Raw genomic sequence first — 106,219 nt, forward strand, 5'->3', positions numbered from 1 at the left:
GGAGAGAGCTGGATGCTGGGCGATCGGGTACCGGTTCGCTGCACATCTGCATGTAGTCAGGCTCAGAGGGAGATTGGACTGGCTGGGGTTGGTATCTCTCAGTCCCCCGCAGCCTCCTTCACTCCTACGCCACCTCCCTTTACATCCTCTGGGGATTCTGGAAGCTCCCAGAGGGGACTCACTCGGCTGCAGGGACCCTGGGGCAGGTTCTCTGGCCTGCAATACAGTCCCCAGGTTCTTTTCTGTCCCAACTAAAACTCTGAGTCTTCCTGCCTGGGGGCCAACAGCAGAGCCTGCTGAGCTCACTCTCCTTAGAATCATAGAATATTAGGGTTGGAAGAGACCTCAGGAGGTCATCTAGTCCAATCCCCTGCTCAAAGCAGGACCAATTCCCAACTAAATCATCCCAGCCAGGGCTTTGTCAAGCCGGGCCTTAAAAACCTCTAAGGATGGAGATTCCACCACCTCCCTAGGTAACGCATTCCAGTGCTTCACCACACTCCTAGTGAAATAGTGTTTCCTAATATCCAACCTAGACCTCCCCCACTGCAACTTCAGCCCATTGCTTCTTGCTCTGTCTTGTCCTTCTGCTCTGCTTACAGGTCCCTCTGTCTCCTCCCACACAGGGTCATGTGCCCACCAGATTTTTGCCAGGGTTTGCTGGCTAGGCTCCCTCCCTGTGCAGCAGCTCCTGAAGCTGGTGAGCTGCAAGCTGCAGCCATGGGGAGAGGCAGCAGCAAACAGCTGGGAGCTACAGGGAAGGGCTGCTGACTGTGAGGGGGGGCATGACTCAAGCTGTTCAGGGGGGAGCAAACTTTTAAATTGTGCCCCTCCCCCACTATCAGCAGGTACCAGTTGTTTCTGCATGATGCCATGCAGGATGCTTCTCAGAGGAACATGGACTGGCCAGATTGGATTAGAACTGAGGCCCATCCAGACCAGTATCCTAGCTCTGATAGTGAGTGGCCAGTGCCAGCCGCGGCAGAGGAACGTGTCAGAGCCCCGCAGTGTCAGATGGGGGATTATCTGCCCGCACAGCTGCAGGGTGCATTTGATTTAAACCATGATTTAAATCACTAGTCAGGAAGACTCGATTTAATCATGGATTTCTACATAAAAGTGCATTCTTGTTGGTTGTTATAACCTTAATACACATTCTTCACAACTCAGAGACAGATGTAGGTTTCATTTTTAGAAGGTACACACTATACATTTTTAAAGTGATTTATTTTGAAAACTTTTCAGATTAGTTTTACAGCTATATCAGAAAATGAATGATTGTTTGGTTATTTCATTTACCAAAGGTACGTGAAGCAGATATTTATGAAGTCATTGGGAGGTGAACTATCTCCAATTCAACAGGTTAATCATTAATATTTGGAGGATTTTTTGACATGCTGTATTAGGAGGAGAACATCATGAGACAGACATTTAAATTGTTTTATTTAACTAAAACAACAACGTTATGTATTCTGGATTTTTTTTCTTCAACAGCAAACATATAATATTTTAACAAAACAAGCAGATGAATTTTTGAATTTAGTTAAACATTCAAGTTTTTTTAAAATCAGGTTTGTTTTTGTTAAAATGTTTTTAACTAAAATAGTTAAATGAAATATTAAAAAAAAATTAAATCGACTATGTCAGCCAGGTCAACATGAAAAACTTAAAATATTGGCTTCTGCAGCTAACTCAGTCGTCTTCACCTTCATTTTCCTGTTTGTTCATAATCTGGAAAAGAAAAACAAGCTTTCCTGCTTTTTCAGGTCCAAACGATTTCTCAATTTTGAAAGAATTAGTCTAAAGGAAGAAAATATTCTTTCTACATGGGCAGAAGAAGCTACTGCTGTTAAAAGTGAGATTATGACTTCTACAGTCTCTGAATCCAAGTGCTTAAGTGACTTCCACCAGTTCACTGGTGTGACTTTTTTTAAAGCAGCCATATATTTCTTGAATGGTTCACCCTTAGCTCTGAAGTTTATTATAGTTGGCATTATGAAGGGATGGTTGCTGGATGTCCATGTCATAGCCAACTCCTCTTCTTCAGCAGTTAAGGTTTGACTCTGGTACTGACTATTGAGAATATTTGCAAGAAAATGAACCGGAGATAGTGCTTGTCCCATTCGTTTTTTTAATGCTTGTAATTTAACTCTGTCATTGCATATTTTTCTTTTTAATATCTCACTCTGTTCCTTCCAAATTTTAGCAGCATCAGCAATAAAACAGCTATTTCCCTGCATTTTGTTCAAGGCTACAGAAATAGGCTTCAGGGTACTCAGAATGTGTTCAACATTTCTCTTAAGCCCAATGTTGAGAACTTTGGCTGTGACAGTGCCATCTATTTTTTCATGATTTTGTTCACAAACTGTCATCAGATTAGGCCAGTTCTTGATATAGTGCTCAAAACAGTCCACTACTGAGTTCCATCACACGTCTCGTGGGAGAGTTAGCTTGGTTCTTCCCACTTTTTTCAGAGCAGCTGCTGCAAAGTGGTTGTTATGGAAGTATTTTGCAATTTCAACATTAGCCTTTATTTCTGGAACACTGAAGTCTTTGGCTAGGAGATGCATCAAATGAGCACTGCAACTGTATGTTATTAGCTTGGGACTCTCTTCACTATCTTCTAAATAATTTATTTTAATCTTGTATACATTTGCAGCATTGTCTGTGACCAAGCTGCATAGTAGACATTTGAATTTTTTTTCACAGTTTGTTATAGCTTTTACTGCTACTTCTTGTAAGTATTCTGCTGTGTGTGCATTTCCTGATGTATCAATTGTTTCTGTAAGGAAGTGTGATCCGCGTCGGCCCACCTACCCGCTAGGGGGCGGTGGGGAGCTACGAGGTCACTGGCCGGCCTGGGTCACGCCTCCGTCAGCGGGGAATTAGCGGCGGGGCGGCCGCCAGCCAGAGTCTGTAGCGCCCCTCAGGCAGGGGAGCGCCGGCTAAGGTCAGTAGCGCGCCCCTCAGGCAGGGGAGCGCCGGCTAAGGTCAGTAGCGCGCCCCTCAGGCAGGGGAGCGCCGGCTAAGGTCAGTAGCGCGCCCCTCAGGCAGGGGAGCGCCGGCTAAGGTCAGTAGCGCGCCCCTCAGGCAGGGGAGCGCCGGCTAAGGTCAGTAGCGCGCCCCTCAGGCAGGGGAGCGCCGGCTAAGGTCCCGGCGTGGCTCTGCCGGGTAGGGGAGCGCAGGCCCACCCTACACCACTGCGCTCCAGCCCAGGGCCCTGACAGTGGCAGAACGAGGGTCCCACCACTGGGTCAGCGGGGTCGTCCCGCTACATAGACTCACCACTGTGCAGCTCTGTCCCTGGGCTACTTCCTACCCGATTGCTCGCCCAAATCCCTCTGGTCCCGTGAGTGCGTCGGGGTAGTCCGCTGCTGGCAGCTCCGGCTCCCCCTCAGGCTCAGGCTCGTCCAGCTCCTCTGGGTACTCGGCTGCTGGCAGCTCCCGCTCCCCCTCCGACTCCTCCAGTTCCTCTGGGTACTCGGCAGCAGGCAGTCCTGGCAGCCCCAGTCCGTCCTCCAGGTGAGGTTTCCACGGGTCCAGGGCCTCCCCTGGTGTGGCAGCAGGCTCTGAAGGGAGCAGCCCACGGTCTGTGTCTGCCTCCCTCCCTGGTGCTGCCCTAACTGAGCTAAGGGCCCCGCCCTTTATACTTCCTGTTCCACCCCTCCCCTTCCGGGGGGTGGAGCGAGCTTGGGCTGGCCCCGCCCACTCAGGCTGAGGGAAAGGCACTTTACCCTCAGGTTCGGAGGGAAGCCACCCTGGCTCCCTACAGGAAGACATTCCGTTCTTCTGTTGTCACACAAGCACATACAATAGGATCATTGTGGACATTGTTCCATCCATCAAGACTCAGGTTAACAATTTTACCCTCTAGACCTTTTGCACACTGCTCAATTTCTCTTTCATACACTTTATCCAGCAATTTGCCTGCAATTTCTGCTCTGTTGGGTGGACTGTATCCTGCTCTTAATGACTGAACCATGTTAATGAAGTGTGGCTTCTCAATCATACGGAAAGGAGAGTTTGTTGCATAAACAAACCGGGCAATTTTTTCATCAATTACCTCTTTCTGCTGATTCTTATCACAAACTTATCTATGGTTGTTTCTGGATGATGGAGATATTTTTTTTCTTTTTGCTACAGGTGATATACTGTGGCTTTGTGACATACATGATGTGACTGAAACACTGTCATTGGCAGATAACTCTGAAACTATAGAAAATGATGGTGATCTTGAAGGTGAATAGTCTTCAGAATCCTGTATTTTGAGGATGGATTCTCCTAAACAAAATAAGTCAATGCAGTTATTTAATTATTATTACCACACTGCTCATTTAGTATTACTCACTGCATTCACTGACACTCAGTACTACTTTAAAGGTGAAATTGTAAAAGGAAGATCTGCCTATTTCAGCTATTTATTTTTTATCACAACTGCATCTAAAATTATAGTACCATAGAGTAACAACTGTATTTTTTGCTCAAACATGAGGATTCAAGAATAGTCCAAAAGGAAGACAGGCAGTTCTTAAGAAAGAAGTGTGAAATAAAAAAGTTTACCAACCTGAAGATCCTGCATATTCAGACATGTTCCTTTCAACATCTTCAACGCAGCTTCCTCCTGAGAAGGAACACTTCTCATGATGTTGTTTCATTCGGGCAAGCAGGCCTTGCATTTCTTTGTTGCATTGTTTGCATTTTGCACGCATGCCTGTCTTACCCACAGGTTGAGGGACTTCATTAAAATATTCCCAAACTGGGTCTCTTTTACAGCCTGCTGCCATTATAGGTTTTCCCTTCTAGTCAGGGCCGGCTCCAGGGTTTTGGCCACCCCAAGCAGCCCAAAAAAAAAAACCACCAAAAAAACAAAACCGCTATCACAATCGCGATCTGCGGTGACAATTCGGCGGAAGGTCCTTCGCTCCGATCGAGAGTGAGGGACCGTCCGCCAAATTGCCGCCGAATAGCTGGACCTGCCACCCCTCTCCAGAGTGGCCGCCCCAAGCACCTGCTTGCCAAGCTGGTGCCTGGAGCCGGCCCTGCTTCTAGTGAGAGAATGGTATGGTAGATCTCAAATCAATGAAGGCTACACTCAGAAAGACCTCAAGACTTCTGGAATATGCTGCTCAAACAGTTCCACTCTTGTTTCTATTGCCTGTCCCTCCCTTCTCACATTTATCTCCAGACTTCTTCTCCTTACCCAGGTCTATTCCGCCCCCAACAATCTTCTACTCATTGAACTTTTTGAAACTTTGCACTTTTAGAGATAGGTAAGGGATTAACTCTGTGTACACAATTTTGCAGAGGGACAATAGGGTTGAGGTCTGTTATTTCTCACCTCTATATATTATTTATTTATTTAAAAACATTTTTGCTGTTAACAAGCATGTTATCTCTGGAGACACAAATCCACAGTTTGAGAACTGCAAAACTAAGCATCTCTTTTGGTAAATTCTAGACTGAGCATTGAGTCCCATTGGGTAGATAGAAAGATTAACCTAAATAATCTATACAGAAGCCCCTGGAACCGCATAAGATTGGGTCCCTAATCCATGAACTAGTGGAAGTCATTTACAAAACTTTTCTTAAACATTACATGAATATATTGTCTCATACTATAGAATTAGAATTCATAATCTCTATTCCATGATGAGATATCTTTGAGCTATAATGTATCTTAATTAAAACTACCTTTAGATAGTTTTTTTCCTCAAAAAGCATTTTATCAAAAAAATCTGATTTAAATAAAAAAAATCCGATTTTTTAAAAAAAATCATTGATTTTTATCCACCCTGCACAGCTGTCTCATCCTGTCTAACAGCTAGAGATTGGCTCAGGCCCTGAGGTAGGGACTTCAGTGTCCCAGTCAGGATGTGTTGCCATCGGTTATGTGAAGCTGTGATGTCTGGTCAGAGAAATTTGCATTTATACAGTGTCTTTCATCCCAGTGGATCCCTCAAACCCACCTCTGGATTTCCCCATGGCCAGTCTGCTTCAGACACTGTTTGGGGCAGGCACCACTGAGGCTAAACAACCAACAACAATCCAGGCTCTCCATGCACCCCACAAACTTAAGAGCTGCCAGACTAGGATCTCTTAGAACTGCCCTTTCTGCAGGAAAACGGTGGGTTAGAAACAGGTCTATAATTCCCCAGCACATGGCCAGCCCTGGGGTCACCCTCAGTGCCCTGATTCAGCTCCCCGATGATCAGCGCTGACAAGACGGGGAGAAAGGACTTGAACTGGGGTGCTGAACTCAGGGCTCCCCAAAACATCTGTAACTGGGCTGAAATGGGGGGTGAGAGGCTCCAACGGACATGATGCCCTAGGGCCCCAAATTTCTCTTGACAGGGCTGACACCAGTGATACAGTTTATAGCAATATAGTTCTGTGCAAAGCAGACTCCACCTTCCTGTGTCTGATGCTGGGATCTCCACAGCCACATCTGCACCCAGGGCCTCTTGGGCCTACTTTAAAATGCCCTCACCCTGCACTTGAGGAGACCAAGCTTATAAAAACAGGGTGGCCAATTCTCACGGGTTTACCACGAGCCTCGAGATAGTTGGGGATGTTCATAAAGCCCCAGCTCCTGGAGTCTCATGAATCTCAGCTTCCACTTTTCTCAAAAGTGTGTTTCTAACTTTCCTGGGGGTTGAGGAAAGCCGTCACAGGTGAGCAGAGTGCAATCAAAGGCTCAACCAGATGGTGAAGGAAAAGAGCACAGCATCTATTATGTTGTAAAACCCACCTGATTTTAAAGCCAACCCCCTCATTTTGAGAGCCTGGCTCCTGATTTCTGAATGCAAGGGGTGGGTCAGACTGCCGAAAGCACAGCTCCTTCTGCACCACTCTCCATTGGGTTTCTGCACCCAGCATGCGATGCTGGGAAAGGGAATTCCCTCCCAGCCTCAGTTAAAGGCACAGAGACCTTTCCCAGCCTCTGTCTCTCACTCAACAGGGTCCTGTAGTTCTAACAGATTACAAATAAAATGCTCACTAGACAGACAAATGAGCTGGCAAGGTGGGTGTCTTCCCCCTGTGAACTCTGGCCTCTCTCTCACTGGCTTCCATGGCACTTGGTGGTCAGTCCCTCACAGCTGGCTCTCAGGGCCCAAAATGCACTGGGAGCTGTCAGGGCTGAGCGCCTCTCAGGATCAGTCCCTAGAGGCCCAGTCCAGTGAGGTGCCCAGCACCCTCGGCTTTGATTGGCTTCAGTGGCGGTGCAGGGCTCTCAGCACCAGGCAGGCCGGGACGGTGGCTGGTGAGTGCCTCAGGACAGGAGCATGGAGGCTGCATCCATTGGTAATGCTTCCTATGAGCCTAAACAATCACCAGGAGAGAGGCTGTGATCACTTAGGGACACATGGAAGGTTCCCTCCAGAGGGCCCCCCCACACACCTCTCTCAAAACCTGTGGTATTAGAGACTGTGCCTTTAAGGGCTGAGCTTCCCAGACTCATCACAGAACACCACAGCCCAGCCTGTACTATTTCAACTGTCAGCACCTTGTTGGGCAGGTTCTGAGCCACAGGCCACCAGACACCTGGCCCGCCTGGCCACCAGCCAGCAGTGACTCCGAGCTCAGCTCAGCCCCTCCAGAGTCAGAAGTTATGCTGTCCATCTGCACAGCACCCATCCAGCTGTCCCATGTGTCCAAAACTCATGCCCTCAAGAAACCAGACAAGCAGATCACCTCCCTCTCCTGGCTCTGTTTGCAGTGACTACTGTCAGCCCAGATGAGCTGGGGCTGTTAACAACCCGGAGGATGCACTGAGGGCTCTGTCAGCCCTGCCAAATGAGTCAATTCCTTGGGGGGTAGCACTCCCACCCTATGGAAACGCCACCCCCTGGGGGAAACTGTGCCCGCCCCGAGATGCGCCCAGCTCTACTCACTACTATCCCAGGCTGTGTGCCTCTCAGGGAATAAAGCTTTGCCTGCTGCAGGGAGAGCCAGCATGCTAGCCACTGTGCCCTGGTACACCTGCAAGAGCCCTGTACTTGCTACTGGACAGGGGTCAGGCTAGCCAGCAGGACCTGCACATACATACACAGTGCTGGGCACCCCAGGGAACTCACTCACCGCTGTGCCAGAATCAGCTTATGCCAGAGCACTGACATGTGAGCCTCTCCTTTAGCAGCAAATGTGTCTCAGCAGATCACATGCAGGGGGTCCCATTGTAGTTGAACTTGGGCCTTGGAACATGATGGTCTGTGGTGATGTATTGCCAAGTGCACCCCTTGCTCTGGCAGCAGCCCCCATGATCCACTAAGGACTCGCAGAAAGGTCGCAGAATGAGCACAGAAGGGGCTTTTGCAGCTCCAGTACTGTTTGGTAGCCCAAGTATTTCAATCCCCTTGTGATTCCTGCCATATTGGCAACCTTGATCCCATGCCCCCACGACACTACACATCACACCTGGAAACAGCAACCGATGTGGACTTCCCAGCCCCAGACAGAGTCCAACAGACCGGGCGCATCTCAGGTAGCCACGCTGTTTCCATGAGGAGCAGCGCTCTTTTCTCCCAGTCTAGTATTGCGGCCTCATGGCTTCTGCCCCAGGGGAAATGGAACGTCTCCTTCCTTACTCTGCTCTGCTCCAAACAGCAGGTACTTCAGAGTGGCCCATGGCCTGTGTTACATGGGAGGTCAGATAAGGCGATCACAGGGATCCCCTCTGACCTTAGACTCTATCAACCTATAAAATGCAGTCATTGCTACTTGGGCTAGGCCTCAAGACCCACTCACAGCTCAGCCAGCCCCTTGCCTCAGCCCCCTCCTCAAAGCATGAGATTTAAAAATAACCCTCACTGTTGGAGTTTGGGACTGAGCCAGGGCAATATGGTGCATGCCAACAGGTACGTCCGGAAGGAAACAATACCACAGCTTGGCAAGCTGGCAGCTGCATTCACCATCTTAACCAAGATTTGGTCCTCACAAAGCTGCAGCTTAAAGGTCAAACGACAACTCTGCAACTCCCATGTTATTTCCCCCATAACATCTGACTGTGAAGGCTGGGACTCCACCAGAGGTGCCGCTGTCCCAATGCCTTTGCAAGCAAGTGTCTCGGGAGCATGCTAGCTCTTAAATGGAACGACCTGAAAACAAATGCTAAGATTCGTTAGAGTTCAACAATCCCTAAGGTTCTCCAGAAACGAAGGTGGAAACGTCTGGGCCGTGTGATAAGAACGAAGCCAGAGTATCTGCCATGGCATGCGAGAGGAAAGTGCCAAGGGCCAGCCAGGAGAACCCCCTCCATCAAACAGTACTCAGAGAGGGACAACTTATGGGAGTTAACACCACAGGAGATGTGCAGGGTGGCCCAGTACAGACGGGGCTGGCAGAGCCTCATTCGTGCCCTAAGCCATATCTGACGGCGTGGGAAGGATTCAGATTTAGTCTTTCTCTGTGAGTGAAATTCACCCTGCGCAAAGGGCCATTAAAAGGTCTATGAGGCATTGAAATCTTTCTTACCTGTGTAACCCTTCTGCCCATCTAAGTTGGCAGCAACAAGGGCCGGGTTCTGTATCTAGGGGTTCCGTTTCAATAACGCAATGCAAAACCGGCTCGAGCCCCCACCCAGTGACCTGGGACAATTACATACCACCCCCTGGGCACCTCTAAGAGGCAATACTTCCCCTCTCGCAAGCACGGAGTCTGAGTGTAACAGAAAAGGTTTAATAACATGAGGTAAACAACATCAGCATTAAATGGAAAAAAACACCACAACTAGAGTTTTTAGACCAAACCATGAGCGAAGACCCACCCCAGCAAATTGGGCTGTGTCCTCTCCCGTTGGTTCTTGAAACCAGCGACCCAAGAATCACCAAAGTCCCAAAAGTCCACCAATCCCAAAGTCTCTTGGGTCCATGATCAGTGCAGCCCCAGAGTTCAAAGGGGGGGGTGAGCAGGGTGTTAAGGGGCACCTTACGTGATCCGAGGCCAACCGGCTGCTTCTCCGTGGGGTTCCACTGCAGCCTTCACCACGAACTGCTCCACTCCACCCGCAGTCCCACGAACTGCTCTGGCAGCTGCTCCGCTCCGCTCACCGACCTGTGAGCCGCGCTGCTCCGCTCCGCTCCGCTCCAGCCGTCCCTTAGGCCGCTCCCACAAGGCTCCACTCTGCTAGCTGCTTCGCCAGCCGCTTAGCAATATAGTTTCAGGCTCCCCCACTAGTTAACACAGCCTCAGTGATCTCAGCTCTTTTGTGATTTCAGCTCATAGTAGGGGAGCCCCAATGCTAGTGCACCATTGGCCAAAAGTGAATTCAGCTCAGCAGTCTGTAATTAGACTTCTAATGGAATCAAAGTTAGCTCTGACATTCAACAGTGGAGAGAGGAGGTAGTGCAATTGGTGTTTCAACCCCTCGGGGAGGGGGCCATACCATCAGGTACAAATACCTGTCCCCATCCTCTCTCTATTCACTGGGTTTTGTAACCCATGCCCCTTGTCAAGCAAGTGCTACGTAGGTAATGGTGATGGACTCACTCAGTCCTTCTGTCATACAACAGGTTCACTGCCCTTGATTCACAGAATCAGGGTAACAAAACTTTATTCTTCCTGCCCCAATAACAAAGAAACTGGGGATCCCACACCAGCCAAAGTAACCACTTTGAGTTGCTGTTGTTTCATGCCAGGCGAGTGGGTGTGCCTATGCAAACAAGATCAGCCCCTGGAGTTCTTTTCCACACTCGCCATAATTCACCACCAGATGTCAGGGTAGAGCTCATCCTGACTCTGCTTACATCCTCCCCCCAGCCAAAAATTTGTCGTCCCGACAAATCACACTCCCTATTATAACAACTCACAGGTTCCCTCCAAAGGGCTTTAGATAGCCCACTTTAGCTTCCACAAGCCTGTGTGCTAAACATATTGGTTCCTCACTAGTCACCCCAGGTGCATCATAAGTCAACCGTTTTACTGGCCTTATTACCCTGTCTCGTCTATTGAGAATCTCTGTTGTCGTGGTAGAGGGGACAGCCTCTTGAACGACAGATGGGGAGGTTTCCTTTGAGGGCCCCTCGGCTACTGGCATAGGCCCCTGCAGTTCTAGTTCTAACAATGGAGGGTCCAACGTGCCCAGGACATCCTCCACCTGTATGTCTTCACTGTCCAATAACCTGTGTGTGTCATCACATGGGGGTCCCACCAGTGGCCCAGGGGTGTCAGGAATGGGCCTAAATACTTCTGCCATGGGGTTTAGGGCGGAAGAAGAGGAGCTCTCTTTTGATGCTGATCGAGACTGAAATCTTGTCTCCATCCCAGGATACACCATGGCTGTGTCTTCCTCCTCAGACTCACTCTCGCATGTGCTGTATAGGGGTAGGTTAGCTGCAGGGGGCTGGCTGTCCACGTTGGAGGGCAGCTTTGGTCCAGCACCTTCGTTCCGCCCGGTTGCCCTGTTGTGGCCCATCTCATACGGGGTGTCTACCAGTTCTCCCACAGGGAGCAAAAGGTTTCTATGCACTGTCTTTGTCTGCCCTGGAGCCTCTTCAGGTTTGATCTTGTAGACCGGCAGGTCTCCTAGCTTTTCCATCACCAAATAAGGTATTGCCTTCCACCTGTCAGCTATCTTGTGTTTGCCAGCAATACCCAAATTTCGCAGCAGGACTCTGTCCCCCGGCTGGAGCTCTTGTAAACGTACCCTAGCATCATATCGCTGTTTGTTGCGGTCTGCGTTCTTCCGAGCAGCAGATGTAGCTAAGTGATAAGCATCCCGCAGCTTTTCTCTTAGTCGGGATACATATTGCTGATGAGTTTCATAGCTATCTCCATCCTCTGATACACCAAAGCACAGGTCTATGGGTAATCTTGGTTCTCGTCCAAACATTAAGAAATATGGGGTGACTCCTGTAGCATCATTCCTTGTGGCATTGTAGGCGTGCACCAGAAATGCGACATGTTGGCTCCAGGTTGCCTTCTGCTCTGGCCGCAAAGTCCCCAACATATCTAATAGGGTTCGGTTGAACCTCTCTGGCTGAGGATCACCTTGTGGGTGATAAGGCGTTGTCCTAGACTTTTTAATTCCCGCTATCCTCAGCACCTCCTTCAGAAGATGACTCTCAAAGTCCCGCCCCTGATCCGAGTGTATCCGGGCTGGAAATCCATAAACTGAGAAATATTTCTCCCACAGTACTCGAGCAACAGTGGTGGCCCTCTGATCACGTGTGGGATATGCCTGCGCATATCGCGTATAATGGTCAGTCACTACTAGAATATTCCCAATATTCCTCTTGTCTACTTCTAAAGACAAGAAATCAATGCATACCAGCTCCAGAGGTTTGTTGCTGGTGATGTTCTTCAGATATGCAGCCCTCGTGGGCAGAGTTTTCCTTTGAACACATCGAGCGCAGGTCTCACATTTCCTGCGAACATCTTCAGCCATCCGAGGCCAATAGAACCTACTACGAATAAGTTCCAGGGTCCTCTCCATCCCTAAATGTCCAAAGTCATCATGCAGGGCCCTCATGGCCAGGGCTCTGTACTCTTTTGGCAGCACTAGCTGTGCTCGTTGCTTTTGTAAAGGGTCTGTGGTCACTCGGTGTAGCACTCCCTGAATCAGTTTTAGTTTGGTCCATTCTCTCAATAGTAGTTTACCCTCCGGGTTAGGTGGGACAACCACAGCTGGGCTTCGCCCCTCCCTTTTTGCAAGTAGTGTATCACGAATGTCAATATCTTGCAGCTGGGCTTCCTGCCAGTCAGCCGCATTGAGCATGGGCAAAGGAGATTGGTCCAACGCAATATAGTTCACTGAAGCAGAAGGCACGCATTCAGGGGGCAGGCCCAAAGCTTCTGCAGCACATCCATGAAGACTCTCCTGGGACTCTGGTTCCCGGCGACTCACACTGCAAATAGCCCTCACTCCATCTGTGGGTATCACAGCAACTCCTGGTGCCTGTGGACGCCTGGACAATGCATCTGCATCTACATTGCTTCTCCCTGATCGGTATTGAATGCTGAAGTCATAGCTAGCCAAAGCGGCCACCCATCTTTGCCCTGTAGCATCCAGCTTAGCACTTGTTAACACATAGGTCAGTGGGTTGTTGTCCGTCCACACCTGGAACTGAGCACCATACAAGTAGTCTCGAAATTTCTCAGTGATGGCCCATTTCAAGGACAAGAACTCCAGCTTGTGGGTGGGATAGCGAGTTTCACTATCAGACAGTCCTCGGCTGGCAAAGGCTACAGGTTTACGTCTTCCTTCCACTTCCTGGTACAGTACTGCTCCCAGACCCTCCAAACTGGCATCAGTATGCAGGATAAATGGCTTGCTTGGGTCAGCAAAGACTAGGACCGGAGCATGAGTTAGGCATGTAATGATTTCTCGAAAAGCCCTTTCACATCTCTCATCCCACCGTGGCCCAAATGGTTCGAAGGGGCCATAGTGTCTCTGCACAGGAGGCTTTGGGGACCTCCCCTTATTCTTGGTCTTAGATTTGTTCCTGCTGGACTGGTACCCCTGGTAAGATCATTCAGAGGTTTTACAATCGTAGCATAGTTCTTCACAAATCTGCGGTAGTAGCCACTAAACCCAAGAAAGGTCTTGAGTTCTCTGTAGTTACTTGGACATGGCCATGTAGTGAGGGCTTCTATTTTATCAGGATCAGTACTCACACCCTCTTGGGACACGATGTGACCCACATACTTCACTGAGGTCCTGCAGAACTGGCATTTGTCAATTGAAAGCTTCAAACCATAATCCTCTAACCTATCAAGCACTTTAAGAAGTCTTTCTTCATGCTCCTCCAAGGTTCTTCCAAACACAATCAGGTCATCCAAATAAACTAGCACTTGCAGTAAATTCATGTCTCCTACAACTTTCTCCATAAGACGTTGAAATGTGGCAGGTGCTCCAGAAATCCCTTGGGGCATGCGTTCAAACTGATAAAACCCTAATGGGCAGATGAAGGCTGTCTTCTCCTTATCTTCTTCACCCAGAGGGATCTGGTAGTATCCACTCCGAAGATCCAACACAGAGAACCACTGGCTTCCCAGCAAACAGTCTAAGGCATCTTGGACGCGGGGCATTGTGTACTGGTCAACCACAGTACGGCGGTTTAGGGTGCGGTAGTCAATACACATCCGGATTTTCCCATTCTTTTTACGGACCACCACAATGGGTGAGGCGTATGGACTGCGGGACTCTGTAATGATGCCATTCGCAGCCAGCTCCTGAAGATGTTGTCGCACATCTTCCATCTCGGAGAGGGCAATCCTCCTAGATCTCTCCCTGAAAGGTCGAGAGTCATGTAGTCTGATGTTGTGCTCTACTCCTTTTGCACATCCCACATCCCACTCATGCAATGAGAACACCTTGGATCTTTCACAAAGTTTCCTCCTCAGGCGATCTTTCCACTCCTCGGACAATGGTGAATCTCCAAAGTCAAACTTTGCAGGGTCTATTGTCGGAACTTGAGTCTCACACTGGGGTTTTACAATTGATTCAGGCTCGAAGAGATCTGCTATCTTTTGTCCTTGCTTCACAACAACATCTCGACTTGTTTCATTAGCAATCAGTATAGTCACCTTTTCTTGGGCTTCAGCAGGTAGGGTTATGACTCCACTGGGGACCAGCACTCCTTCCGGGAGCTCTCCTTCAGCTGGCTGCTCTACCATTGCTAATGCCCCTTTACTGCCTTTCAGCCGAGTACTCATGACAAGCACTTCTTGCTCCGTCCTTGCAGGCACTACTAAGGGGGTTGTGCCCATGTACTTCAGTGCCCCAATCGGTAGCTCAGATGTCTCCTTTTTAGCACCCTCAATCTTCCTATAGGCTTCAGCACAAAGCGTATGGATCATCAGGGTATTCAGGTACTGGTCCCCAGCCCGTCGTCTGCAGTAATCCGCGAGCACCTTGAAGAGACTGGAGTTGGTCCCTATCAGCACAGACACATCAGAGGTCCCTTTAGGGTCAGGGCATATTAATGCAGCTGTGTCCACCTCTTCTCTTACCCCAGCAACCTCCTCTGGGAATTCCAGGTGCACTATGACATACCCTTGGTAGGGGTATTCATCCATGCTGAGGCCACACAGACCAACGCCAGTCAGTGGCTGTATAGGCAGGTGCCTAAGCATCTGTTGGTAGAATGACTGAAATATAATAGTCACTTGAGATCCAGTGTCAAGCACGGCTTTACACTCCTCCCCTTCAATCTTCACCATGACCTCTGCTCGAGGCCCTATCAGTCCTGCGGGGATCCCAGTTGGACGGTCTTTTCTGGGGAAATCTTCAAATCCTGCAGGCCTGGGTGGTACCCGTCCCCGGACTCTCTGGCAGCTACCGGATCTCTCCCAACTGATCCTCAGCTTTCCATACACTAAGGAGGGGTTTTCTTCATTATGGCACTTGGCAGCACTGTGTCCATCCTGACCACATCGGTAGCAGAAGAATTGTCCTTTCCCTCTTCGCCCAGATGGGATGGTGGCTCTAAATGCTGACTTCTCCATCGCCAGGGTCAGAGGCTCCTTATTCCCGGAAGTCTTAGCTCGGTCAATGGTGCTTTGCAGTTCAGCTATCCGTTCTGTCAGGACCTGCACTTGTTGGGCAAGTTCCTCTGTGGTGCTCACCATCAGTACACTGGCCGTTTGCAGTGGTGTTGTGCCGGCTGGCTCCAATGTTTGGGCTTCCCAAAACTCACTGGTAGCCTGCCTTTCTTCCTCTTCTCTGATCTCCTTTATCAGCTGGGAATAACTTGGGGGATGTTCCCGTCGTTCTCTTAGCCGGAGATGGAGTAGAATCGGGTTCTGATACTGAGCTCCTCTTACAATTTGAGCCAGTCTGGTCCGATCCATCTGTTCAGCAGTCACTGCACCCCTCATGACAGCTCTCTGAAGCAGTCTCTCCAGCCTCTGTATATAGGCTGAAATCTTCTCGCCAATTTGCTGTCGGGAATTAAGGAACTTACAGTAACTGTCTTCAGGGCCCTCTACACTCCCAAAGGTATGATCAAGGGCCTCCAGGCAGTCCTTCACACTGACCCCAGGGTCAACGAGCTTCAGGGTGCGAATCACATCTAATGCTGGGCCACTAAGGCTCTCTATTAGACATCTTCGCTTTTCTGTATCAGGTACAGCCCACTCCTGCAGCATATCAGTGGTATGCTCCAACCAGGGTTCGAACTCCTCTGCCCCAGCAAATAACCTTAACTCACGACAAGAGTTTGACCTAGCATGGGACAACACAACCTTTTCCAATATTTGCCCCAGTGCTTTTGCCCAATCATTAGCTGAGGCTGCGGCCCCTGAGCTAGAGGCTGCAGGGCCGGGGCCCAACAAACCTGACATATTAGCCATTATACAAAGAGTAATTTCCTCAAAATATAAACACAATTGTTTCCCAATGCAGGGGAACACTCAACAGGTGCTTGCGAGGGGTACTGACCCAGGGGATCCCGGACGAGCCCCCAAAAATGTAACCCTTCTGCCCATCTAAGTTGGCAGCAACAAGGGCCGGGTTCTGTATCTAGGGGTTCCGTTTCAATAACGCAATGCAAAACCGGCTCGAGCCCCCACCCAGTGACCTGGGACAATTACATACCACCCCCTGGGCACCTCTAAGAGGCAATACTTCCCCTCTCGCAAGCACGGAGTCTGAGTGTAACAGAAAAGGTTTAATAACATGAGGTAAACAACATCAGCATTAAATGGAAAAAAACACCACAACTAGAGTTTTTAGACCAAACCATGAGCGAAGACCCACCCCAGCAAATTGGGCTGTGTCCTCTCCCGTTGGTTCTTGAAACCAGCGACCCAAGAATCACCAAAGTCCCAAAAGTCCACCAATCCCAAAGTCTCTTGGGTCCATGATCAGTGCAGCCCCAGAGTTCAAAGGGGGGGGTGAGCAGGGTGTTAAGGGGCACCTTACGTGATCCGAGGCCAACCGGCTGCTTCTCCGTGGGGTTCCACTGCAGCCTTCACCACGAACTGCTCCACTCCACCCGCAGTCCCACGAACTGCTCTGGCAGCTGCTCCGCTCCGCTCCGCTCACCGACCTGTGAGCCGCGCTGCTCCGCTCCGCTCCGCTCCGCTCCGCTCACCGACCTGTGAGCCGCGCCGCTCCGCTCCGCTCCAGCCGTCCCTTAGGCCGCTCCCACAAGGCTCCACTCTGCTAGCTGCTTCGCCAGCCGCTTAGCAATATAGTTTCAGGCTCCCCCACTAGTTAACACAGCCTCAGTGATCTCAGCTCTTTTGTGATTTCAGCTCATAGTAGGGGAGCCCCAGTGCTAGTGCACCATTGGCCCAAAGTGAATTCAGCTCAGCAGTCTGTAATTAGACTTCTAATGGAATCAAAGTTAGCTCTGACATTCAACAGTGGAGAGAGGAGGTAGTGCAATTGGTGTTTCAACCCCTCAGGGAGGGGGCCATACCATCAGGTACAAATACCTGTCCCCATCCTCTCTCTATTCACTGGGTTTTGTAACCCATGCCCCTTGTCAAGCAAGTGCTACGTAGGTAATGGTGATGGACTCACTCAGTCCTTCTGTCATACAACAGGTTCACTGCCCTTGATTCACAGAATCAGGGTAACAAAACTTTATTCTTCCTGCCCCAATAACAAAGAAACTGGGGATCCCACACCAGCCAAAGTAACCACTTTGAGTTGCTGTTGTTTCATGCCAGGCGAGTGGGTGTGCCTATGCAAACAAGATCAGCCCCTGGAGTTCTTTTCCACACTCGCCATAATTCACCACCAGATGTCAGGGTAGAGCTCATCCTGACTCTGCTTACACCTGCAAAGTGGGGCTTCCGTGGGCCATCTGACAGAGGTGAATTCCAGGCTTAGTGCATAAGGATGCATTTTAAACCCAGGGAAGTCAAAGCACTCAGGTCATCTTTTCCAGCTTTTCTCTGCAGCCAGCAGGGTTGGGAACTACTGTCCCTTTTAAATTGAAGCTGAGGGTATGTCTAAACTATGGGATTACGTCGAATTTACAGAATTCGATTTTGGGCAACAGATTGTATAAAGTCGAATGCATGTGGACACACTAAGCACATTAATTTGGCGGTGTGCGTCCATGTATCGACTTCTGGAGAGTTGCACTGTGGGTAGCTATCCCGTAGTTCCTGCTGTCTCTGCCGCCCATTGGAATTCTGGGTTGAGATCCCAATGCCTGATGGGGCAAAATACATTGTCACTGGTGGTTCTGGGTACAGCCTCACCCCTCCCTCCGTGAAAGAAACGGCAGACAACCGTTTTGCGCCTTTTTTCCTGGGTGAACTGTGCAGACGCCATACCATAGCATGGAGCCCGCTCAGCTCAAGACAGCAGTCATGAACATTGTAAACACCTCGCGCATTATCGTGCAGTTTATGCTGAACCAGGACCTGAAAAACCAGGCGAGGAGGAGACTGCGACTGCAGCGCGGCAACAAGAGTGATGAGGACATGGACACGGACACAGAACTATCTCAAACCGCGGGCCCCGGTGCTTTGGAGATCATGCTGTTAATGGGGCAGGTTCTAACCATTGAACGCCAATTTTGGGCCCGGGAAACAAGCACAGACTGGTGGGACCGCATAGTGTTGCAGGTGTGGGATGATTCCCAGTGGCTGCAAAACTTTTGCATGCGTAAGGGCACTTTCATGGAACTTTGTGACTTGCTTTCCCCTGCCCTGAAGTGCAAGAATACCAAGATGAGAGCAGCCCTCACAGTTGAGAAGCGAGTGGCGATAGCCCTGTGGAAGCTTGCAACGCCAGACAGCTACCGGTCAGTCGGGAATCAATTTGGAGTGGGCAAATCTACTGTGGGGGCTGCTGTGATGCAAGTAGTCAAATCAATCACTGAGCTGCTGCTACCAAAGGTAGTGACTCTGGGAAATGTGCAGGTCATAGTGGATGGCTTTGCTGCACTGGGATTCCCTAATTGTGGTGGGGCGATAGATAGAACCCATATCCCTATCTTGGCACTGGAGCACCAGGGCAGCCAGTACATAAACTGCAAGGGGTACTTTTCAGTGGTGCTGGAAGCACTGGTGGATCACAAGGGATGTTTCACCAACATCAACATGGGATGGCCGGGAAGGGTTCGTGACGCTCGCACCTTCAGGAACACTACTCTGTTTAAACGGCTGCAGCAAGGGATTTACTTCCCAGACCAGAAAATAACCATTGGGAATGTTGAAATGCCAATAGTTATCCTTGGGTACCCAGCCTATCCTTTAATGCCATGGCTCATGAACCCATGGCTCATGAAGCCATACACAGGCAGGCTGGACAGTAGTCAGGAGCTGTTCAACTACAGGCTGAGCAAGTGCAGAATGGTGGTAGAATGTGCATTTGGACGTTTAAAGGGTCGCTGGCGCACATTACTGACTCGCTCAGACTTCAGCCAAACCAATATTCCAATTGTTATTGCTGCTTGCTGTGTGCTCCGCAATCTCTGTGAGAGTAACAGGGAGACCTTTATGGTGGGATGGGAGGCTGAGCCAAATTGCCTAGCAGCTGATTACGCGCAGCCAGACACCAGGGCAATTAGAAGAGCACACCAGGAAGTGCTGCGCATCAGAGAAGCTTTGAAAACCAGTTTCATGACTGTCCAGGCTACGGTGTGAAAGTTCTGTTGGTTTCTCCTTGATGAAAACCCGCCCCCTTGATTGACTTGTTCTCTGTAAGCAACCCACCCGCCCCCTTCGATCACAGCTTGCTTGCAAAGGAAATAAAGTCACTATCATTTAAAAATCATGTATTCTTTATTAATTGATTATAAAAAGAGGGAGAGAACTGACAAGGTAGCCCGGGTGGGGTTTGGGAGGAGGGAAGGAAAAGGCCACTAAAAAAGTTCAATATAATGACAGCCTTTTGGTTGGTCTGTCCACTGGGGTGGAGTGGGAGGGTGCACGGAGCACTGTGTTCTTACACGTCTGTGTGAGGAGACTATAGAACATGGGGAGGGGGGAGGGCAGTTATACAAGGGCTGCAGCAACACTCTGTGATCCTGCTGCCATTCCTGAAGCTTCACCAGACGCTGGAGCATGTCCGTTTGCTCACGCAGCAGCAGCAGCGTTGCATCCCGCCACCTCTCATCTCGAGCGTCTCTCCTCTCCTCGCATTGGTCCCTCATGTCCTCACATTCACTGGCATCTTTCCTGTACTTTGATACCGCGTCCTTCCACTCATTCTGATGAGCTCTTTCATTGCGGGTCGATTCCATGATTTCAGAGAACATTTAATCTCACGTCCTTTTTTTCCGCCGCTTTATCTGAGATAGCCTTCGGGATGGAGGAGGGAGGCTTGAAAAATTTGCAGCTGCAGGAGGGAGGGAAAAAAGGGAGAGAAGTATTTAAAAAGATACATTTTACAGAGCAATGCTTATACTCTTTCACGGTGAACAACACTATTCACATTACATAGCACATGTGATTTCAGTACAAGGTCGCATTTTGCATCTTAATATTGAGTGCCTGCAGCTTTGGTGTTAGAGATCACAGACGCAGGTCCAGGCAACAGAATTTGGCTTGCACGCAGCCATGGTAAGCCATTGTCTTTCGGCTTCTGCAGCCTTCAGAAAAGCAGCGCCCTCCTTTCCCACATACCAAGCAAAGCCCGTTGAGTGCTGCGGTTTTCCTGTTAACATTCAGCAGCAGAAAACAAACTAACCCCCCCCATCCAATTCTCTGGGATGATAGCTTTATCCCTCCCACACTGCGTGGCTGGTATCAGGGAAGATCCCTGCTAGCCAAACGCAAAAAGCTCAGCGCCAATCCCCCCCACCCCCCGCTTGGCTAACTGCAGGGAAGGATTTCTTTTCAGCCACAGGCAAACAGCCCAGTAGGAACGGCCACCTCTGTCCCCTTAATTAAATTCCCGTATTTCAACCAGGTTACCATGAACGATATCACTCTCCTGAGGATAACACAGCGAGATAAAGAACAGATGTTGCTTGAATGCCAGCAAACACTGGGACCATACGCTGCCAGGCTTTGTCATGCAATGATACCAGATTACTTGCTACTAGCATGGCGTGGTCAAGTGTCCTACCATGGAGGACTGCATTGCCCAGAAACCTTCTGGAAAGGCTTTTGGAGTACCTCCAGGAGAGCTTCATGGAGATGTCCCTGGAGGATTTCCGCTCCATCCCCAGACACGTTAACAGACTTTTCCAGTAGCTGTACTGGCCGCAAATGCATCCCAAGCCCTCAGGGCAAATTAATCATTAAAAAAAGCTTGCTTTTAAACCATGTTTTACATTTACAAAGGTAACTCACCAGAGGTCCCTTCTATGGCTTCATGGTCTGAGATAATGCCCTGGGAGGGTTGGGAGGGTACTTCAGTCAGGCTGAGAAAAAGATCCTGGCTGTTGGGGAGAATGGAGTGCTGTGTGCTCTCTGCAAGCTCGTCGTCATCCTCCTCCTCATCTTCCCTGTCCGCAGAATCCTCAGGCATGGCTGAGATTATCCCCTCCTCGGAATCCATGGTCAGGGGTGGGGTAGTGGTGGCGGCCCCCCCTAGAATTGCATGCAGCTCAGCGTAGAAGCGGCATGTCTGCGGCTCTGCCCCAGACCTTCCGTTTGCTTCTTTGGTTTTCTGGTAGGCTTGTCTGAGCTCCTTAACTTTCACGTGGCACTGTAGTGAGTCCCTATTGTGGCCTCTCTCCATCATGCCCTTGGAGATTTTTTTCAAATGTTTTGGCATTTCATCTTTTGGAACGTAGTTCTGCTAGCACAGAATCCTCTCCCCATACAGCGATCAGATCCAGTACCTCCTGTACAGTCCATGCTGGTGCTCGTTTTCGATTCTCGGACTGTATGGTTACCTGTGCTGATGAGCTCTGCGTGGTCACCTGTGCTCTCCACGCCGGGCAAACAGGAAATGAAATTCAAAAGTCTGTGGGGCTTTTCCTGCCTACCTGGCCAGTGCATCCGAGTTCAGATTGCTGTCCAGAGCGGTCACAATGGTGTACTGTGGGATAGCTCCCAGAGGCCAATACCGTTGAATTGCGGCCATACTAACCCTAATTCGAAATGGCAATATCGATTTTGGCGCTACTCCCCTCGTCGGGGAGGAGTACAGAAATCGATTTTAAGAGCCCTTTATGTTGAAGTAAATGGCTTCGTTGTGTGGACGGGTGCAGGGTTAATTCGATTTAACGCTGCTAAATTCGAACTAAACTCATAGTGTAGACTAGGCCTGAGATTCTAGAGTTTTCACATGACTCTATGAGCTGGGGCTCTATGTAAATAAGCAAAGATCATGGCCAATAAGGTGGATAGAAAGCTGGCTAGATTGTTGGGCTCAACCGGTAGTGATCAACAGCTCGATGTCTAGTTGGCAGCCGGTATCAAGCAGAGTGCCCCAGGGGTCAGTCTTGGGGCAGGTTTTGTTCATCTTTATTAATGATCTGGATGATGGGATGAACTGCACCCTCAGCAAGTTCGCAGATGACACTAAGCTGGGGGGAGAGGTAGATATGTTGGAGGGTAGGGATATGGTCCAGAGTGACCTAGACAAATTGGAGGATTGGGCCAAAAGAAATCTGATGAGGTTCAACAAGGACAAGTGAACTTAGGACGGAAGAATCCCATGCACCACTACAGGCTGGGGACTGACTGGCTAAACAGCAGTTCTGCAGAAAAGGATCTGGGGATTACAGTGGACGAGAAGCTGGATATGAGTCAGCAGTGTGCCCTTGTTGCCAAGAAGGCCAACTGTATATTGGGCTATATTGGTAGGAGCATTGCCAGCAGATCAAGGGAAATGATTATTCCCCTCTATTCGGCACTAGTGAGGCCACACCTGAAGTATTGTGTCCAGCTTTGGTCCCCCCTCTACAGAAGGGATGTGGACAAATTGGAGAGAGTCCAGCAGAGGGCAACAAAAATGATTAGCGGGCTGGGGCATCTGACTTACGAGGAGAGGCCGAGGGAACTGGGGTTATTTAGTCTGCAGAAGAGAAGAGTGAGGGGGGATTTGATAGCAGCCTTCAACTACCTGAAGGGGGGGTTCCAAAGAGGAGGGAGCTAGGCTGTTCTCAGTGGTGGCAGATGTCAGAACAAGAAGCAATGGTCTCAAGTTGCAGTGTGGGAGGTCTAGGTTGGATATTAGGAAACACTATTTCACTAGGAGGGTGGTGAAGCACTGGAATGGGTTACCTGGGGAGGCGGTGGAGTCTCCATACTTGGAGGTTTTTAAGGCCCAGCTTGACAAAGCCCTGGCTGGGATGATTTAGTTGGTGTTGGTCCTGCTTTGAGCAGGGGATTGGACTAGATGACCTCCTGAGGTCTCTTCCAACCCTAATATTCTATGTTTCTATGAGACTGGGGATAAAATCATAAGGAGTTGGCAACACGTCCCCTCCAGCTGATGGGCCATGCAGTACTCTGTGTTACTGTCTCTCACAATTTCATCTCGAGTCTCAGAATATTTGGTGATTTCCTTAAAGCCTCAGCTCCTGGAGTGATGTGAATACAAGTCACATCACCCCTCCTTGTGCCTCAGTTTCCCCATCTGTCAAAGGGGGCTAATGATACTGACCTCCTGTGTAAAGCACTTTGAGCTCTAGGGAGGAAAAGCACTATGTCCTATTACATTACACAATGAAGTGAATTACCTTTGAGAAATGATTTTCTGTTGTCAAATGAAAGACACCATACAATTGTAAACTATTACAATGAAGGGGCCAGTGCATCTGTATGCCACTGCTGTCCTCTGCTGGGTGGAATCCAAACTCCTCAGTTGTGACATAGGCCCAATGCTGCTAGCAGCTAGTTGAGATTCTCCTATAGCTCCAATGGCTTCTGGTGCAGGAGGATTGGAGTGCTCTCCCCACTGCCACCGTGATGTTCCAAGTGGCTGCGCGTGCAGTGGTGTGACAGCTGTGATCTCTGGAGATCATTTCTCCCAAGACATCCCACACCCACCCCGGACAGGTCGGGGAGTTTTCCTGGAAAATATGAAATCCAGCAGTTTGCCAAACTGAATCCCATGGACTTCAACCTGGATACAGGAAGGTAAAGTGCTGTGGGCGGTAGCATGGGATGGCACAGGGCCGTTCATTTCTATAATATTTCTACCATTTTTATGGGAGCGTTTCCTTTGCTCCATGCCAATGCCTGGCATTATGGGGGAGCTGGCAGTGCAACGGGGGAGGCAGCGTGATCCAGTAGTCAGGAAACTAGGCTGGGAGAGACCAGCCGCACTAGCGGCTAATGCTGAGTGAATTTGGGCCTTGGCCTCCCTCCCTGCCACTTCTCCTCCTTGGCAAGGGGTGTTGAGCCCTACGGCTGGAAAGCGCCCCTGAGCCTCCTTGGTATTGCTCAGGCCAGTGCAGGTTGCTTAGCGATTGCAGCTCTTTTCCTCGTTGCCTCTAGCTGGGTCTGCAGAAGACGTTTTGCATCCTGACGCTGTCCCAAGCCTCCAGCAAACTCAGGAGCTGCCGGGACGGATTATTTTAATGCGTCAGAAGGTTGCCTCTGTGACGTTGCACTTTATATAATTTTATAAAAGTATGCTGATGAGTATAAACATAATGTAACTAAAATATGCTTTATGCAAAAGATTTTTTGTAAGGTATTATTACAAAGCTTATAATTTACTAAGCGCGGTTATTCTAAATGTATTACTTTTGTATTTAAAACTAGAAATATAAAATATAACTTTAAGGGCCTATTGTAATTATGCAAAGTGTGGACCATTAATGGTCATTTAAAATTTTGATGGCTTTCATTAACCAGAACAATTAACTGTAGATGGCTCTGTTTTACTTGTAAGTCTTCCTGTATACGTTTGTGCTGGCAACTTACAGTGACACGTAATCATGTCACCTAAACTGAAATTCATCTTTAACCTGGTGCTTTTCCATTGAGGAGGAGGAGGGGTGGGAACCCAGAGAGGGACAAAGAATTTCCGCCTTATGCAAAAAATATATAAGTGGGTGGAACAAAACAAAAGAGGTGGCCATCATAAAAAATCCCCTAGCTATCACATAAGCTGAAACAAGGGCTGTACCAGGGGAAAGGATTGTGCCCAAACTAAAAAGGCGTCCAGACTGTAAAAAAACTTATTAAAACATCTCTAAGGGTAAAATTTTATCTTTATTCAGTTTTATTATTGTACTAGGCATAAACTTGCGTGGTTATTTTATTTTGCTTGGTAATTTACTTTGTTCTGTTTGTCACAACTTAAAACCACTTAAATCCTACTTTCTGTATTTAATAAAATCACTTTCTACTTATTAATTAACCCAAAGTATGTATTAATACCTGGGGGTGCAAACAGCTGAGCATATCTCTCTATCAGTGTTATAAAGGGTGAACAATTTATAAGCTTACACTGTATAAGCTTTATACAGGGTAAAACAAATTTATTTGGGGTTTAAACCCCATTAAAAGTTAAGCATCTAAGGGTATGTCTACACTATGAAATTAGGTCGATTTTATAGAAGTTGATTTTTAGAAATCGATTTTATACAGTCGATTGCGTATGGCCACACTAAGCGCATTAAGTCGGCGGAGTGTGTCCGCACTACCATGGCTAGCATCGACTTACGGAGCAGTGCACTGTGGGTAGCTAGCACAGTTCCCGCAGTCTCCGCCACCCATTGGAATTCTGGGTTAAACTCCCAATGCCTGATGGGGAAAAAACATTGTTGCAGGTGGTTTTGGGTACATGCCGTCAGTCGCCCCTCCTTCCATGAAAGCAACGGCAGACAATCATTTTGCGCCTTTTTTCCTGGGTTACCCGAGCAGACACCATACCACAGCAAGCATGGAGCCTGCCCAGCTCACCATCACCGCTGCTGTTGTGGGCAAGTCTACTGTGGGGGCTGCTGTGATCCAAGTAGCCAATGCAGTCATTGACATTCTGTTATCAAGGGTAGTGACTCTGGGAAATGTGCGGGCCTTTTTAGATTTTAGGTGCATCATATTCCTGTCCTTTGTCTCTGGTGAAGAAGTCTTACAGCCATACATTCCAGTCTGGTCGGCGCTGTAACACCCCATAGCATTTCTGTGGTTGACACATGTAACAGCTCCAGGGCTCTTGCTCTTTTGCCTTGGCCGAGATACCTTGCCCTACCCAGACTTCCAAGCATTCGACACAGAAACACCTGCAGCAGCTGGCATTGCTACACAGCAGCCGTTCCTTGCCTTCGCAGCAGACGGTGCAGTAGGACTGCTAACTGTCCTCATCAGACATGTAGCTTGGCCGGGGGTTCTGGGAATGTCTTCCCTGCCCGGCTCCTAGCAACCTCCAGGGCATGGTGTACGGCTCCACCACTTCTGCTGCAACTCTGCTCTCCTGCTCCTCTGTTCTCCTGTTCCCCAACGACAAGCCCAGGGGATCCGTTCTGGTCCTCCTGGGTGCTGGTGGCAGCAGACGGTGCAGTAGGACTGCTAACCATCCTCGTCCACTGCTTCTGCAGCAACTCTGCTCTCCTGCTCAGGGGATCCATTCATGAAGCCTGGACAGTAGTAAGGAGCAGTTCAACTATAGGCTGAGCAAGTGCAGAATGGTGGTAGAATGTGCCTTTGGACATTTAAAAGCTCACTGGGGCTGTTGGTCAGACCTCAGAGCAACCAACATTCCCATTGTTATTGCTGTTCGCTGTTTACTCCATAATATCTGTGAGAGTAAGGGGGAGACGTTTATGGCGGGGTGGGAGGTTGAGGCAAATCGCCTGGCGTCAGATTTTGAGCAGCCAGACACTAGGGCGATTAGAAGAACACAGCAAGGTGCACTGCGCATCAGAGAGGCTTTGAAAACCAGTTTCATGATTGGTCAGGCTTTGGTGTGACAGGTGTGTGTTTCTCCTTGATGCAAACCCACCCCCTTTGTTGATTTTAATTCTCTGTAAGCCAACCACCCTCCCCCCTTTGAAATAAAGTAACTATTGTTTTGAAACCATGCATTCTTTCTTAATTAATTTTTAAAAAATGAGATAACGGACAAGGTAGCCTGGGTGGGGTGGGGGAGGAGGGAAGGACAAGGCCACATTGCTTATTGTAGCCACACTAAAAATCAAACTGTTTGAATGACAGCCTTCTGTTGCTTGGGCCATTCTCTGGAGTGCAGCGGCTAGGTGCCTGGATCCTCCCCCGGCCCGCGTTCTTGGGCGTCTGGGTGAGGAGGCTATGGAACATGGGGAGGAGGGTAGGCGGTTATACAGTGGATGCAGCGAGGGTCTGTGCTCTTGTTGGCTTTCCTGCAGCTCCAACAGATGCTTCATCATGTCCGTTTGCTCCCCCATTAGCCTCAGCATCGCGTCCTGCCTCCGCTCTTCGTACTCACTTAATTCTTTCCTGGCCTCTACCACTGAATGCCTCCATGCATTAAGCTGTGCCCTATCAGTGCGGGAGGACTGCATGAGCTCGGAAAACATGTCATTGCGAGTGCGTTTTTTTCGCCTTCTAATCTGCGATAACCTCAGGGACAGATATCATAGGGGGAGCGTAGAAACATTCTACGCTCTACGATTCTGGGGGGGACTGCATGGTCACCTGTGCTGCTGAGTTCGCCATACTGAGCAAACAGGAAATGAAATTCAAAAAGTTCCCGGGGCTTTTCCTGTGTACCTGGCTAGTGCATCGGAGTTCAAAGTGCTGTACAGAGCGGTCACAATGGAGCACTCTGGGATAGCTCCCGGAGGCCAATACCATCGATTTGTGTCTGCACTACCCCCGACCCAGCAAAGTTGATTTTAGTGCTACTCCCCTCGACGGGGAGGAGTACAGAAGATGATTTTAAGAGCCCTTTAGGTCGACAGAACGGGGTTGGTTGTGTGGACGCATTCATTTTTAAATTGACCTAATGCGGATAACTTTGACCTAACCCCGTAGCGTAGACCAGGCCTAAGTGTTAAAAACAAAAACATTTCCTAAGTTGCTTTCAGTTAAGTCTGCAGCTCTGGGGCACGTGGTTCAAACCCTGGGTCGGTGTTGGAGCAGACTGGCGTGTCTGGCTCAACAAAACAGGGTGCTAAAGTCCCAAGCTGGCAAAAAAGGCAGGGGCAAAAGTAGTCTTCGCACATCAGTTGGCAGCCCCAACGGGGTTTCTGTAATCCAACCCGTCACAGCCTCCTCTGCTCCAGACCAGGCACAGGGGATTTCTGCAGCTATCAACCGGCAGCATTTGGCCCAGAATGCCAGCAAGTGGCATGCAGCAATTTGAGCAGCTTTCAGCAAACTGCTGAATTTCATTATGGGAAACGTGTTCGGCACAGGCCAGCCTGCACGGGGCTGGGGGAAGAGAGTGCTGCTGATGCCAGGGGCAGAGCGGTCCACAGGAACCCAATGGGGTTGGTAGCCAAGTTGGCCCTAGACATGATGCTAGTGCCATGTCTCCAGCAGGGGTAGCTGGGGAAATATACCCCAGCCTGGCACATGGGAGATGTCTGTGTAGAACACAGCCAAGTCCAGATGCCAGGCACGAGGTCCCTATGGTGCGGCTACCCACCGCCCATAACTGCAGAAGTCTGCCCCCCTCCTGCCCAAAGCCAAAGCAGCTGGGGGGGCAGGAGGAGTCACTAGCCCCACCCCTGCCCTTCCTTCCCTTCACCCCCCTGCCCATAAACATGGATGGAGAGCTCCCCAGGGCAGAAGGAACACAGACCCATCCATGGCCCACCGAACCCTCCAACAGGGAACCACATGGACCCCACTCCTGCTTTCCAGTCCCTACATGCCTACTAAGGGGCCAGGACAAAACTGATCAGCATCCAGCTGTGTCTGAGCGGGAGGCTACTGCCCAGACTCAGGAGCAGGGCCGATGAGAGGGGGGGGAAGCCAGTACAAATTACCGGGGCGCAGCGGTCCGGAAGGGGGCCCGGCTTCCCCCCCCCTCGTCGGTCCGCCCTTGCTGGGGGGGCCTGAAAAAAATTTTTCACCGGGGCCCGAACCCGCTCTCGGCGGCATTGCCCAGGAGTACCAAAGTTAGTAGGTGTGGTGTGTTTCCAGGCAGTTAAGCGAGGCCACTAGGCCTGTGGCAAACAGTCAATGTCCCCCGCATCCCGCTGGGGCCTCAGCCTTGATCTAACAGGCCTGCTCTGCCCAACGCAGTGGTCAGAGCAGCCTCAGGGTTCAGTCCCTGCTGCATTTTGCCCACCTGGATCAGAGTCTGTAGCTCTGTGTCTCCATCACAAGGGCTGATGCTGATCCCTAAAGCATAGCATGGATCTGGGTTCCTAACCCTGCCTAGGGAGCACAAGACACTGCTTGCCCAGAGCCCTGGAGCCCACTATCAATGCTGTTGTGAAAAAGGCAGAGGTGCTCAAACAATATGTTTCTTCTGTGTTTCTGACCATGTCAGACGATGCATCAGGATCGCCGAATGAGGGTGAAATAGTTCCTGCTCCAGCATCAATTAAGGAAGATGTGAAATGGCATCCACTAGAGGGAAATATCTTTAAATCTGCAGAGCCTGAGAATTTTCACCCAAGAGTTGTAAAGGAGTTGGCCAAGCAGCAAATTGACATGTCATGTTCATTTTTAATAAATCTTGGAAAACTAGAGAAGCTCCAAAGGACAAAGAAATCCAATCCAGTATCAATTCATAAAAAGGATAAATGGGATGACCTGGGTAACTATAAACTGGTTAATCTGGCATCACTCCTGGGCAAAATTATGGCATGGCTGGTGTTGGACTCAGTCAATAAAGGATGGTAATTTAATTAGTACCCGTCAACATAATTTCATGGAACCCTTCTCACCAAATGAACCTGACCTTGCTCTCTGATGACATTTCAGGGTCAGTTAATAAAGGTGACTGCATTGGCACCATATCCTTGGACTTCTGTAAGGTAGCCCCACATGATGTTCTCCTTAAAAAATTAGCCCTGTCCAGACTGAAAGGGCTTAAAAACTGCTAGACCTCAAAACATGGATGGGGATTCATCCACTGGAGGGAGAGATTCTAGTGGGGTCCTCCAGCTTCTGTTCTCCTCCCAGTGCCATTCAATATCTTGCTCAATGCTCTGGAAGAATATATAAAACCCTTGCTGGTAAAGTGTGCCAGTGACACATGGTCAGGCAGGGGATGTAGAGGGCTGACAGCTCGCCAATACAGAGTGATCGGGATTGCTTGGTGAGCCTCAAACATCATACAGCCCAATGCAAGGTCAGACATCTAGAATGTAGGTCACACACAGGCTGGGGTGGTAGCCAAGAAAGCGCTGCCCCTGGAAAGGGCTCAGGGGTTCTGGTGGCCACCGACTGAACACAAGCACTCAGTGCGGCGCTGTGGCTGAGGGCAGACGTGGTCCTTGGAGGTGGGAATGAGGGATATTGAGAAGCAGGGTGTCACAGACGAGTCTCTGAAAATGGGTGGCGTCAGAGGAGGTCTCTGCCCAGGCTGGAGTTTGCAGGGCTGCCTCTAGCAAGTGAGCACTGTGGGGATCATCAGATATGGCAGGAGACACCTGGAGGAAGGCATCCTTGTCAGATAGCATCCGGCTTGCTTGTTTGAGCAGGGGCGAGGCCCAGTCCAATGCATATCCCATCAGAAGGCTAATAATGAGTCCTACTTTTGCTTGGCCGGTGGTGTGGGACTGGGGATGGAGGAGTGTAACGGGGTTGGGACTCACCACCTGGCGCCTCCTACTGGTTGTTTCTGGGAATTAGCTCTGTCCAGCAGAGCACCCCCTCCTGGTGGTTTCCCGTCCGTTGTCTCTCCCTCAGTAGCAGGGTAGCGCGGCCCAATGGCCAGAGTCCATATAACGCCCCTCAGTAGTAGGGTAGCGCGGCCCAATGGCCAGAGTCCATATAACTCCCCTCAGCTGCGGGGTAGTGTGGCCCAACGGCCAGAGGCGTAGGGGGACCCGGGCCCTCCCTCTCCACTGGGTCCCGACCCAGGGCTCTCCTAATGGCGGGATTCCCCTTGCCGTTGGCTCGGCGGGGATTTGGCTGCAGCACAACGAACATCAGCGTTGCTCTAACGCGGCTCATCCCTAAAGTTCCCCTGGGTCACTTCCTACCCTCAATGTCGCAGTCTCCTCCAGAGACATGGGTTCTGGTCTGTTCCCCTCTGGCTGTTCCTCCATCTGAGATGCAGGGTTCAGGCCGGCTAGGCTGGCTCCTGGAGCCTGGAACGTGGGCTATTTCTCCTCGGGAGCTGGCTGTGTGCGTCCTTCTCCTCCAGTGGTCAATCCCAACTGAGCAGCTTTGCAGGCTTTTATACCTAGCCTCCAGTTGGAGCATGCCCAGCAGGGCTTCCGGGGCGGAGCTCCCTCTGCCAGGAAGGAAGAATTAACCCCTGCTGTGCCAGTGCGGAGCTACTCTGCCCCGTCACAAGGAGGAACACATACAGCATTGGTTAATAACCCCCTGTATTTTTGGCAGTCCCCATCAAAACGTTCTGGGAGGGGGCCTGGGTCTGGGTACTTGGCCACAGTGCATGCCTGTAGTGCAGTGTTCTCGTCCTTCAACTTGGCTGCCTGCTCTCCTAGCAGCTGGTTCTCTGCGGCATGCTGGACCTGCAGTGCCATATTTTCCTCATGGAGCTGGGTGGGGCCTGCATGGAGCTTGGCTCTCTGCTGTGAGCTGCGTGACTTGGGCTCAAATGGGGGAAGCTCCTCCTGAGAGAAGTCAGCCCGTTTAGGCATCTCCAGTGCCCTCTGGGGCAAGCTGGGCAGGGAGTGACCCCCTGCCTCCATGTTCCCCCAGGCAGGCATTCACCGCAGGCCAAGGGGATCCAGGCAGACTGTCAGAATCCTGACAAGGGCAGTTGGGACCAAGAGTCAGAGCAGGGTCAAACCAGAGGCAAGGAGAAGTATGTAGACAGGTTCCAGGCCAGGGTGAGGACCAAGGATCAGAGTCCAGGTGAGAAGGTGAGGCCCAAATCAAGCCAAGGCCAAAGCCAGGAGTGCAAGAGCAGGGAGCAGGAATTATCGTGGTGGCTACCAGAGATCTGCTCTGTTGCCCGGACATTTCCTGGATCACCCCTTAGGTTTGTATAGGATGGGAGCCACTCAGGAGCTGTGAGGACCCTTTGAGGTGGAGCTTCCCTTGGGGCTGTGCACAAAATGGTTATAGTGGCAGCATGGTGGCATTTGCTGCCTAGCAGCTCTTCACCCCTGAGACCCTCTGGCCCTGACACAGTTAATGCTCAACCTAGTCATCTGAGCTGAAGGGGGGGTTAAAAAGGACTTTGATTGTCCTTGTGCCCTGCTGCCCTCCGTTCCCGCAGACACCTCTGTGTTCTCCCTAGGCACACCTTTCTGCTCCTCTCCCCATATGCTCCTGCCGTGCATGCTACCCTCAGTGCATGCCCCAGACAGCCTGGTACATGCCTGCCCCCGCCCTCCATGGGCACTGCAGCCACTTCCCAGCTCCGGCAGAGTGTGATTTTCACAGCAGGGAGTTGTCACCCAGTTATTTACAGAGTGCAAGACTCCACAGCCAGCTCGGCCTTCCCACCTGGCAGCAGTTGCGAGCTGCAGCTAGCACAGCTATTTATACCTCTGCAGAGCTAGGGGAGAGGGCCAGCACAGACAGGATAAGGGGGAGAGCATCCAAATGGCTGCCTACCCCGACGTGGGCGGGAGGTTTGAGGGAGGGGAGGTCTTCTCATCCCCTTCCAGGGCCCAGATGCTTCATGTCAGGGCTTTCAAGTTCATCTCCCTCCTCCAATAACTTTAATTCTTTATACAAAGTGAAACCCCTTCAACAGCAGAGACTCAGAAAGACCCACACCAGGCTATCCCATCATCCAGTGGCTAAGGCATGGTCCTCCCACATGGACGATCCACTGAGGGAGGATTGAAACAGGGCTTCCCTCACCCCAGACAGATGTTGTAATCTCTGGGCTAAAGGTTTTAAGGAGGCCCCACCCACCGTCTCTAGCCCTTCCATGGTTCCAGCCCAGAAAAATAAAAAATTCTGATTTTTTAGTCTGGTGAAAACAATTCAATGAACTTGACACAAATACCAAATAGCTTCAGGTCAACCGAAACTGTATTTTTCAGGGAATAAACTATTCGGTGATAAATTTTTGCCCAGGTCTGTTTGAAACATCGATCTAGTTATGCTGGGGAGAATGTCTCTTACACTCAGTGCAGAAGTGATCAAAAACTTCTTTTTTCCCCCCAAAAAATTGGGTTTGGGACCAAAATGAAAAATTCTATCGAAAATATGCATTTTGATCAAAATTTCCTGGATTTTTGACCAAAGACAGCTATATCATGGAAACAAAATCCAAAGTGTTTTCTGATGAAAAATGTTTTAGTTTTTGATGAAAATCAGAATTTTTACCAAAAACTATTGCTTAAAACCAAACATTTTTAGGTTTTGGTTCCATTTTTTGGTGGAAAAAAACAAAAGCGACACACCAGAAATTGATAAAACCAAATGTTTTCAAAATTTCCCATCAAATATAATTGGCATTTCTCACACAGTTCTGTTCTGCTACCTTTTGTTTAGTGTGTTCTGCCCCTTTCAGTCACTAGGAATTCTATGGGCTGCCAAGATTGGCAGTAATTTCATGTTCGGGTCAGTGCAAATTGCTACAAAGGCAATCAGAACAATCAAGGGCCTGGAAAAACTGTGATGAAGCGAGATTGACATAATTGTGACAGTTCACTGTAGAAAGGAGCTGAGCAGATAAAACGATATACACTAAGGACTGATCTAGGGAGAGTCCCGAAGCAAAGGAATGGCCAGACTGGATCAGACCCGAGGTCCAGCCAGCCCACACACTTCAGAGGAAGGCATAAGAACCCTGCAGCAGCAGATGTGAGATGATCTGTTCCCATGAAGGTCTCATCCTGATCCTTCACAGTTAGAGATGGGCTTAAACTGTGAAGGTTTTAACTCCCTTCTGACAGTGGCAGATGCTTCACAGGGATGAACAGTACAGGGCATTTAGCAAATGATTCATTGCCTGTCGTCCACTCCCAGCTTCTGGCAGTCAGAGGTTTAGGGACACCCAGAGCATGGGGTTGCATCCCTGACCATCTTGGCTAAGAGCTATTGCTGGACCTATCCTCCATGAACTTATCTATTTCTTTTTTTAACCCAGTTATACTTTTGGCCTTCAAAACATCGGCTGTTGTTGTGACTGTGCATTGTGTGAAGAAATACTTCCTTATATTTGTTTTAAACCTGCTGCCTATTAATTTCATTGGGTGACCCCTGGTTCTAATATTATGTGAAGGAGTAAATGACACTTCCTTATTCACTTTCTCCACACCAGTCATGATTTTATAGACCTCTATCATATCCCACCGTAGTCGTCTCTTTTCCAAGCTGAACAGTCCCAGGCTTTTTAATCTCTCCTCATATGGAAGCTGTCCCCTATCCCTACTTATTTTGTTGCTTTCTCTGTCCTTTTTCCAATTCTATTATAGCTTTTTTGAGATGGCTTGACCACAACTGCACACAAAAGTGTGAGCAAACCATGAATTTATATCAGGGGTAGGCAAACTACGGCCCATGGGCTGCATCTGGCCCACGAGCTGTTTTAAGCCAGCCGGCGAGTTCCCGCTGGGGAGCCAGGTTGGGGGCCCCACCGTGCAGGTCGGCCCCACTCCGGCGCTGGCGCCAGATCGGGGGCTGCACCACACGGCTCAGCCCCACTTTGGCACTCTAGCCGGGGCGCCAGGTCGGGGGCCACACCAAGCGGCTCCCAGAAGCTGCTGCATGGCCCTGCTCTGAGGGTCAGGAGCTGCCCCACACCCAGGAGCCAAACAAGGGACTTGCCACTGTTTCCGGAAGCTGCTTGAGGTAAGTGCCGCTCAGAGCCTGCATCCCTGAGCCTCTCCCCACACCCCAACCTCCTGCCCCAGCCCTGATCCCCCTCCTGCTCTCCAAACCCCTTGATCCCAGCATGAAGCACACTCCTGCACCCCAAACCTCTCATCCCCAGCCCCACCCCAAAGCCCGCACCCTCAGCTGGAACCTGCAACCCTTCCCACACCCCTGCCCCAGTCCTGATCCCCCTCCAAACCCCTTGGTCCCAGTCCAGAGCACCCTCCCCAGAGCCTGCACCCCCAACCAGAGCCCTCACCCCCTCCTGCACCCCAATCCCAATTTTGTGAGCATTCATGGCCCGCCATACAATTTCTATTCCCCGATGTGGCCCTCAGGCCAAAAAGTTTGCTCACTCCTGATTTATATAGTGGTACAGTAACTTCTCACTTAAAGTCGTCCTGGTTAACATTGTTTTGTTGTTACATTGCTGATCAATTAGAGAACATGCTCATTAAAAGTTGTGCAATGCTCCCTTATAACAGTGTTTGGCAGCTGCCTGCTTTGTCCACTGCTTGCAGAAAGAACAGCCCGTTGGAGCGAGCTGGTGGGGGCTAGGAACCAGGGTGGACCAGCAGCCCACTATCAGCTCCCCGCTCCCCTAAGTTCCCTGTGTGGCTGCCGCCCAACAGGCTATCAATTACCGGCAGTTCAGGTGTCCTTCCCCCCACGGCCATGTGCTGCTCCTACCCTCTGCTTTGGAGCTGCTGCCGGGAGCCTCCTGCTTGCTGTGCCCAGGGGGGCTGTCAGGGTGTCCCCCTCCCCCCTGCTCCTGCCCCCCACTTACCCCATCTCCCTAGAGCGGGTGGGGAGGGGAGGACACAACAGGGCTCAGGACAGAGGGAGATGCTGGCAGCAGCTGCTGTCTCAACTTGCTGATTTACTTAAAAAGTCAATGTACTTAGAATGGGGTCAGTGTACTTAAAGGGACAATGCACATTTCTCTCACACCGGGTATGTGTCTGTCTGCCATGCTGTCTCCCTGCCCTCCATTTGTGCTGCCTTGTAGAGTGTGAGGTTACATTAACAACAATGTGTTAAACCTTTAGGGCTCAGGCGAGTATTAGTTCAGCATTTAGCAGTAAGAAATTCCCTAGGAAATATCCCACCCTCTGACTTCACCACCTCAAGCAAGCTTCACAATCATCATTGCTATGTACAGTATTAAATTGTTTGTTTAAAACTTATACTGTGCATATATCTATCTATATTTATATTCTTTTGTCTGGTGAAAAAAAATTCCCTGGAACCTAACCCCCCCTATTTACATTAATTCTTATGGGGAAATTGGATTCGCTTAATATCATTTTGCTTAAAGTTGCATTTTTCAAGAACATAAGTGCTGCTACCCCATGGGGATGTCACATCTAGGTTTCTACATGCAAGAGCAGGTTCAACTTTGAATGCAAGTCAAGAGTTTCAGATGGTTCAATTCAATGCACATAGTATCCAACACTGCACTGTGAACTCCCTTTTTGGTAGGCGTAGGCATAGATGGCTTCCATTTGGGGTTGCCTCAGCACCTGAGAGCCACTATCACATCACATCCCAGATAGCTGGGGAGCTGGTTGGGGGGAGTGGGGGGAGAAAAGGAACTGCTGTCCAGCTGCTGATTTAGGATGAAAATGCCCAACCCCCCAAGGAGGGGCTCTGAGATGTTGTAAAAGGTGACACAGGACAGAGCCTTAAATTAACAGGAGCAAATGCCAGATCAGGTGGAACAGGATTGGTCATATGGGTTACACACTCAGTGACAAAGAAGCTTGGCTGGAGTAGGGAGAGAGAATGGTACAGATGGAAAGATCCCAGCCCATGGAGGCCACATACAGTTTCATGGGCATGTTAACATAGTGAAGCAAATTCACCCCTCATGCTCACAGTGAGATGTTCCTCCCAGACTGCTGCCTGGGGACAGATCGGGCCAGAGCAGCAGTGGGGTGGACGACAGGGGGACAGCTTTGGGAATTAAAAAAGGATTAGTGACATGGTGCTGAAATATTTAGAGATTAACAAAGAGCCTAAATCTCAGTCCATACAGGTTCCTTGGGGCCATGCTGCCTTCTGCAAGGTGATCCACCAATGGCACCTGCTTCCCAAGCACTGACTGGAACATGGCAGTGCTGGGCTCAGATCAGAGAGGACTGCAGCTGATTCCTTCTGGCAGTGAGCAGTCCCATGAATACATTTGTGGGTAGGAATCAGTTGATCCCAAATTGCTGGGAGCCAGAATACAGACACCGCTGGGTGATGTACAGTCTAAATGTCAGAAGGCAATCCTGAAATTGTAAAGAGACTTGGCACAAAGATACAAGACTCAGTCAGGGGTGTCTTATAGCAGACATGCATCAAGGAGTGCCCATCAAAGGCATGAGCAGGAGCTGCAGGAAGCCGGGTTTGAAGTAAATATAGTACAGCCCATTCCTGAAATAAAATTTGACAAGATCAATTAAGAAACAGGAAATGACTCAATCTTACAGGTGCTTGAGTAAGTCATTCTACATGCATGGGCAACTGAAAAGGCCCTGCCCCCTCCGAGCATATTGAAGGGATGGAGATGAAATTGCTAGATTCTGCACAAAGGACACCATAGAATATCAGAGTTGGAAGGGACCTCAAGAGGTCATCTAGTCCAACCCCCTGCTCAAAGCAGGACCAATTCCCAGCTAAATCATCCCAGCCAGGGCTTTGTCAAGCCGGGCCTTAAAAACCTCCAAGGAAGGAGACTCCACCACCTCCCTAGGTAACGCATTCCAGTGTTTCACCACCCTCCTAGTGAAATAGTTTTTCCTGATATCCAACCTGGACCTCCCCCACTGCAACTTGAGACCATTGCTCCTTGTCCATGTCTCAGCAGCAGCCAGCACGAGGTTTGCTAAGCAGCATCCACGCTGAGCACTGAGAAGTGTCAGAGCAGAGCTTGAGGTGTCTGGCACTGACCAGGTACAAATGCAGCTATCGAAGATAAGGGGCCACATCCTCAGCTGGTGTGAACCGGCACGGCTCCATTAAAGTCCATGGACTGACACCAATGGACCCAGCTGAGGATCTGGACAACGCACCCAAGTGTGAAGTCTGCAATCAGTCCAGGAAACAGGATGCAAAAGAGCCCCAGAACCTGAGTGAGATTCCTGCTCGCCCTTGGTCCATGGCTGGTGGAGGTCAGTGTGAGTTAGAAAGGGAGCATCATCTCTCCATAGGGGAGAATGCTGCACATCTCACGTGTCAAACCCCTACCCCACTGCCAGTGGGAGAGCATGTTCAAGTGCAGAGAAACTGCCTTAGTTCCCTCCCCCCCCCCCGAGGAAGAGTCCTGTGTGACGAACAGAGACGTCAAACTGAAACCAAGGAGCACACTGGCCCTCTGTTGCCTGGGGACACCCAGAATCTGCTGACAGACGTCACCAATCCCAGCCCAGCCCCTGAGAATGGAAATGACTGGGATCAGCAAACAGGCCCAGCCACACTAAGGAGCAAGGTGGCTACAGACTCAATTACCCGTCCCCAATCAGCTGAGATTATGAGTGTCATCAACTGAGTAGCTCTGCTCCAAAGAGGTGAAAGTCCCCAATGGCACAGTCAGCTGAAACAGGGGTTCAAGATGGTGACTGGAGCACTGACTGTGAGTGGAACATTCCTCATGTTTTACTGAATAATGTCAATTGTCGTCATTCCGCAGCTTTAACTACAACAAAGTCCATCAGCTCCCTCTGAAGAAGGGATCACAACTGACAGAAAGGGCTCAGATTTCAAAGTTTTAAAATATTTCTCTAAAAAACCTAAGGGAATTCCCTGAGGAACAAACTGTGTTACAATTCAGTTAAGGTTGTAACTTGATCTCAGTTAAATTAAAATAATGAACCATCTCTTCAGTTGGTGTAAATCAGCATAACACTAGTCAATGGAGCTACACCAGTTTACCCCAGCTGAGGATTTGGGTCAGGAAGGGGGATGGATCACTTGATGACTGCCTGTTCTGTTCATTCCCTCTGGGGCACCTGGCTGGTATCACTGTTGGAAGACAGGATACTGGGCTAGATGGACCTTTGGTATGACCCAGTATGGCCACTCTTATGTTCTTAAGGCTGTGATTTCATGTATATATACATACATACCTAAAAATCATCCCAAATGTCTGAAATCCTGGGAATTCAAAGTGAAGGTTAAAATGACAAAATAACTGTTTGAACACCAAGAAATTCATCATTACATTACTTCTCCTTAACTCCTTCCTCAGTCTACATACATATCTATCACTCACACTCCTGATGGGCCATTGACCTGGGAACAGATTCTCCTCCCCCATTTACTTCAAGAATCTTGTTTCTGTGTACAGTCCAGTGGTACCTCTGTAGCCCCTCCCCTGAAGTGTGACTTTAAGTCCCCCATCTCTCTCCCTAGTGCTTTTCTGGCACCTGGTGCCTCCATTTAAGGTGACTCCTCAGTGTGCGCACAGGAGTGGGGCAGGGTCCTCTCCAGGCTCCCACCAGGCTTGCTGGTCTGGGATTCCCTGTGGGGGTCTCAGGAGCCAGCACCCACCTGGATCCAGTCACTGCAGGGCTGCAACTGCCTGATATAGGGACTAGATCTCACAGCTGTGAAAGAATGCCCTCCAGGGGAGTGGAAGTGTAGCAGGGACGCCTGGAACTGGGCTGTCTTTCCCCCAGCTTCCAAACCAAAACTGAAACTAAACTGCTTCTCCGTGTCAGGTTCTCCCCTCGCTGGGGCTGAGCAGCTCTGGCTCCATGGCCTGGGTAATACAGGGGGTCATGCTACATGATCGCAATGATCCCTTCCTGCCTTGGAATCTATGAATCTGCCTACCAGCTTCAGAAGGGGTTTCTAGTTCCTTCTGTCTCCAACCCTGACTCCACGCATGCTGAGAGATGGTATCAGAGGCCTCTGGCAGCCATCTTAGTTGTAGTCCTTTCAGTAGGCCCCTCTAAAGGTTGATGTCTGGAGCTCCAAGAGCTGGCAAATTCCAAGCACAGGTTACACTGTATCACAGTCAAACCAACACCTCTGCCTTAGCCACCTTTCAAAACACACACTGATTGGATTTATCACTTTCTTGCAAACTCCTGATGCTATTAAAATAGCAGATAATTGAACAGGGGGGTGGGGTCAGAGTTAAGGTCATTTGTAGAAAAATCAACAAACATTTCCTGACTTCCAGAAATTCTTTCTACACAATTAGTTTCCATAACAGTCCATTGCAGGTTTTCCTGTCCTTTCCTCCCAAGCAGCCTGTTGGTTCCTATATTCCTCATCCCTAGATCTCAAAGTATTTTACAAAGGAATGTGAGTATCATCATCTACTTTTTACAGCTGGGGAAACAGAGACTCAGAAAGGTGAAATGACTTGCCTGAAGTCCCACAGCAGATCACTGATCAGAACATAGGTCTCCTGAATCCTAGACCCATGCTCTATTCACTGGACCACACTGCCCCAGAGTGAGAGTTGCCATGGTCAGACAGAACACAGGGCTAGAAGATCCATGGCTCTGCTCCTGTATGTTTTTAAATGTAAACATTAACTTTGGGGTGTTCAGGGTTACAGAAGTTTGCTTGACAGCACTCTAATAATGTTGGGATAATTTAACTGGTACCTATTTACAGGTTGTATCTTGACACTTTATTTTATTTTTGCCAGGGAATAAATACCCCTGGCTCTATGTAAAGCTGAGCGCACCATCATAACCAATGATCTCTTTGACAAATGTCAGATTGCTCACCTTGCAATTCTTGCTGCGTTGGTAGGTTGCATAAACCACGTGGTAAAGTTTCCATTCCCTGACTGGACAATTTTTGTGGTGACAATGTGAACAGTAAATTTTCCAATCCTCTGTTGAAGTTGAAATTGGTTCGGGTGATTCTGGCTCTAATCCAGCAAAGCATTATACACATGTTTAACTTTGCACACTGAAAGCTGTTCCATTTAAGCCAATATTCACAGTACAGAAAGATAAGTATGTGAGTAAAAGTCTTTGCAGCATCAGGGCCTTTTGGAGCACATGGGGCCGAAAGCTGATGAAAGTCAGAGAGAGAAGAAAACTAGGAAAAAAGTAACAAGCCATGACAGCTATTATTTAACTAACAGGTTTTACCGAACAGACAGCACTGACTATTAGTCACAGCTTCGCCCCTGCCAAATTATTGGGAAAGATACATACCAACGTTGGGTTTTAAGTATTATTAGGTGGCCATCTTGGTCTGGGATAAGAACAAGGGGACCTCCATGTTGAGACAGGTTCTTGTTCCCCTACGCTGAGCAAAAGGCGGGAAAATAGAAAGAGCGGGAATATGTTGTTGCTAAGCAACAGGTTCCTATAAAGACAGATAAGGGGAGGGGCCAAGAGCTCTTGAGCCTTTGGGGGTTCAGGTGTCCAATGCTCTCTCTCTCTCTCTCTGCACGGTGTGGCACACCCTGTCAAACTGGTTACTGGCCTGCAGTAACCACTCACTAAATGTTTTGGGATTTGTGTGTTATTTTCTTTTGGGAAGCAGACCTGCATGCGCAGACTTGGTCCGGTTAGTTAGCTCAGACTTACAACCTTAGACGATGCAGCGAGGGATAGGGAGGGGTCTGAGATAGGGTTACATACTTGTCTTCTACGCCTGTGATCCACCATTGGCGTTCATCGTTGATCTCGTTGATCCAGATTCTGCAGCCTCTCTGTCATCAGCTCCTGGAAAACGTAGAAGAACACCTTTGCTTTATCGAGTGTATGTGCATGCGTGTGTGTTCTATAACGAATCTCCAGAGTCCATCATCCATTCCGCCCCCCTTTTCCCCCCTTTCCTTCCTTCTCCTTTAGTAAATAAAGTGTTGTTGTGAGTTTATATTCGAGTGGTGGGTCCTTTTGTTCCAGCTCTGATAGATGGACTTAAGGGGGAACCCAGTGGGATGGGATATACTGTAAGGCTCCCCAAAGTCTTCTGGTCAGGAAAAAAAAATCCTTACAACTATAACAAGGTTATATGGTAGGTAACGTTTTCCAAAACATTAATAGTGATGATACAAACCCAAGGGACTCAGAGCTATGCTCTGATTTGGGGGCTGAAAGCGTTTTCTTAGCAAGCCCAGTTCATATTTGTATGTACTGTAGAGCACCATTTAAAGGGAGAGGACCAGAGATTTGCCCCCTTTGCCTGACCATCGTCTTCCTCTCTCAGGCACCCCCTCCACCACTAGCATCCTGACCCCCATAGTCGATGAGACCCAACTTGCATCCCCACATCAGTGGTCTGCCAAGAGGCCTCGTCACAGCAGTATGTGTCCTTGTCTCTAGTTCAAACGTTCCCATGGCATGAACGATGCAGGTAATAGTGGGCAGAGGGGTCCCAGCTTTACCCAAACAGCAGAGTGGTGGCGAAGGGGGGAGAATGGAGGAACGGACAGAGCGGAACAGACCAGGGATCTATGTGACCCAGGAATCTGTGTCTGAGCGGAGAGGACCCTCTGCTAGGATAGTGCGTTATGTCTGTCTCTGGTAGATATAAATAGTTGGTTAGTAGATAAGGTGCCAGCAGATAGCACTCAGTGTAGATCATGGGTTTTGCAGGAGCATTAACTCTTGTCATTGTGCACTGTAAATGGGTTCTTGTGTGCAGCTCTTTATATCAGCTCTCACACCAGTCGCTGCCAGACGAAGGTGCAAGACCCCCCACAGTATCCCATGGTGGATAAACTTTCTTTCCAGTCTTTCTTTCAGCGGTACTGCTATGGGTACGCACATGGCCGCACAGTATGCCAACATTTTTATGGCTTCCTCAGCTCTCGTCCCCTAACTTGCTCTACATTGATGACATCTTCATCATCTGGACCCATGGAAAAGAAGTTCTTGAGGAATTCCTCCATGATTTCAACAATTTCCATCCCACCATCAACTTCAGCCTGGACCAGTCCACACAAGAGATCCACTTCCTGGATACTACAGTGCTAATAAGTGATGGCCACATAAACACCACCCTATACCGGAAACCTACTGACCGCTGTACTTACCTACATGCCTCCAGCTTTCATCCAGACCACACCATACCACATGATCCATTGTCTACTGCCAAGCTCTAAGATACAACCGCATTTGCTCCAACCCCTCAGACAGAGACAAACACCTACAAGATCTCTATCAAGCATTCTTTCAACTACAATACCTATCTGCTGAAGTGAAGAAACAGATCGACAACTCTGTCCACGTATCTATTCATGGGACACTATCATAGGACCTAATCACATCAGCCACACTATCAGAGTCTCATTCACCTGCACATCTACCAATGTGATATATGCCATCATGTGCCAGAAATGCCCCTCTGCCATGTACATTGGCCAAACTGGACAGTCTCTACGCAAAAGAATAAATGGACACAAATCAGACGTCAAGAATTATAACATTCAAAAACCAGTTGGAGAACACTTCAACCTCCCTGGTCACTCAATTACAGACCTCAAAGTTGCAATACTCCAACAAAAAAACTTCAAAACCAGACTCCAATGAGAAACTGCAGAATTGGAATTTGCAAACTGGACACCATTAAATTAGACTTGAATAAAGACTGGGAGTGGATCCTCTTCTGGAACACTGTCCTCCGACAGTGTCTCTTTGTCCATTCACACCCCCTTCCGGTGGGGGGTAATCAACAGCCCCACACCTTCAAGCCCGATCCCTATAGTCCAGGATCTGGCGTGGTTCCAGCCGGCCGCTCCCTGCGGCCTATGGCTGGGTGTATGGCCCAATAGAACAAAAAGGGGGGGGGACTCAGGCCCACCCACTACTCTGAGTCCCGGTCCAGAGGCCCTCTGGAGACAGTCTCGCTGTCCTCCTTCTCCTTCCTCCTCTGGCCCGCTTCCCCAACGGCCCTTCTCTGTGCTAGGCCTCCTCCTTCTAGACCTGCCGGCTGGCAGGCTATGGAGTAGGGCCTTCTCCCACTCTCTAAATCTGGCCTGCACTGCACTGTCCATGGTGCTGGCTCCCAGCTCTGGAGACAGACCTTCCCCTCTGAAGGCCTGGGACAGACTGACTGCTCTCACTCTGAGCAGCCTTTCATATGGCTGAGCCGGGCCCTGATTGGCTGGCCCCAATCTGTCCTCTGATTGGCTCCCAGTAAGCCCTTCTCTGATTGGCCGCGCGTCTACGCAGGCGCCTAGGCCTGCCGCAGGCCACCCTCTCCGGGCGTGGGGCAGCCGCCCCACCACAATCTTCCTACTGTATTTTTCACTACATGCATCCAATGAAGTGGGTTTTAGCCCACGAAAGCTTATGCTCAAATAAATTTGTAAGTCTCTAAGGTGCCACAAGTACTCCTCATTCTTTTTGCTGATACAGACTAACACGGCTACCACTCTGAAACCTGTTTCCAGCCTTTGTGAGTCCAAGGTTGGTTTGCCCCATGAAGCAGCCAAACTTTAGGGATTGAGATGGGGGGAGATTGGATTTTTTAATCCTTGCTATTATAACTCTAGATGTTCTCATTATCCATTGAAATGGCCAGGCCTTTTTAAGCATCCTGCTAAGCTCTTGGCCTCAGAGACATCTTGTGGCAGTGAGTTGCACAGGTTAATTGTGTGTTGTGTGGAAAAACTGTCCTTTTCCCCTTTTTAAATGTGCTGACTTTCCTTGGAACACAACAGCAGTCAGTTAGGAGGCAGGCAGAAGAGGAGTGCCTGTTCAGTTCCACTTGTCAGTGTGTAGCTCTTTGTCGTGTCTGCTCTCACTCCTCTCTTCTAAACAGAGCCATCCCAGTCTTTCCTGTCTCTCTTAACATGGGCATGGTTCCAGCCTTGGAGCATTTTCACTGCCCATCTCGGTACCCCCTGTATTCCTGTTACATCAAGACTCCACCCCTTGTGAATTATGACCCCCTCCCTTAGTGAATGCAGTGAGGCTACAACTGGGATTTCACTTTTCACCATTACATATGTACTGTAGGGTGGGTGTGTATGTGTATTTATAGGCTTGGAAGGATAAGATTTTTATCTGTAAATGTCGGTAAAGGTCAATTTTACACTGCACTCATAAACTGATGAAAAATATTTCCATCTATAATAACTGAAATTTACAGATAGGCAAAGTAAGAAACAGGCTGCTCCAGAACTTGTTACAGTTTGATTTAAGGAGATTTATTTTGTTTATTTTAGCCTGTGATGTCGACAGTTTGTGTTTTACGGGTTGTAAAAGCTTTAACTTTTGGGATCTCAATATCTACTGTCATTAGATAATTATTGTCTGACCTCGTTTCCTTGGCTGACCACTGCCACATAATTTCCCGCAACTGTAAAAATGCTTTAAACCCATAATTGTGCACAACTGTTAAAATGTAAATCAATTAAAACCTAAAAAAGCTTAAAAATAAACATTGATATTATCTGGTGAAATTATATTAAAAAAAAACACAAATTCTGCCAAGTCTATGTGTGTGTATATATATATATATATATATGAGGCAAACCCCGTGTCTGAGATTTTCAAAGCTAGCTATCGAAACTGGATGTTTAAATTCACAGCACACAATGCGCACATGCACACACAAACAAATTGCTGGCCCTGATTTTTTCTCTCACTGCAGTTTCACACCAATGTCTCTCCACTGACTTTACAGGATTTACTCCTGGTTTAAGCGAGAGGAGAATCCATCCCTCTGTGTTTCCAATGATAAGGCTGTAGAAGAAAATGTAGGCTACTGTGTTATTTAAGGAATAGCATGTGCTCTCCTATCCTATAAGATCAGAACATATAGTTTCACACATATATTGCATATATTGCATTGCCACTTGGGGAGTAATGCAGCCACCCCAAATCCCTTACACCTCCCCATCCCCCATCCATCAGCCCTTATAAGCATATTCACAATCGCTGTCCAAAACAAATCAAGCCTGGCTCTGAAGGCAGGAATGAGTTAATGTTATCTGATAGTCCCATGCACTTTCTGCTCAGTGGATAAGCACTGCTTGAGGCGGGGGCTGCCACACAGAAAGAGGAAGTGGCATCCTCAAGGTCCCATTGCAAGACATGATAAGAGCCAAGAATAGAAGCCGGTTCCCTGACTCACAGCCTGGTGCCCTATCCCCTGGCTGTCTTTGCCTCCATACTGGCACTGCTTGTTTGCTTACCCTCTTCTTTCTTTACCCCTGTTGAAATCTCTGCTCCCAAGGCAGGATCAGACTTTGCATAAGGTGCTAGCTCTGAGGCATAGCAAGGCAGTCTGCATGGGGGGAAGTTAGTGTGACATGACTGAGGCCAAAGAGGCCTCCTGTCTGTTCTTTCATCTCTCCCTGTTAGAAGTACATACTTGGGGACAGGGAGCATAGAACAAGTGGGACAGGCCCTTCAGGCACTCGTGGTGATGGCATCCAATATCCCAAACAAAGGAAGGCTACATCTGTGTGGACAACGGGAAGCTAGAACACAGGAACTCACTGTACATAGACTGCCCAGATGAGGAAACACTCAAATCCCCACTTCTTAAGGTATGTCTACATTACAAGCACTACAGTAGCACAGCTACAGTATTACAGGTACACCAGGGTAGCATATGCACCTGCTAGAGCAAGAGAAGGGGGTTTTCTAGCACTATAATAAACTTACCCCTAGGGAAAGATATTGATAGAAGAATTCTCCCATCAGCCTAGCAGCATCTATACCAGGACCCAGATCAGCTTGACTGCACCTCTCTAGAGTGTAGCTAAATTAACCTAAAATGTGGACAATACCTTAAACTCTAAGCCCCACAACTAAACCATACCTGCCTCTGGAGATTTATACCTGCCTCTGGAGATTTCCATTACTTGCATCTGAAGAAGTGAGGTTCTTACCCACGAAAGCTTATGCTCCCAATACTTCTGTTAGTCTTAAAGGTGCCACAGGACCCTCTGTTGCTTTTAACTAAACCATAGTAACTGCTGAGCTTGCATTTCATCACCGAACTAAAGTTCACTACTCGTTACATCAGCATGACCTACTCACACCAGGGCATGCCCAGCACAACCCCTAGACCTTGCATGACTATAGTAATGATAATCATCTGTTCTGATGTACAGGCGAGTCGCATCATAAGCGCATTCAACTATACGTGCTCGGCAAAAATAAGAAAAACAACAAGATACCTGTAAATAGTGCGGGCGATTCCACACAATGAGTGTATGCCCCGGAGTGAGCGTGAGATGGGAGACGTGAATCTGCTGTTCCCTCGGTCGGTCTCAGTTCCTGCGTGCCTCTCATAGTGTCAGCATCTCGCCGCGCTGAGTGTGATTCTAGTGTTTAAAGATACGTATTTTTCATACAACATGGCCCCTAAACGCAAGCCAACTACTTCATCTGGTGCTCAACTGAAGAAACAGCGATCTGTTCCAATGCTGGAGGAAAAACTGGCTGTGTTGGACTTATTGAGAGACGGTACGTCGGTCTCCAACGTGGCATGTAAATATGGCCGCAACAAATCTAGCATCCGTGCCATCAAGATGAGAGAGAGAGAGAAATTCGTCAAGCCGTGGCATCAAGTGCTCCAATAACTGCTAAGGTGATGAGCCAGGTGCGTGATAAGACTTTAGTGAAGACTGAAAAGGCATTAAACTTATGGCTGGAAGACATGAATCATAAACGTGTGCCTATCGATGGCAACACGTTGCGAGAAAAGGCGCTTAGCCTCTACGCGCTGTTCAAACCTCATGCCGAAGAGGGACAGCCTTCTGATGAGAAGGAATTCAAAGCCAGCCAAGGTTGGCTTAACAGTTTTAGAAACCGCTTCAACCTCAAAAACGTGCAGACTACTGGTGAAGCTGCATCTGCCAATGAAGAGGCAGCAAAAGCCTACCCCGAACAATTAAAGAAAATCATAGAAGAAAAGGGCTATCTTCCGGAACAAGTTTTTAATGCTGACGAGACTGGGCTCTTCTGGAAAAAAATGCCCAACTGCACTTACATTTCGAAATCAGAAAAACAAGCCCCTGGCTTCAAAGCAGCTAAAGACCATGTGACTGTGTTGTTTTGTGGCAATGCAGCTGGGCATTTAATAAAACCGGGCTTGCTCTACAGGGCTGCAAATCCCCATGCCCTAAAAGGCAAGAACAAAAATATCCTGCCTGTGTTCTGGCAATCAAATAAAAAGGCTTGGGTGACGGCAGCATTATTTCTGGATTGGTTCCACAAGTGTTTCATTCCGGAGGTCAAGCGGTACCATGAAGAGAAAGGACTTGACTTTAAAGGGTTGCTGATTGTAGACAATGTTCCTGCCACCTTGCGGCACTCCGGTTTGCACACAACGACGTTGAAGTCGTCTTTCTCCCCCCCAATACCACCTCAATCCTCCAACCTCTCGACCAAGGCGTGATTTGCTGTTTCAAGGCCACATACACGAGGCTTACGTTCTCACGGATACGTAGCACTATGGATGCTGATCCCAATCTTAATGTGATGGAGTGTTGGAAGTCCTTCAACATTGCCAATTGCATCACTTATATTAAACAGGCAATGGATGCAATCAAGCCTGAAACAGTCAATGCATGTTGGCAAAACCTATGGAAAGAATGTGTGAATGATTTTAAGGTTTCCCGACCATTGACAAAGAAGTGAAACGCATTGTTTAGGTGGCCAGGCAAGTGGGTGGTGATGGCTTCGTTGACATCCTTGAGGAAGAAATTGAAGAATTAATTGAGAGCCATAGAGAAACATTGACTAACGAAGAGTTAGAGGAACTGATAAAATCGTCTACAGAAGACAAAGATGATGATGACGAACAGGAAGAGCCAGGAAGTTGGAATCTTCATAAATTTGCTGAAGTGTTCCAAGCAGCGAAACACTTGAATGATTTAATTTCTGAATACGATCCCTCTATGGAACAAAGACTCAAAATCACACGTAGTATTACGGACGATTTGAGACTGTATCAAGAAATGTTAGAGCAACTCAAGAGACAATAGCGACAGTTACCGATCACCATGTTTTTCAAAGAAAAACAGCCAGCAGCAGATGAACCTACGCAATCAACTTCTTGAGCTGAACCAGAGCCAACCACTTCGTCTGTGACTCGCTCTCCATCACCCAAGCTCCGTTTCCTGGATCGATATCAAGCCCTGACGACCCCCTGTAATTAAAAATACAGTACTGTAAAATTATATTTTGCATATGTACTCTTTATTATATACTGTACATTACTGTATACATTATACATTTATACATATTACTGTACAGGGTTGTATACACAAAACCATGTACAGTATATTGTATTTTATGGGCGATTTAAGTGATTTTCAAGGGTAATTTTGACTATACGCGATTTTCGCCTTACGCGCTGACTTTAGAATCTAACCTCCGTGTAAGATGCGACTCCACTGTATACAATCCAAACATAAACAAAGGCCAGCTAAAGCAACAAAATTCAGAAAGTGGAATTCTGGGGAAACAATATTCTAATTTATGTCAATGAGTCTAGACAGAGCTAGGTTTTCCCCATCTTACCTACAGGAGGAGCAGAGAGTTCCATTCCTCTAAATCTTCTAGCCTTGGGGCTGACATGGAAGATGGTGGGAAGTTAGAATCCAGCGGAGTTCCCTCTGAAGCACCAGGGTAGGCTGCAGGCCAGCTGGGCCCATTTTGCTTTGGGTTTTGGTGGTTTTTGAGGAGCTAGGGCAGAGCTGTTTGAGACAAGGGCTTTGGAATGGGGCGTTTCCAGGCAGAAGCCAAGACAAATGCGAGGGTGGTTTCTCTAGGCTGTGAGACATAGGGGCAGCATCCATGGGCTGACGGGTAACACAGCCTTCCTCCCTGAGAGCCCATAGGAACCCTAGCCCAGGCTGCTATTGTAGGTGTCTATGAGCCACCACTAGCCTACACTATTCCACGTTTCGCAGTACAAATGAGAGCAGGTTTGCTGCCCAGAAAATGCTGTGTGAAGATGGATTTCCCCTCCTCATAAGTAGTACCTCAGTATAAAGCAGGCTTGGTACCGCTGTGTGGATTTCAGTCTGCTGCAGAGCCCAGAGTCTGTTATTCACACAACTTTATTCCTGCAACAGGCATCCATTTTGGGGGAACCTTGGCTCTTTCCACATAACATAACAAGCACAATGGGGCTGTAGTCCTGACTGGGATCCCGGGACACTACTGACATAAATAACAAACAAGGCCTAAGGATGATTAAATACAGGCCCTAATTTAACAACAGGGAGCTATTCAGCATAAACTAGTGATTAGACCCCAGGGATGACTTTCAGATTCCAATCCCAGCTCTGGCAGTGAGGTAAGGTCCAGCCTTCACTGCTCAGTGCCTCAGTTTCCCTTTCTGTAAAACTAATCTGCCTCCTGGGGGTGTGAGTCAGATCACATTTGTAAGGCACTTTGCCGCTACGAAGGGCTGGTGAATGTTTCAGCACCAGAACTAGTGCCCTAGTGACACTGAAGGCAGGCTGGCGCTGCAGGTGTAGGCTGCCCCCAAAGCTCACCTGCTACAGGTCAAACTGGATGATCAGCGTAGTCCTTTCTGACCCTATGGAGCACCTTGGGTAATCTGCAGTGTCTGTGGGCCCCCCAGTGGAGTTCTGCACCCTGGGAGGGCTCTTCTCCATGGTCCGCACCTCCCGCCCCATTACAGGCGCTGGCAGGCCAGTGACGCCCCCACGCTGCCCTCCCCAGCCAGCTGACCCGTGGCTGCCCAGAGGGAGCTGGGGGCCCCCTGTCTAGGCAGCACCCGCTCCCCCATCAGTGGGAGGAGTCTAAAGTTTGCATGTGACGTTAGCGGGTCCTGGCCCCGCCCCGGGGCGGGCCCCTATCAGTCCCGTCCCTGTAACTTTCCCACGCCGAACTCTAGGGAGATGCTCCAGGTGCCCGGAGCCGGGAGCGCGCTTGGCTCTGTCTGCCCCGCCCGGCCCCCTCAGGAGCCCGCCGCCAAGTGACGTCCGGCTCCCCCAGCCCAGGCACGGCGGGCGGCACGGGAGACCTGAGAGTCTGGGGCAGGGCTGAAGGACCCGGTAACTTCCCGCGGCTGGAGCAGGCTTGCAGGTGAGCCCGAGGGGTCGCGGGCGCGGGGCCAGGCTCGGGCGGCGAACTCGCCCGATGTGAAGGGAGGGGGCGCGCCGTGCATGCTGTGTGCCCCCCTCCCCGCAGTCAGCGCTGTGTGGAGCCAGGGGCTGTAATTCGGACAGGTGCTCGGCTGCCGGTCCTTCGCGCTGAGAGAGTGACTCTGGTATGAGTCTTTCCCTCCCCCCGGCCAGGGGACAGCAGCGCCCATGGCGCGGGAGGCAGGAAGGCTGCAAGAGGCTCGCTGCGCCTCCCGGGGGACGGTGGCGGGGCAGAGACGAGGAGCTGGAAGCGGCTGGAGCCGAGCACGGGGACAAAGTTACCCGGGGAGGGAGCCTGTGGCGGTGCCTGGGCACTTTGCAGGAGAGCTGCCGCCGCGCCCCCGGTCGCTAGCGGCTCCTTTCCATGCAGCTCGCTGCAGGCGCCCGGTGCAGCATGTGCGGGGGAGGGGGAATGCTCTGTTCTGCTCCGTTCTGGCCAGGAGCTGGCACTGGGCGGGAGCCATCGGGGAATGGTGCCCACAGGCCAGCACCCCGGGCTGTCAGGCGGGGTTACCCCGCAGCCGGAGCGGCGGAGTCCACCTGGCCAGGATCCGGGGGGCTGAGGACTGATCTGCGCCCAGCTCGGGCTGTTTTGCCTTCCATCCCCTCCCCCTAGCTCACCCCCTTGCGAGAGACGTGGCGCTAATTTCCATGACAACCGCTAATGTCACAAATAAAGGGAAGGCGTGGGGGGGGGGGGCTGGGCTCCAGCGGGTGTTCAAGTTTTGCCAGGCAGAATGGGGGGGGGAGGGGGCACGCCCTGGGCGAGGGGTCTGTGTGCGTGGGCCGCGTGCTGTGCCAGCGCCGGTGTGGGGGTGGGTGCAGCATGCCTGTATCTGGGGCCATGCCCGCCTGCGCCTGCAGGGGTGTGTCTGCCTTGCTCAGCCTGCGCGGGCAGGGGGCTCCCAGGCTGCCCTCCTGGGGTGAGCAGGTGGTACCTGTGGGATCGTGCCGCTGGCAGAGCATGCAGGGACGGCGTGGAGCCATCGCTGGGCAGGAGGGGAGTATGTTATAACAAGTAGATTCTCTTCCCCTCCCCCCCCACCTCCAGCAGGTGCAGCGACAGGGGGTGCTGCCCATAGTTGGTTTCCATCCACTCCAGCAGAGCCTTGCACATGCTCAGGGCTGTGACGTTAGCCACGTGTGCTGTGTTTGGCTCCTGGGTGGGGATGCACATGTGATGGCTATGTATGTAAGAAGGGGGAGGGGTTGGAGTTCTGCATCCCCCTTTCTCCCCATGACTCCCTAGCTGGAGCTATCTCACAAAGCCAGATGCCCTCACCCCTTCCTTGACCTTCGTTCGTAGGGTGTCAGGCCCTGGCTCCTGCCTCAGACCCTCAGTGGGGTTGGGTGAGATTGTTCCATCCTGCCCTCTGCATGTGGCTCTGGCTGGGCTCTGGCCTTCTGCAGAGTCATCTGGGTAAAGGCTGGAGGGTAGGGCCGGGGCAACCCTGTGGTCCTCTGCCCCCTAGCCTTTAACACAGTCTGTCAGATCTCTCTACCTCCGATGGGCTCTGACCCCCGCTGCCTCAGATCCCTCCTGCATCCTGATGCCTTCCCTTGGCCTGAGCTCCCTGCTGTAGCCCCTGGGCCAAGTGGCAAGCCAAGGGCTTGCACTGAAGTGGGGTCTGTCTTGAGGCCAGAACTCACCATCACCTGGGGCTGGAATTAAGGAATGGAAAACATACAGAGAGAGGGAATGAGGCCAAGTAATAACCTCCCATTGCCACTTGGCTTATGGACGACCTAATGCTACCTGGGACTTTGGGGGGCATGTCTGAGCTGCCCAGGATCCTGCAGAGCCAGTGCTAGTCTCCCCTCTTGCTTCCTGGGGCACCGTGTCCCAGTTCGTCTCTCACTGGGAGCAGCTGGTGGGTGGGGCTGGTGAATTCTCTCGGAGTACTGTGAGTGGTTGTTATTGGGAGCCAGCGATGGTTCCTGTCAGAGTTCATGGGCTGGGTTTTCCCTCCCAGTAGCCCCAGCACTGTGCTAGACTGCAGGGAGCGGGAGTGCTCACTGAAGTCAGAGGCTGGCTGTTTGGGGCTGGTCTGTTGCTCAGCACAAGCCTTGCCCTGGTTTGGGACAGCTGCTGGAGGGGTTTGCAGAACTCCATGTGCAAAGGCAGTTGGTTTCAGGTGTGAGAGCAGGAGTCAGACTCCCTGCTACCTTGCTGAAGAGCCATCAGTGCCTACAGGCTGGGCCCCAGCCTCTGTGCTTCAGCCAATCACAGACCCATGGGCTTAGACAGGACCGTAAGGATCATCTAGTTTACCCCCCTGCCAAGATGTAGGATTTGTTGTGACTAAAAGCATCCTTGGCCCCCTTAAAATGCCTCCTAATGCACCTAGGAGGCACCGCAGTGTTACTCAGATTCCCAAAATGTCTCTGTTCCTTTAACTCCTTTTCCAGCATGTGACTCATGAGTGTCATGTGGCAGTGAGTTCCATAGGTTATCAGCTGAGCCTCCCTCCTATTCTCCTGTTATGGGTTAGGGAGGAACCATGTCATTTCCACTAGATCCTGCGGGATCCTTGCAAACCTCAGCCAAGTCCACTCGGAATAATTTGCAGTTCCAGATGCACTGACCCTAGCAACCCCCAACTCTTTTGTATGTAATGTCCCCTCCCCTCTATCACCCTGACTCCCCCCTCTCCCCCTATCCCCACTGCCTTATCCTGATCTGTTCTCAACGTTCACCTTTACAAGGACAGGATGTGAGTGCAGGGTTTGAAGTGTGAACAAACCACTGATTTATAAAACAGCACTCCCCCTTCCCCATTCTTTTAATACAGCCCAGCAGCCGACTTTCCTTTTTTCTGCTGCCGTGATTGATGTTGAGGCTATTAGATTCAATAAAGGCTCTTTCCTAGGGTTTCTTTATGATCTGCAGCCATCTCACTTGAGCTCTGTTCTCCTCAGATCTCACAAGCTAAGTAGGGTTGGTCCCTGCTTGATACTTGGTTGGGAGAGCTCTGATGGGTTCCCTGCATGGAGCTCTGCCAGTGCCCCTTTAGTCCCAACCTGCAGCCCCCTGCTATGCCAGCCCTGTGCTTCTATCCCATCCCAGCTCTGCCAGTGCCACTCAATCCCGACTTAGCACCCCTGTGGTCTCCATCTTACTCCTTGAACCACCATGAACCATCCCTTTTAGGCTGTTTTGGGGGCTGATATCACAGCCCCATTATTTAGGTCCATCTCGGGGGGCCTGATCAGTGGCTGTTGCTCTTCCCTCTGGGTTCAGTCCCTCTCTAGTCTGATAGTGTCAGAAGAGAAGCCACTATTTCTGGAGAGGTAGCCCAAGTGCCGCCCGGAGCGAGCTGTCGCCTCCCGGATACATGTGCCCTTGAGTGAGCAAAATTGCCCTGCTTGCTGCTCCGTTCTCTGTCAGCCACTTGCCTAGTTGGAAATGGAAGCAGAGCTCCAGAAAGCTCTAGGCAGAGGCGGCTGCTTATTAATCTCCAAGGTTGGGCTCAGACTGTGACGGCAGGCTGGATGGTGAAAAACGAGTCGGGTGGGGGTGAGCGCGTAACAGGCCGGGGCTATGTGTATGGGCTGAGGACAGGTGAGGGCTGGGAAGCTAATTTAAAGCCGCAGTACAGCAGCAGGGATGTTTATGTTGAATCGGGCTCCTTGGCTTGTGAAAGCTGCGTCATCTCCTCATGCCATCCACGCCCTGCCTCCCACTTCCCCAGCTATTGTCTTATGCTGTTGCGTCTTGTCTTAAATTAGATGCTAAGTGATTGGGGGCAAGGGCTTTGTGTGTGTGTGTGCGCATAGCATCCCTTCCCCAGTCTGGTTGGGGGTCTGCTGTAACAGACAGAAGAACATCAACAAACTCCTAACTTGCCTGCTCCCCTTGTCACCCCCAGGACTCTGCTGGCATCACCAGGGTGCAGATCTCTGCCACTCAGTGCCTGTGACCAGAATTATGCTCCTGCGGTGTTGGCTGCAGCTGCCCCACGGTGAATCCCCTGGCTCCTTTGAATTAGCTCTGCCTCCCCTGCTCTCCGTGACACTGCCCTGTGTGGTCTTATCTGTGCGTTCACACAGTGAGCTTCCCACAGAGCCTTAACAAGGATGTTAGCAAAACTGGACCTGCGCCCAACCCCACACAGCCCCTTTTCCCCAGCTAGGCACATGGATGGCCTAGGGCAGCAACCCACATCCATGGGGCCTGGTCGTGCTCACTGAAGTCAATGGGAGTGGAGAGCATGTGACCCCTTTTAGGGGGTGCTCAGGATGTGCAGAATCAGACCCAGCCAAGCCATGTGAGGTGTTACTGGATGCTCTGGAATGCTGCTGTAATATCTGAGTTACCCTGCCCTGGCTCCCCTGAGCCCGTGATTATAGAAACCCAAAAGCTGTCGCGTTTCCTTGGCACAGCCTCTTCCTTTAGAATGCCAAGTGCTGCCTATTGTTCCTGGTTCCATTCTCCTCAAACAGCTGCCAGGTTCTTTCCTGGCTAGTGCCCGTTCTGCCTGGCTGAGACAGTCAGACCTAGCTGGCGATGTTCTCCTTTGCTGTGCGAGGGCCTGGCTCTACATTCACTCTTCGCCTGGCTTCTGCCTCTCTTCCTGCCCCTGTCCCTAAAGCTGCCATTGGTGGGGCAGTGACTCTGTGCCAATTCCCTCCATATCCAAGTGCATGGGAATGCCACCTGATTTGTGGCTGTGCAAGCCCAACCTAATGTGCATGAGACTGCCCCCTGGTGGAGCAGACTGGAAATGCAGCATCCACTTAAGTAATATTAAAAACTTGAGGTCTTCGCTTTATTGCTTTTGAATTCTAGTAGTACAATGACCGACACAGCCAGGAAATACCCCTGGTGTGTCTCACTATTCTCTGAGTGATAGCCGTGTTAGCCTGTATCAGCAAAAACAACGAGGCACCTTAGAGACTAACAATTTTATTTGGGCATAAGCTTTTGTGGACTAGAACCCACTTCATCAGATACAGATGTTGTTTTCACTATTCTCTTGCATTTTACATGGCCCCCACCTTTTTAATATGGTGCAGGTTGTGTTGACAATATCCACCTGCAGCGACAAAATTGTTAGGGTGTGTGCATGCGGAGAACAGTGGTGGTGTGAAGGTGGAGGGAAATTTGAGATTTTGGGATAAGCACATTAGTTGGCCGTTTCTGCTGAACATGTGAACTAGTAGACATTATGTTTCAGAGTTAATATCTGGTGAGCCAAAGGGGCATATGCAAACAGCTATCGCTTGGGGCTCTCTGCAAACTCTGGCAGACACCATAAGGCTGGGTCGTGTTTTAAGGGTTTTCTTTGTGACTATAAGGATTTTTTTTAAAGGAAAATTAATCAATTCTGGAACATGATTCAGTTGCAAACCTAGGTGCTGACTCTGTGGGTGCTGTGGGACTGGAGCACCCACAGGGAAAAATTAGCAGGTGCTCTGCACCCACCACCTCCTCCTTCCCCCAGCGTGCCACATCCCTGCTCTTCCCCCTCCCGTCACTGCCTGCCTGCCGCCTAACAGCTGTTTGGCAGTGCTTAGGACTTTCTGGGAGGGAGGGGGAGGAGTGGAGACTCGGCACGCTTGGGGGAGGAGGCAGTAAAGAGGTGGGGTAGGGGCAGGGCCGGGGGTGGGGTTGAGCACCCATGGGGCAGAGGTGAAGTCAGCGCCTATGGTTGCAAAGAGTGGCTTCCAGAGTAAATTCTGTGGCCTGGGGATGCACAGGGCCCTGAAAACTAGGTTCAGATTTCCCAGTGATTTTCCCCCCCCTCCTTCATTTTTGTTGTCAATGACAGTTTTAAAAGGAGGTCAGATTACTCAGGAGTCAAAAATATTTCAGTCACCAGTTCTTGTGAATTTTATTGTATGTCCCATGTTATTTGTTTTCCTTATAGCCCCAGCTCCTAGAGTCATGTTATCTCTCTGGAAAAAGTTCCTTTCATTCCTTGGCCCCCCTTGGGTGTTGTTTGTCCTTGTCTCTTCGCTATGCCACCTCAGCTGATTCTGGGTTCCATCTCAGCTCCTGGCCTGGTTCTAGCATCTAGCCCCAGCTCTGAGTAGCCCCTGCTGGACCCACATGGGCTCCAGAGGAATGGTGGGCCCTTGCACTCGTGGGGAAGGATAGCCCAGTGGTTAGGGTGCTCACTGGGATTTAAGACCTGGGTTTAGTTCCTGTGTCCACTGCAGACTCTCTGTGTGAGCTTGGGCCAGTTGTGTCGTCTCTCTCCCATGGGGACAACAGCCCTGCCTGGCTGCCCAGGGGGCTGTGGCGATACAGATGAGACAGATGGTGAGGTGCCCACCTACTAGAGTGATGGAGGCCAGAGAAGTCCCAAAGCCAGATGAGGATTACCAGGCTGCATTGTCTTGCTCCCGCTGCTGTCCCCCTCTCACTAGACTTGTCTTTCAGCACCCTGGCCCAGCTCAGTTCTGCCCTGTCCTGCTCTTGTCCAGTCCAGATACTCCCACACACACCTGTTCTCTTCTGGCTCATGGCCTGCGTCCTCCATGCCTGGGTGGGGCTCCCTTGGTGTTGTCCTGGAAGGTCGCTGCCCCAGTTCCGCCACTGCCTGGCTCCTGCAGCTTGGGCCCTGGCAAGCAGATGGTTGCCGAATCTGGGCCGCTGCTGGCGCTGCCCCTGTGGCTAACCAGAGAAGGCAGGCTCTGTATGCCGGCTCAGCCCACCAGAGTGCCTGGAAAGTGGACTGGTGTTGCGCTCCCCTGCCAGGGCACGAGGGTGAGTCGCTAATTCTGGCTTCCCTACTCCTTATTAGACCCATAAAGTAGCAAAGCATTTCATTACGGGCCTGCGAGCAGCAGGCAATGCGAGCGAGTGCTCCATGCACGGCTCCCTCCGGTGCCATTCCAACACGCTGCATCTCGCACACACCCTGCCATGTGCCCAAGCCCCTGGGGCCCCACCTCAGTGCCTAATGCCATCCCTGCTCTCCAGGGGTGTTAATGAGGCACATCCACATAACCCCCATGGAATGTGGCAGGGAGAAAAGAATCTTCTCCCCCATCCGTCCGTTCCCTCCCCCCCCGCGCCCCCCCCGACACAGGGCTCCGATGCCTTCCACACGCAGGCAGCTCAGGGCTCTGCCACCTTGCTCTTCTCTTCGTTCCTGAGGGTGGACAGGTGAATGCCAGGCAGGCCCTGATTCCCCAGAAAGGATGAGAGGGGTCCATGGGATGCTGAATGTAGCAGGCAGAAGCCAGATGGGCTGGCTTGTACTTACGGAGCAGGAAGATCCTGAGAGGGCTTGGGGCAGGCTGAGAAGAATGTGGGGGGGTGGGGGGGGGGAAGAGAAAAGCAATTGGTCCAGGCTGAGGGGGCCCATCCTGGGTCCAGCTTTTGCTGGCGCATTGGCTGCCAACATGGCCAACACCAGGGAATTTGAGGGCTGAACACCTGAGTCTCTATGGCTTGAGCTAGAGCCAGACTCTGTAACAGCCCCACTTCCTGCATGACGTGTAATCTCCCCTCCCCATTCATCGGCCAGTGAAACCCACTGTCCCTTCCTGGGGAAGCCAGATGAGGGTATAGGCAGGGGCTGGGCAGTCTGGGCAGATTGCAAGGTGCCAGGCCGGCAGGCTTCCAGGGGACACAGCCCCCCATCCTGGGCAGGGTGCAGGGCAAGTGCCTCCTGCTCCTGGCGTGGGGCAGGGCCCCTGCATACCACAGCTTCCCCCAGTGCTGGGCACAGCCTTCCCCATGGCAGCTCCCTCCAGCAGGGGAGGGCAGGGCAGGATGCATGTGAATTCCAGGCCTTGCAGCTGCGCTGGGGCTTGTCCTGCTGCTTCTGAGCCTGTCTGTGAGGTGCAGCTCCTTGCCAGCCTGGCACTATGTGTCCTTTCCCCTCCTGCCCACAAGCTGTCAGCGCCCCTCCCCCAACCAGTCAACCCCTGGTGTCCCTGCTTTTCCATTGCATGCTGTCTGTACCCCCACCTCCCCCAGCACTGCTAAGAATGGGGCACCGAGATAGTTTAAACTGTTTAATGGGTGCAAATCTGGTGGTACTTAGTCACTGACAAAGCAAAGGAAAAGGAAAGCTCCTCCTGCACAGTTCTGCCAGTGCCCCTCACTCCTGCCCTGCAGCCACCTGCTGGCCCAGCCCTGGGCTCGTCCCTGAGCTCTGCTGATGCCCTTCATTCCTTTCTAGCAGCTTCCCTGTTATCTGAGGCCTGGGCTCCCTGGTGTACACCCTGCCAACTGTGCCTTGGTTTGGGATGTGCCGAGATGGAACAGCAAGATCTCCTTGAGCCCCCTTTGCTTCCCAGGACAGGAGTGAGTGAGGCCATGGCCCCTGCTCCCTCAGCACCACATTCCTCCCTGTGGCCTGTCAGGGATTCACAGGATTCGTGCTCTCTCTTGGCCCCGTGTGGTCCCTGGGAGGAACCCCCTTCAGTGTGACAGCCCTTCTCAGGGGACCACTGTTTCTTGGGGGTTAAGCCGTAGGCTCCTCTGCCTCCTGGAACTGCATCTCTCGGAGCCCTCAGCATGCCTGTTTTTTGCCGTGGGCCCCCTCAGGGAGTCCACTTGCTCTCGACCCCCGGGGCCTCAATGCCCAGAGGGAATAATGCAACCCTGTTCTCTAGACTGGAGCAACTCTCAGCCAGCGTAAAACAGGAGGGTTTATTGAGCATCTGAACCCAGCACAGGAAACTCTCTGGGCCCTCAGGCCTAGGGGCCCTCAGGCCTAGCATCCCTCAGCACAGTACATCTAGGTCTGTCCTGCATCCAGGTGGGCTCTGCCCGCTCGTTCTCTCCAGTCCCGAGCCCTGTGCTTTCCAGCTGGGCATCTGATATCACTTCCCCCCAAGCCTTGCCTCTGTCCACTGTCTTCTATCCAGGTAAACAGGGTTGCCTGGGCCTCCTCTCCCCTCAGCCATCCTTTGTACCCCTCTGACCAGCTGGTTCCAGCCAGGTCACTGGGATCCTCTCTTAGCAGCCCATTGTCCTCCCACTGGCAGAACCAGCTGTGACTCCCAAGCGGGCCTCCTGGTCACTGGGATATTCATTCTCCCAGCCTTTGGCTGGGGTCCCAAGTACTGTTGCCGGTCCTCTGTAACAACAAACTCCCTCTCCCATCCCCTCGTTAAAGCAGTAACATGCAGGGAAACTGCGTCCCACCTCCTCTGCATGCAAACCATTGAAAGCCAAGAAAACCCCCCACTTCATCACAGCAGGAACAGAGAGGAACCGAAGGGACTCAGCTACCCCAGAGAGGAACCTGTGGCTGGTTCACGTGGCCGCACCTTCCATTCAGTCCCAGCTTCCTCACTCCACATTGGTCAGATCTTCCTCTGGATTCCCCACCTGCCCCAGAGAGTGGGAGCCTTACTGGGGAGCTTGGATCCTGCCCTAGCTAGATCCTGCACTGGATCCTTCCAGGAGCTGGAATCGCAGTTGGATTCCCACAAGTCATGGAGCCCCAGCAGAGCAGGATATGCCCTGTGAGTCTGGGTGAGCCAGGCTAGCTACCCTAGTGCCCTTTGGGGTGCCCCTGGAGGGCTGAGAGGGGGGACACTGCACATGCCCTCCCAGCCAGCTGCCTGTGGGGTGATGATGTGGGCACCTGCAAACCCAGACAAGCTCCCGGCGCCCCTGACTTCCCCAAATCTGTGCTGGGGCTGGGACGGGTGAGGAGGCTTGGCCCAGCCCTGAGCCCTGCAAGCCCAACCCCATCCCTGCTGGGCCTGCTGCAGCCCAGCTTGGCCCTCTGAGTGGGAGTAGGGGGTTCTGGCCTCTCGCTGCTGCTGCTCTCCCTCAGCACGAGGAGCCGGAGTGCAGGCACAAAGCCCTGTCCCCGTGGGAGAGGGGGCTGCCTGGCGCTGCCTGGATACTACAAACAGCCCTGCCTGGGGAATTGGAGCCTCCCTGCAAGCCCTCCTCTCTGCCTTCCCTTTTCAACCCCTCCCCATCCAGCAGCCCTCACCTTCCCTCTCCTGTACCACTGGGGGGAGTCGCAGCTCCCTGGGCCAGTCATGCATGTGCCCAACCCCCTCCCCTGCAGTCTTGCTGGCTTCCCCCCCCATGGCTTTGCTCTGGTGACCCACAACACTGCTCCCCCCAACAGCATCTAGGGGTAAGACCCAGCTGCACTGCCTCTACAGCAGGCTGGCTGGCCAGGCCCTTTGTGCTCTGAGTCAGCCCCTGGCTCTCGGCATAGATGGGGACCAGTGCCCCACCCTCTCCCACCTCATTCTCTGTGGCACCTGGCTCTAGCTAGAGGAAGTTGGTGGGAATCTGTCTTGCAGTGCCCTCTGGTGCCTTGGTGCCACTCCCTGCGCCACCCAGATGCCCCGCCTGGGCACTGAGATGCTCACACTGCCCCGCTCAGCCCAGGACTCTGGGCAGCGGCAGCTGAGGGGCGTAAGGCTTCCAGGCAGCAGGGATCTGTGCCTGGGGCCCTCCATGGGCAGGGTGGGGCGCAATGGACTTGGAGACTATCTTGCGCATTATGACCAGGGCTCTCTGCCACCAAGCCCATCTTGCTGCAGGGAAAGGCCCTGGGGCCTCTCCTGGAGCCCTGACACAGGCACCTCTCTGCCTGGCCTTTAACCATGCCACCCTACTCCCTTGCCCCAGCACCGGGTAGCCCGGGTGCCCTGCCACAGAATGGGGCAACCACTGGCTTGGCCTTGTGGGGGGTACTGATCTGGGTCGACTGCCACAGCAGTGCCTGCAGCTGTGCCTCTACCCCCTGCAGCCCAGCTGGGCGGTGGGGAGCCTCCTAGCCATGACACAGGGCAACACAGGCTGGGAACCAGAGCCCTTGAGAGAACCACAGGATCTGTCTGTGTCCAGCAGCCTCTGTAATGAATCCTGCAGCCCAGAGACCACCCCCTCCTCCCACCCTACTCAGGCGGTGTGTCAGACCCTCCTCCTGCCCCTCTCCTGCCAACAGAGCATCTCAGACCCTGCCCCCCCCCTCCCGGTTAACAGGGTTTTCAGACTGGCCTCGCCCCTTCCTCACGGACTTGCCTTTATCCTGCTTGTACAACTCCCATTTCCATAGCAATAGGCTCAGCGCCTGGTACCCAGAGCAGCGAGCTCTGTACACTTCCCCCCCTCCCCCCATGCCTCCACCTAATAGGTGTAGAGACCCCAGCCCAGATCCTCTGCTTCTCTCAGTTCTTGGGCCTGCTGTGTGCAGGAGAGGGGGAAGCGAGAGCACAAGGGACCCCACCCCCTTGATTAGGAGCTTTTCCCAGTGAGAGTCCCTGTCCCCAGGGGCACTCAGATTGTGCAGGGTGTGGGGTGGGCGCTGCCTCTGGACGTTGTGCATGCAGCCCTCTGCGGTGCCGCATGGCCATCCCCAGGGCAGGGTTTGGGCACGCTGCCCCTGGGGCTCACATTGGGCATGGCCATTCCAAGACCAGGGGAGGGATTGAGCACGTTGCCCCGGGGTTCATACCGGGCATGGCCGTCCACAGGGCAGGGCTTAGGCATGCTGCCCCTGGGGCTCGTACTGGGCAGAGCCATCAGCAGGGCTGGACTTGGGCACGCCGCCCATCCCAGCAACTGGGGCAGGGCAAAATGCCCACCTAACCCTGGGCATATGATCCTGCTGCACTGTGGGCCGTTGCAACGGCTCTGCATGTAGGTGTCGGGTGGCAGCCCTCTTGCGGTGCGGGGAGCAGGGTGGAACCACAGTGTGTTGAGGGGCAGCAGAGAACTGGGGGGCTCGTGTTGGCACTGATCCCGTTGCACTGCATTGGGGGGGAGCAGTGCTGCAGGGAGGGGGTAGGGGGCTCTGGTGGGTGGCGCTCTCCCCTCAGGTGGGGCTGACCCTGTTGCTGAGCAGCAGGGGGTTGCTGTTTTCCAAAGCTGTGGTGTACAGGCCACATTCAATCTGGGTGATGGCGTGAATCCTGAATTCCCCCTGCCCATTGGATATGGGCTCCCCTGCCCTTCCTGGCCTGAGCTGCTGTGCTGTGTGGCTGCTGACAGTGGTATGTCCCGCCCCAGCAGTGGCTGCATTTCTGCAGCAGGCAAAGTGGTTCTTGTACAGAGAGGCTCAGTCCAGCCCCCTTGCTGATCTGCTGGGATTTGCTGTTGGTTTCAATAGAAGCAGGAGGCAGCCCAAGCCTGGGACCCCATCCTCCTCCTCGCTCCGGTGGTGCGAGGTAGATGATAGACTGGGGGGAGGGGATCAGGTTGACCGTGGCTGGAGGCAGCCCTGGGGCAACTGCAGCCCAGCAGTAACTGCAGCAACCCCCAGCTTGTGCCTCAGGGCCACAGGACAAGGGCCCCCTGCCACCAATGCATCCAGGGCTCTGGGCTGGGAATCACTGCGCCAGGAGCCTTAGGACCAGTCAGGCTGCAGGGCTGTCCCTGCCCTCCCCCTCCCCCAGCGCCTCCAGAGACCCATGATGCCTGAAATCTCATTGCGTCTGTACTGCACTGTTGGTCACTTCCCTGGAGTGCAGTCCCCGTCCAATGTGCCAGCTCCGGGGTCCCGACACAGCCTGGGAACAGCTAATGGAACTGCCGCCTCACCCAGTGCAGGCCACTCTGCCCATCCTTGAGCCAGTGCTCACTGTACAGTACCCAGTGCCCATTCCAGGGGCTCGGGAATCTAGGCCTGTCCTTCCCCCCCCTGGGGCTGCCCCCCTGTGCCCAATCCAGGGGCTCATGAATCCAGGTCCAGTTTATATTATCCATATTTTAAATGACTAGTTGCTGGAGCTGGACAGTCAGAGGGAAACCATGGCCTGGATTTCAGAGTCCCTCTGGACTGTAGCCCGCTCCTGGCCAGGCTGGGTCTCCTGGTGTCTGTGCAGCACCTGGCACCGTGGGGGTCTGGATCCTGGCAGGGCTCTGGTCACTCCTGCAATGTGCATATGTAAGGGTCCCCCCCCCCCCCGACTCAGAACTCTGGGGTACAGATGTGAGGACCCACATGAAAGACACCCCCCCCCAAGCTGATATTTTAACAGCTTAGATTAAAACTTTTCCAAGGCACAAATCCCTTTCCTTGTCCTTGGACTGGTATTGCTGCCACCACCAAGTGATTTACACAAAATATTCATGGAAGGGTCACTTGGAATTCCTATTCCCCCTAAATATACCCCCAACCTTCACCCCATTTCCTGGGGAAGCTTGAGAATAATATACCAACCAATTGCCTTAGCAATGTGAGCACAGACCAGATCCTTTGTCTTCAGGACCCTGAAATCAATCAGGTCCTTAAAAGAATAACTTTATTTATAAAGCAAATAAATAAAAGAACCACACCTGCAAAATCAGGATGGAAGGTAACTTTACAGGGTAATAAAAAGATTAAAACCGAGAAGATTCCCCTCTGGGCTCAGCTTCACAGTTACAAAAAAAGGATTAAAACTACCCCTGTAGCATAGGAAAATACATACAAGCCAAAACAAAAGATAACCTAAAGCATTTCCTTGCCCTACTCAGTTTCTGTGGTTTTTAGATGGATTATTCCAGGTATATTTTCAGGAGATGTTGTACCTGCTTGGCTTCTCTCTCTGGAGAGAGAACAACAACACACTTTCAAATCTGGGGGGGAAAGATATCTTCTTTCCTCATTGGTCCTTCTGGTCAGGTGCCAACTAGGTTATTTGAACTCCTTAACCCCTTACAGGTAAGGCAATCCAGTACAGCGGCCAAGGAGGTATTTTATGCTACTGCATACATAAAGGTTGCTACCCTTCCCTCTATATTCATGACAGCATGTGACACTGCGAGAGCTGTAGCCAGTGCCTGCGTCCCAATCCCCCTGCAGCTCTGATCCCAGCCCAGCAGCAGCTCCTGGGCCCTCTGCGACACAACCCAGCCCTGCCCTGCCGTGGGGCACAGTGACACGGCCCTGCTGTGGGGCCCTGCTATGGGGCACAACGGCACAGCCCAGCAGTAGGGCACTGTGCTGTGGTTTCACCCTAGGGACCAGAGGGAGTGGCCTGGAGATCCAGAGGCTGTGGAGCTCCTGGGGAGAAGAGCTGATTTGGATAAGTTTCAGTCTTGCCCCTTCTGGGCCTTCCCGCCTCGTCTGTCCCTCGTTAGCCAGGGTGTTGCTGGTTTTAATCCCACATTCTCCCCAGGGCACTCGGGAACAGCATTGTGGGAGGGTGCCCGCTGTATGCTGAGTTACCTACACAGACTCCTATGTGGGGCTGTTGGCGCACGGTGAGCAAAGACACATGGCCAGCTGCTCCTTCAGCTGCAATCCCAGAGGGGCTGCAGTCACCATAGGCCCTTAGAATAGAGCCTGGGGTGCATCGGCCCCCTGGGGGTCTGTGTGGGTGACGCATCCCCCTCTGCGCCTCAGATGGAGGTGGCACAAATGCTGCCAGTTGCTTCAGTGGGATTCCTGCAGGCCCTGTCTGTGTAGTGCCAGGCAGGATCAGTGATGGGAGGGCAGGCAGGACCAAAAAACGGCATTAGGGGGTGCTGAATCCACTGGGCTGGGGCCAGGGCCGGCTCTGGCTTTTTTGCCGCCCCAGGCAAAAAAGCCGCCGGCCGCGCCCCTGCAGGGGGGGGGAGGGCGGCCGGAGCCCCGGGGGGAGGACGGCGAGCCCGGCCGTGGCCCTGCTCTCCCCGGGGGCCGGAGCGCCGCGCCGCCCCCCTCCAGGTGCCGCCCCAAGCACTAGCTTGGTGGGCTGGTGCCTGGAGCTGGCCCTGGCTGGTGCCCCTTGACAGCACTGGTAGTGGGGCCTGGCATGCTCGGGAGGCCACAATTCTAATCCAGGGCAGCTGGGGGATGGAGGGTGAGGGCTGCAGAGGGCAGCGAAGCCAGAGAGCATGGGACTGGGGGTACTTCAGGGGTGTGGTATGGGTGGGAAGCTGAGAGGTCGGAGTGTGGGGGAGCAGCACTGTGCTTAAAGGGTGCCATAGAAGCTTGCGTGACCAACATTCAGAGAGCAGAGGCTCATGTTGCTGGATCTGCCTGGGACACGAATCCCAGGGCTGAGAATGGAACTACAGCCACTGCCCCAAAGCTGCATTAATGCCCACTCACGGGGAGTGGCAGTGTACAGCGCCCTTCCGGATCGCTGAATGCAGCCAGCCTCAAAACCGGTGCCAGGCCAGGCCAGCCCTCACTTGGCAGCACTTGCTCCACCTCCGGCCCTGAGGAGGCTGCTTTCAGAACAATCTGACTGTGTGTGGATTTTAGAGCACTGGGAAAGATCAGTCCTTAATGAAAAAGCTTTGCTCCTGAGCGAAAGAAGCCCTGTGACACCCCCCGGCCCCCATGCACACACAGATGGAACTGGCACAGCTGACAAGCTCAGAAATCTGCAGAGGGCAGGACTTGAACTTCCTGCCAACATGTAGGGGCTGAGCATGGCTGTTGCCATGAGCTGCTCTGTGACTCTAAGGCAGCTGTATCCTTTGCCCCCTGCTGACCAGCAGTCCTCCTGCCCGCACTCCAACCACTCTCCTTGGCTTGTTCCCCAGGCGTGAGCTGCCTGGGGGAATCTAACTCTCACCCCACAGCACATTGGAAATGTTGCTTTCCCAAGGGGCAGGAGGTGCCAGACGCCAGCTGTGATCAATAGGAGGCAGGATCAGGGCAATAGTTTGAGCCCCAGGTGGGTGCAAAAAATGTTATAAAAACCATAAACACTTTGCTGTAATGTGATAATTTCAGGCGTGTCTTAGAAACCCCGGGCTCAACTTTAGCCTGGATTTGGACCACCTGCCACGAGCACTGCTGAGGCACAGCACATTTCTAGGCAATCAGAGTTTGGATATGGATTTTTGAGAATTCAAAAAAATCAATTGTTACACAGTAAGTTTAGTCTGAGCCTTAATTGTAATGATGCTAGCACCAAGAAGAGGAAATTGAGTGCACAGTGCTGGGAGAGATCAACAAGGCAGCGAAGTCTGACAAAATGGGAACAAAGAGGATCTCAGCTACCCACTTAGCAACTGGGGAAATTGAACCAAGATTAGGAAAACCATTTCTCAACATGTTAAGTAGTCACTTCGTGGACTAGCTAAAGCACACAGAGAGTGACTGATTTCGCTAACACAGAGGAGTTAATTCAAGAAGTGACAGTAGCAGAGCCACTAAGTTACAGTGACCACACAACAGAATTAGATTTGACACCCTAAGGGGTGGGGAAGACACCAAAAAGTGACCTTGACGCTGAGCTTCAGAAAGGGAAATGTCAATGAAATAAGGCGGCTAATGCAAAGGGAGTAAATCCTTAGCGGTGGCATGAATGCTACTTAAAAAACCTGAGACTCCATCCTTGCAGCCATGTGTGTCCCTGAGTATGTCTAGAATCAGGAAGGCAAGGAGTAAAGCAACAGGGCCAAGTGGCAGGTTCACACACAACTCCCTCAAAATACAGAAATCTAACTCTGCCTCTTTGCCTTCCAGCACCGGACCCGGCAATGCCGTTTGGCTGCGTCACCCTGGGAGACAAGAAAGATTACAACCAGCCATCTGAGGTGACTGACCGATATGACCTGGGACAGGTCATCAAAACGTGAGTCTGGACCGGATGCTACCCGCCGTCTCCCCCGCACCTCCTGCTGTGCTCTCTCTGTCATTTACACTCTCCCATCCTTTCTGCAATGTGTGGGAAGTGGGTGGTATTCCTTTATGGCTCACCTAGATTGAGAGACTGGAATAGTAGATCATCTATAACAGTATCACTGGGGAGACAGAGGTAGCGGATTTACTAAGTGTAAAGGGGGCTAAAATGTAGGACCGGCTGTGCAACTTACCAGCCCCTACTAACCCCATAGAGAAAGTCCAGGCAAAGAACGCACGTTACAACAAAGCTTAAACTTGTTCTTCATAATAATTTTAAAAACAATACTAGCTGCCTATTTTTTTTTTTTTTTTTTTTTGCTGTTTAAAATTAATCCACCTCCCTTTCTATTTCTTATAAGGAGTCTTGAAGTTTAAATCTCCTCAGTGTAACAGATATGCTTGCTTTGATTTGCTTAGCTCTTGAAGTCCAGGGGCTCCGGGCTGCTGGCCTCATGCTCCCTAGGGACAGCTGTCTGCCATTAGGGAATTTTTTCCCAAGAACCCCTTGTAACATTTCACAATCCCCCCGGGGGTTCACGAACCGCAGTTTGCGAACCGCTGCTTTAAGGGCCATCCCCAAGGAGTTCAGCATTGCAGATGACAACAGGGAGTCTGTGGAGAATGCTGTATTAACCTTCATTGCACCACAATCCCCTTCTGACAACAAAAATTACTGCATGACCCTGGATGGGGGCCAGAGCCCAAGCCCCATCACTCTGGATGGAGTGGGGTCTGAGCCCCGCCACCCCAGCATGGGGGGCCAAAGCCCCAGCCCTGCCGCCCCAGGCTGAAGCCCTTGGAGTTAGGCTTCAGTCCCAGGCTGCAGTAAGTCTAATGCTGGCTCTGGTGACCCCATTAAAATGGGGTCAGGACCCACTTTGGGGTCCCGACTCACAATAGGACAACCACTGCAGCATCTCTACAGTTACTTACATTTAGAAGACAATAAATGAAGGGTTATTTGGATTTCTTTCCAATGGGAAGGGTAAGATATAAAATGGAGCTGGATCGAGGCTCTGCTGTGACTGGGATTTCACAGGGTCGTTATCAGAGAGCACAAGGTCTCCGTGTTACTAGAAAATATAAGGAGAAACCCTCTCTCCCCTGGGCATTATTACAGGGAAGGTAACATCTAACTGTAACCAGCAGCTGCTAAATCTCTATGTTGTGAAGTGTGAGGGTCCTGCATTGTTTGAGAGATTCAGCTGGCCTGCCATGGCAATACACACACCCCTGCAGCGTTAAAGAACTGCGGAGCTCCGGACTGATACGCAAACAAGTGGAACTTTGGGACAAGGAAGCTGATGGCATCGGGAAACAAATGACGATGCTGGAAGAGAGCGAGTGATTTGGAAGTTGTGCAAAGCTCACCCAACATCTTTGGCAACATGGCCAAAGGGAGAGGCAGAATTTCCACTCTTTGAGGGCGCTGGAGTTCCAGCCAAGGAGCCCCCGAGAGAGCCAGCAGTGAAATGAATGGGGTGTCTAGAACCGGTGTGATTTCAAGATTATCCTTCACCATCACTGCATGCAGATCAGTGTCCTTGGCCTCGAATAGAGGCAGTCTTTGCCTCATTAGCCAACGAGAAGCATTTCTTCAGGACTGACCTCGTTCAAGCCTGCCTACAAATGGAGGCTGGAGGCAGTGCCGAGAAGAAACTCACAATTAATTATCACATACAAGGGCTTATTTCAGTCTAACCGGCTGGTGTTTGCAATAATGGCCGCACCTGCTGTTCGGCAGGGAGCCCTGGAGCAGGTGCCACAGGGCACGGCTGGCACTCCATCTCATGAGGATGAGAGCGTGGGGGCCCCCCAAAGCTCCGTGTGATGCTGGCTGAGCAGAGGCTGAGAGAAATGGAACCTTTCCAAGATTCAGCTGCATGGCGTGGACACATCTGACAGGGAGCCAGCTGCAGCAGAGTCAGTCAAGACATTGGACACAGAAGACCCTAGCAGGGGCTGACCAGTTAACGGCCTTTCCCGACTGGTGGTTGGGTGGAGCTAGCAACTGCTTGACCCCGCTGCAGCCAGTGCTCATGGTTGCTCAGCACCTTCCCTGCCTGCAACTGCATTTGGTCCTACCCCCTGCCCTGTCCAGCCCAGTTCCTGCCCCAGGGCCAGCCCACAACATTTTGGCACCTGAGGTGGGGAGCTCAAATGACACCCCCTCGCTTGGGCCAAAACTCTGAAAGGTCTCAATTCTACCTTCTTCCTGTTCTACTCCTCTCATAGTACTGCTCTGCTACCTACACCAATAAAGAACAACTAACAACTTAAAATGGCATGTTCAAAAATTTTAAGTAACACTTACATTTGCTGTTCAGGCATTTGAAAGTTAATTTTTCTTGTCTGCATAGTAAACGCTGGCATTTTTATCTGTTTGAATAATCAAAGTGGTGCTTTCCGTGCCTTCTTGGTTGCAAAGATTTGAACTGCTTCCTGAAGGTCCACAGTCTGGGCCAGCTTATGCTCTATTGAGATGGTTGCAAGGCCAACCAGCCTCTCCCGTGTCATTGTGGAGCGTAGATGTGTTTTTTATTAACTTCAGCTTGGAGAAGCTGCGTTCGCCACTGGCAACTGTTACAGGAAGTGTTAGAAGTATACGCAGTGCAACAAAAGCATTTGGAAAGAGGGTGGTCATCTTATTTGTGCACATATATTCCAGAACAGCCTTTGGAGTTGATCCTGCTGAAATGTATTTTGAAAGGACTTTCAGTTAATCACCTAAATCACTTGCATCAATACCGTGCATGTCATCATGTGTCAACACTCTCTCTAGTGCCCTGCATTGCTCGTGTAGGTCTTCTTCACATATTGTGAGGAGTTTTGGAATATCATACAACATCCCAAATATACTGCTGTGTTCCTTGAGCTGCATGAAAGATTCTTCAACTGACTGTATTGCACAATCTAGCAACTGGTTAAAGAATTCTACTTTTGAATTGTTGTTTGGAGTCTCTTGTGGGATTATCCCGTGCCTCATAATCAAAATGTCTTCTTTGGTGACTCTTGAATGGGTGGGAAAATAGCTTCAGTGTGAAGTTCCTCTGCCAACTTCTGTGCACTCTTCAGAACGTTTTGAAATCCCTCATCTGACCGGTAAGACTGTAGGTATGACTTTGCTTTGTCCAGTTGTTCCATTGCTCCAGATATATCAAGGTCAACACCTTGGAGTCTCTTGCTTACAACATTTATTTCAAACAGTATGTCATGCCACAACACTAAGTCACACAGAAATTTGAAGTTATGTATGTTTCTGATGATTCCATTTCCCTCTGCCACTGTTCTCCCACGAACAGTTCCTATCATAGCATTATCCTCCATAATGGCAACTATGGCATCATCTATCTTCCCAATTTGGTGTTTGATAGGCTTTATCACCTCCACTTGACTTTCCCATCGTGTGGCACTCAGTGGTTTCAGAGTCAGAGAGGATGTTCTCAGATGTTGCTTCAAAATTTGCCATCGATGAGTTGATGCAGAGAAAAATACATAGATGCTTTGAAATTACATTAAAAAATTCAGCAACCTCACAAGAAGCTGATGCTGCATCACTGACCACCAAGTTCAATGAATGAGAACTGCATGGGATAAAAAAAGCTCGAGGGTTTAACTCTCGGATCCGTGTCTGCACTCCTCTGTTCTTTCCTCTCATGTTGGACCATTATCGTAGCCCTGACCTCTCATGTCCGCTATCACAATTCCCATATCTTCCAGCTTTTTAAGAAGCACATTTGTCATACCAGTTCCTGTAGTATCATCAGTGTCAATAAATTCTAGAAAATGCTCTCTGACAGTCACCATTGCAGGGACACTTTCACTAGGTTCTGTTGTTACAAAATGCACCATTAAAGTCATTTGTTCTGTATGGCTGATGTCAGGTGTGCAGTCCAGAATAACAGAGTAATAGCTTGCTGACTTCAGATCTGCCACAATCGTCTGTTTGACTTTTGTTGCTGTCAAGGCTACTTCCCCACTCTGAACTTTAGGGTACAAATGTGGGGGCCTGCATGAAACCTTTAAGCTTAACTACCAGCTTAGATCTGGTCCGCTGCCACCACTCCCAAAGTGCTAATTCCCTTCCCTGGGTAGCCTGGAGAGACTCTTCACCAATTCCCTGGTGAATACAGATCCAAAACCCTTGGATCTTAAAACAAGGAGAAATTAACCATCCCCCCTCCTTTCTCCCACCAACTCCTGGTGGATCAAGATCCAACCCCCTTGGATCAAAAAACAAGGAAAAATCAATCAGGTTCTTAAAAAGAAGGCTTTTAATTAAAGAAAAAGGTAAAAATCATCTGTGTAAAATCAGGATGGAAACTAACTTTACGGGTTTCAGAGTAGCAGCTGTGTTAGTCTGTATCCGCAAAAAGAACAGGAGTACTTGTGGCACCTTAGAGACTAACAAATTTATTAGAGCATAAGCTTTCGTGGACTACAGCCCACTTCTTCGGATGCATATAGAGTGGAATAAATATTGAGGAGATATATATATATATATATATATATATATATATATATATATATATATATATATATATATATATATATATATATATATATATACACACATACAGAGAGCATAAACAGGTGGGAGTAGACAACTCTATATGCATCCGAAGAAGTGGGCTGTAGTCCACGAAAGCTTATGCTCTAATAAATTTGTTAACTTTATGGGGTAATCAAACTTAAAGAGCCCAGAGGAATCCCTTCTAGCCTTAGGTTCAAAGTTACAGCAAACAGAGATGAAACACTCTAGCAAAAAGGTACATTTACAAGTTGAGAAAACAAAGATAAAAACTAACACGCCTTGCCTGGCTGTTTACTTACAAGTTTGAAATATGAGAGACTTGTTCAGAAAGATTTGGAGAACCTGGATTGATGTCTGGTCCCTTTCAGTCCCAAGAGCGAACAACCACCAAAACAAAGAGCACAAACAAAAGCCTTCCCCCGCCCCCCCACCAAGATTTGAAAGTATCTTGTCCCCTTATTGGTCCTTTTGGGTCAGGTGTCAGCCAGGTTACCTGAGCTTCTTAACCCTTTACAGGTAAAAGGATTTTGGAGTCTCTGACCAGGAGGGATTTTATAATACGGTACACAGGAGGGCTATTACCCTTCCCTTTATAGTTATGACAGTTGCCATTAACTGTATGATCTCATTTTGAATGGTTTTTCCAAGGTAGTGGTGTGTGTGTACATTTCTTGGGTGGTGACTCTTCTTAGATGCTCCTGGAGTACAGCATCAAACTCAGCCATCAGCTCCACAATTTTAAGGAAGTTTCCATTGTTTGGCACATACAGTGCCACGCAGTGCTAGGTTTTGGGTTAGCAAGCATTCTCACAATGCTATGATTCTAATGGCAATGAGCCTTTTCAGAACATTTTGCCAGTAAAGAGAGTCTGATGCAATCTTCTCTTGATGCTGATCATCTATGATGGCTTTTAACCTTAGTCTCATCTCAAGCTCTTTCCACCTATGGAATGCTCTCTGGTGATTTGTTGCCTTCTCATGGCATTCTAGATTTCTAGCCAGATTTTTCCAGTCCTTTGTTCCTGTACAACCCAATGTGGCTGAAACATTAGACTGGAAGAGTTTGCAACAAAAAAAGTATGCAGCATTCTGGGTTTTTGAGTACTGTGATAAACTCAGGACAGACAGCTGCAAGGGGGGTGGGTAGAAAACAGTCTCGGAGGATTAAAAGGCCCTTCTTCCTATCAACTGAGGAGGGGTAACTACAGGTCAATCAGATTCAGCTGAGAAGGGGCTACCAGAGAATCAATTAGGATCAGCTGAGAGGGAGTTACCTGAAGTAATTAGGATCAGCTCATTCCAACTAAGTGCTGGCTGAGTCCTTTTTAAACCCTGTTGTGAGAAGAGGGGAGAGAGGAGGAGTCCTGCTGCCAATAGGTCAGGAGCAGCAAGACAGAGAGCCTCACGAGAGGGAGAAAAACAAGCTAAAAAGACTGGTGGAGAGAAGGAATGGACTTCCCTTGTGCCACCACGAGGGACTATTTTACCCAAGCCTGTCTCGCCAAGGTAAAAAGCAGACGAGGCTGGTGAGCCCGAGAAGGTACCTTGTCACACGTGGTGTCGAGTGGGATATGTGAGTGAGACTTTGTGGAAAACCATCTCAGGGAAGGGTAAATCATCCCCCATTAAAAAAGACAAAAAAAAGGAGGATGTAGTGAAGGCTTTAGTGCAGGCCTCCGGGGCCCAACAAGAGGCTACCCGGGTGCAGATAGCTACCCAGCAGGAGTCAGTGCGAATACAGCAGGAGACAAATCAACTACTGATGAGCCAGGCGGCTCAGGATTGAGCCACCCTGCATGAGGTTGTGAACCAAGTAAAGGCCCTGACCACTCTGACGCACGGCCCCTATGGGACCCGGCCCCTGCGGGTGAGCAGCTACTTACAGAAGACGACGACGTTCGAGAGAACGGCCCGCGGGAGGCCTGGCCCCAAGATCAGTGGGCCAGTATCCTGGCTCCTTTTCTGTGTGGGGAGGCACAGAAAGCATATTTTGACATGACAACAGAAGCAGCTAAAGATTACTCCCAGCTAAAGGCGGAGATCCTGGCGAGATCTGGTGTGATGACAGCTATAAGGGCACAGCGGTTCCACAAGTGGAAATACTGAGACAGCAACGCGCCGAGGTCCCAGCTGTTTGACCTGATTCCTAGCTAGGAAGTGGCTGTGCCCCGAGACCCATTGCCCGGAGAAAATTGTGGAAATCATAGTTTTGGACAGGTACATGAGAGGGCTACCACCGGACATATGAGGATGGGTCAGTCAAAATGATCCCTCCTCCTATGATGAGCTAGTTGCCCTCGTAGAGAGACACCTAGCAGCCCAAGAACTTTCTCGGACCACCGGGGAAGGAAGGCGCCAGAACAGGAGGCAAGTCTCTGTGTTGAGGGCCCAAGTTGCCGTAGCCCCAGGCAGAACTATGGGGGGGAGGAAAGAGGCTGAAGGGCGGCCAGAGATCTCGGAGGGACTTGGGGACTGGGGGGGGAGAGACTGGGGGTGGGGGAAGGCCTAACAGCCCGAAAAATAGGGGGCTGCCCCGAGCAGGGTACCGATGTTATGCATGTGGAGAAATAGGACATATAGCTGCCCAATGCCTGAACCTAGAAGAGCCCATGCAATGCGACCTGGGAGATCTAGAAGGACCATGCAACCTAATAAATCTAGTAGGGGTTGTGATGGTCCCTCATAGATATATTAGGCCAGTTAAAATGAATGGCATAGAGACCACCGCGTTAGTTGACTCAGGAAGTGCTGTCACGCTGGTCTCGGGAAAGTTGGTCGGGCAAGACCAGCTATCCCGGGCCAAGCGCACAGGAATATCCTGTGTACATGGGGATGTCAATTATTACCCGACCATCCTGGTAAAAATAGAAGTCCTGGGAAACCCCACTAAGGTGACGGTGGGGGTGGTCCTGAAATTCCCCTACCCAGTCCTCATAGGACAAGACTTCCCAGGGTTTGGCGGTCTACTTCCCAGAGAGGAGTCAGACGAAAGTAATAACCCTGAGAGCAATGGGATGACCTCGATAGTTAGCACCCGCGCCCCCCCCCACCCCCAGTCTTCCATGAATTTGCCCCGGATTTATTCTCTCCTGCTGGGAAAACCAGGAAGACTCGAAGAGAAAGGAGGGCAGATAAGAGGAGGGGAATGAGAATCTTGGCCCAGAACCAGAAGCCTATACTAGTAGGGGAAAGAGTTGGCCCAACTGACAAGGGGGCTATACAGGGGGTCAATGAACCAGCAGCCGGACCCATTTCCCCAGGGACCTCCCTGGAGAGGGAAATAGAACCCCCTGAGTTTGGGCAAATTGGGCCTTCACTGGAGAATTTTGGACAGAATCAGGCCAATGATCCAATATACAACAATATTCTCAAAGAAGTAGCTGAAGTGAATGGGATCCCTGTGGAAGGGAGAGCTCAGGGCCATATTATATGATAAAGAAGGATCTGCTATACAGAGTAGTCTTGGTCCAAGAGCAAGTTGTGGAACAGCTCTTAGTACCGCAGAAGCATCAGAGGGGCGTGATGGAGCGAGCCCACAGCCATCTGTTCGGGGCACATCTAGGGGTAGATAAAACCCTTGATCGAATTCTGAAGAGGTTTTTTTGTCGGATCGCCGCATAAATTCCGGGCCAATGTTGTGCCTCCTGTCCGGAATGCCAATTACATGGCCCTCGGCCACACTTAAGGGCACCTTTGGTACCTCTGTCGATGATTGAAGTCCCATTTGAGCGAATAGCTATGGACCTAGTAGGGCCACTAGAGAAATCAGCCTGAGGCCATCAGCACATACTGGTTGTGCTAGATTATGCCACCCGATACCCCGAGGCTGTTCCCCTATGGAACACTATGTCTAAGACCATAGCTAAGGAATTAATCCAAATTTTTGCTAGAGTGGGAATACCCAAAGAGATCCTGACAGATCAAGGAACCCTCTTTGTATCTAAATTAATGAAGGATTTATGTGCAGTGCTCCACATACGGACCGTAAGGACATCAGTCTATCATCCGCAGACTGATGGCCTTGTCGAACGTTTTAATAGAACATTAAAGAACATGATTCGAAAGGTCGTGAGCCAGGACAGGAAGAACTGGGACACCCTGCTGCCTTACCTAATGTTCGCTATAAGGGAGGTTCCTCAGACTTCAACTGGATTTTCCCCATTTGAGCTGTTATATGGTCGCCACCCCCGTGGCATACTGGACATTGCCAAAAAGGGTTGGGAAGAACAGCCAAACCCAGGGAGAAACATCATCGAGCATGTGTTGCAGATGAAAGACAGGATAGCCCAAGTTGCCCCCATAGTGCGGGAATACATGGAGAGGGCGCAAGGGGCCCAAGAGACATGCTACAATCGCCAAGCAACGATCCGAAAATTCCAGGTGGGAGATCGGGTAATGGTGCTCGTACCCACAGCGGAGAGCAAGCTCCTGGCCAGATGGCAGGGGCCATACGAGATAATAGAAGCCATTGGAGAGGTTGACTATAAGGTCAGACAGCCTGGTCGCCAGAAGCTGGAACAAATCTATCATATAAACCTGTTGAAACCTTGGCAAGACAGAGAAGCTCATGTGGTCAGTCTAGGATCACCTCCCCCCGAAAGCAACCGTCCTGGCCAAGTGGGAATATCCCCGGAATTGACCCCCTGGCCAACGAATTGAAGTGATCAACATGATCAAACGCAAACAGGACATATTCTCAGAAAAGCCAGGTAGGACTACCGGAGTTCACCATCACATCCTCACAGAGCCTGGAGTGAAGGTGAATGTCAAGCCATACTGGATCCCGGAGGCGAAAAGAAAAGAGATCCTGACAGAAGTCAGGAAAATGCTGAACTTAAGAGTCATTGAAGAGTCTCATAGCCAATGGTCCTAGTACCTAAACCGGATGGCAGTATGAGATTCTCCAATGACTTCTGGAAACTGAATGAAATGTCCCAATTTGATGCATACCCTATACCCCGGATAGATGAGCTAATTGACCGAATGGGAAAAGCATGATTTTTGTCCACCCTTGACCTGACCAAGGGTTATTGGCAAATTCCCTTGGCCAAGGCCGACAAAGAGAAGACAGCCTTTTCAACACCAGAGGGACTGTATCAGTACACTGTCCTCCCTTTTGGTTTACATGGGGCGCCTGCAAATTTCCAACGACTCATGGACAAACTGTTGCATCTACATGGCAAGTATGCGGCTGCCTATCTCGACGACGTCCTTATATGTAGCCCAGACTGGGAGACGCACTTGGGGAAGGTGGAAGCAGTCCTGGACACCCTGAGGAAGACAGGGCTGACTGCAAATCCCTCCAAATGCGCAATTGCCAAATACCTCGGGTATATAGTGGGGAGGGGCGTGGTGAAGCCCCAACTCAACAAGTTAGAAGCAATACAGAATTAGCCCCGACCAGTCCAGAAGAAACAGGTCAGAGCATTCCTGGGACTGGTTGAATACTACAGGCGGTTCATCCCCCCACTTTGCCTCCAGGGTGTGCCCCTTAACAGACCCAGGGCAGGCTTTAGGCCAATTCAGCCGATTCCCCTGAATTGGGCCCCGGGCCCTTGCTGCCGCCGGTACGCCGTACTGGGGCGGCCCGGCTTCTGCAGGGGGCAATTTAAAGGGCAGGGGCTGGAGACCCAGGCCCTTTAAATTGCCACCAGAGCCCCACTTCTGGAGCCCTGGGGTAGGGCTGCGGGGCTCTGGGGGCTATTTAAAAAGTCCGGGGCTCCCTTTGCTTCTACTGCCCCAGCCCTTTTAAATAGCCGCCGGAGCCCCGCTGTTTCCCCAGGGCTCCGGCAGCTATTTAAAGGTCCGGGGCGGTAGAAGCAGGGGAGCCCCTGCTGCACCCCCTGCTCTGCCCGCACCAGCCCTCCACCCCCTGCCCTGCGCGCAGCCAGCCCCTGTCTCCAGCCAGCCCCCACCCCCTGCCCTGCCCGCAGCCAGCCCCGCACCCCTTGCCCTGCCTCCAGCCAGACCCTACCTCCAGTCAGCCCCTGCCCTGCCTCCAGCCAGCAATGTACGTAATATATAATTCCACAGTTATGGAAAGTAAAGACTACATGGAAGAAATTAAAGGATTTTTTTTTTACATGTTGGCTTTTTTTTTTTTTTTTTTTTTCCAGTCATCCCTGCCGGGGCCCCGCCAAAAATGTTTGAATTGGGCCCCGCACTTCCTAAAGCTGGCCCTGAACAGACCTAACAAAAGCCCGTGGCCCAGACATAGTAAGATGGTCTAGCGTAGCTGAGGAGGCTTTTGCAGATCGTCCTCTGCACCGACCCAGTGCTGGTAGCTCCAGCCTGGGAGAAAGAGTTTATCTTACAAACCGATGCCTCTGAGGTTGGGTTGGGAGCAGTTCTTTCACAAATGGTCGAAGAAGAGGAACATCCAGTCCTGTTCCTCAGTAGGAAACTCCTGCCCAGGGAATGTAAATATGCCGTAGTAGAAAAGGAATGCCTGGCGGTAAAGTGGGCCATAGAAAGCCTTCGCTACTACCTACTCGGGCGGAGGTTTATCCTCTTCACAGACCATGCCCCTCTGAAGTGGATGCACCAAAACAAAGAGAGAAATGCAAGAGTAACAAGGTGGTTGCTGTCGCTACAACCCTTCCACTTCAGAGTACAACATAGGTCTAGAATCAAGCATGGCAATGCGGATGGCCTTTCAAGGGTACACTGTTTGTTTGTCGACCCAAGTAGCCCAACCCTGTAATGTTGAGCGTGGGGGGGGTGGGGATATGTGATAAACTCAGGACAGACAGCTGCAAGGGGTGGGGGGGGGGGGTAGAAAACAGTCTCAGAGGGTTAAAAGTCCTTCCTCCCTATCAACTGAGGAGGGGTAACTACAGGTCAATCAGGTTCAGCTGAGAAGGGGCTACCAGAGAATCAATTAGGATCAGCTGAGAGGGAGTTACCTGAGGTAAATTAGGATCAGCTGATTCCAACTAAGGGCTGCCTGAGACCTTTTTAAATCCTCCCCTGTTGGGAGGAGAGGGGAGAGAGAAGGAGTCCTGCCGCCAGTAGGTCAGGAGCAGCAAGACAGCGAGCCTCTCCAGCAGGGGAGGCTGCATTCCCTCCCATAAGGGAGAAAAACAAGCTAAAAAGACTGGTGGAGAGAAGGAACAGACTTCCCCTGTGCCACCAAGAGGGACTATTTTACCCAAGCCTGTCTTGCCAAGGCAAAAAGCAGACGAGGCTGGTGAACCTGAGAAGGTGCCTTGTCACAGTACATAAGCCATGGCCTCTCCACTTTGTCACCATTGGGGATTTCGTGCCAATAATGTGTTGGATGGAAACTTCATGTTCCCCAAAGACAATGAAAACAAGTTTTTTCACTTGCTGTGGCCCATGCAATACAAGGAAGTCCCTCAGGCTACTGCTTAAGTGGGTCCACAGTCCTGGATCATCTAGACCTAAGGAACTAAACTCAACAGCAGCTGTTTCTTGCGCCTCCACCACACTCTTCTCTGATCTACACTTTTCTTCAGGAATGTGCATGGTTACATCCATTTGAGATGGAGATATGGATGCTGCAGTAGCTGCCAAGTCACCTGCACTCTGACTAACTGGAAGATCAGGCATCTCCTCACCACTCACATCCTCATTGGGGCTGGAAGGCTCACCTTGAACATTTGTCTATGTATCTCAGGAGAGCTCCTTCCTGCTTAGATAGAAAAGCTTCCTTTGCTTGCTTGCTTTTTCTGAATGCTGCCCCAGAGGGGTGTGTTCTGTGCCAGCTATAGTGGCTCTCAACACTCAGTTGAAGGGGACAAATAAGCAGGCTGGTAGCAGGGCCTGAGTGAGGGAAGATATCAGCATCTTAAGGGCCTAACTGGCTCCTACTACTTCAGTTGACTGCCTGTTCTTCTCAAGTGGGTTCAGGGAAGCAGAAGGAAACAGGAAGCTCTCTGAGAAGCTGGTGTTAATCAGTCCAGGCTCCTGGGGGTGCTAGAGAGGTACATAAGAGGCTCCTCCTCCTCCTCTCTCTCTCTCTCTCTCCCTGCAGCTCCTGCTGCTTTCTGTTATTCGCTCTCACCTTTTCTTCTGCCTGCCTGTTGTATCTCTTGTGCCCTCCTTCCTCCAGCAAAGCACTCCACCATCTCTGTGCATCTAGAGCAGAGAGAATATATATGCACCAGCAGCAGACACAATTTTCTACACTCTGGGTTCTAGGAGCACACTCCCCCCCCCCCCCCCCAGTCTGGCACCTGAGCTCCGTTCGCCTCATGGTAAGGCCAGCCCTGTCCTGCCCTTCTCTGTATTTGACGCCCCTGGCTCTGGCCTCCGGCTCCTCTCCCCGGCCACATCTCCAGCTCGCCTATCAGCTTTGTTTTTTGGCTTCTGGACCCTGGCTCCAACCTATGTCTCTACTTTCAACTATGTCCCTGAGCATCCTGTGGTCCTAATTCTTCATGCCAGCCTATCTCCGCTCTAACCTCCAGGTCTGGCCATCCCTATGGCTCTGACCATAAGGCCCAATCACCCACGTCCTGGGCATGATCCTTACAGTGACATGGACAAAGCTGGTTTGCATAAATCACAAGCACTTAAGTAGGGCTATTGATTAATTGCAGTTAACTCTCGCAATAAACCCAATAAAATTAACCGCGATTAAAAAAAAAGAATCGTGATTAATCATAGTCTTAATCGCACTGTTAAACAGTAGAATACCAATTAAAATTTATTAAATATTTTGGATATTTTTCTACATTTTCATATATATTTGATTTCAATTACAATGCAGAATACAAGTGTATATTTTTTATTATAAATATTTGCACTGTAAAAATGATAAAATAAATACCTCTACCCTGATATAACATGAATTCGGATATAACACAGTAAAGCAGCGCTTCGGGGTGGGCGGGGCTGAGCACTCCGGCGGATCAAAGCAAGTTCGATATAACGTGGTTTCACCTATAACGCAGTAAGACTTTTTTTGGCTCCCGAGGGCAGCGTTATAGCGGGGTAGAGGTGTAGTATTTTTTCAATTCACCTCATTCAAGTACTGTAGTGCAATCCCTTTGTCCTGAAAGTGCAACTTACAAATGTAGATTTTTTTTGTTTGTTTTGTTTTGAGTGCAGTTATGTAACAAACAATGTAAACCTTCAGAGTCTACAAATCCACTCAGCTCTACTTCTCTTTCAGCCAATCGCTAAGACAAGCAAGTTTGTTTACATTTATGGGGGATAATGCTGCTCTCTTCTTATTTACAGTGTCACCAGAAAGTGAGAATAGGCATTTGCATGGCACTTTTGTAGCCGGCATTTACGTGTCAGATATATTAAACATTTGTATGCCTCTTTATGCTTCAGCAACATTCCAGAGGACATGTTCCATACTGATGACGCTCATTAAAAAAATAATGCGTTAATTAAATTTGTGATTGAAGTCCTTGGGGAAGAATTTGTATGTCCCCTGCTCTGTTTTACCTGCATTCTGCCATATATTTCATGTTATAGCAGTCTCGGATGATGACCCAGCTTGTTGTCAAGGCTGGGAGATTGTGAGTGACAACAGAACTCAGTTCATATGTGTCAAGGTTCCTTCCCCACTCTGAACTTTAGGGTACAGATGTAGGGACCTGCATGAAAACCTCTAAGCTTCTCTACCAGCTTAGATCTGCTTTTGCTGCCACCACTCCCAATGTGCTAATTCCCTTCCCTGGATAGCCTTGAGAGACTTCTTCACCAATTTCCTGGTGAACATCGATCCAAACCTTTGGATCTTAACACAAGGAGAATTTAACCATCCCCCCTCCTTTCCCCCACCAGTTCCTGGTGAGTCCAGATCCAACCCCTTGGATCTTAAAACAAGGAAAAATCAATCAGGTTCTTAAAAAGAAGGCTTTTAATTAAAGAAAAGACAAAAATCATCTCTGTAAAATCAGGATGGAAAATAACTTTACAGGGTAATCAAATTCAAGGAGCCCAGAGGAACCCCCTCTAGCCTTAGGTTCAAAGTTACAGCAAATGGAGATAAACACTCTAGCAAAAGGAACATTTATAAGTTGAGAAAACAAAGATAAAACTAACATGCCTTGCCTGGCTGTTACTTACAAGTTTGAAATATGAGAGACTTGTTCAGAAAGATTGGGAGAGCATGGATTGATATCTGGTCCCTCTTAGTCCCGAGAGCGAACAACCCCCATAACAAAGAGCACAAACAAAAGCCTTCCCCCCCCCCCCCCCCCCCCCGCAGATTTGAAAGTATCTTGTCCCCTTATTGGTCCTTTGGGTCAGGTGTTAGCCAGGTTACCTGAGCTTCTTAACCCTTTACAGGTAAAAGGATTTTGGTGTCTCTGGCCAGGAGGGATTATAGTATCGTACACAGGAGGGGTGTTACCCGTCCCTTTTAGTTATGACAACATCCAAAGAGTTTCAGTTGTTTGTCAAAAGAACAAACATGCCACATTAGCTCCAGCCTGCCACAGATGGATTAGTGGAAAGGTTTGTCTAGACATTCTAGCAAGTGACCCATGCTATGACTGGGGTGAAAGTAAGTCAGGACACTTACCGGTATGGGACCGGGGGGGCCTCTGGCCCCCCGGAAGGGGCGGGGCTGTGGGCAGAAGGGATGGGGCTGGGGGGGTCAGCATCCCCCAACCAGCCCTTCCAGGCCACCTGGCCTGCGCTGCCCGGGGCTCCCGTGTTGATTTAAAGGGCCTAGGGCTCCGGACGCCGCTACTGTGCTAGCGGCAGCAGCGTCCGAAGCTCCGGGCCCTTTTAAATCACCAGCCCCAGGGCAATTGCTCCCTTTGCACACACACACACACCCCCGCCCGTTGGCGGCTGCATGGGGGGCAAAAGGGGCAGGGACATTAAAGTGCTGCAGGGTCCTTTGCCGCGGCAGCACTTTACTGTTGCTGCCCCTCCCCTCCCCCCACCCCCCGGAACATTAGAGCATTGCTGCAGCAGCGCTTTAACGTCCCTGCCCCTTTTGCCTCCCCTGTCGGCAGACCTGCCAGTATGGACCCTACCAGCAGAGCCGCTGACGGGGGAAGGGGCAGTGACGTTAAAGCGTTGCCTCTTAAAGTAGCAGCGCTTTAAGGACGGTCCTTTGCCACGGCAGCAGTTTGAGGATCCTTAAAGCACTGCTGCAGCAAAGGGCAGCGCTTTAAGTTTGCTGCCCCTTTTCTCCCCACAAGCAGGGCACCAACAGGGGAAGCAAAAAGGGCAGGGACATTAAAGCGCTGCCATTGCAGCGCTTTAATGTGGGCTGGGTATGGGCCGGTGTGGGTTCTTACTGGTACGCCGTACCGGCTCACTTTCACCCCTGGCTATGATCCATAAGGGTAGCTTACAACACAAGACTGCATATTTTCTATTTGCCTGTAGGAATGCACCTCATGCTGCTACAAATCAGACACCAACAAGGATGTTTTGGGGACATAATTTAAGATAACACCTGGACTTCTTAAAGCCTGAGCTAGAGAGTGAGTTCACAAGAAACAGTGTGATCAGATGGGTCACACCTGACTGCACAGCTTTCACGTGGGAGAAAAAGTAGTAGTAAGAGATGATCAAGATAATTGGTGGAAAACTGGAGTGATTGTGTCACAAACTGGTCCCCTGCCTTAACGGGTAGAAGTGACACCAAACATGTCCTGGAGAAGACACAGAAACGCTTTTGAGCACAGGTTCAGCAGGATGTTTTACACCCGTGACACCTGTTGAAAATACTGAGCCTACAATACAACCACAGACAGTGACTTGTGATCGCACCAGTGAGCCTGCAGGTGACCCTGGCTCTACAGAGCAGGGAGATGTTGCTGAGACAGCTGCACAAGAAATACAGTTGCTGTTCCAGATCCTGCTGTGCTGCCTGTCTTTCTGATGCTGGGTCCTGGAAGAGTGCTGTTCACTGCCTTAATGAACTGATGATTTGCCTAAAGCAGTGGCTGGGTTGTCATGTCCTTAATATTGACATCTAGACAAAAGATCAGGTCCAGGCTGTGCCCAGCTGGGTGGGCTCACCAGAGATGAGGACAGTCGTTTGTGGGGGGTTTGTCTTTGCAGCCTTTTTGACATGAATGTTGAAATCTCCCAGAATGACCACCATTGTCAGTGAGTTCCTTCGTGAACCCTTTCGTCTTTGGTCTGTAAATGAGCATAACATCTGTGTTAGCTTTGGCTCTTGTTTCTAGTGTTAGATTAATGAATTTGAATGACCTTGTCTTATCTGAGGCACCTTTCTTGGATTTATTGTTTGTAGAAGAGATGGATGCAGTGCTGTTTGCCTTCTTGTCCTGTCTGGGTCTGTGATGTACCAAGTCTTCTGGGGGTGTGAGGGTGACATACCAGGGTACAGTGCAGATGAGTTGGGGGCTGTGTCACCCCTGCCCTGCAACCTTGGGTGCCTCACAATGCCTTGCTGAAGTAGGAATCTGGACTGCTCACAAACAGCCTAACAGCATACAAGCCACACCCTGAGTGTCTGTATGTAACTGCAGCCCACCAGCCGCACTTGGGTTATATTCCAGCTCTTACCATCCTGGGTTATATTGCAGAGTGACCCCAACATACCCCCAGTCCCGGATTTCCCCCAGAAATATATGTCCTGTACCACCCAGCCCTCTCCTGGACAGTACAAATATTTTAAATTTATTATTCCTTTAAGGGAATAATATGCCAGCTTATTATCTCAAATAGTTATTCAGACACTTCAATTTAAACACACTGGATTAGATAAAACAGTAAAACAAAGTGATTAACTACAACGAAAGAGATTTTAAGTGAGTACAGGTAATGAGGCATAAAAGTCAGAAATGGTTACAAAAAAAATAAAGATAAGACATTTACTAATGCCTAATTTAACAAACTATCATAGATTCAAGCAAAGTTTCTCACCACATGCTCCAGCTATTTTACTGACCAAACTCTCAGGTCAGGACCCCTCCCCAGAGTCCAAAGCCTGCTTCCTTTGTCTCTTCAGGTATAGAGAATGTGATAGGAAAGGAGTGTTTGTCCCTCCTTCTTATGGTTTTTGAACCTGTTTGAACTTCTTTGTCTTACCTTCCTGCTTGATGACTCTGTTTACTGGTTCAATGCAAATTAAGTAGAGCACACATTCCTTTGTTTAGGACAGGCCTGTTTGCAGACTTCTCTTGGCACAGGGCTATGGGGATTGGAACCTGTGTTAACATTCTACTGTATGGTTTTGCTATAACTTCACATACAATGTTGCCACACATATTTTACCAGGACAATACTGCCCAGCAATTACGACTTTTCAATGATACCTTAAAAGGCTTCCTTTATATGAAGATTAAAGGGTGTGAATTCAGGAGTGTGTTCTGTCCTGAGAGGTTAGGTGGGCTAGCACAGGTCTCCCGGCATCATCCAGCCTTGAAGATGCAGGCTAGATCAGGGGATTCATCACTGGCAAGGTCATGGGTGTTGGAGATGGAGCTTGCATTGATTGGTGTCAATATTAGTTCAGGTAGCTCTGTGTGCCTGCTTTGGGCCCATGCCTAGCTAATGTTCCCAGGCAGTGGAGAGGTGGTAGATGGCTGGAATCTGATTTCTTAGGTCTGCTCTGCTGGTTCCTGGGACAGTTCCTCCCAACATGGGCTGGGATAGGTGAAGTATCGGGCTGTGCCATTGGACACTCCAAGTGGAGGAGAGGTGGTCTGACTCGCTGGGGTGGTTGGATACCTTTTGGTGCTAAGGCCTGGTTGAGTCCTGGGAGTGGGTGGAACTGGAGCAGTCAGTCCTGGGGAGTAGTGGTGGGTGTGCTGCAAGCATGATGCTAGGTAAAGTCCATTCCAAGCAGAGGAGGGGAGTTAATGGCATTAGACACCCATTTCCTTGCTGCCCTTAGCTGGCTTTCCGGGGTGCAGGGGAGATGGCACTTCCAATGTAACATGTGAGTTTCAGCTGTAAAAAAAGCCCTCCTGCCCCAGAAGATGATGGCAAAGCCTGGAGAAGCAGGACTGAGGTCCAGAGCTCCTTCCCCGTAAGAAAGGCAGTGTCCTATGGGAGCCTCAGCCCAGGTGGGGGCTCCTATGCTGGATGGAGGAGTTGCAGCCTCACTTTTACATTGCAGCAATTCTGTCTGGTGCTGGAATTTCCCCAAGTGCAAGGAAGCTCCTCCCACCGCGGCGGGGCAAGTGTGCTGCTGAGAGCCACAACAACCGCAGGTGCAACGTGGAGGTGGCACCCAAGCAACCTTAACTCTTCCCCCCCCCCACCAAGTGCATCCTCCTACCTGCCCTGCATCCCGTAGTGTATGCCCCTTGCAGCATTGGTTGGGTAGCTGGTGGCACACAGATAGCTCTTTGATGCTAGGTTTGATGCATGCTACCACACTGACCTCTGCTCTGACAGCATGATTTGGGCATCAAGGTAGCAGTTAGGGAAGCCGATCCTTGCATCTCCCTCCCAGAAGGTAACTTCTTGCCAGCACTATCCCCACATGGGGCAATCTGGGACAGTCCTAACAGGGCCCATGCTGATTCGTTCCTCAGGGAGGAATTCTGTGAAATATTCAGGGCCAAAGAGAAGACGACGGGAAAGCTCTACACGTGCAAGAAGTTCCTGAAGAGAGATGGACGGAAGGTGCGGAAGGCAGCCAAGAATGAGATCATCATCCTGAAAATGTGAGTCACTGTACCTTCCCATCCTGGGGTTTGAGCCTGAAGTTCTCAGCATTAACAGCATGAGTCCCTGCTGTGTATACTACAGGAGTAACTCTGTTAGCTACCAGCTGTAGTAGACTCTTCTGTGGACCAGCCAACAGAGGGGGACAAATGTACCAGTGGGAGCTAGGTCTGCTGAAGCCATGACATGACCTGACCAGGCTCCACTAACCCGGTCTCCTCCTAACGGGCCCCCTGCTCAGGGCATTCCTGCTGACAACAGGTCTTTTCTACATGTAACTGCATTTTTCCGTCTGTGGGCCCCCAATGTCGCCTGCTTTGATGCTGGGAAGGCTGGGTAGGGCAGCCCCATGACACCTTTTGTTGTGCCTCTGATCCCTTGGGCTAGGCTGACCTAGCACTGCATCTCACTCACAAGCTGACCTCTATGTGTGACCAGTGCCAACTTATAGAAAAGCCCTTCCTTCTTGGGACATGCCCACAGTACCCTTTGCCAGTCAATGGGTACTCTTTGCCTCCCCCAGTGCAGGCAGTATAGTGGGGACTGAGAGGGGAGACAGGATGTGTGCTACAGCGGGGAGATGAGGCTAGACACAGAGGGTAGCCTGAGTTTCCCCTATCCCCACAGCCCTGCCCATGTGGCTATGTGGTCAGGCGTATCCAATGTCCCCCTCCCTTAGGTGCTGGCAGTCAGCTTCATCCTCACGCCTGCTTGTTCTGGACATGCAATGCATGTTGCTCAGTCCCAGCAGGCATGGTGCCAGACTCCGGGTTGGGTTAAGGTGGGCACAGAGGGGAGGTCTGGCCTAGGCGTCTGGCCAGTTCGAGGCAGAGTCCAGCTGGTGTGACAGCCCCCAGGCCAGCCTGACTCCGAGGTGGGGGCACCAGGGGGTCCTGGCAGAGCTTGGGGTTGCGGCAGGATCCCTGGTCCCCACCCACCAGTCTCCGTCCTGCTGCTGGGTGGGTGGGGCCAGTTGTTGACACCTTCAACCAATCAGGCAGCTTCTGTGTCTCCAGCTCCTCCCCCTCCTCCGATGGGAGACCCTGAGGGACTGTGGGGGGAGCCAGAGCAGCTGGCGGAGCCAGCCACAGATGAGTGAGGGATCTTGCCCAGCCTGTGTGATGCTAGGTGCGCTCCCTGCCCTGTCCACTGTCGTACCCAGCTCTCCCGTGGCTCGGCCTTCCTTCTGACCTGCACGGCTCTCACAAGAGCCTCCAGCGCCCGCCCTGCCCTAGTGGGAGCAGAGTAGGGAGCAGAGTCTGTGTCCTGGCACAGGCAAGTACCCCAGGGATGTGGTGCTGCGCTGGGCAGAGTCCGCTAACCCCGTGTTCTCTCGCTCTGTGCCCCCAGGGTGAAGCACCCCAATATCCTGCAGCTGGTGGACGTGTACGTCACCCGCAAAGAGTACTTCATCTTCCTTGAACTGTAAGTTAGTTCTGCCTGGTACCTGGCAACTGCAAGATTGGCCCCAGCTGGCTCTGACAGGGCCCCTGCCCCTCCCCAGAGAGACCCTGGCTCTGAGGTCCAGAGGGAGCTTGCTATGGCTGTAACCCCTCCACTGCTGCTCCCCAGGCACGTGTCTGGGGCAGCCACACCAGACGCCCCCTGGGTAATTCCCAGAAGCCCCTTTCTCCTTCTGGGAGGCTGTCTCCATGCAGACCTGCCCCACAAAGCTGGCCTGTGTCCCCTGCTGGGCCTGCTCTTGCCCCATGGCCAGATGCTTCACTCGTTAGCAGGTCAGTCTAGAGGCAGCTCCTGCTTAGAACTGCAGCTCAGCTGTGGGCCAAGGATTGGCCATGTGCCACAGCCAGGGCAGCTTATGGCCAGCAGCACAGGACTTGCTGATCTCCATGTATAGAGGGCTGGAGCCCTCAATTAATCCAGGTCTGGGATCCTTCATTATCCCACGGGCAATACAGGAGAAAGAACCATGCTGGGAAGGTCAGAGGATCTGTGGTGACTCACTCTGGAGGCTGATTCGTGCTCCTCGCCAGATTCAGCTGCAGCCTGCCGTGGGGAGCTGTCAGGAATGGTCAAGTCCCTGCTGTGAGCGTGCTTCCTGGGTGGGCGAGGATTGGCCAACTTCACTGAAACTCTTGAAAGCAGGCACTTGGGCGTTTCAGCTGAGCACCCAGAAATGCAAGGGCTGCTGCATAGCATTACCTGTAGCGCTAAGATCTGGCACTCTGATGAGACACGTGCTGTGTCCTGCCTCTGGCTGGGCTGGACCTCTGGACAGCTCCTCTTCCCTTGCCATGCCTCCTGCCTTTCCTAACCAAGCCCGGGACCCAGCTGCCTCTGCAGCCTGGGGCAGCTGCTATTGATGGATGGGGAAGGTTCTGAGACCCTGCAGCATCTGGGGTGCTCATGCGGGTCTTGGGGTGCTCTAGCCATAGCATGGGGGGTGTTGGGTACAAGGCCTGTCCCTCAGGGCAAAAGCCTGACCCTGCTGCTCTCTCAGGTATGGGCTTTTTCTCCCACTGCAGGGCCACAGGCCGGGAGGTGTTTGACTGGATCCTGGATCAGGGTTATTACTCTGAGCGGGACACCAGCAATGTCATCCGACAAGTGCTGGAGGCCGTCGCTTACCTGCATTCGCTCAAGATTGTGCACAGGAACCTCAAGGTCAGTCATCCGGCTCCCCCACTGGCCTGCATGCCCCGGGATGGTCTGTTACCTGCAGGCCCCATCTGCCCTCACAGTCCCCAGCCATCATGAGCAATCGAGCTCTAACGGGGGTCCCCACTCTCATTCCTCTCCCGGGGATGCGGCTCTGGGGGCGCACCTCACTGTGCTCCCCAGTAGGTGCTGCTTGGCCCCATAGCCTGGCTCCCTCCTGCAGGCTGGTTGGTGGCTCCCCGGCCTGGTGTAGCTTCTCTATATGGCAAATGGCCTGTTCTCTGAGTCATTCTCCCCTGAGGCAGGACGGGGTGCTGGCTGACCCACAGAGCCCTGTGGGAGAGACACCCCCTTGGTGCCCAGGGATCATTGACACCCACACACACAGCAGTGTGCCCATTCCTGGGATGGGTTGTGCTCTCTCCTTCCACTCCTGCCCTTCTCTTGGCATGCGGACCTGCAGCTGGAGAACCTGGTGTATTACAACCGCCTGAAGAACTCCAAGATTGTGATCAGTGACTTCCACCTGGCAAAGCTAGAGAACGGCCTCATCAAGGAGCCCTGTGGCACCCCAGAGTATCTAGGTAAGAAACAGTGAGGTGGGCATCAGGGGGCATTTGGCAAGGGGCAGCAAGGGACAGGCTAGACAAGAGAGGGCACAAAAATTAAATATTTTTTTCTCAAAAACTAAGGGTGAGCCACAGAGTGAGAAGCTGCCCCCAGAGCCCATTCCAGTGGCTCAGTAATCCAAGCCGGTCCTCCTCCCTCACCCCCCCCGGCCCAGGGGCTGCCCCCAGAGCCCATTCCAGGGGCTCAGGAATAGTTAAAGGCTGGATTGTGCCCTGAAGCATGAGGGCAGAGATCTCTTCCAGCCTTTTGCTTCTCCCACCTAAGAGCAGAATTTCTGACCTGGGACTGGTGGCTAAATAGGATCCATGCACATTCTCCTGAGCTCCTCCTCACTTGCCTGCCCCCTTCCTTCTCCACAACCCTCCTACCAGCGTGTTCAGCCCAGGATTGCTCCAGCCAGGCCTCCTTTCACACGCCATCCTGTTTCCTCTGCAGCTGTTCTGGCCCTTTCACCCTCCTCCAGGGGAGAAGTCACTGGCTCTGCATGCACACAAGACCCTTCTGGGCATGGCGCTGGCAGGGGCTTTCTCCCTGCAAAGATCTGAGCTCCCTCTCCTCGACGGAAGAGGTTCCCACAGTTCACAGAGAGCGTGGGCATAGTAACCCGGGAGCACTGATGGGCAGCTCAGAAATGGGGCAGCTGCCCACAAAGAGGAGCAAGGCCAGAGCCCTCCAGGAGCTAAGAGCACTGGAGGTGATCAGGCAAATTCACTCAGGTTGTAACACCTGCAGAGAGCTTCCCCCACTGGGAGAGAGGCTCACACCGGATTCTCCAGGGACCAAGAGACACAGGAGGGTTTTTGGTTATATAGCCTGAGTTACACTGGATTCAGAGCCTTCCTCCTGACTCCACTAACGGGTAGGACCTCTGGTCTATGGCAGACCCTGATCCCTAGCTAGGGCTGGAAGGACTTTGGCTCACTGAGGCCCCACACAACTGTGGGCTTGTTCTGAGCAAAGGATGTTATGAACTGGGTAGCACAAGAAAATCCCATGATGGCGTTTGAAGGGCCGCTCACCTGCCCAAGCCCATGCTGGAGCTTGAGGACTGCTAGTAAGCTTAAGTATCGGAGGGGTAGCCGTGTTAGTCTGAATCTGTAAAAAGCAACAGAGGGTCCTGTGGCACCTTTAAGACTAACAGAAGTATTGGGAGCATAAGCTTTCGTGGGTAAGAACCTCACTTCTTCAGTGAGCTCGAGTGTAGGTTCTTTTCCTCTCTGTGATGCTTTTCCCTCAAGAATCAATGGGCTTGCTTCACAAGGGCCAGGTGGTAACGTCACCGTGGCAGTTATACTGTGTACCAGCTTGGGGAGAAGAGTGAGGCAGGCCTGCTGAGGCAGCCTGTCTCTTGCTGGGGAAGTCACCATGTAGGCAGAGAGCCGAACAGCTTGGAAATATCCCAGTGAGAAGGGAGAGATGTGGGTCTCCGCCCAAGAGAGGCAACGGCTGGGGAAGCCAGGAGCTGAGGCTGGGTGCCCGTGCTAGCCCACAGAGGGGGAGTCCAGGCACAGTCTTGTGGCCAGAGAGACTCTTCCCGGGCCAGGAGATTCGCTACCAGCTGCAGTGTGGACATGCCCAAGGTAAGGCCCAAAATGGCAGGCAGAAGGGAGCAGGGAAATGAGACATAGCCCTAGCAAGCCAGATCCTAACTGGCACTTGTACCACTGCTGCCATGGGAACGTCCAAGGTGGGGGCTGCTGTGCGTAATGGGCTGAGCACCCGCTGGCAGCACTGCACAGGGCACCAGGACCTGTGGAGAGCCCAAGACGGAGCTCCTGCCACTGCCTGGGCGTGGGGCTCACCTTGCTGTTGGGCCGTTGCAGCTCCGGAGGTGGTGGGACGCCAGCGGTATGGACGGCCTGTGGACTGTTGGGCTATCGGTGTCATCATGTACATCTTGTAAGTATGGGGAGGGGAATGCAGAGTGGGGTCCTGGAATTCTGAGCCTGGCTTGCAGGGGTTGGGGGCTGGCTGAGGATGGGGCCGGCCAGAGACTGGGCCAGGGAGCAGAAGATGGGCTTGTGGGGGGGATTGTGGTTGGAGAGATGAGTATGGGGTAGAGCCAGAGGCTGGGCCAGGAAGCTGATATTGGGGGGGATAGGGATGATGGACACAGACTGGGCTGTAGAGTCAAGGACATGGTGGAAGGGTGACAGCCAGAGGCCACATCCAGGAAACTAGCTGAGAGAGTGAGCCAACAACCAGGGCCTGGGCCTGGACTCTGGGGAAGAGGGCCGGAGACCAAGGGGGCCCTGAGGAAGAGGGCCGGAGACCAAGGGTTCCCAGGGAAGGCATCCAGAGGGGCCCCGGGGAAGGGGGCCAGACACTCAGTGCCCTGGTCCCAGTGTCCCTTACGCAGCGGTCCAGCCTGCCCACAAGGCGGCAGTGATGGGGTAAGTGGAGCCGCAGTGTAGTCAGCGCTGGGCCAGGCCAGGCGTACTCACTGCCCTGACGTTCTCATCCCATGCAGGCTGTCGGGGAACCCACCCTTTTATGAGGAGGTGGAAGAGGACGACTATGAGAACCACGACAAGAATCTATTCCGCAAGATTCTGGCCGGCGACTATGAATTCGACCCGCCTTACTGGGATGACATCTCCCAGGCGGGTGAGGCTCGCTCGCCTGGGGGCACCGCTGGGCACCTGGCTCCAGAACCAGCACGATGTTCGCTCCGAGTCCCACTCACAAACCCACCCCTGAGAGGCAATGGAACGGAGGAGCCCATGTGGGCGAGACTCACCCTCACGCAGCCCCTGCAGAGCCCCCGCTGCACGGACCCCACACACTCCCACCCTCCCTTGAGAGACCGCTCAGTGGGAGAGACAAAAACAATAGTTCCTGCCAGTCCTGCTCTATGGCAACCCCAACCCAGTCCTCGTCACTTCCCCCTCACCCCTCCTGTCCTGTTCTACTTAATCCCAAACTGTCCTCATCCCTACCCTGCCAGCCCTGTTCTGTGGAACCCCAACCCTGTCTCCCTCCCCCTCGCCCCGCCCCAGCCCTGTTGTACAGGATCCCAACCTAGTCCTCGTCCCATCCCCGCCAGCCCTGTTGTATGGGATCCCAACCCTGTCCTCATTCTGCCTCCGCCAGTCCCGTTCTATAGGACCCCAACTCCATCCTCGTCTCCTCCCCGCAGCAGCCCCGCTCCACAGGACCCAAACTCCATCCTTGTCCCACCACCCCACCAGTCCTGTTATGTGGGACCCTGGCCAAACCCATCTTCATCCCACCAGCACCACCAGTCATGTTCTATGGGACCCCAGCCCTGTCCTCATCCGCATCCTTGTCCTGCCCCCACCACCCCTGTTCTATGGGGACCCCAACCTGTCCTTGTCCTGCCTCCGCCAGCCCTGTTCTATGGGACCCCAACTCTATCCTCATCCTGACCCGCCAGTCATGTTCTGTGGGACCCCGACCCCGTCCTCGTCCCACCCCGGCCAGTGCTCTTCTACAGGATCCTAACCCCATCCTCGTGACCCCGCCCCCCACCAGTCCTGTTCTGTGGGACGCCGGCTAAGCCCATCCTCATCCCACCCCCGCCATCCCTGTTATATGGGACCCCCAACACCATCCTCATTCCGCCCCCTCCCCCCCCCGCCGGTGCTGTTCTATGGGACCCCAACCTGTCCTCATCCCACCCCGCCAGTGCCACTCTACGGGATCCCAACCCCATCCTCATCTTGCCCCTGCCAGCCCTGTTCTACATGGATCCCAACCTTATCCTCTTCCCCTGCCCCCACCCCACGCCAGTCCTGTTGGACGGGGCTCCAACTCTGCTTTGTCCTGCCGCCGCCAGCCCTGTTCTATGGGACCCCAACCCCGTCCTCCCCCAACCGCCAGGCCTTTTCTACAGGGTTCCAGCCCCGTCCTCGTCCCACCCCCACCAGTTATGTCCTACCAAGCCCCAACCCCGTCCTCGTCCCCCCCACCAGTCCTGTTCTCTGGGACATCGGCCAACCCCATCCTCATCCCACGCCCACCAGTCATGTTCTACAGGAACCCAGCCTGTCCTCATACCGCCTCCACTAGCCCTGTTCTGTGGGACCCCAACCCCATCCTCGTCCCGCCCTCACCAGTCCTGTTCTCAGGGACCAGGGGTGAAAGTAACTTAAAGGACTTACCAGTACGCTGGAGTCCTGAGCGGGGGTGTGGCCTCAACCGGAAGAGGTATGGCCTCAACCAGAGGAGGTGGGGCCCTTCAATATTTAAAGGCCCTGGGCCTCTGGCTGTGGCTGGGAGCCCCAGGGCCTTTAAATCACCCTGGAGCTACCAGCTGAAGAGGCGGCTGCGAGCCCTGAGGTGCAAGGGTGAATTAAAGGGCCCAGAGCTCTGGCCACCACGGGGAGCTCCGGGCCCTGTAAAGCGCCGCCCTAGCCCTGCTGCTGGGCTTGTGCAGGGATTTAAAGGGCCTGGTGCTCCTGCCACTGCGGGTTGCCCCGGGCCCTTTAAAGTGCCGCCGGAGCTCTGGCAGCGGGGCTCAGGCTGCACTTTAAAGGGTCCGGGGCTCCCCATGGCGGCTGGAGCCCCGGGCCCTTTAAATCCCCTCCGGGGCTCCGGCAGCCGGGCTCGGGCGGGGATTTAAAGAGCCCAGTGCTCCGGCCACTGCAGGGAGCCTTGGGCCCTTTAAAGCACCACCTGAGCCCCGCTGCCGGAGCTCCAGCGGCGCTTTAAAGGGCCCAGGGCTCCCCCCAGCAGCTAGAGCGTACCGGCCCGTACTGGCTAACTTTCACCTCTGTCTGGGACCCAAACCCTGTCCTCATCCCGCCCCCACCCTTCCCGTTCTGGGGACCACAACTCCATCCTTGTCCCACCCCCACCAGTCATGTCCTACCAGGCCCCAACCACGTCCTTGTCCCCGCCACCAGTCCCATTCTATGGGGATCCCCACCCTGTCCTCATCCCTCTGCCAGTCCTGTTCTATGGGACCCCAACCTTGTCCTCATCCCACCTTTGCCCGCCCTGTTCTATAGGGACCCCAACCCTGTCCTCATCCCGCCTTCACCAGCCCTGTTCTATAGGGACCTAACCCTGTCCTTGTCCCACTCCCACCAGTCTCGTTCTGTAATACCCGTCCTTGTCCTGCCTCCGCCAGCCCTGTTCTACAGGATTCCAATCCCATCCTTGTTGTGTCCCTGCCAGTCCTGTTCTGTGGGATCCCAGCTAACCCTGTTCTCATCCCACCTCCACCACTCCTGTTCTACAGGACCCCAACCCTGTCCTCGTCCTATCCCCCCAGTCCTGTTCTACGGGGCCCCAACCCCATCCTCGTCCCATCCCCGTAAGCCCGTTCCATGGGGATCCCAACCCCATCCTCCTCCCACCCCTGTCAGTCCTGTACTACGGGATCCCAACCCCGTCCTCTTCCCCACCACCAGCCCTGTTCTACGGGGCCCCAATCCTGTCCTCATCCCACCTCCGCCAGCCCTGTTCCATAGGGACCCCAACCCCATCCTCGTCTCGCCCCCGCCAGTCCTGTTCTGTGGGACCCCCACCCCATCCTCATCCCACCTCCACCAGTTCTGTTCTACACGACCCCAACCCCATCCTCGTCCTCCCCCCGCCAATCCTGTTCTGTGGGATCCCAACCCCATCCTCATCCCACTCCCGCCAGTCCTGTTCCACAGGATCACAACCTCATCTTTGTCCCACCCCTGCCATTCCTGTTGTCATGACCCCAGCCCCATCATCGTTCCGCCTCCACCAGTCCTATTGTATGGGATCCCAACCCTGTCCTCGTTTTCCCCCCCTCCCCTCCCCCGGCCCGGCCTGTTCTATGGGGCCCCAATCCCATCCTCGTCCCCACCAGCCCTGTTCTACAGGGTCCTAACCCCATCCTCTTCCCGTCCCTGCCAGTCCTGTTCTACGTGGACGCCATCCCCTCCCCCTTCTCAGCCAATCCTATGGGGGTTGGTGGCTGTCCAGGGAGTGCTGTCCCTGGATTGGGGGGCGTGTGGGAGGCAGGGCACGGTGGGACGGGGCCTGCTCCAGGAGTGAAGGCCCAGTCCTCATCCCGGCTGCCCTGTGGGAGAGGAGTTGGATAAGAGCTGTCCGAGCAGTCTGTGCGAGCCTGGCCCCTGGCGAGAGCAGTGACCAGCCGTGATGGGCGCATGCTCCCTGCCCTGCACAGACCTTTCCTGGCGACCGGTCAGTAGAGCCCCACGTCACCCCTTCCTCCAGCAGAGCAGCCAGCTGTGGGGGGGCTTTCGTTCCCCTCCATTCCACGCCAGCCCCAGCTCCTCTGGGGATGAGAACAGGAAGCTTGAGCGTCCACTACCCGCCACAATCCCCTTTCAGGCCATGCCCTGGTGCATGGCCAGCCTGAGCGCTAAGCGCCTTCTTCCCACTTGCTGTCTCCGCAGCTAAGGAGCTGGTGACCCGTCTGATGGAGGTTGACCAGGACCAGAGGATCACAGCTGAAGAAGCCATCTCCCACGAGTGGTAAGGCAGCGCTGGTAACTCCAAGCAAGGGGCCTTCTCCTGGCAGGAGGACCCTGGAGGGATAGAGGGGACACTGGCTAGTATCGTGGGAGTTGGGAGGGACATGAGAGCCCAGCTCCACTTACTGGTGCCAGGGGAGGGGCTGGGTGCAGGCTGGGTGGGTGGAGCACCCCATGGGCCCCCTGGCTTAGGGGTGGAAGCAGAGTGCAGGTGCATGGTGCCAGGAGGGCAGCTGCAGGAAGCTGGTCATTGACGTGTGTTTCCACTTCCAGGATTTCTGGCAACGCTGCCTCAGATAAGAACATCAAAGATGGTGTCTGCGCTCAGATCGAGAAGAACTTTGCCAGAGCGAAGTGGAAGGTACATGGCCCTCACCCTGTGCTGCGGCTCAGGTGCTCCAGCGGAGCAGAGTCCCTCCCACCCATGGGGAGCCCTGAGCAGAGCAGAGAGGAGATCTCATCCTCAGGGCCGGTGCTACCATTAAGGTGAACTAGGCGGTTGCCTAGGGCGCCAATATTTGGGGGCGCCAAAAAGCGGTGCCCCCAATTTTTTTTTTTTTTTTTACAGCGTTCCTCCCCGAGTGCGCAGTCGCCGCTCCACTTCTCCCGCCTCCCAGGCTTGCAGTGCCAATCAGCTGTTTGGCGCCACAAGCCTGGGAGGAGAATTAGAATGGGAGCGGCATGCTTGGGGAGGAGGCGGAGCAGCGGTGAACTGGGGTGGGGAGGTGCCGCACGGCTCCCCGGGCTGGGGTGGGTGGGGAGCTGCCGCAGGGGTGCCTCAGGGCGGAGGGCGGAGCTGCCACAGGGCTCCCCACCCCAGCTCACCTCTGCTACGCCCCCTCCCTGAGCACGCCGTCACTGCTCCACTTCTCCTGCCTCCCAGGCTTGCGGCACCAATCAGCTGTTTGGCGCCACAAACTTGGGAGGGGAGGAGAATTAAAGCGGGGGCGGCGTGCTCGGGGAGGAGGCGGAGCAGAGGTGAGCTGGGGTGGGGAGCTGCCGCACGGTTCCCTGGGGTGGGGGGGTGCCTTAGGGCAGGGGGAGGAGCTGCCGCGGGGGGGTGCCGCAGGGCGGGGAGCTGCCGCAGGACTGGGGGAGGGGGGGAGGAGCGCAAGGTGGAAGTTTCGCCTAGAGCGCGAAACTTCCTTGCACCGGCCCTGCTCAGCCTCTCCCTGCACTGTGTTCTCCCCAGTCAGGATAGGAAGGGTGATATGGGGATAGGGAACTGGCCTGGGGTTGCACAGATCAGTGGTCAGTTCCCAGCTAAGCCACCGATTCCCTGGGCCAGTCACTGAACCTACCCTGGGTCTCAGTCTCAGTCCCGCTCTGGACCAGAGGGTTTGGTGTGGTGAGAGGATCTTGCAACGACGGGTGCAGAGAAGACAGGAGAGCCAGGTGAGTACTGAGACAGAGAGATCTCTAGTGTCCCGCTCTCAGGCAGGGCTAAGAAACCAGCCTGTCAGCAGGCAAAGCTGCTTCCGCTGAGGCCCCAGCCCCAGTGCTGTGGCTGTCCGGGGAGCTGCCAGGAAGGGATCCGTCAGGTGAAGGGCCCCAGAGGAAGGCAGGGGATTAGTATGCCCAGAGGGGGCTTGAACTGGGCGTTTCCAGACCTAGTTGCCACTGGGTTTCTTTCTTGTTTAACCTTCACTCTGTATTTCCTGGCTTTGTAATGCTCAGGTCTCACACAAACCCTCCGATAGCAAGGTCCTGTAATAGCCAACATTGGACACTGCTTCAGTTTCCCTAGAGTGTCATTGTGGTGACCTAGCCCTCTGGAGAAGTCTGAAAGAGCCACCACTTCCAGGGTAATCAGAGTCTGTCCATGCCCCTTAACAGGGCGGCAGCCTACGGAGAATCTGTGTGCACTCCCTGCTGAGAGTATGCGGGGCCCTAACAACTGGGCTGTCAGACCCCTTAGTCCAAACTGCCCTGTGTCCATCTCAGAACCTCTCCCTATGCTCCCACCCACCCCTGGCTGGCCAGAGCTGCTGTCCTTGGGATCTTCTCCAGTCTGCCTGGACCACAGGCCTGCACCTCTCCTCCACCTGGGAGGGTGAGCCGGGTTTGGCCCAGCTGAGCCCCAGCCTCCTTAAAGAGCCAGCTCACCCTAGGACACCTCCCCAACCAGAGCATTGACCCTGAAAGGAGGCTCCTCAAAGTCCCCTAAGGGCTTCACTGTTGCTATTGATTTGCATGGTTGGAGCCCTGATACTGTGGTGATGGGTGTGGTATGCAAGACCAAGGCAAACAGGCATTATGACAACATATGATTCTGGGGTAACTGCAGCATCCCCATAATGTCTGTTCCCTTTGAGGCCTGGTCTACACTTAAAATGTAGCAGTGCTCAGAGGTGTGAAAAAATTCACCCCTGTGACAATGCGGTTCTGGCGGAACCCAACTGAGAGTGCCAACTCAGGACAAATTGCTTAAACAGGGCAGTTGCAGCCCAAGGCTGGGGTATTTTCCACCTCTAAGGCAAACCAAACCAGCCAGACTAAGGGAACTTCGGTCTCACCCCACTGGCTAACCGCAAGTCTCTCAAGCAATCTCCTTAGACACTCCAGTTTCCCAGTATAACCACCAGTGCCACTCGTACGGGGACAAATGGTTATGAAAACCAGTACCCAAGTAAAAGAAAAAGGTTCTCCTGATCCCAAAGGACCAAGCCCCAGACCCAGGTCAATATACAAATCAGATCTTTCCCACAAATCACGCTGTTGCCAATCCTTTAGAATCTAAAATCTAAAGGTTTATTTATAAAAGGAAAAAGATAGAGATGAGAGTTAGAATTGGTTAAATGGAATCAATTACATACAGTAATGGCCAAGTTCTTGGTTCAGGCTTGCAGCAGCGATGGAATAAACTGCAGGTTCAAATCAAGTCTCTGGAATACATCCCCCGCTGGGATGGGTCCTCAGTCCTTTGTTCAGAGCTTCAGTTTGTAGCAAAGTTCCTCCAGAGGTATGAAGCAGGATTGAAGACAAGATGGAGATGAGGCATCCACCTTATATAGTCTTTTCCAGGTGTCAGAATACCTCTTTGTTCTTACCATGGAAAATTACAGCAAAATGGAGTCTGGAGTCACATGGGCCAGTCCCTGCATACTTTGCTGAGTTACAAGGCGTATCTGCCTTCTCTCAATGGGTCCATTGTATAGCTGATGGTCCTTAATGGGCCATCAAGCAGGCTAGGCAGAGCTAATCTCAGCTTGTCTGGGATGTCACCCAGAAGCATAGCATAAGTTTGCCATACAGACAGTATAGAGCCAATATTCATAACTTGGACCACAAAACTGATACACACATATAGACAGCATAATCATAACCAGCAAACCATAACCTTGTCCTAGACACCCCATTTGACCCCCTTTATACCAGATTTGGGTGCCACTACAGGACCTTGGTTGCAACAATGATCTATACGGTCCCAGTTTATGTCAATAACATCACAACCCCCAAGGGCTGTAGCTAAGCCAACCCAACCTCCAGAGTAGACCCTTCGTTTAACCTGGCTACCACTGTCTGGGGAGGCAGGTTCCCTGCAGCAGGGGTAAAACCCTTTCCAGCGATGGAGGAAGTGTCTACACTAGGGCAATCAGCAGCAGTGCTGCAGCTGGAGCATTTGTGGTGTATCCCCTGAGTCACTGATCATATAGCTTGGCTCTCACCCCTACACGCTGCACTTGTTTGAGGAGATGCAGGGCTGGGAAGGAAGGGGACAGGCAGAGGGGCACGGAGCAGTGGGCAGGATGGAGGGGGAGGTGGGAGCTCATTGCGTGGGCAGAGGGCTGTTGCGATGGTGAAAGGCCACCCATGCCGTAGTGACCGACGGGATTCCTCCCGTCCCCGCAGAAAGCTGTGCGAGTGACCACACTCATGAAGCGACTCCGTGCACCTGAGCAGGCTGAGCTGGCAAAGCCAACCCTGCCAGCTGCCGCCACGCCGGACAGTGCCGCCTCGCCGGCCCCCACCGCCACCCCGCAGCCTACGGCCGCTGCCGCACCTGACAACACCGCCCCGACGGTGGGAGCCCCGTCTACGTGTAATGGAGAAGAAGCCACTGCCCCCAGTGCTACCCCCGAGGCCTGGACCGAGGAGACCGGCTGAGCAGGAGGGACGGGGTGGGGAAGCACTGGATCTCTCATTGTACATAGTTGCTGGCATGGTATCCAAATCTCCCCTGGCTCTCTGTCTGTCCCTGCTGTGTGCCTATCTGTCTGACTCTGTCTACCCCCAGCTGGGCCGCTGCAGAGAGCTTCTATTTAATATGTTCCTGAACCTGGAGCGACCCGATAGGCCCAGGTGGACAGACAGAGGCAGAAGCAGAGCCCCTTGCATGGAGTTTTCTCTCTCTCCTTTGCTTTTCTTTTCTCTGTCTCCTTTGGTGGCTTTGTTGGTTTCCTTTCCTCACTGGAGGCGGCTCTCTCAGTCTGCCCACTTACTCACCCACCTGATCCCCCATCGCTGGGCCAAGTGAGGGGAAACTGGCACATCAGGATCAAACACAACCACCCTCCGGAGTTCCAGATCCAATTGTTTCCATACCCAGCACTTGTGTGTGTGTGTGTGTGTGTTTACAGACAGCTGCATGTATGTGCTGTGTGTCTATTGCAGTGTATGTGTCTCCAGACATGGGGCATTTGTGTGGGTGTCCATAAGAATTAGTGCGTGTCTGGGTGTCTGATTATGCATCGGTGTGTGTGTGTGTGTATGGGTCTCTGGGTGGGTGGGTATGTCCATATGTGTATCCATGGGTGAACAAGTGTGCGTGTATTGGGTGCATTCACCTGGGAGTGGGGAGAGAAGCAATCCCGAGCCATTTAGAGAAGGATTTGAGCACCAGTCTGGAGAGCAGCAGCTGAGCTGAGCCGGCTGGGGGGATGGGGTGACAGGGAGGTGAGGAGGGCTAGAGATTCAAGTGGCCTAGGGCAGGGAAGCTGCACTTAGATCCCAGATAAAGCTTCCCATGCAATTGCTGGCACCGGTGGGACTCCCTCTCCCATGCCCACAGGTTCCTGTTGAATCATAGAAGATTAGAGTTGGAAGAGACTTCAGGAGGTCATCTAGTCCAACCCCCTGCTCAAAGCAGGACCAACCCCAGCTAAATCATCACAGCCAGGGCTTTGTCAAGCCGGGCCTTAAAAACCTCTAAGGATGGAGATTCCACCACCTCCCTAGTAACCCATTCCAGTGCTTCACCACCCTCATTGGCTTGCTTGGAGCTTTGGGAGATGTGCAGAGAGCCAGTAGCCTGGGTGTCCCTCCTCCCTGCTGTAACGGTGGCATCTGGCCCTGTGGACTGCAGACCTGCCTTCCTCCCTGTGGGTAAGGGAGATGCCTGAGCACCAGTGCTGCCTCACCCTGGCCAGTAGGCACTGGGGATGTCCTGTATCTCCCTAGTCTGCATCCACAGCAGGCTCCAGGAGGGGCTGGATCCACGTGGGGGTGAGACACACCAGCCCTGCACTCTGCTCTGCTGCTTTAGAGCCTGAACCCAAGGCAGATACAGACCAGACTCCACTCACAGTAGCATCCTCCCAGCGTGACAGTTTTGGTCTCACTGCTGCTCCTGCAGGCTCACTGGTGTCACTGACAGCAATGGCCCTGCTGCCAGGAGCTGTGGGCATCAGGGATGACTGTGGTGGCTCAGTGTGTGGAGGAGCCCAGCATTTCTGCATCACAGTCCCTGCTGGAGCGGCCCTGGGAGGAACAAGGGGGCTGCTGGGAACGTCCAAGGGGCTGCAGACCCCTCACAAGAGGTGCCTCTCTAACTGTCCAGTGGCCATCACAAACCCCTCATGGCCAGGGGCTAGAACCGCAGCCCTGCTGAGAGCTGGCCCTCCAGTCGCCTGTGTGTGCTGATCCAAAGGGGTGCGGGAGCCCTGGGTTGGCCTGTCGGAACAAGGGGGAGCAGGGAGGGGTTGGGGGTTGACTCATCGTCAAAGCACTGTCCTATGCCTCTTCCTACAACAATAGTTTTGCCGTTGTGTTTGCAGCCCATGTGTGACAGCACGCAGCATGTCTATGGGAGCAGTATGGTGTATGCATGAGACTTACGCAGCAGAGCTCTGGTCCTGGCTTTGGCTGTGTGAGATTCAGCCCTTGCTGGGTGTATTTATGGAGGATCTGGGGGTGGGAGTGCTGTATGTACATATATACTCTTACTGTGTGGATGTGCAAACATGATAACCCCCATGTGCTCTGTTCAGCACTGTGTAGTCTTGTTTCCTCCCAGAGGCTAAACCTGGGGCACATAGAGAATCTGTACTGTGGAGGCTTAAGCATGGGCCCATCCAGTCCAAGCAGGGCTTTCTTGACTGTAGCTCTGGACGGTGGCCCCTTGCAGAGTTGTGTTCCCTTGCCCCAACCCTGAGCTGACAGTTTGCAGAACTAGGGCCGGCCTTAGGGAAAATGGCGCCCTGGTGAACTTGTATTTTGGCACCCTGGTCTCTCCTGCCTCCTCTGGCCCCTAACCCATCCTCCCTGGCCCCCACTGCCTCCCCCAACCCCTCCCCCATCACCCCTGGATCAGCCACTAGCAGAGCACATTTTACCATTTTAGGATGGGGATGAACACTGATTGAACAGTAAGGTTGTCAATCAGGGTGGCGTGATACGAATGTGGCCTCTGAAACAGAGTGGATCCAAGGCGATGAGATGTTCAGTGCCTGGCTCATTGAGCCCAGGGCTGGCTCCAGCTTTTTTGCCACCCCAAGTGGTGAAGGGGCGGGGGGGGAATGCTTGGAGCGGCAGCACTTTGGTGGCAGCTCTACCGCGCCGCTTCATTCTTTGGCGGCAATTTGACAGCAGGTCCTTCGCTCCAAGAGGGAGTGAGGGACCCGCCGCTGAATTGCCGCCAAAGACCCGGATGTGCCGCCCCTTTCAATTGGCCACCCCAAGCACCGGCTTTCTTCGCTGGTGGCTGGAGCCGGCCCTGATTGAGCCACTCTTCTGCTCCCACCCCCAATTGCACTTCTCCCTCATTGCCTCAAGCTCCCTTCTGTGGCCTCGCACCCCAGCCCTGCCCCACTCCTTGCCTCTTACCCACGGCACGCACCCATAATGCTGGCCCTGTGCAGAACTGTAGCTGCAGGGGACTTTGGGGCACATGGTCCGCTCCAGTCTTCAGCCCCATAATAGTGCCTAGCCCATGGAGCCAGCCCTGCCCAAGGAGACTTGCTCTGGGTTTGCTTTGTGCTGGGCTGTCTGGGGATATGGCAGTGGAAATTGATTGGTTTTAGCTGCTGGTAGGTTGAGTCCGGGGTCCTACTCTAGCAGAAGAGAAGATTTTCCTTGTTTCCTGAGTCATTTCCCATTGACAAAAATGTGTTTTACAGCCAAATGTTCTAAAGCACTCTGCATTTGTGAAGGTTCTAGATCAAACTCGAGGAGAGCTCCTGGCAGCTCTAGGGCATCTCAGGCATCCAGCTTGTGAAGGTCTTGTTCTAGATCACACCACATGCTTGCCAATAAGTGGTCTAGATTGCCACCACCCTGTTGAGGTTCCAGAGTATCCAATGTGAAACCTCATAGGGGCTATAGAGTGCTCCTGAAATATTACATTCTGGTGGAATGCACAGTCCAGAGCTTGGATCAAGATCTGCTCCCTCCCCCCCCCCCCCCGTCCCCAGTTTAGGGTGCAGACTGATCTAGTGCTCTAGTGAATGAGCCATTGGGTGGCTGGTTAGATGCCCCTCCACCATGTGGTCACAACAGTGGGAGCCTGAACAATCCCTCCCCATGCTCTAGCTCAAGGCCTAGAAGTAGACTTTTGGAGGCATTTGCCTGCCTGTTCCTAGGTGCAGGGTGCTTGCAGCACTGGCTATCAGTTCTTCGGAGGGTAGGAGCGAGCAGTCCAGATGAGAGCCCTGTGAGGTCTGCTCACTTGACCAGAGCGCCTCAGCTACCCCCCAGGGTCAGGCCTGGCCCATCAGCCCCCTGTGCCCCCTTCCCCTGGCCCCAAACTAAATGCTGTGAAGGGCCTGCGGAGTTGACCTGCCATCAATGGGGTCTTCTCCACAGCTGCCTGCCCCAGGGCCCTCCCAGCCTGCGGCTTTCTGGTCTATGGTCCACCACTCTAGCTTTACTTTCCCCTTCTCCTTGATTCGCAGCTGCATGTTTGTAGGGTTGAGTTCCATCTATGAAACTTTTATTTCCACCACGACCACCCAGAAGTTCCTGTGTGATCTCTGCACTGTACTACTGGCAAATAAAGACCTTCTGAGGACAAACCGAGAAAGCACCAGCCACACCTGCTCTGTCTCTTTGTCTGCCCTGCCGATGAGCTCTGCCCTTCTAGAGGCCAGTTCACCCACCAGGCTGGTGTCAGGAGCAGATCTCCCAGCCAGCTGACATGCATGCCTCTGTGCCTCAGAGGTGAGCTGGGGAAAGACTGGGTGGGACACAGATTCTCTGGGGGCTGGAAGGAACAAGGGGTGGAGTAGGTAGAGGTGCAGCTAAGAGGAGGTTAATCACCGAGTCTTGGGGATCTCCCCCCCTCTAAAATCCAGCTCATCTGATCTCTGCTGTCCTGTGGGCAGGCACAGTGGAGCTCCCTCTGGTTGCTATGGCCCTAAACTTGTCTGGCTGCAGCACAGTCTGCTCCAAAAGGGGTTGGGAAATTGCTGGGAGCAAGCCTCAGAGCACCAGCATGTCTGGTATGGCAGCAACTCCCCAGACATTCTTCCCACAGCCCTGGGCCATGGCATGACCCTGGAGAGGGGATCCCATCTAATAGCCACTGCATGCTCCAGGGAGCAGATCCCCTAGCCATCACTGATCTCATGCAATGGGGCCCACAGTCCTTGTGAATGGGCAAGGAAATGGGATCAAAAAGGAGGATTTTTGCACAGGCAGGGCAAGTACACCTTTTAAGCCCTGTCTTTGGGAGAATGCTAATATGGCAAGTAATGCCTGATTCTGCACAGGGCAAGCGGTTGAGATGATACCTGCATGGAAGGAGGTCGACCTCTGAAGCTCTCCTAATCCCGTGACCCCATCCTTCTGCTCCATGCACAGCCCAGTATAACTCCCCTCGGGGCCACTGGAATTGCTATTCCCTGCATCGTGCCTGTAAGCATGTCCATTTGTACATGTGCTCTTCAGAGGACAAAGCACACACAGGCAGCACCTGGCTGCCAGGTTCAGGTAAGGGCACATTCATAGTCTGCTGCCCTTTGAGCCAAGACTGGGCTCTGCCTGGCTAAGCAGTTTTGAGTATGATTGGAACACGGATGGATGACTTCTGAGAAAATCCCAGGAACTAGTGCAGGGTGGCTCAGTAGGGAGTTCCTACCAAGCCCCACTTCAGTACCTAATAGAACCACATTCAGGCAGTGACCTCTGTTAGAGATGTAAAGCTAAAGTCCTGATCATCTGCGGTCGTTATAGATCCCACAGCACTGTTCACAGGAAGAAGGATATAAACAGGGCTGTGCTGGCAAACTTCCAATTAGGTAGCTTCATTCTACCATTCTACCTCCCCCAAACTCCCCCCCCCCCCGAGTTTCAATGGGATACGGTATTCTGCTCTTCCTATCTCACTGTTTTATGGTTTTGCTGTGTGCAGTTCAACAACAGCTATGTTCCACCCAAGATGGCTGCATTCCAGTACTGGGTGAAGTGATTCCTGCATATTCCATTTACCATACTCAAGTTCCATCCATGGTTCTGGAGTAGCTAGCTGTTCCTGCTAAAATGTTAAGTAATTAAACCATTAACTCTGAAACTTAATAATGACACCACAGATGACAGTGATGTAAGAGCCCATAGAACAGACCCATGCAGCCAGTCCCACCAAGTCACATTGGAAACTTTTCTTCCCAGACAGAAAGGCCATAAACTTGATGAATTAAGATGAAGTTGCCCAGTAATTGCTGGAGAAGCCACAGAAGTGGCAGGAGTGTGCAACAGCCCATACTGGTTCAGTTCAGCCCCTGAGGCTAACCAGGCCAAACGTAGCCTCAGCAGGCTCCATACTCATGTGATACATTGCATTTAGCATGCAGGTCTAACAGCTTCACCAGCATTCTGCTCACCAATGCATCCCCTCTCCTGCAAGCATCTTCTCTGCTTTCCTCCCTTGGTAGCCCATCCCAGAGCCCCCGCCACACTGATCCCCCTCCCACAGTAAGGTCCGCTAATGCTGTCTTTGCTGCAGTGGCGTTATGATGTAATAAAGTGGCTCAAAGTCTGG

General features: G+C 51.8%; 1 protein-coding gene and 1 long non-coding RNA gene across 3 annotated transcripts; one reads left to right on the top strand and one right to left on the bottom strand.

Moving 5' to 3' along the window:
- Positions 1 to 39,464: 39,464 nt before the first annotated feature.
- Positions 39,465 to 48,887, bottom strand: LOC135972672 (uncharacterized). The gene is made up of 3 exons (XR_010589144.1): positions 48,643 to 48,887; positions 41,271 to 41,354; positions 39,465 to 40,692 (listed from the first exon to the last, which is right to left on the bottom strand). It is a non-coding gene; the product is annotated as an uncharacterized LOC135972672 (long non-coding RNA).
- A 1,570-nt stretch (positions 48,888 to 50,457) lies between these two features.
- Positions 50,458 to 102,230, top strand: CAMKV (CaM kinase like vesicle associated). 2 transcript variants are annotated; one of them, XM_005289334.5, is made up of 11 exons: positions 50,458 to 50,660; positions 67,051 to 67,159; positions 86,203 to 86,334; positions 87,686 to 87,760; positions 88,822 to 88,960; positions 89,418 to 89,538; positions 91,408 to 91,483; positions 92,055 to 92,191; positions 95,947 to 96,025; positions 96,298 to 96,385; positions 99,877 to 102,230. In XM_005289334.5, the coding sequence occupies exons 2-11, from the start codon at positions 67,065 to 67,067 to the stop codon at positions 100,129 to 100,131; spliced, it is 1,197 nt and encodes a 398-aa protein (XP_005289391.1). In that variant the 5' UTR covers positions 50,458 to 50,660; positions 67,051 to 67,064; the 3' UTR covers positions 100,132 to 102,230. The 2 variants fall into 2 exon arrangements, with proteins under 2 accessions (XP_005289391.1, XP_042705965.1); XM_042850031.2 differs by lacking the exon at positions 99,877 to 102,230 and adding an exon at positions 97,338 to 97,473.
- The last annotated feature ends 3,989 nt before the right edge of the window (positions 102,231 to 106,219 follow it).

The sequence above is a fragment of the Chrysemys picta genome, chromosome 7, assembly GCF_011386835.1.
Source record: "Chrysemys picta bellii isolate R12L10 chromosome 7, ASM1138683v2, whole genome shotgun sequence".
NCBI classification, from domain to species: domain Eukaryota; kingdom Metazoa; phylum Chordata; order Testudines; family Emydidae; genus Chrysemys; species Chrysemys picta.

Excerpts from the sequence above, each read along its gene's own strand:
- CAMKV (XM_005289334.5), top strand. The coding sequence starts at position 67,065 with ATGCCGTTTGGCTGCGTCACCCTGGGAGACAAGAAAGATTACAACCAG. Across the intron at positions 96,026-96,297 it reads GAAGCCATCTCCCACGAGTG|GATTTCTGGCAACGCTGCCT; the intron begins GTAAGGCAGCGC and ends TTCCACTTCCAG. Across the intron at positions 96,386-99,876 it reads TTGCCAGAGCGAAGTGGAAG|AAAGCTGTGCGAGTGACCAC; the intron begins GTACATGGCCCT and ends CCGTCCCCGCAG.